The sequence below is a fragment of the Mesoplodon bidens genome (genome assembly GCF_964165515.1).
Source record: "Mesoplodon bidens genome assembly, chromosome: 7".
In the NCBI taxonomy this organism is placed as follows: domain Eukaryota; kingdom Metazoa; phylum Chordata; class Mammalia; order Artiodactyla; family Ziphiidae; genus Mesoplodon; species Mesoplodon bidens.
Genome location: NC_138164.1, coordinates 105,976,045 through 106,097,940, shown reverse-complemented (window position 1 = coordinate 106,097,940; position 121,896 = coordinate 105,976,045). Strand labels below are relative to the sequence as shown.

At 51.6% G+C, this 121,896-nt stretch overlaps 7 protein-coding genes and 1 long non-coding RNA gene across 9 annotated transcripts in view; 3 read left to right on the top strand and 5 right to left on the bottom strand.

The window, feature by feature from the left end:
• Window positions 1-418: 418 nt before the first annotated feature.
• Window positions 419-11,075, top strand: PRPF19 (pre-mRNA processing factor 19). The gene is made up of 16 exons (XM_081238972.1): window positions 419-652; window positions 2,330-2,479; window positions 2,665-2,741; window positions 3,484-3,625; window positions 3,709-3,782; window positions 3,902-3,964; window positions 4,849-4,890; window positions 5,017-5,091; window positions 5,463-5,538; window positions 5,633-5,742; window positions 7,227-7,382; window positions 7,620-7,689; window positions 7,920-8,005; window positions 8,308-8,478; window positions 8,628-8,733; window positions 10,645-11,075. The coding sequence occupies exons 1-16, from the start codon at window positions 634-636 to the stop codon at window positions 10,740-10,742; spliced, it is 1,515 nt and encodes a 504-aa protein (XP_081095098.1). The 5' UTR covers window positions 419-633; the 3' UTR covers window positions 10,743-11,075.
• Window positions 11,076-11,293: 218 nt separating this feature from the next.
• Window positions 11,294-31,188, bottom strand: ZP1 (zona pellucida glycoprotein 1; the record flags this gene model as incomplete). The annotated part of the gene is given in 23 exon segments (XM_081240734.1): window positions 11,294-11,332; window positions 17,564-17,657; window positions 18,521-18,551; window positions 18,554-18,584; window positions 18,588-18,658; window positions 18,922-18,993; window positions 18,996-19,040; window positions 19,132-19,173; window positions 21,167-21,230; window positions 21,233-21,252; window positions 21,255-21,280; window positions 21,340-21,516; window positions 21,607-21,675; window positions 21,677-21,745; window positions 22,349-22,401; window positions 23,379-23,492; window positions 23,565-23,752; window positions 24,244-24,297; window positions 24,300-24,385; window positions 24,696-24,785; window positions 24,787-24,836; window positions 25,044-25,133; window positions 31,120-31,188. Coding segments are annotated over 23 exon segments (1,644 nt in total).
• A 5,017-nt stretch (window positions 31,189-36,205) lies between these two features.
• On the top strand, window positions 36,206-40,431 carry PTGDR2 (prostaglandin D2 receptor 2). 2 transcript variants are annotated; one of them, XM_081238794.1, is made up of 2 exons: window positions 36,206-36,455; window positions 39,140-40,431. In XM_081238794.1, exon 2 carries the CDS (start codon window positions 39,148-39,150, stop codon window positions 40,363-40,365), a length of 1,218 nt encoding a protein of 405 aa, XP_081094920.1. In that variant the 5' UTR covers window positions 36,206-36,455; window positions 39,140-39,147; the 3' UTR covers window positions 40,366-40,431. The 2 variants fall into 2 exon arrangements, with proteins under 2 accessions (XP_081094920.1, XP_081094921.1); XM_081238795.1 differs by lacking the exon at window positions 36,206-36,455 and adding an exon at window positions 38,488-38,572.
• A 1,354-nt stretch (window positions 40,432-41,785) lies between these two features.
• On the bottom strand, window positions 41,786-49,913 carry CCDC86 (coiled-coil domain containing 86). Its single transcript, XM_081238796.1, has 4 exons — window positions 49,055-49,913; window positions 44,722-44,851; window positions 42,891-42,965; window positions 41,786-42,702 (listed from the first exon to the last, which is right to left on the bottom strand). Exons 1-4 carry the CDS (start codon window positions 49,807-49,809, stop codon window positions 42,583-42,585), a joined length of 1,080 nt encoding a protein of 359 aa, XP_081094922.1. The 5' UTR covers window positions 49,810-49,913; the 3' UTR covers window positions 41,786-42,582.
• Window positions 49,914-49,948: 35 nt separating this feature from the next.
• LOC308619717 lies at window positions 49,949-51,884 on the top strand. Its single transcript, XR_014016222.1, has 3 exons — window positions 49,949-50,122; window positions 50,238-50,356; window positions 51,253-51,884. It is a non-coding gene; the product is annotated as an uncharacterized lncRNA (long non-coding RNA).
• A 12,924-nt stretch (window positions 51,885-64,808) lies between these two features.
• MS4A10 (membrane spanning 4-domains A10) lies at window positions 64,809-73,839 on the bottom strand (the record flags this gene model as incomplete). Its single annotated transcript, XM_081240733.1, has 8 exons — window positions 73,690-73,839; window positions 73,148-73,267; window positions 71,945-72,001; window positions 70,352-70,480; window positions 69,076-69,186; window positions 66,744-66,862; window positions 66,379-66,680; window positions 64,809-64,981 (listed from the first exon to the last, which is right to left on the bottom strand). The coding sequence occupies exons 1-8, from the start codon at window positions 73,741-73,743 to the stop codon at window positions 64,809-64,811; spliced, it is 1,065 nt and encodes a 354-aa protein (XP_081096859.1). The 5' UTR covers window positions 73,744-73,839.
• Window positions 73,840-82,163: 8,324 nt separating this feature from the next.
• On the bottom strand, window positions 82,164-92,379 carry MS4A15 (membrane spanning 4-domains A15; the record flags this gene model as incomplete). The annotated part of the gene is made up of 6 exons (XM_081239609.1): window positions 82,164-83,399; window positions 84,327-84,440; window positions 84,818-84,910; window positions 86,917-86,973; window positions 89,132-89,254; window positions 92,155-92,379. 6 exons carry the CDS (start codon window positions 92,377-92,379, stop codon window positions 83,283-83,285), a joined length of 729 nt encoding a protein of 242 aa, XP_081095735.1. The 3' UTR covers window positions 82,164-83,282.
• Window positions 92,380-114,386: 22,007 nt separating this feature from the next.
• The window catches only part of LOC308620843 (membrane-spanning 4-domains subfamily A member 12-like), a gene marked incomplete at both ends in the record, with an annotated part of 17,920 nt that continues 10,410 nt past the window's right edge, over window positions 114,387-121,896 (bottom strand). The window contains 5 exon segments of the mRNA XM_081240732.1: window positions 114,387-114,565; window positions 116,690-116,924; window positions 119,324-119,386; window positions 119,390-119,455; window positions 121,690-121,803. Coding sequence (XP_081096858.1) covers window positions 114,387-114,565; window positions 116,690-116,924; window positions 119,324-119,386; window positions 119,390-119,455; window positions 121,690-121,803 — 657 coding nt within the window.

The window sequence follows — 121,896 nt, the reverse complement described above, 5'->3', positions numbered from 1 at the left end:
CCGTGAGCCATGGCCGCTGAGCCTGCGCGTCCGGAGCCTGTGCTCTGCAACGGGAGAGGCCACAACAGTGAGAGGCCCGCATACCGCAAAAAAAAAGCAAAAGCGTATTCCGAGAAACACTTGCCCGAGAATCACGTGGGTCACGCACTGACAACGCAGACTCTCTAAAGTAGACCCCAGGAAAAGAAATTCTCGCATACACTAAAGTTTGCAAGACTACGGTCGCATGCTCCCCGCCAGCTCCAGTCTCAAAAGGGTGTAGCTGAATTGATTGGCTTTTAAAAGTCCCACTGCATCATGGGAAATGTAGTTTCGGATCTCCTTTCCTAGTCCCTGGGGGGTGCTTTACGGAACAAGCCGAGAGGGCCCGGAAATAGCCGAGTCGTTCCTGGCGCGCCCTTTCCTGCCCGATTGCATTCTGGGAAAGGGCAGTTTCCGTTAAGTGCCAGAGGCTGAGGCGCGCGACCGGTCGCGGTCCCACGTGAAGCCCTTCGTGAGCGTTGCTCGGCGGGGCTGCTCCCCGCTCTTAGCGGAGCGTCCCGGAAGCAGCGGGGAACCGGAAGTGGCCCGCGGAGGCTCGGAAGCTGATCCCGGAGCCCGGTGTGAGGAGCCTTGGAACGCAGCGACGGCGCCATGTCCCTGATCTGCTCTAGTGAGTATCGGCTGCTGTCGATTGCGGGTCGCAGGAGGCCGGAGAGCCGAGCGGGAGGATATACGGGCCGCTGCCACGCCGGGGTTGAGGCTGAGGTGAAAACGGGGCTCCCGGGAGGCAGGGCGGCGGCCTGTCAGCCCGGGGGTCCTCCTCCTTAAGCGTGGGGTGCATTTGCGCTGAGCTTCACAGTTTACATAACGCCTCAAGCGTATTGTCGCAGGCAGCACTGAGGCCACCCACCTCGTTTGCGCAGTGGAACTGAGGCCTGGATAGAGGGAAACAGGTGCAGGGGGAAACAGGGAAACCCTAGGGCTTGTGCAGGATCCGCCTCCGCTGGCGCAGGGATGCGGGCCTCAGTTTCCCCATCTGCAAAATGAAGGCCTTGGCACTGGATGTCGTCTGAGGCGCCTCGCTTGGGTAGGCAGAACTTCTGCAATTTGCAGAAGTCGCACAGTAGGTTAGAGGCAGTGACAGGGCTGGAAGCCAGGTCTCTGGCTCCCAGCCTGACTCCGTAGGACTAATGAAAACAGCGCACATTTATAAAGCCTCTGTTGGTTTACAGCGCGCTTACAAGACTGTGATCTCGTTATATCCTCATAAGAATTCTCCAAAGCAGATATAAACATCCGGTTTTACAGATAAGGATGTAAGGCTCAATCAAGAAGAATGTGGCTTTTGTAAAACAGTACAGCTAGTAAGCGGCAGAGCTGCATGTTGGAGCCAGGTTCTCTGACCCTGAATCCATGCTCTTTTCAAATGCCTTGTCCTGTCTTTCCTTTAGGTGTTTTATTGAGGCGTGCAGATGTTTTGCATTCTCATTGTTCATCCGGGTATTAGTTTCTCATCTTTTTCTCTCTTGGCTTCCTAACTCTCAAGCCCTTTACTCTTCTCAGAACCTCTCCATAAATCCAATACAAAGGGAAGAAGGAGCGAAAGGAAATGTGACTAGAAAAAGGAACCTTACACCTTAAAGAAATGACGGTGTGCAAAGTATTTTCACATTCATTGTTTGAATCTTGAGAAAGATCCCTTCTGTTTTTCCCAGCTCCATCCTTCCTCTCATTTGCTTATGGGTTAGATGTTTACTGAGTGCCCGCTGGGCATCTGCATTGTTCTGGAAGGCAGAGACCAGCTATAATCCCTATCCTCAAGGGGTGTAAATGATACCTCTGTTGGGGGTTGTTGTGAGGATGAGTTAGTCAGTGGAGAATGTTTATAGTCGCCCTTGGCACCTAATAAACACCATGTAAATGCTTTTTGTTATCATAGCACTTGGCACATCGCTTTGTAATTTCTTTGTTTGAGAATCCATCTGGGCTCTAGCTTGAGATTTGAATGGCTTCGTGTTTGTCTCCCGGTCCTGCGGTATAATGGGTGCCTAAGCATCTTTGTTCAAAAATGAGATGGGCGGGGATTATTGACTGCTCTCTAGGTGCCTGGCATTTAGTAGTCCTGTAGTAATTATTTATTGACTATCTGCCTGTCACGAGACTGATGGAGAAGCTAGTTAGGTGGCTGGAAAATGTTCTGGGTACAGTCTGAAACTGGCTTGGTGTCACGTCTTGATTCCTGTTAGCTGAGTGTAGGGACGCGTGGTCTTGTGGAGGCCAGCAGTAGGTGAAGCATCCCTGTGGCCCTCTCACCGCCCCAAGCTCACTGCCTGCCTTTTCTCTGCAGTCTCCAATGAAGTGCCAGAGCACCCGTGTGTGTCCCCTGTCTCTAATCATGTCTACGAGCGGCGGCTCATTGAGAAGTATATTGCAGAGAATGGCACAGATCCCATCAACAACCAGCCTCTGTCCGAGGAACAGCTCATCGATATCAAAGGTGCCTGCTGGCTGCCTCAGTCCAGGGCCGTCCTAGCCCAGAGCCTGGGAGGGTGGAAGGGGGTGCCTGCGCACTCAGGGAGGGAAGATAGTGGTCTGTTAGTGCAGGCTGAAGGGGAAAGAGTTGGGGAGGGATAAAGCGCCCTGGGTTATGGGTTTTCACACCCACTTTCCCTCTCTTGGCAGTTGCTCACCCAATCCGACCCAAGCCTCCCTCAGCCACCAGCATCCCAGCCATTCTGAAAGCCTTGCAGGACGAATGGGTAAGTCCCTGGAAGAGAACTGGTATCTTACCCACTTGAAAAGAAGGGATCACTGGACTAGGACGTGGGGGTGGGAGGGATGGAGCATTACTTTCTCTCTTGAGGAGAGGGTGAGAGCAGAAGAGGAGCCTGCTTCTTGACCTCACACGGATCTGGGCTCCACACATTGTTCCACTGCCTGCTTGCCATGTCCCTGGGCAAGTTGCTCGTATCCAAGTCCTGATTTTCCTGACCATATGACATGGATTAGTGCCTGTCTCTCAGGGTTTTGGGAGAATTAGAATAAGATTAGAGTATAAACTTCATGATGTCAGGGGCTTATTTTACTCATCAATAGAGCCCCAGCACTGAGAGCAGTGCCAGGTACATAGTAGGTGCTCTAAAATGTGAATGAACAACTACATCTTGAGGATTGTCTGGCGTAGTGCCTGACACAATGAGGGCAGTCAATAAATAGCAGCTGTAGCATTTTTATTCCCTTTTGACAAGGTGATGGCATGACATCTGAGATGTGACGGTAAATTAGAGAAGATGGGGATGGGAAAGAGTTGGCTCCCACTCCTGTCTGTGTGCCCAGGGTTTGGCGTGCATAGGAGCTCGGGGGCATCTCCCAAAGCGTTTAGGGTCACTCACATCTTGCTTGGGTCACCAGTACTGGTCTAGTCTTCGTATCAAGGGCTGACTTCTGCTGGGTGCTCCCCGCATCTCCCCGCCCCCTCACAGTGGCATCTCCCTCTCCCAGGACGCAGTCATGCTCCACAGCTTCACCCTGCGCCAGCAGCTGCAGACCACCCGCCAAGAGCTGTCCCACGCTCTGTACCAGCACGATGCCGCCTGCCGTGTCATCGCCCGTCTCACCAAGGAAGTCACTGCTGCCCGAGAAGGTAGAGCCTCTCGCCTGCCATGCCCCACTCTGGGCTGGGCCTGTTTTACAATAGCCCGTTTCTGACATTGTCTTCTCTCCCAGCTCTGGCTACTCTGAAACCGCAGGCTGGTCTCATCGTGCCCCAGGCTGTGCCGAGCTCCCAGCCGAGCGTTGTGGTGAGTGTCCCCCCAGCCCCGCCAGCAGCGCGCATGTGCGCGGTGGCTCACACAGCCCTCCTCTGCAAGGGTGTCTGGCATTTCTGTGCTCCTCTCACCTTCACCTTTCTGCTCTTCAGGGTGCAGGCGAGCCGATGGATTTGGGTGAGCTGGTGGGAATGACCCCCGAGATTATTCAGAAGGTATGTCGTGCTCTCACTTGGGGGGAAGGCTGATGGGTCCTCCCTTTTCACTATCTGCCTGGAGTCCAATATGAATAAAAATCCCATCCATTTGGAGATGAAGTGGAGTGGTACAGAGCACAGACTCCGACTAGGCTGCCTGGCTTTGTGTTTTGATGTCACCAGTTATAAGCTTTATGACCTTGGGCTGACTTAACCAGTCCTGTGTCTAATTTGCCTTCCAAAGTGAGGATAATGGTACCTGCTTTATAGACTTGTGGGAATCTTAAAGATCTTGATTACTGTTAAGTACCGTTGGTTGCTCTTATTAGGGTTCTTTGCAGATACTAAAACACTTTGTTACATGTTTTCATTTTCTTTTGAGGGAGACAGGACAGGAGTGACCACTTTCATTTCACAAATGAAGAATCTGTAAAGAATGTGAGGTTCAGAGTCAAAGGCACAGCTCACAAGAGGCGGAGCTGGCCCCTGAGTCCAAGTCCAGTGCTCTGTTAAACTCAGGGGGTCCTCCTTAGTACAAGTTGATGGTGTGTGTCTTTTCCAAGCCGTTCAGGTTGTCAGCATGCATCTCAGCTCTCATCTTAGTGGCGCAGGCGTGGTCTGGGAACCGTGCCATTTATTGCCTCTGTGGCCTTGGGCAAGTGACTTCACTTCTCTGAGGCTCAATTTCCTACTCTGTGAAATAGGGTCATCAACACCCACTTCATAAGGTTGGAATGAAAGTAAAAAGAGATAATGCACAGAAGCCTTTAGCACACAGCTTGGCAGATGATGAGTTCTTGGTGACGCTTGTGAAAGTGTAGATGTGACCAGCATTCACCGTGTTGTTTTCCTGGCAAAATAATTTGTCTCCCGTTGAGCCTATTCCCCTCTCTCTTCCCCAGCTTCAAGACAAGGCCACTGTGCTAACCACAGAGCGGAAGAAGGTGAGTCCTCCCAGGGTCAGGGGCGGGAGCTGGCCTGGAGGATGTGCTGGCCCCTTAGGAGGAGGGGGGATGGCTGAGTCCTGCACTCACTGCCACTTTTCTTGGGGGGCTTTTTCTTTCTCTCAGAGAGGGAAGACTGTGCCTGAGGAGCTGGTGAAGCCGGAAGAGCTCAGCAAATACCGGCAGGTGGCATCCCACGTGGTGAGTGGCGGAGTCCTGCAGACTTGGAGACAGGGCCCTCCCAGGCTGTTTCTGGGGTGGGGCAGGTTAGCATGGACTGTCGCCAAGGCCTCTGGCCCTGCTCCGTTTCTAGTCTTGGCCGCTGAGTTGTCCGGCTTCTCTTCCTGCCCAGCTCTGGCTTTCCCAATAGCCAGTGAGGGACTTACTGCATCCAGGCAGTGCATCCAGTCCAAGTGCAGTGGATGAGGAACAGAAGTCACTTGTGTGCCCCGGGGCCGGGGCCGGGGCCGGGGCCGGGGCCGGGGCCGGGGCCGGGGCTGGGGCCGCTGGGTGGCTTTGTGGCCGGCCTTGGTTCGGCCGTGACTGGGTTCCACGTGGCTCTCTCTGCACAGGGCTTGCACAGTGCTAGCATTCCCGGGATCCTTGCCCTGGACCTCTGCCCCTCTGACACCAACAAGATCCTCACTGGTGAGAGCGGGCCTGGGGGACAAAAGTACCTTCTTCAGCAGAGGGACTTGGCTGGGCCTGACGCATTTTTGGATCTCATTTTGGTCCTCTTCAGGTGGGGCAGATAAAAATGTCGTCGTCTTTGACAAGAGTTCTGAGCAAATCCTGGCCACTCTCAAAGGCCATACCAAGAAAGTCACCAGCGTGGTCTTTCACCCTTCCCAGGTAAGGGCTCTCCTAGCACCCTTAGCCCTCATTCCTGAGCCCTGTTTCAGTGGTTTAGGGTCCCAGGACCAGACCCCCACCCCGTTGCCTCCTTGGTGAAGTGACACGGGCCTGAGAAAGAGTGCCAACTCTCTAGCTCTGGCAGTTAGGGGCCGGGTTTGGGGTCACGGGGTCGCCCTCTCCTCTGTGTCAGAGCTCCTAAAGCGTGGCCTTCAAACCGGGGGAGAAAGGAATTGTGTAGTTTGAAAAGCGTGTTCATTGAAATGTTTTATGTTAGGAAAAGGGGAAGAACCCTACAGCGTTTATGATACAAACTGTAGTAAACAAAGCTCAACAGAATCTTGCCTCATGTATCTGAGGAGGACAGATGGGTCTGTATTCCTACGGTCCTCCAGGCTGAGGGTGAAAACTTGACGTTAGCCGCTGCAAGGGGTGTGGGTTAAAACAGATGGAGAGCCGCTGGTTTAGAGGGGAAGCAGGTCGTTTGACCAGATTAATGACATTATGGGATTTGCGTTTTTACATCTAGGACAGTTTGGGACTGTAGGAGAAGTGGCTGGATCAGCTTTTCCCAGAGTCTTTTCTCTGTACCTTTAAGGAAATGAGAAATAGAAAAATAACATGGTGAATTTTTCATTAAACTAGATATATTCAAATTGAAGCACTATTTTCCTGCTTACTGCGTGTTAATATATTATTTCTCTTATGCAAATGCATTGATGGAAGATGGTAGTTGGTTTTACCTTATAGTTTTTAACGTCCTAACTAACCAAAATAATTGGTTGGTGACACCACATAAGTTTTTCTGAGAATTAACTTGCCCCCGAAATCCTTAAGTGTGGGATGCACTGGAACATGCCCTTGCAGCCCCTTCCGGGCCTGGTACTGTTCAGACCTATGCCACCCCAGACAGTAGCCATTAGCTACATGTGACTATTTAAGTAAACTGAAATTTAAAATTCAGTTTCTCTGGCTTCCCTGGTGGCGCAGTTGTTGAGAGTCCGCCTGCTGTTGCAGGGGACACGGGTTCGTTCCCCGGTCTGGGAAGATCCCACATGCCGTGAAGCGGCTGGGCCCGTGAGCCATGGCCGCTGAGCCTGTGCTCTGCAATGGGAGAGGTCACAACAGTGAGAGGCCCGCATACCAAAAAGAAATAATAATAATAAAATAAAATAAAATAAAATTCAGTTTCTCAATTGCACTGGCCACATTTCTCTCTGGTCCTGGAAAAGGGTTGTGGGAAATTTCCCTCTGGTGCAGTTATCCTTTTTACCACTAGATGGCAGGGCCTCCTGCCGTTGGCCAAAGGCTGTTTAATTTCCCATTCTAATAGCATTTACCCTGGGGCCCTCTTAGGCATCGTTGTGCAGATGGGTGGTTCCAGGCAGGGCAGGGCTGTGGCTGTCCCCAGCCCTCTTTTGTAAGATGGTTGTGGTCCATCTCTTCTCTGTCTCTGATCATCTGTCTCCTTGCGTTCCTTTTAGGAGCTGGTGTTTTCCGCCTCCCCAGATGCCACTATCAGGATTTGGTCTGTTCCGAACGCCTCTTGTGTACAGGTTGTTCGGGCCCATGAGAGTGCTGTGACAGGCCTCAGCCTCCACGCCACTGGTGACTATCTCCTGAGCTCCTCTGATGACCAGGTGTGGTCCCAGCCAGGGCCCCAAAGAGGCTCCTGGTCCCCACACTCCTATATCCTGGGAGGAGGGAACATCTTACCAACCTCAGCTGGTTCCCCAGAACCCCAAGGAGAATGTTCCCTCTACCAAGAGGGGCTGGCCTTGCCAGGGTCTGCCGGACTAGAGTCTCTGCCTTCCTGAGGGGCCACCAGGACCTAGGGACCCACTGTCTTACTGGCTCCATTGTCTCTGTGTTTTCAGTACTGGGCCTTCTCTGACATCCAGACAGGACGTGTACTCACCAAGGTGACCGATGAAACCTCTGGCTGCTGTAAGTTGCCTCAGAAGCGCTGGGCTCTTCATTTGCTACGTTTTGTGTATTTTAATGTTTTATTTAGTCATTTGCTCATTTGTTCTAAAAACACACTTAACCACCAGTACCTGCTGAGTGCCAGGCGTGGTGCCAGCCCGGTGAGCAGTGGGAAGAGTGAGAAGCCTGCCTTGGCTGCACTTAGTCTCCCCTGCTGGGCTCTGACGCACGGCCGTCTCCCCTCTCCGCAGCCCTCACCTGTGCGCAGTTCCACCCTGATGGACTCATTTTCGGGACAGGAACCATGGACTCTCAGATCAAGATCTGGGACTTGAAGGTAGGACATGGTGACCTCCATCTGCGGCCCAGGGCTGGAGCTCTTGCAACTGTGCAGTGTGATGAAGTGCTTATGGCACCTGGCCCCAGGGGTGTCCCAAGAGTGGACAGTGGCTGTGTATGTGTGTGTGACACAGTAGGTGTGGTCTGGGGGCCCCCAGGCTGGGCATCCACCCCTGCTATTCCTGCTGGTTGTCCTCCCTGAAGGATGGAAGAGGACATCTCAGAAGTAGGACTTTGATGAGCTCCATTTTCTCCCCCTGACCAGTGGGTGACATTTTACTCCCTGTCCCCCAACTGTAGGAGCGCACCAATGTGGCCAACTTCCCTGGCCACTCGGGCCCCATCACCAGCATCGCCTTCTCTGAGAACGGCTACTACCTGGCTACGGCGGCTGATGACTCCTCTGTCAAGCTCTGGGATCTGCGCAAACTTAAGAACTTTAAGACGTTGCAGCTGGATAACAACTTTGAGGTGTGCCCCCTCCCTCCCCCCAGCTCTCTTGGTCGCCTCTCCTCCTCATTTGTCGGTTATTCACTGAATTACTCTAAACTGCCTCTGTTTATCCCCGATTGCTCATAGTTTCTGCTCCCCTCATGTGACCTCTCTCCTGATTCTGGCAGGTAAAGTCACTGATCTTTGACCAGAGTGGTACTTACCTGGCCCTTGGGGGCACGGATGTCCAGATCTACATCTGCAAACAGTGGACGGAGATTCTTCACTTTACAGGTAGAGGCTGGCCCTGGGATCCTGAGGTCTCTGCGTGCCCTGGCCCAGAGGAAAGTGGGAAAATCTCACTGTGTTAGGAATTTGTAGGGCTAGGCTTGCACTTGCCAGGGCCGCTTTTAATCACTGTCTGAGGCAGTATAGTTTAACGGCTAAGACAGTGAACTCCAAGGGTCAGACTGCTTGGCTTCAAATGCTGGCTCTACCAGTTGAATTGGTGTGACGTCGGGCAAGTTACTTAATCTCTCTGGAGAGTGATAATAGTACAGTTGATCCTTCACAGATTCAGCCAACTGTGGGTCGAAAATAGAGCAAAACTCGAATTGGCCACACACTGGCAACTGTTAGCATAGCATTTACCTTATATTTACAACTATTTATATAGAATTTATGTTCTGTTAGGAATTATAAATTATTTAGGGATGATTTAAAGTATATAGGAGAATGTGTGTAGGTTATATGCAAATACTACACCATTTTATATAAAGGGCTTGAGCGTCCGTGGATTTTGGTGTCTGCAGGAGTTCCTGGAACCAGCACCCCTCAGATACCAAGGGAGGACTATACATACCCAGTGGGGTGGTTGTGAGGTTTAGCTGAGTTTATTTTATATATACATGCATGTATTTAGATGAGTTTATATAAATATATAAACATATAAAATACAAATGTACATAATGTGTAAATGTATAAATACAAGATAGCAATACACATAAATACATGTGTTTAGAACAGTGTCTGGCACATAGGAAGGATTTGCTACTATCATTCAATATTGTGTCTTAGTTCATGGTGGGATTAGAGCAATAAATAAGGCAGACCCAGTGTTTGCACTAATGGAACTTCTGGTCAGGTTGGGAAGGCAGATGTAGAGTGACTTCACCAGTAATTACTTAAGTGTGGTGATAAGTACTAGAGAAGACAAGCATGAAATGCTGAGACAGTGGATAACAGGGTTGGCAACCTCATAGTCCTGTGGCCTCGGGTCTGTGACTTGCCCTTTTGGAGCTTTAAATGGGCGTTTTGACACTGCAGATTGTGCCAGCTGGTGCTGTGGAAGTGCCTGCATGGTGACAAGGTGCCTCTTGCACCCTCGGGAGCTGAATGAACGGCAGCTGCTGTTGTCTTTGTTGATGAAGTTCTTGTCCTCGTTAGCAGGTTGTGGGCAGGGCACAAGCACCTTCTCCCACCCCAGATTCTACTCGGTGTGTGTGTCCCAGAGGTGGCCAAGCCTGACTGTGTGGCCCACGAGTTTTAACCTTCACTGGGCCCTGGTGCTTTGATTTGGAGCAGAGTTAGGTGGAGTGGAGGGCTGGAAGCACAGGGTGCTTTGTAGTGGGGAGCTGGTGGGCCGGCTGTGATCCTAGGAATTGGCACTGATGCCCTTGAGCTGCCCAAGCCCGGCGAGGAGGGTTGCCCAGCCTCTTCTGCCCCTGTCCCAGCCCTGCCTTGTGCCAGGGGCCCAAGTCTCCTGGAGTTAACCCCATGAGCTAGAACCAGCTGATAGACTATTCCAGTTACACACGGGGAGTCAGAACTAAATACATACCAACCAGCCTAGCTCCCAGTCAGTTCTCGGACTTGAACCGAGCCGAGCAGAGCCGAATTGTAGCTGCTCCGAAAGCTTAGGTGGGGGAGACGGGCGTTCCACTCAGCCCAGCCACAAAAACCTGAGTGCCTGCCGTGGGCCAGCACCGAGTGAGGCCCTGGAGCTCAGTGCTGTGCGGGTCAGACTAGAACCCTGGCCTCGGGGGTTGACAGGCCACGGGGAGGTCCATACGGGCAGAGGCCCGCAGGATGAGGAACACTTGACGGGGGAGGACTGGATGGGTTGGGAGCGAATCATCAGGGGTCAGTGCTGAGACCCCGAGGAAGAACAGCCCCCTCACCATTGTCTCTTGTCTCTCCCCACAGAGCATAGCGGCCTGACCACGGGGGTGGCCTTTGGGCACCACGCCAAGTTCATTGCTTCAACAGGCATGGACAGGAGCCTCAAGTTCTACAGCCTGTAGGCCCCGGCCCTCCTGGCAGGAGCTGGGCCTCATCTCAGTAGTGGGGTAGCGTTAGGGGTGGGGGGGGCAGGGGAAAAGAGACTACTGGGGGGTGGGGGGTGTATGGGGCGGGACATTCGCATCATTTCCCTCTGGTCCGGGTGGCGGGCTGAGAGCCGCGGTGGCATGGACCACCCTCATCCGTGCAGCCTCCGGGCCCGCTGGGAGCAGCCGTGGGGCAGAGTCGGGGAGAGGCTGAGCCAAGGGGCCTGTGAAGGGGCTGGGCCAAGGGCTCAGGCAGGTTTTTGTAAGCAGCGATCTAGTTTTCATTAAAAAAAGAAAACACCAAACACAGCCACCTTCCTCTGTGTGTCTGTAGCAGGGAAAGTCAGGGGCGGGGGCACCAAGTAGGACTCTGACCACCAGGGTGCCCATCGTTCCTTTTTTTTTTTTTTTTTTTTTTTCCCGAAGGCACAACAGAAATAAAAAAGAAAACAAAAAGAAACCTACAAGCCACTTGCCGGAATGACTCTTCCAGTCCCTGCAGGCCTTGACTGTGTGTTCATAGGGCCTCATGTCACTTGCCTCGTGGGGTTGGCTCCCACGCGAGCCTGGAAGGGAGGGGGAAGGGCTGAGGGGCTGCCGGCACGTCAGGAGGGATTCCTCAGTCCTTCAGTCCGAGGTGACGGAACATCTGTCCCAGACTAGCTTGAATCAGAAGGGTTTCTGTAACTCTGCTGTTGGAAGATTTGAAATAGAACGGGTCCCAGGAGAGACAGCCAGCAAACCGTCTATAAGCAAAAGATCAGCGAATGCCCTATTTAATTAGGGAAATAAGGGTGGTCAGTGTGGCTGCTTTGGGTGGTCAGGAACGGCCTCTTGCAGATGACACTTAAGTTGAAGCCTGATTGATGGGAGCTAAAGGGGAAGTGGAGTGTTGCAGACTGAGGGAAGGTTCTAAGGCTGGAATGGTCAAGGTGCGTGGAGCAGGGGAAGGAGGCCAGTGTGGCCGGAGTGTGGCGCCACTGGATGTGGCCCCGGGAGATCATCAGTACCCTTGAGAAGAGCGGTCCCAGTAGAGCGTTGGGGCGAGAGAAGTGAGAAAGTGGGAGGCAGTGATTGTAGGTAAGGAATCGTGCCAGGGAGGGGAGCTAAGAAGTGGGGTGTCCCCTTGGGGTGCCGGTGGGGTCAAAGCATAGCAGTCCATGTTGACACAGCAGAGCCCTCCACGTGTGCTTTGCTGGGTCCGTGCTGTGTGGCCACGTCGGTTCGGGCGTGCTGTGTCTTCTAGGAGGGTCAGAATGCCTCTTCCTAGTAAAACCCTTGAAACTCCTGCGGCAAAGAAGCCATTCAACTTTTTGACCCAGTTTCCTCATAAATACTTGACAAGGAGAGCCTCTGTGTATGTGTGTGTAACCCTTGGTGTCCATGGAACTCGCCTTTTGAAAAACATCCCAGAGTTTTAGCTGTTTTTAAACTGTGCAGTGAGCGTCTTCAAGCATGCAGCCTTTTGCTAGCTTAGGTTAGTTCTTACAGGTAACTTTCCAAGAGTGGAGTGGTAAGGCAGCGTTTGGAAGACTTAGAAGTTTTCCCACATTTGCCAACCAAAGTAGTACCAATTTGAAGGTGTGGCTCAGTGTGTGATGGTATTAATTTTACGTATCCTCAGCCAATTTGGGGTATTTGAAAAGAGTATGGGTCTTAAGAAAAGACCCATCATGTAGTTCTGCAGCAGGACCAAAAGGGAGAAGAGAAACTGTCGAGTGAAAGATGGACCTGTGGAGCTGTCCGCTGTTGTTTGCAGGTGGTGGGGCAGCAGCATTCAAGGTGGGGGTGGCTGAGGACCCTGGGGGTGTCCTGGGGCCAGCACAGCACCAAACCATCTAATGGTTTCTGGCTAGATACTAATATGCATACTTAAGGTTCGCCTTCGTTTCCAGGAAAACTGGAAACTGCGGGACATAAGGACAGAGGTTCTTGGGGGACCTGTGGGTTGGAAAGGGCACCGTGGTCTCCCTCAGATTGTGGGAAGCGTGTGTTGTATCCATGCAAATGTGCACTGGGGGCGGGGCTTAGAGTATATCTCAGAGGGACTGTAGTTCCGCCCCCAGCCCCAGTCGGTTCCAGACCGCTGCCCTAGAAGGACTGGTATGTGGATCGCAAGGCTCTGAAGTGCTTTCCTTTCTCCTGCCCTCTTTCCACTCTCAGGGGCAGCAGGGCTGTGTGCCAGACACTATACATTTTCTCATTTTATGAAACAACCTTGCCTTTAGCTGTCCAGCAACTGGGCAGCTTCCTGCACCCCCATGGGGCTTCATGTCCCTTTGCAGTCCAGGGTGGAAGATAGGCTCTGGGGCTCTGGGACTCTGGGGACAGACTCTGGGTTTTGAGTCCCAGCTCTGGCACTTAGTAGTGAGGGGCCTCGGTCAGGTTACTTCACTCCTCTCTGCTCAGTGCCTTCGTCTGGAAGATGGGGACAGTGTACTAATTAGGGATGTTGTAAGGCTTAAGCAAGGTAGTGTGTGAGCAGTGCTTAGGACAGCGGTGGACGTGATGAATGCCGTCCACCTTTTAACTGCTGCTGCTGCTACTACTTCTGCTACACTGTCTGCTCTCCCCAGGGTCCCTGCCCTGCCAGGCGAGTGCCCTCAGCCCGGGTTCGTGCCTCTGGCATAGTTCTAACCACGTTACCTTGGAGGTGTTTATGCATTTGTCTCTCATAACTAGGCTTTAATCTCCCGAGGGCAGGACCATGTACTCATTGCTGGTATTCAATTCACTGCTGCTGAGGGGCAGACAGATTCAAACCTGGGGCTCAGACCGAAGCCCAGGCTCTGTCTCTCTGCAGAAACAAAAGGCGGGGGCGGGGAGGGGTGGGGGGGGGAATGGATGACAAACTTCCTTTTGATTTGTGGCAATTTTAAAATGCATATATATTTTGGATAGTAATCCCTTATTGTGTTGCAACTATCTTCCCAGTTGGAGCCTTGTCTTTTCACTCTTTTTCATGGTGTCTTGTGATTTGGGGTTTGTGAAATGCTCATTTTATCTGTGACTTTGAGAATTCTTTGAGACTTTGGCTGAAATCATGGTTTTTTTTTTTTCAGTCAAGGTTTGCATTTGCTTCTGCTTGAGCCCAGACTACTTTAATTCTCACCCTGGGATCACTTTAAATTAAATTCAGCCCTTGAGGTTTTCTCCAAACTGAACTTTCAAGAGTCCTCACCCCTGCCGTAGACTAAGAATCTGGACCAGAAAAAAGGGAATTGTACTCTTAATTCTCAGGGGAGATTTCTTTTTTTCATCCATCCATCCATCCAGCACCATAGTCAAGATAGGCAAGATCCCTTGCTGCCCGCTTCCATGCAGTGGTTTGTTTCTCCTTCACTCTGGCCTGAAGATGAAGCCCCCTGAGTCCCAGCTTGGATAGAGGCCTGCACTAGGCTCCCCAACTCTGGCAGCCTCTGGGCTGATCTGCAGTTCCCTGTGCTCATCAAAGCAGAATGTCAAGACCTCCAGGCTTCTGCAGAAATCCCAGAATAGAAGCTGGGCTCACTTCCCAGAGTTTTTGTTTTTACTTTATTTTTGGCCTTTGTGCATGCCTTTTTTTTTTTTTTTTTTTTTTTTCTAATATTAGCTCAGCAATGATTTAAACATGTTTTTAAAAACACACACACAAATAATCTGGGATTTTAGTTGTTTGCTTCTGAAAGTTGACCTGGGTATCTGGTCTTCCCACTGCTGGAACAGAGTGGTACTTTTTTTTTTTTAATTTATTTTATTTATATTTATTTTTGGCTGCGTTGGGTCTTCGTTGCTGCACACAGGCTTTCTCTAGTTGCAGCGAGCGGGGGCTACTCTTCGTTGTGATGTGCAGGCTTCTCATTGTGGTGGCCTCTCTTGTAGATCACGGGCTCTAAGCGCACGGGCTTCAGTAGTTGTGGCGCGTGGGCTCAACAGTTGTGGCTCACGGGCTCTAGAGCACAGGCTCTGTAGTTGTGACGCACGGGCTTAGTTGCTCCGCGGCATGTGGGATCTTCCCGGACCAGGGCTCGAACCCGGGTCCCCTGCACTGGCAGGCGGATTGTTAACCACTGAGCCACGAGGGAAGCCCCAGAGTGGCACTTTTATGTAAAACACCCTTACAGAAACGTCTGGGCATGGAGTCACACTTCATAGAGTTGAATTTTGCTTAACTTGAAGAAACAGGCTGTGAAGTATTCTCCTTTTTATTTAAGGCAAAGCACCATGATCTCAGTGTAAAGATGAGGGAGCCAGGGGTAGATGGAGAGGGAGGGGATCCCCCTTGGGTATCACCTAGCTGCAGTCACGGCCCCTGGCCCTCTCCCCAAAAGGCAGGAAGAGAGAAAACCTGACAGGCACCGAGCAGCTCTGCTTCCTGCCACAGGTCAGCAAAAGTGGTTTATTGGGGCTTCCCTGGTGGCGCAGTGGATGAGAGTCCGCCTGCCGATGCAGGGGACACGGGTTCGTACCCCAGTCCGGGAAGATCCCACATGCCGTGGAGCGGCTGGGCCCGTGAGCCATGGCCGCTGAGCCTGCGCGTCCGGAGCCTGTGCTCCGCAATGGGAGAGGCCACAACAGTGAGAGGCCCACGTACCGCAAAAAAAAAAAAAAAAAGTGGTTTGTTAATCATCCCCATCAAGTCTGACTCAACTGTTTCTCAAGGCTCAGGTGCCTTCTTATACCAGGAGATGGTTTCAGGTGAGGGAAGAAGTTAAATTGGGCAAACTTGGACTGGATTTTGATATCAGGAAAGTCAAAACTTAGATTGCTTCCCTCCAGGGAAAGCACAGGGAACTTAGCACTGCAAGGACCTTCATTGTTCACATACTTTGTACATTTGTTTCTGTAAACAGGACCCTTTGACATGGAAGTGTTGACAGAAATCTATGTACAATGGAAATAGCGTTTGCCGAAGTTACCTATCAAAATCATGAACCTGTATACACGCAACAGCAGTAGAAAAACACCTGCAGTGTCATAAGAGTATTACAAAAGTTAATGGATACTTTTATGAGCATATAAGGTATGGAAGGTCTTTGCTACATTTAAAGATAAAAATAGGATGGAAAAAAAATTCATCATTACATAATCCTTTCAAACAGCAAGATGGAAGGACCCCATGAAGAAAAACCAATGGGAAAATCAGTGGGAAACTTGAAAGATGAAGATATCCACCCCTTGACTTGTGAAAGCTCTTTACAGACAAGGAAACAAACTCAGGAGAATAGATAAGAAACACGAAGAGGCGATTTATAAGATATAAGCAGCTATAAAGATGCTTGGTGTCTAATCAAAGAGGTCCATGTTAAATCAGAAATGCTGTTTACCTAATGATGCTCAGATAGGCAAAGCTGTAGAACGCTACTGATCTGTGGGGGAAAGAGTGTGGGGAACAGGAACCCATACGTTCCCAGAGCCCTACAGTCAAGAGGGGCGTAGCTTTCAACCCAGCAGTTCTAAGAGTTTCTTCTGAGAAAATGGTATACGAATAATTACACGCTTGCATAATTGTATTCGAAGATCAGGAAGTTCCCTGGTGGTCTAGTGGTTAGGATTCGCTGCTTTCACTGCCATGGCCCAGGTTCAATGCCTGGTCAGGGAACTAAGATCCTGCAAACTATGTGGCCTGGTCAAAATTTTTTTAAAAATCGTTTTTAATAAAAAAAAATTTGTTTTTAAAAAAGGAGATCAAATATACAGTTCAACCATGAAACGAAGGAGAATGCAGCTGTTAAAAGTAATAGGTAATGACCCAAGATGTCTACCTTTGCATGAAAAAAAAAGTTAAAGAGAAAAGTTGGTTATGTAACGTGATTCCAGTTGGCATCTATAGACTCATGCTTGGTTTAAACACAGCATCGATGCCATTCCCAGAACCACCCTTCCATGCTGTTTAAACGCTCACAATGAGCTTGTGCAATGAAGGCAACGGTAAGAAGAGCTGGCCCTGGATGGAACTGAATCCCCGACCCCTCAGAGCCTGTCAGCCTGGCTCCTCCAAATAACATCCAAGCTGAGAATCCTCACTTATTTCACACTAACCCTGAAAAGTATATCCCATAGGCCCTGCACAAGCCAGGAGGTTGGAAAGAACAAGTCATCCCGAGTCACAGATGGGGAAACAGTCCCAGCTAAGGGGAGTTCCTTAACTAACTTCCATAGCAAGTGTCTGGATCTTCCTGCCTAAGTGCTCTATTCTGCTAGAAAAGCCTATGGCAGCTGCTTCCCCTAACCCCTCCTCCTCTTGAGCTATAAGCTTGTCCTCATATGGGGAAGAAAAAAAAATTTAGGTAAGCATTAGTTTTGGGGCAGGAGGAGGAGAAATTCTCGTAGTTAATAGTACTCAGTAAATGTTGGCTGTTCTATACTATTCTAAGGATTCTTATCTATTAATTCATTTTATCTGACACCCCTATGGGGATAGGTATTATTCCCATTTTACAGATGAGGACACCGAGGCCCAGAAGAGTTCAAGAACTCAATATCACACAGCTAGTAAGAGGCAGAGCCAGGGTTATAACTCAAACAGCCTGGCTTGTATTCAACCAGTATCCTGAAAACAGAAAGGATGGAGCTGGCCAGGGCTGGAGAGTGCCTGCATGGTGTCAAGGCCACGGGCCTGACTCAAGCACTGTGGTTCCCTTTATGCCACCTCTCTAACTCACGCCCTACCAAAGGCCAGAGAGGTGTCTGAAACCAAGTTTGACTTCCGCACCAGATTCTCCAGCGGCCAGAGGCTGAACCCAACCCACTCCACCTAGGTTGGGTTACCTTTCCTACCCTAGAAGCTCTACATGGCAGCAAAGACCTTTCCAGACCGACAAGTCAGAGGTGAAGGCCCATGTCATACTCGAGCAGACGGTCAGCAGCACAGGCCAGCACTGGTACTGACTTGTCTGGCAGCCGTGCCCACTGTGGCATCAGGCAGCATCAGGGCCAACAGACTGCCATTCAGCCTGTGCCAACCATCCCTGTGTGGACCAGTCCCAGGGGCCAAGGGAGTGGGAAGGGGGGCTGGTGAGGGGAGGAGTAGCCAGCATCCTCTATGGGAGGCTGGGAGGCTCAGAGGGGGTCTGGGAGGAGCTTGTTCAAGTCAAGTTTAGTTTGTTTGGCCCCGGGAGCTCTGGATTCCCTCATCCATGATGGCAACCAGGTGGCATGCTTCAAGGATGCCCAGTCAGAACTCATGTGTCTGTGAGAAGGTGACAAGCCTTCACAGGCCATTAGCCCTGCCAGGTTCCTGATTCCCAGCTATTGCTGTTCTTTTTTTTTTTTTTTTTTTTTTTTTTTTTTTGGCAGTACGCGGGCCTCTCACTGTTGTGGCCTCTCCCGCTGCAGAGCACAGGCTCCAGACGCGCAGGCTCAGCGGCCATGGCTCACGGGCCCAGCCACTCCGTGGCATGTGGAATCTTCCCGGACCGGGGCACGAACCCGTGTCCCCTGCATCTGCGGGCGGACTCTCAACCACTGCACCACCAGGGAAGCCCTACTGCTGTTCTTTGACTCTGCCATGAGCTGACCTCTCCCTACCTTCTCTTGTCCTGCTTTCTCTGCCTAGAATGCTGCCTTTCCTTGCAGAGAGGCAAAGTCTCCTAAATTCAGTCCTGGGAGGCACTGGACTCTACCCAATAATAGAGGCTGCAATTCTGGAAGGACAGAGCTGACTCTGAAGAGCAAGTGTCTAAGATGAGAATGATTCTGTCTAGTCACCACAAGTAGCTTTTCCACACCTGCTTTCACTAGGCTTGAAACAAGGGTCTATTCAGCCTGTTCACCTTCTGTTGCCTTCCAGGAGCTTCTGGGCTTGGCCTGGCTCAGGTCCACAAAGACGCCAACCCCTCAGACCAGGGCAACAGCCAACAGCAAAAGAATTACCCAGAGGAGAGGCCTTGGGTTGCAGCTCATGGTGGAGCCTGCCAGACAAAAAGGATCTGAAGGATGGCAGGGCTGGGCAAGGGCCCCTCCAACTCTCTCCCCAAACCCCAGCCCTTGGTAATCACACTGGGCAGAGCTGAAGCTGCCCTTTTGCAGATGAGGTGGACCATGGCTAGCTTAGCTTAGTTCCCCAATGAATTCAGTTACACCATCTCCTGCCCTCACTATAGCCAGAGCTTCCCCATTTTGTCAGCACACCCTGGAGGGCTAAGGCCTGAGGGGCCTGCCCACAGCCTCATACCTGCAGGCCCCAGCGTAGACTCCCACCTGTAGGAATCCTCAAAGCCCAGTGGCCCGGGAGAGCTCGCCATGCTCTGGGCCTGGCAATGTCATTGTGGTGACCTGAGGCGCACTGCCGTCCTGCTCCTCACGTGGCTCAGAAGCCAGGAACAGGCCTGCAGACATGAAAGAACAAAGAACCCCCATATTTTGTCCTCCACCCTGGACTCACCTGCAGCCCCAGAGCTACATGTAGTCGAGTAAGTCTTCAGGCCTGAGGGGCAGCAGGCAGAGGTGCCGGAGAGGAAGTAAACCTGGTGGGATGAGAATAAGGTCAAGGCACGGGGCTGGCTTGGAGCCGTGGGCGAGAAGCACTGAGGCAGGGACACGGGGTGTGGAACCCAGCCCAGGTCCACACTGCTGCCGGCCAGGCAGGAGGGAAGAGATCTGGGCATGCCGACCAGCCCCAGTCCCACGAGGTACAGAGCCATAGGTGCTGCTTCCCAATTTGGAATCTGTGCCTCCCTCGTTCTGGATGGCTCACATCTGCAGTAGCGGACCCTGCGGGAGGGAACCGCTGTGCCGCGTAGAGCCCTGGCCCCGGCCTTCAGAGTCCCCCGGGGAGGGCCGACTTGCTCCCTTTGCCACCGACAAATGGGGAGAGGGGATTCCGAGGACGTGGTGTTAACTGGGCAGCAGGAGAGCAGATGTCTAGTGCCCTCTCTTCCTGGCCCTCAATGACCAGTGACTGGGGGCAGGGTTGGGGGGGCGGTTACCATGGCTTCCAGAAACACAAAGCCACGGGCAGCTCCCAAAAGGTGTAGAAGCAGGGACTTCCTTGGTGGTCCAGTGGGTAAGACTCCACGCTCCCAATGCAGGGGGGCTGGGTTTGATCCCTGGTCGGGGAACTAGATCCTGCATGCATGCTGCAGTGAAGATCCTGCATGCCGGAACTAAGACCTGGCGCAGCCAAAATAAATAAATAAATAAATTAAAAAAAAAAAAAAAAGGAGTAGAAGCAGGAGGAACTGACCTGAACCGGCACCCAGCAGTGTAACCAACAGGTACCCCTTCGTCCACCAGGCGAGGGTCTCTTGGCTCAGGAAGAGGCACGCAGCTGAGCTGGTTATTCAGCTACCCTCCCAGGTGCTAACCAGTGACATCTGTCTACGTCTGATGGAGTGTCATGCATCTATTTAAAATATATAGAGGGCTTCCCTGGTGGCGCAGTGGTTGAGAATCTGCCTGCCAATGCAGGGGATTGAGCCCTGGTCTGGGAGGATCCCACATGCCGCAGAGCAGCTAGGCCCGTGAGCCACAACTACTGAGCCTGCGCGTCTGGAGCCTGTGCTACGCAACAAGAGAAGCCGTGATAGTGAGAGGCCTACGCACCATGATGAAGAGTGGCCCCCGCTTGCCACAACTAGAGAAAGCCCTCGCACAGAAACGAAGACCCAACACAGCCAAAAAAAAAGACTGGGAAATATTTTTTAAAAAAATAGATCTGTTTTTATTAAGGTGAAAGATTTATATTGTTCAGTAGATGGCCTATGGTGCCATTTATAGATTATGTAGAAAAACCTAAATATACACTAAATGTATCCATATTTACCTTCTGCAGAAGTTGAGTTATAAAAATTCAAAGCAGAGGGACTTCCCTGGTAGTGCAGTGGTTAAGAATCCGCCTGCCAGGGCAGGGGACATGGGTTGGAGCCCTGGTCCGGGAAGATCCCACATGCCGCAGAGCAACTAAGCCCGTGCGCCACAACTACTGAGCCTGCGCTCTAGAGCCCGCGAGCCACAACTGCTGAGCCTGCATGCCACAACTACTGAAGTCATGTGCCTAGAGCCTGAGCTCCGCAACAAGAGAAGCCACCCAATGAGAAGCCCACAAGCAGAAATGAAGAGCCAACACGTCCAAAAATAAACTACTTAATTAAAATAAAATTCAAAGCAGAATTATGCTGAACACATCATTTCTAGAGTCAGAAGTGAGGCCACTCTGGAACACCATGCCCGGCTCAGGTTAGGGTTGATTGCCTTCACGATCTGGCATTTTCCTTCCTCCTTCTGGAGTGGTTTGCAGGTCGGGGCTCACTGCCCTCCACAGCACTCAGGAAGACCAAGTCCCGTCTGGGGACCTTTGTCCGCATTAGCTTGCAGGTGGCTGGAGGGATTCAGTGACCAGCTCATCCCCGCTTAGCAGATGGGGAGCAGGCAGGAGGAACACGTGCTTCTGAGTGGTCCCCCGCGGGCCCTCTAGGAGCCAGTGTCCAGGAGGGTGAAGGTGGCCACGGTGAAGCACTGATAGTGAGAGTGGAAGGGCAGAGCTACCCTTCCAAGGCCATCATTCAGGTCCTGAGCTGTCACCGAAAGGACACCTGGGGAGGAGAGAAGTCAAGGAGGGGGAGGGGAGGGGCAGCTCCAGCACCACCGCCACTCACCTGACTGGATGGGCCACTGAGGATACTGGAAGGGGTGGGCACTGGGAGCGGCCCAGTGCTGGTGCAGCACCAGGACCAGAATGGGGTCTGTCCTCTGCAGGAGCCAGACCTCCATGGGGTCAGACTCTTGAAGCAGCCCCACAATAGGGTGGTCCCCCTCCCTGTGGTAGGAGCTGAAAGCCTTGTCTGCAGGGAGAGGGGCTCATGAACTTCAGTTGGTTGTATGTCTGGGAAGTGGGGGTGGGTAGAGAAAGCACAGGGACCCGTACCCTTTTCCCTTGTCGATCTGCAGCTGGAGCCGCAGGGGGCTGAACTGGGTCACAGTGGCTGGATGGGGGAGGAAAGAGGGACGCCTGGAGGGGCAGGAAGTCACTGGCATTGAAGACACAGTGGATGTGAAGCCTGAAGTCCCAGTTGGAGAGAATGGAGGAGAGAAGACACAGAATCAGCGCATCCAGATTACTGTACTATGTGGATGCGACATACGAGACTTGGTCCAGCGGGGCGGATGGATGCCACCTGCAATCACCTGGGTGATGTGCATCGTTGCCCCATCCTCTGCCCACCGCATCTTGTCTTCTCGGGACAGTTCGAGCCTGCTGTGCCAGGCCATCTTCTAGATGGAGGGAATGGAGCCCCCATGGGGCCGACAGATGCCCACCCTGTTCTGAAAGCTCTGTCATCTCACAGACCCGGGTTTGAATCTTATCAGCATTTACTGGCCGTTTAACCTAAGCCTCAGTTTCTCCATTTGTACAATGGCGCTGACCCCCTCTCTCCAGAGGCTGTGCTTAAGGATCAAGCGAGGTCACGAGATAGCCCGCCGGGGTCATCATTGTCCTTGCAGTTGTGGCTGGTCTGCCACTGGGTCCCGTGTGCCTGGCTGGCCTGCGTGGCACTGCACACACCCGGTGGGGGGAGGAGCATGCCGGCACCCGGAGATGTCCTGCAAGAAGAGCTGACCCACCCTACCCCAGCTCCGGAGCGCTCGACCTTCACTCCTACTTGTGGCAGAGCCCTGGGTTCGGGCCTGGGCCGGTGCCCTTGGGGAGGACGTCCTACCCATGGAGACCAGGCCCTGGCACAAAGGAGGTGTCAGTACACACCAGTGATTCCACCCCGACCGGAAGGCCTTTCCTCTGCGGGGCCCTCCAACTCTGTCCTGATGGCCCACAGCTGTTTCCCCTTACGCTTCCCTTCCGTGATGAATTCTGGCTAGCTCCCGTAGCTTTTAAATCCTGATGTCCAAAGCATGATAGATTTCTCCCCCGGTCCCCCTGGGAATACATAGCATTTTGAAGGAAAATACATTTGAACCCTGACGCCAGCAGCCTGCCCCAGCCCTCATGGCAAGAGGGTGGGAAAAAAAGACATCTGGAAACCCACTCAGTGCTAAGCACTGAATTCCTACACCCCGTGGTTACCATATTAGTTCAGGCTGAGGTTGGTGCCTGGCCCCTGGGGTTCAGAGACAGGTGTGACAAGCTCAGATGTCCTCAGGGGTTACCCCCTGGCACCCTGGGTTTCTGGCTCGTTTTGCCACCTGAGTCAGCAGGTGCCAGTGGCCCCTTTCAGTGAGGGGTTCTCCCTCAGCTCCTCCCCCACCCCACCCCGTACCCTCAGAGCTTCAGCCCCAGCTCTCTTCTGCCTCATCTGCGGCTTTGCAACCTCTGAGATCAGGAGGTGGCAACGGCCAGGCACAGCCTTGGCTTCTTCCTGGGGCCTGGAAGGGGACTTTTCAGCTTCCTGATGCTTCGTTTCTCAGCTTAGTTCCTGGAGGGATAAAGGTGAGGGCTCTCGAGGACTCCAGCCCTCTCAGGCCCTGCTGTGGCTTCTGCCTGCCAGGCGTGGGCAGGCCCCGTCTAATGCTCACATTAGCTCTGGTTGAGGGGCCTTGCCCCGGCCTGGGGGGCGGGTGGTGCTGGGAAGAGGTAAGTAGCTCATCCGAGTTCACACAGTGGGTGATAGCAGAGCTTGGACATGAACCCAGATGGCTCCAAAGCCTGTGCTAAGCTCACCTGTGCTCCCTTCACACCCAAGCCTGCGGCCCAGCCTGTTTGAGGAAGGTGCCGTCCCACATGATGGAACCCTGTGGCCCCATCCAGATGCCGATGTTGGACACCAGCTGGTTCTGCTGGATGCTGTCCACCTGTAGGAAGAGACAACTGGGGGAGGCCCTCCCAGGGGGTGGTCATGGGCACCAGAGTGGCGCCCACTCTACCTGGACTGTGGTGTCACAGCAGGTGAGAGGGCTAGCCGTGGAGACCACGGAGGACCCCGCCTCCTGGTTGGGGAGCAGCTGGGGGGCGGTGCAGACCAGGTGGACATTGATCAGTGTCCTGCACACCAAGGCTGTTTCTTGGGACACCACCAGGACGAAGTGACTGTTTCTGAAGCACTGGACAGTCGCTGGGATGAAGGCAGATCAAAGAGGAGGGTCAGGGCCTTGGAGTTCAGGGTCCATCATAGACACGGTGCGGGGAGGGCCTGGGCGACCGTCAGCATTTGAGGGCTGGCCTCGGAGGGGAGACCTGGCTTCTCTCACTGCCCTTTCTTGCAGTGGTAACTCCAGCAAAGCCTTCACAGACCAGACTTTCTCACGCAGGCAACAGACAGGTGAACTACACTCTAAAAGTAGGGTCACCATTTAATATCATCCACGCTGGAATGTTCTAGATCTACGGGTAGGGGTACATGTAAAGATAGATTAACTGTTCTCAGGCTGGGGCAGGTGGTCACCACATCTAAAGATCTCTTCTGCGGTCCATTCTGGGGGCCAGGCTCTCCTGGGAACGGGGCGGGGAGCAGTTTCATCACTGGTGGGTGAGGTGGGGGAGGAAGCCCTCCTATTCCTTCAGCATTCAGGGGACCAGGGCCTTGCTTGGTTTGGAAAGTGGCACCTGTGTTGCCATAGTAACAGGGACCCTCTCTGGTGTTGTCATGACAGCAGCCAGCTGACGGGCTTCCTTTGAACTTCTCACTCTGCGGGGGATGTGCCTGGAGGTCACCTGGCACTGTTCCTGAGTCAGAGGGTACCTAGGGCTGGGGACAAGAGTGGTGAGGACATGAGAAGGAGCCACGGGGGCTGCAGACCTCCAGGGAAATGGAGGGCAGTGGCCTCATAGAGCCCAGAAAAGGGCTGTCAGGCCACCCGATCCTCAGGAAGGCTCCCTACAGAGTGCGCGCATGGAGGACTCCTCCGTACCTCCGTAAGCTGGCTTGTCAGCGGCTCCCCACCGTGTTCCAAGGTGCCCCGCTGGGGTCGAGCTAGGGTGGGGTGGGTGGGTCGAGGGACAGTGAGGCAGGGGTTAAATGGGCTGAGCTGTCCTCTGGCGTAGGGCGGAGGGGATGCAGATGAGGGGCAGGAAGTGAGAATGTGGTGGGTGGTGCCAGGTGGGAGTCTGGAGTCCAGGTGTGATCAGGTTTGGGACAGATCAGAGTGACCACTGGGCAGCACAGCTTCCGCAAACACCCTCAGGTGGGAGCGCCCATCCTACAGGAGAGAGGGCGACAGGGCAGCAGCATCCAGGCAGAGGAGGGATCGGTGCCCAGGACTTAGTCTTCCTCACCCACCAGCCCACTGAGTGGTCTTGGGTTCCGATGTGTCCCTGGTCCCTGAGGAGCCTCTCTAGCCTCACACTGTGTTAGGGCAAGCTGCTTCCCAGCCGTGGGGTCTCCCCCAGAGCAGTGAGATCCCTACCTTCTCCAGCACGTGGCAGTCTTTGTAATTGGCAGAAAAGACCGCGGGCCCCTGGGGCTCGGCGGTCACCCGTGATAGCGGGTGGAGCAGCTGTTCACCCCAGACGGGTTCCCAAATTCATCTGGAATGGGGGGAGGGGAGACAGGGATGGAGGGAAGGAGTCACGGATGCTGAAGGGTGAAGCCAGAGGCCGTTGGACTCTGCTGAGAAGGCTCCCCACTCAGGAGGAGAAGTACCTCCTAGAGGTCTCCTGGGGGATTAAGGCCATTAATACCACCTTGGCTGTTACCATAACAAACAACGGGAGCAGACAATTAAATAACGTGGCCTCCTGGCTGGGGTCCTAAAACAGAAAAAGACCTTAGATAAAAGCTAAGGAGAGAAAAAAAAAAAAAAAAGCTAAGGAGATGGACTTTAGTTCTAACAATGTGTCAACATTGGTTCATTAATTGTAATAAGTGTCCCATCCGAATGTGAGATGTTAATTACAGGGGGAGCTGTGCGGGGTATATGGGAACTCTCTGTACTATCTTCTCAGGTTTTCTGTAAATCTGGGACAGTTCTAAGAAATAAAGTCTATTAACAACAACAAGCCTGGTTCACAGACAGGGGCGCTGCCCACGTGCCCGGCAGGGTCCCAAGGCCTTGCTTGTATTAGCTCATTAGTGGTCGTCCTCCGAGGGAGGGGCTGTCCCCGTCCTCATCTCCTGGAAGCCTTAGCTCAGGGTCCGGACGAGTCCAGCTCAGCGAGTGTTAGTCCCCACAGGTCATTATAATTCATAGCAGCGGGGAGAGCATGTGGCTTGGCCGTTAGAGTCTGGTTCCAGTCCAGCCCCCTGGTCACTTTCTGGCTGTGACCTGGGACACATCATTTTTCTGAGCTTTGGTTTCCCGCTTGTGGATTGGGGTTGATATTGCTGACCTCGCAGGATGACGGGAGACTGAAAGAGACCAATACCGGGGGTGATAAGTCATTTGTGATAATGACTGAACACTTGGTAGTGATCAACTTTTACTGTGGTTAGCGCCGAGGTGGGGGAAGCTCCGTGGGTTAAGGGGCCTGGGAGCAGGGCAGGTAGAGCCTGCGACCCCAGAGGCAGGGCAGTCTCTGGGGGGGACGGCTGCCTGAGCAGAAGCAGAGGCGCCAGTAGACACAGGGGGCGCCGTGGGGGGGGTATTGTGCCGAAGCGGAGGGAATTTGGGGGGAGAGGGCAGGGGATAGAGAGGGGGGGAAACATTGGACTTAAGCGGGGCTGGGAAGGGGAGGAGATGTGGCTGGAGCGGGGCAGGGGCTGGTGAGGTGAACTTCTTCCTGCGGGACGATGGGAGGTTTTCAACTGTTTATTTTGAAATACTTCCGGACTTACTGAAAAGACGTTCCGTATATCCTTCACCCAGATTCCTCAAAAGTTAACTCTTAACTTCGTTTTACATTGGTTTCAGCGCTCACCTTCTCTCTGATTGTATGTACACGCACACACGTGTGTGCACGCACATACACACACATGCAATTTCTTCCATATAGCGTGAGAGACCTGGTTGCAGGCGTGAGTGACTCTGAACAGTGCTGTGTGCATTTCTTAAAAAACAAGCAACCACAGTCAAAAGATCAAAATCAGGAAATCGACATTGGTATGACACAACAGTCTAATCTATGAACCTTATTCAATTCGCCTATTGTCCTCATGCTTTTACAGCAAAGGAGAAAGTTTTTTTCCCAGACCAGGTCCAGTCCAAGGTCAGGGTCATGTTCCTTGGGCCTCCTCCAATCTGGGACAATCCCTCTGTCTGTGTCTTTCATAGCGTGAATATTTTTGAGGAGTACAGGCCAGTTATTTTGCAGCATGGCCCTCATTTGGGTTTGTCTCGTGTTTCCCCCTGCTTAGACGCAGTTTATGCATTTTGGGTGGTGTATGGGTTGCTAGGGCCACCATAACAAAACACCATAGACTTGGTGGCTGAAACAATAGAAACGTATTTTCTCACAGTTCTGGAAGCTGGAAGTCCAAGATCACGGTATCAGGAAGTCTGGCTTCTTCTGAGGCTTCTCCCCTTGACTTGCAGGTGACTGCCTTCTTGCTAAGCCCACACACGTGCACATACACCCCTGGTGTCTCTTTATGGGTCCAAAATTCTTCTCCTTCTAAGGACACCAGTCTGACTGGATTAGGACCCACCCTAATAGCCCCATTTTAACTTTGTCACTTCTTAAAGACCCCATCTCCAAATACAGTCACATTCTGAGGTACTGGGGATTAGGGCTTCAATATATGAATGGAGGCACAGTTCAACCCATAACAGGCAGCAACACCCCAGAGGTGATATTGTGTCCTCCTAATTGCATTCAAACCGGAGGCTCATCGTACTGGCTTGTCCTATTACTGCTGATAGATCTTTGATCACTGGGTGAGATGGGGTTGGCCAGGTTTCTCCACTCTACAGCTACTGTGTTTCTCTTTGTAAATAGAAAGTATATTATGGGGAGATATTTTGAGACTACTTAATTATCCCGCCTCTCAGCAAACATTCACCCACTGGTGTGTTGGCTTTCCAATGCATCATTCTTTCTGTCAATACATTGCTTTGCTTTCTATTGTAACAGAGAGCTTTCCCTGATGGGGGGTTTTAGGTGCCAGGGAGAGCACCGGACAGAGGAGTTGAGAGACCTGGAGTCTATCCTGCATTCACCTCTCAGGAGCCAAGGGACCTTCCCCATCTGTAAAATAGGCATGGAATTAGATAATACTCAGAGAGGTGTTTTCCAACGGATCACGGACCTTACTCATGAGGAAGGCATCTCTCCCAAGTCCCTGGAAAGGCAGAGAAAGAGCAGGGGAGCTTCCTCATGGCCAAGGGCAGAAAGATGCCTTTGAGAAAAGTGGTGCTGAGCTGTCCTGGAGAGAGAGAGCCCTGAGCCCTCGGTCATGACTCTACATTCTTGCAAAGACTCATGGGCACCAGAGCTCATCTGCCTGATGCTGGGTGGCCTCAGCCTGCAGTGGCTTGAAGCAGGGTTTCAGTTCCCAGCCAGGGATTGAAGTCAGGTCACGGCAGTGAGAGCACTGAATCCTAGTCACTAGACCACAAGGGACAAGTGGCCAGTTACAAAGCCCTGGCCCATCAGCTGTGTAGAGACGAATTTCCATACAGAGATGGAAAGTAGTGAAACAAGTAAAGTGTTTATTAGGAGGAAAAGGGTTACGTGTGGATAGACACACGGGCGGGCTGAGAGAGAGAGAGAGAGTCATGCCCTTGTGATAGTTTGAATCACTTATATGGAGCATTCCTTCCCAGTTTCCTTTGGCCAATCATCTCGCTTTGCCTGGTTCTGAGGCCGTATTTGGTTTATCTCAGAGTCCTCTCATGTGTGCACACACATCTCTTAGCCAAGATGGATTCTAGCGAAGAAGGCTATGGGTAGGTTGACATCACTTACTATGAGATGATACCCCCTCCCTTTTGACCTCTGAGGAACCTTTCTGCACATGTATAGTTGGGAAGGACTCCTTGCCTTCAAGAATGAGGAATATTTGGTCTTTTATCTCTTTTCTGGGCATGGCTCAGCTCTTCTTTTGCTCCTCATCTTGGAGTATCTGTCCGCAGACGACAGACTCCGGCTGCTCAGCCTGGGGCCCATTTATCTCCTGCCTCAAGCCTTAAGCTCCAATTCTCACCCACAAGAGACCTTGGAAAAGTCATCTACTGGCTTGGTGACTCCATTTCCTCATCTGTATAATGGGGTTACTATTATACAGATGAGGTTACTATTCTAACTTGTAGGGTTGCTCTGAGGATTAAATAAATAACCCATGTAAAGCACTGAGAACAATCTGCATGTGGTAATCATTTGAACGTGATAGTGATGAAAACCACCATTATTTTTTATGGTTGAGGAGAGAGGGTCAGAGCAGGGTGACTTGACTCGGAAACTTGGCTTCCCTCTTGGCCTTTTTCTAAACCTCAGTTTGTTAATCTCTTTCTCACCTTTTTAAACTTAGTCCTTTTTATTTTTGAAAATTGGACTTGAGCTTCTGAATCTGTAAAGTGGGATTAAAAATAAGGTCAAGGGACTGCCCTTGTGGCACAGTGGTTAAGACTCCACGCTCCCAATGCAGGGGGCCCAGGTTTGTTCCCTGGTCAGGGAAATAGATCCCACATGCATGCTGCAACTAAGAGTTTACAAGCCACAACTAAGGAGCCCGCCTGCTGCAACTAAGACCTAGTGCAACGAAATAAATATTAAAAAAAAAATAGGGTCAAAGTCACTGAGGTGGGGCTTCCCTGGTGGTGCAGTGGTTGAGAGTCCGCCTGCCGATACAGGGGACATGGGTTCGTGCCCCGGCCCGGGAAGATCCCACATGCCACGGAGCGGCTGGGCCCATGAGCCATGGCCGCTGAACCTGCGTGTTCGGAGCCTGTGCTCCGCAACAGGAGAGGCCACAGCAGTGAGAGGCCCACATACCGCAAAAAAAAAAAAAAAAAAAAAAAAAACAAAGTCACTGAGGTGCTGAGAATTCCGTGTCAGCTCTCCACCCCATCTGTTTTTTGTTTTTTGTTTCTTTTATTTTTGGTTGCACCACAAGGCAGTGGAAATTCCTTGACCAGGGATCACGGATCAAACCCGTGCCCCCTGCAGTGGAAGTACGGAGTCTTAACCACTGGACCACCAGGGAAGTCCTCACCCCATCTGTTCTGCTAATAAAAGCCAGGGATGGAGGGAGGGTGCCAGTGGAGGAAGGGGCCTTTCTAGGCTGGAAAGACAAGGCTGACGGGGACTGGGATACTGTGATTTATGATAAGAAATATATATTTGGTCTTTGTCCCCATCCTGGCAGAGCTCCTAAACCCCCTTGGAATTTCCTGGGAGGAGAGCAAAACAAAGGTGTCTTTTGTTATGTTGTTGAGGTTCCTTTAGGAAGGTACCTAGGGATGGGAGCTTGCTGCCAAGGGAACCAACCACATGATTAGAGGATTAGAACACATCCCCCCTTCCCCACCTCTTGGGAGGGGCTGGAGATTGAGGTCAGTCACCAACAGCCAGTGATTCAATCAATCATGTCTATGTAGCGAAGCCGCCATAAAACCCTCAAAGGACGGGGTTCAGAGCTTCCACATTGGTGAACATGTGGAGATATGGGGAGAGCAGCACCCAGAGAGCACAGAGGCTCTGCGCCCCTCCCATACACCTTACCCTGTGCACCTCTTCCATTCAGCTGTTCCTGAAAAACGTTTCTCTGAGATCTGTGAGCTGTTCTAACAAATTCATCAAACCCAAGGAGGGGGTCGTTGGAACCTCAGATTGATAGCCAGTTCAGATCAGAAGAGGTGACACCTGGACTTGTGATTGGTGTCTGAGTAGGGGGAGGGGACAGTCTTATAGGACTGAGTCCTTAACCTGTGGGATCTGATGTTATGTCTCCATGGAGATAGTGTCAGGATTGAATTGTAGGCCACCCAGCTGGTGTCATGGGGAAAAAACCCCCACACAAAATCATAGGGACCAAAGCATGTATGGGAACCGGCAGGAAGTAGGTCACCTCACCCTAGGGGCTTGCAGACAGACCCAAGGGAAGCCCTAGCCATGGTCCCTGTGTCATAGGGAAGAACAAATCTGACTCCATATTGGATCTGTTTCTTTTACTTTAACCTTTATATTCTATTGCTTTTGCTACAAGTTAATCACTAAAGGGATTTTGCCTATAAGCTTAAATTATACCTAATGGCCCATCTCTGGGAACCCTGCCACCCAGGTAATGAGTGTTAAGCTAAAATCCCTTTGTTTAGCTCACAGGAAACATCCTGACCAAGCCTACCTGTGAATGGCTGTAGGAAAGAAGAAATTAACACATCCCCTCTGGAGTCTGGCTGGAACCAGGAAGTGTTTGATTTTACCCGCCGCCCCCCACCCCCCAACCTTTTAGTATAAAAGAAGCCTGAGTTCTAACTCAGGCAAGATGATCCTTTGGGACACAAGTCCACCCTCTTCTTGGTGTCCTGGCTTTCTGAATAAAGTCGCTAGGCCTTGCCCCAACAGTTGGTCTCTCAGTTTACTGTCCTGTCCTGTGGCGAACAGTACGAACTTGGACTCGGTAACAGCTGTGGATCCTGTCGGCTGCAGAGATGCTTCCCGAAGCTTGTGGAGCATGTTTAGCAGCAGAAAGTCAGCCCTACTTATCCCGCAGAGCTGATGACAATGAACCTCAGAGAGTCCAGTCATCTGGGAAGCGCTGGGTTCTGGTGCTGGAGCACCTTCTTCTTCCTTTTTTTTTTTTTTCCTGGTTTATTTATTTTTTACTTATTTATTTATTTGTTTAGGCTGCACCACGTGGCATGCGGGATCTTAGTTCCCTGACCAGGTATCAAACCCATGCCCCCTGCAGTGGAAGCATGGAGTCCTAACCACTGGACTGCCAGGGAAGTCCCTGGAGCACCTGCTTCTGAGTTCCAGCTCTTCTGCCCACTGGCTGTGTGGCCTTGGCTGGGCCACTCAACCTCTCTGTTTTCTTCTCTGGGAGTGAGCAGGATAACAGTCCCTACCTCAGGCTCACAGGGTGCTTTTGTGAGAATCAAACTAGCTTAATACACATGAAGGGCTTAGCCTGGTGCCTGGCACATAGGAAGCACCTGGTAAATGTAGCTGTTACTATTTGAAATAGGTGGAGTAGCGGCCCCTCAAAACATATGGACACATCCTAACCCCCAGAAACTGTGAATGTAAAGCTTGTTTGGAAAAAGGGGCTTTGCAGATGTAATTGAGTTAAGGACCTCAAAATGAGATCATCCTGGATTATCTGGGTGCAGCATATATATATAATGCCTATAAAAAATATATATGTCTAGACTTTTTGGTGAGGATTAACTGGCATACATGTGGGTCTGAGAAAAGTTATTAGTTAATAATAACAGAAAGGTACAAGTCCCCAGGGTTGTACCCACCACAGGCGAAAACAGAGTCTGGGAGAATTGCACCAGGCCATGAGTACCAGTGGATCCAGATTGGTCGCCGTGAGGAACTGGGGGTCCTTTTCGGGCCTGATCTCCAATACTAGAGATTCATTCTGTGCAGCAAACCTTCACTGAGAGCCCTCCCACACGTCAGGCCTTCTGCTTGGCTTTGGTGATGAGGAGATAAAATAGGAGCTGTCTCTGTCCTCTAGTTGCTCGTGATGAGGGCGGGGTAGCAGTTGTGTGAAAGTTACCCTGGAGGGCAGAGGTGCAGGATATGAGGTGAGGCAGGGATGTGGGAGGTAGGGTCTGAAAGGCTCAGCAAAGTCTTCGCAGAGGAGGTAACCTCTGATCAGCGTATTGAAGGATGAATAGGAGTTCACAGAGAGGCCAAGGGAGGAAATGGTTTTCTAGAGCAGGGAGCCCACAGCACAAGGGGACAGAGACAGTCTGGTATGAACAGGGTGTGGGGATGCAGGGATAAGTGCTGACGGATGATAGGATGTGATTAGGGAAAAGCAGAGATGAAGGTGGAGGCACAGGCCGGGCCAGATCACTGAGGGGCTTGTTGGCCACGTGAGGAGCTAAGCCTCCACCTGTGGGTGCCGGTGGCGTTCGGGTGCTCCACCCGGGCCTCCCACAAGGTGTCATGTGGGGTCCTGCCCCTCTGCTGTGTGGGGCCCACTCCAGGACCTCCCAAGCATGGGAGGCTGGAGGGTTCCAGGGCATGCCTCACCTGCTTCCTGCTGTGCATCTCACATCTCACTTCCTGTTTTATTGACTCTTTAAAGAGGCCAGAAAACCTGCTTCCTAAGGCAGGGCCGGAGGGAGAAAGCCCTTCTGGGCTTGGCCCCATGGCTGAGGGGTAGCTGGCCCATTCTCTTGACTGTTCTTTAAACACACTTGATGCCACGATCATTCTCTTGGGAGCCCAGAGACACTGATGATCACAGAAAGGGGTCTTGCTGTAGAGAATGCACTTGAGGACACGGGGAGGGGGAAGGGTAAGCTGGGACGAAGTGAGAGAGTGGCATGGACTTATATACACTAACAAATGTAAAATAGAAAGCTAGTGGGAAGCAGCTGCATAGCACCGGGAGATCAGCTTGGTGCTTTGTGACCAGCTAGAGGGATGGGATAGGGAGGGTGGGAGGGAGACGCAAGAGGGAGGAGATATGGGGACATATCTATATGTATAGCTGATTCACTTTGTTATAAAGCAGAAACTAACACACCATTGTAAAGCAATCCTACTCCAATAAAGATGTTAAAAAAAAAAAAAAAAAAAGAAAGGGGTCTTGCAAGATGAGTGGGGGAGGGAAAGAGGCATTCCAGGCAGCAGCAGCAGCGAATGCAAAGGCATGGAGGTGAGCAGAGGGGAAGGGGACAGGGACTGGTGGGCTGTGTGCTGGATCCTGAGAGGACTTGAAGGCTGCTTTGAGAGCCTGGACAGTTCCCACAGGCAGCAGAACCCCCGGAGAGCTCTGTGAGGCTCTGGTTCGTCTACTCCAGGGCAGTACGTGTGGTTGATGGGGAGACAGACCTGACTTTGGCTCTTTCAGGCTCTGACATCAAGTTGCAAGCCATGGAGAAGGCTGTGCTTCAGGGACTATGACCTGTGCTCTGGGGGTGGCTGCATCTTTCTCCAGGTCCTGGGGGGTCACTGGACAGCCCGCCCTCCCCGCCTCCCAGTGCCACCAGGACCCAGCTGCCGCTCCCTGCTCCGAGTGCACCAGACACAAGGAACCCGAGTTCTCCATCCCAGCCAAACCAGCAGCATCAGCATGCTCTAGGGAACTTGCTAGGAATGCAGATGCCCAGGCTGCACCCCCAAACCCGCTGGATCGCACGCACTAGGGGTGGGGGACCCAGCAGTCTGGACGTCACAAGCCCTCCAGTAGGTTCTGAGGCACATTCAAAGTGGGACTGGCTGGTCTATTTGCCAAGGCCCTGATCACGTCACTCTCCTCCGGACTCTGAGCGCCACACGGGCCCATCTGGCAGCCTGGGTGTCCTCCTGCCTACAGCACCGGCCCGACACTGCGAAGGGCTCCGCAGGGTTCTCTGATGGCATCTTCTCCCGGAGGCGCCTGTCCTCTGCTTTCAGCCAGGGAGCCCCGGCTCAGAGTCCCCACGGCTCACAAGACTTTTTCTCTCAAGTGTCTGGTGCGGAAGCCCAGTGCTCGAGAGGCCTGACATCCAGGGAAGAGGCACCTCCTCCCCGTGCCCGCCCCTCCCCCAACTCCAACTCCTTCCCGCCCAGGCCACCTCCATGGGGAGCCTGAGGGACTTGTGTGGGAGGCAGGTTTACACCGTGGGAGTGCAGCCAAGGGCCCTACAGGAACAAACATCCCTGCCTCCTCATCTGGAGTACTTTCTGCGTTTGTTTTAGTAACTTTTCATAAAGTGTCCTCGGGGATGGTTGGGAGACAGTCACCACAGTGATTACAGGATTGGAAGCGAGGGCTGGGGGAAGGGGGCAGAGGCGTGAGCGTTTCAGGTGAGCAGGGCCGCCATCAGGGCTTGTACAGAGTGTTCACCGCTCAAGGGTACCTGCTGGAGGGGCTGAGGGAGGGCTGAGAGCCAGGAGGAGGGCTGGGCCCCACCCCAAGCCTGATGCCCTAGAGCTAAGGTACGTTATAGGAGGAAAGGAGGGATTCTTTTTTTTTTTTTTTCTGGCCGCACCACGTGGCATGAGGGATCTTTGTTCCCGGACCAGGGATCAAACCCATGCCCCCCGCATTGGGAACATGGAGTCTTAACCACTGGACTGCCAGGGAATTCCCAAGCGGGGATTCTTTCTAGGCCCAAAGAGCAGTCTGTGCACCACTTTGGGGCAGGGACAGTGCAGAAGGAGCACCTTTAAAAAATTCCTATTTTATTGCTGTGAAGTTACTTGCCCAAGGTCACCTGCCACACTCCGCTGCCTGCACGGCCTTAGAGGATGTCTATGGCTCAGCAGGTTGGGTGTGGAGGGGGGTGGATGGGGATGAAGGTACTTTCCCCCGAGTGGAATGGAAACACCCACCTAGGGAGGGCTGTAGGCACTTGTCTTTAGAAGAGGGAGACCCTCTGTCCCTAAGAGGAAAGGGGACATTACCCTAGTGCTACTGATTTGTTTAAACAAGGCTCTTACTGATCCTCCGTCTTGGATGACAGTGAGCAATAGTTTCCCCATCACATTCTTCACTCAGGATTGCAGTCTGTCAGCAAATTTATCCAGTGCCAGGCCCTGTATTAAGTCTGTACCAAAATGGAAGAGTTTTGTAGAGTCAATCCTATGGGGGTCCCCTGTCCCTGATTTGGGGGTACTGAGTTCTTAACATGTTTTGAGTATTTCCTGGTTGCTGGGATGCTAAGGTTGGAGGAAAGGTCCTGGGAAGCTTGGTCAGCGAACAAGAGTGAAGACTTAGGGAACAGGTCAGTGTAGATGTATACAGTTCAATCATCACATCCATGGGCTCTGAGCCCAGCCCATTTTATTATTATTATTATTATTATTATTATTATTATTATTATTATTGGCTGCACCACATGGCTTGTGGGATTTTTAGTTCTCTGACCAGGGATCAAACCTGGGCCCTTGGCAGTGAGATCGTAGAGTTCTAACCACTGGACCGCCAGGGAATTCCCAGCCCATTTAAAATAAAAGCTGTATTGCCTTTGCCCTGCAGCCTATACCCATTTTTCCCCAGGAGGGAAGAAACCTGATTTTTATGAGCACCTACCGTCTGCTGGGTGCTTTGTGAATGAGGACATCTCACTCAGCCTGGGAGGTGACACTGTCGCTCTGGTCACAGATCGCCAAGTGGGAGCCGGCAAGGGGAAGTGGCTTACCTCCCAGCTGGGCCTGCGGGCAGCATGGACAGCCAGGCCTGTGTTCTTACCATGGCCCCGCCCTACCTTCCTGGCCATAGAGACCCTGGGGCCCCTCACAGACGGGCACCCCCATGCTGCCCGGGCACATGGGAGGAGCCGCACCGGTTTCTTTCCTGAGGGTGATGGGGTCAGGGGAAGGCAGTCCAGGACAGTGGACAGACGGACAGGACGCCCTCCTCCTCACTTCTCCTACACACCTGTCGCTCTCAAAAGCACCCCCCATGCACACTCGGGCTCACACTTTCTGGCTTACACCTATGTTCCCATGTGCACTTGTACTTGACCTCGGGCTTTTGCAAAATCTCCTCTGTAAAGGGAGATAGGATGAGCTGGGCTGCCGGCAGTTACGTCCAGTCCCCATCAATGGAGATGGATGTTACTTGAACACCAGTGTGACAACTCACTCTCTAGCTGTCCCCGCCTCCCCCCACCCCACCCCTAAATACACACACACACACCCTGGGGCTGACATCTATTTCCTCCCTCAGCCTCCCTCCCCTGCCTCTGCCTGCCCGCTGCCTCGTGTCTAGCTGCCTCCAGAAGCCGCCTGCCTCTGCGGCTGGAATCCTCTGCTCTCTCTGTGCCCAGGTAAGGAGACGGTGGCCCTGGGGCTGGGCAGCCTCAGTGCCCTCTCTGGACCCGGGAGAGAAGGCACAGTTTTATCAGGGGAGGGGGCTGTTACCAGCTAGGATGGCAGAGGGTTGAGTTTACCAAAGACTGGAGGGGACTTGTCGCTCCGAGGAGGAAAGGACTACATTTTCCCAGGGAATAACCAGATGCCAGGCACAGTGGTCAACCATTAAGGCTTCTCTTTCCAGACTCAGGAGCGATCTGGGGGGAGGGTTACACGAGCAGTCTTAAGGTAACTGACCCAAGTGCACCCAGCCAGGAAGCCGTGGAGCTGGGATTCAAAGCCAGGTCTCTGACACCAAAAGCTGGTGTTCTCTGCCCCCAGCCCTCTGTCAAAACAGAACCTTCACTGATGGGCTCCCTGAGAACCCTGGGAGGCTGGGGGCCAGACTCTGTCAGCCAGGAAGCCCATACTGGGTGCTTTGTGAATGAGGACACCTCACTCAGCCTGGCAGGTGACACTGTCGCTCTGGTCACAGACGGCCAAGTGGGGGCTGGCAAGGGGAAGTGGCTTACCTCCCAGCTGGGTATGCAGGCAGCATACTCGGTCCCCAGGGCACAGCAGGATGTGCTGTCTGAGCATCCCCATGGGACTTCAATGGGGCTAAAGGGAATGTTTCAGCACAGAGAGGGGAATGGCTCTTGTGTGTTTGCTGGGAGTGGAGTTCTCTCCCTTCCACTGCAGCTGAGGGACGCTGGGCCAGTTGCTGTGCTTCTCTGAACCTTTGTTTCCTCTTCTAAAAAATGCGGTCTCACAGGGTCATTGTGAAATGTAATCGCTCTGCAGACTCTAGAGCTTGGGAAATGGGAGCATTTTCAGCACAGGGACAACAGCTCCCCTCCCCCAACCTGCGTGTCCCCAGCTCCCAGCGGCTCACCTGCCAAGGAAATTCTAGTTTGATATCCGGCACCCTCACCCTACGAAGGACCGTGGTCCCTGGAGAAGGGTGTGGATTTTCTCATCCTGGCCAACAGTGCCTCCCGTGGAAAGATGAATACTGAAGAACACCTCCTCCCCACCCCACCCCCACTTTCCTTCTCTTCTTTCTCCGTCATCTTGTGCTTAGAGCAGAGGTAAAGCACAGAGAACAGGCTGATTGCTAAACTGTCGTTCCTCCACATGCCTGGGTTGTTCCAGAAGCTTTGGGTAAGTGATTTAAACACTTGAGTTTCAGTTTCCTCATCTGCAAAACGGGATGGAGAGAAGTATCAGCACTTTTCTTCTAGAGCTGTGAGCAAGACAGTACCTATGTAAAGGATCTACCACAGTCCCTGGCATGTCACGGGGGGCCCAGGACAATCTGAGTTCCCAACCCGTGCTATCTGTTGGTCTCCACCTCCTGCATGCAGCCTTCCACCCTGACCTCCTCTGCCTTCACTGATCTCCACTGGCTCCACATCAGATGGTCTCAGGTTCTTTTTTAAAAAAAAAATAAATTTATTTATTTATTTTGGGCCGCGTTGGGTCTTCGTTGTTGCGCGCGGGCTTTCTCTAGTTGCGGCAAGCGGGGGCTACTCATCGTTGTGGTGCACAGACTTCACATTGCGGTGGCTTCTCTTGTTGCGGAGCACAGGCTCCAGAGCGCAGGCTCAGTAGCTGTGGCGCACGGGTTTAGTTGCTCTGCGGTGTGTGGGATCTTCCCAGACCAGGGCTCAAACCCGTGTCCCCTGCATTGGCAGGCAGAATTCTTAACCACTGTGCCACCAGGCAAGTTCTGGCCTCAGGTTCTTGATAAGGCTGTGGGTCTGCACATCTGGCCAGGGGCTGGCTTCTCCAGTGCTTAGCTGAGTAGTCACTCAATAAACAGCTGTTGAATGAGTATGAACAGGGCTGGGTTTCCTGGGGCTGGCTGAGCTCCTGTGGCTGCCCCTGAACAGGGGAGAGGTCTTCTGGCCCTACTGGGCCTCCGGAGCCCAAATCTGGTAGTTCCTTCTGCACAGCTCTCTCCCTGCTCTTATCTTACTTCCTCTTAAACTACCAAAGGAGGGGCTGGCTCCACTGTTTGCAGTCAACACACCCAACCAGCCACCACTCTGGGAGCAAAGGGCCACAGGACGATCTGCAGAGAGGCAAGGTCCGGGGGTGCTGTGGGTGGGTGCATGGGTGGGTCATCCCTTAAATGCACGGACTCCGCCTTCCATTCCCATCCTCCAGCCCAGCTGAACCCTTCAGGGGGGCCTCGCTCACACCCCAGTGCTCTGGGGATTGGGAAAAGGAGCCCTTCGTGGCCTGACCTTGGTTCCTATTTCTCCAAGTGATCTTAGGCCATCTGCTTAATGATAATCACAATGCCATTGATGCAGTGCTTACTGCATGCGTACTCTTGCTTGAAATGCTTATATATATGATTAACTCATTTAATTCAACCACCAACAACCCTATGACCTAGATCCTGTTATGACTGCCATCCGTGTTACGGAGGAGCAAACAGGCTCGGAAAGGTTAAGTGTGTTGCCCAAGGTTGCACAGTGAGCAGGTGGTGGGGCTGGGATGTCATCCCCCAACCTTACTGCCCTTGCTCAACTTCATTGATCCCCAGGGGCCTCACCTATAACTGTCACGGGTCAGAGTCCCATCTCCTGGCCAGGGTCGCCCGTTGCCTGGCACTGCCCACCACAGTGCCTCTTCCTCTCCGCCGCAGAGCCCGCGATGTCGGCCAACGTCACGATGAAACCCCTGTGTCCCCTCCTGGAGCAGATGAGCCGCCTCCAAAGCCACAGCAACTCCAGCATCCGCTACATTGACCACGCGTCTGTGCTGCTGCATGGGTTGGCCTCGCTGCTGGGCCTGGTGGAGAACGGACTCATCCTCTTCGTGGTGGGCTGCTGCATGCGCCAGACCGTGGTCACCACCTGGGTGCTGCACCTGGCACTGTCTGACCTGCTGGCCACTGCCTCCCTGCCTTTCTTCACCTACTTCCTGGCCGTGGGCCACTCCTGGGAGCTGGGCACCACCTTCTGCAAGCTGCACTCCTCCATCTTCTTCCTCAACATGTTCGCCAGCGGCTTCCTGCTCAGCGCCATCAGTCTGGACCGCTGCGTGCAGGTGCTGCGGCCCGTGTGGGCGCAGAACCACCGCACGGTGGCCGTGGCCCACAGGGTATGCCTGGCGCTCTGGGCCCTGGCCGTGCTCAACACCGTGCCCTACTTCATCTTCCGGGACACCATCCCGCGGGTGGACGGGCGTATCATGTGCTACTACAACGTGCTGCTCCTGAACCCCGGGCCCGACCGCGATGCCACGTGCAACTCGCGCCAGATGGGCCTGGCCGTCAGCAAGTTCCTGCTGGCCTTTGCGGTGCCGCTGGCCATCATCGCCGCGAGCCACGTGGCCGTGAGCGTGCATGTGCGCCACCGCGGCCGCCGGCGGCCCGGCCGCTTCGTGCGCCTGGTGGCGGCAGTGGTGGCGGCCTTCGCGCTCTGCTGGGGGCCCTACCACGTGTTCAGCGTGCTGGAGGCGCGCGCGCACGCGGACCCGGCGCTGCGGCCGCTCGTGTGGCGCGGGCTGCCGTTCGTCAGCAGCCTGGCCTTCATCAACAGCGTGGTCAACCCGCTGCTCTACGTGTTCACCTGCCCCGACGTGCTGCGCAAGCTGAGGCGCTCGCTGCGGAGCGTGCTGGAGAGCGTGCTGGTGGACGACAGCGAGCTGGGAGGCGGGGGCAGCAGCCGCCGCCGCCGCCGCGCCTCCTCCACCAACACCTCTGCCTCCTCCTTCTCGCTGGGCGGCCGCCGCCTGTCCCCGCTCGGGCCTGCAGGCCTGCTCGGCTGGCTGCGGGGTGGCCGCGCGGCGCCTCCGCAGAGGGACCGGGCCCGATCCGAGGACGAGCGGGGCCCCCTGAACCGGGCGCTGCGCACCACCTCGGCGTAGGAGCCACGGGCCGGGGGTCGCCAGGCTCGGACCATTCTCCCCCAGCCCCCGGGAGGCAAGGGCAGGGAGCGACCGCGCGCAGCAGCTTCCCCAGGGCCCGGACGTTTAGTCGGAGGCTAAGGAATCTGCACATTAAAGCGCCCCACGTGACTCAGTGTATCCTTTTCAGAAACGAAGTGAGCTAAAGCCGTGCTTCTCAAACTTTCTTATGCGGGAGTCACCCAGGGATCCTGTCGGCTTGAACGGGCCGCCGGGCGGGTATGCTGACAATCTGCATTTCTAACAAGCTCCCAGGAGGCGATGGGACCACGCTCGGAGTAATGTGAGGTTAAAACCCTAAGACATCTCAAACTAGGGTAGTGGATGCCCCAAGGTACACAGGACGCGTCTCCATGGAGCTGTTTTTAGCAGATGTTGGGTGGGGTGGATTTTTACATTAAACCAGTGATGTAGTTTTGGAGTAGAAAGCGAGAGAGGAAAAGTTTGGGAAGCACTGTTCCAGTCTAACCTTCTCGCTTTGGTCCTTTAGTTGCGCTTTACTGAACTACACGCTTTATCCCACAATCTCCAGGGGCAGGTTCTATTAGCCCCACTTTTTACCATGTGCAAATTGAGGTGCAGGGAGGTTAGGTAACCTGCCCAAGGTGCAGGGACTGCATACCAACCATGAGGCATTACCTGTTCAATTACTATTTAGTACGTGAAAGGGCACCCCCCACATACCCAAGGTCCTTCAGATAGCAGCTGCATGGGAGCCCCCATCTCTACCTGTCCGACCCAGCATTGCCCGAAGTGGAAAAATCAAGGGGTGCTATGGTCAAAAGTTGGGGAAACCTGGGCTAATCAAAGTGCCATGGACATCCTTACTGAAGGTCTTTAGTGTTTGGATGAGCCCTGCAACCTCCGTGACCACAGCCGGTGATACTTCCTAGCTCATCTGACACATGTGCCAGCTTACAGTTCCCTGGGACGCCCTCTGAGCAATGCTGGTAACCCTTAGATCTGTGCAGCACCCACCTCCCTCCCGACTGCACGGGGCTGCAGCTCTGACCCCCAATTTGTAGGTGTGAGGGGTAACTTACCATAGCATCTCCACTCTACCATGTCTGTTTAGCTCAGCAGCCCAGGGCCTGGTGCAGAGTTGGTGCGGTACACGTTTGGTGGATGGAACGTCAGTGGAAGAGCCAGGGGAGAAACTCTCCTGGGATCTTGGTCCAGTGTTCCCTGTGCCACCACCCGCAGCTGGGCTCCCAGCGTTCATTTTCAGTGCCAGGCAGGGCCCGGCCCACAGCAAGCGCTTGGCAAACGGAGCAGTCGACAGACAGCTGGCTGAACGGACATCCCATCTCGACCTCACCCATGCTCCCTCCTACCTGCTCCCCTGCTTCACCGAGCACTTGGCGCCAACTGACACACAGTACATTTTACTTGTTTATTATGTTTTCTCCATCAGAATGAAACATCCTTGAGGGCAGGGACTTTTGTCTGTATTCCCTGGTACCTAGAACTGTGCCTGTACACAGCAGGCATTCAATAAATATTTCTGCTGTAGACTGGATGGCATGAGTTAATCAGATCTCTGGGGCTTCTGCAGAGTCTGGTACAGGAAAGGGGGAGCTAGAGAGACCCTGCCCCCTGCAACCTCCCCATTTTAACCTTAAGTGTTGAAAAGTGGGGCAGAGCTGGATTCAGTCTGCTGGGTGACAGGGTCAGTGGGATGCAGAGCGAGCCAAAGCAGCCTTTGGAGGAGGGGTGTGTGTGTGGGGGGAGGTGGATTCCTGACTTGCGGCCTCCTGGCCTGGGTTAGACCCAGGACTCAGACAGAACACACATATTTTGGGGAGTCACCCGCCAGTCACCAGCTCACTGAGGAACCAGAAATTACTCTTCGTGGTTTGAAGGCACTCGGAGAGGAGGGGGGAAGGGAGAGGGGGGAGGGGATGGGGGGAAGGAGAGGGGGGACGGGAGAAGGGAGGAGCGAGCTGACCCTCCTCCCTCCTCCAGTCTCTGCCAGGTCCCAGGCTACCTCTGGGTCTCTGTGCCACAAAGACCTGCCTGTGAGTCCTTTTGAAGGCTCAGAGCCCCGTCTTGGGTGGAGCCACTGTTTTGGAGCCATGGAGTTGGAGTGCTGGGTCAGCAGAGGCGTGTGGCCAGTGGTCCGAGGGCTGCCATGTGTGACACGGTGCTTGGCCACAGAAGGCCTTGGCCATCCTGAGCTCAGATCTTGGCTGCTGGCCGCTGTGGCGGCTGCTTCTGCAGCTGGGCCAGCGTGTCGCGCTTCTCAATGGAGCGCAGCTGCTGCTTCTTCGCCCGCTTGAGCTTGGTGGGGTTTCGGATCTGGGGGGGGTTGAAGGGAGGGCATTAGCATGGCTGGGGTCTCCGCCCTGCTCCCCAGGGAAAGGGAGGCCACCACGGGGGCCTGGGACTGCGGCATGAGCGGGGGCCGTGAAGCAGGGGTGCTGGGGTGTCTGGAACACGACATTCAGCCTGGCCGTGTCCCGTCCCGCAAGCAGGGCAACGCTCACCACTTGGACAATCTCTGCCTTCCGCTCGTTCTCCAGGCGGCGTTTCAGGTTCTCGGCGCGGCGCTGCTTCTTCTCCTGGACACACAGGGGAAGGCGATTGGGTCTGGGAGCCGAGGCGGCCCTGGTCTCCCAGGCAGTGAGAGCTGACAGAATTCCCAGGGAGGAGGGCAAAAGGCCCACTTATCCCGGCTCTGGGTTGTTCCTGGTGCTGGGGGGTGGAGAGGCAGCAAGGAACCATCCCTGTGCCCCTGGAACCAGCACCCAGAGGCCCACTCTGGTGGGAAGTTCCTGACCTCACCTGAGAAGGGGGGCGCCTGATCAGGCGGCTGAGGACACTGGGGTTGGAGGGGGCGGGGTGGGGTAAGACACAGGTGGCACCCCACTTGGAAACTCAGGCCCATGCAGACAGTGGCTCCTCTTACCACACCCCTCATCAACTGCCCGGGGAGAAGGGGTGGCTGGCCCTTGCCCTCATTCCCGTCCTCTGAGTGCCCCCTCTCCCCCTGAAGCCCACAAGCCCCTAGAATGCAAGGGCTGGCCTCCTGAGGTTCACCCTGGCGCAGGGCTGGGAAGGGAGGAGGCTGCAGAGAAGAGGCTCCGGAGCCATCTGGTCCGGTTTGAACCCTGACTCTGCTACTTCCTGAATGTGTGACCTTGGCCAAGTGATTTAAGCTCTGTGTCTCAGCCTCCCATCTTTAAAGTGAAGATGATTACATAAGATTGTTTTCAGGACTACGTGAATGAACACACATACAGGGCTTGGAATAGTACTGGCCCACTGGGAACACTTAGAAGATCAATGTAGACGGAGTCTTCCTTGGGAACGGCTAGGCTGACTGCTGTCCCTGGTGGGACAGGGCAGGGACGGTGGCCCCAAGGCTGTGCATGGTCAGGGGCCTCCCCCGGCTTTGGCAACACAGGGTAGAAGGGGTGGCTTGGGCCCGCGGGGAGAAAGGAGAAGTGACACTTGAGCTCCCTGAGGCGCAGGGGAAGGTCTGGACTGGGGGCTGGGCGGGGCACCTCTAAGGGGACGGTGACAAGAAGGTTCTCTCTTGCCCAAGAGGGAGCCAGGGCCACATAGGAAGCTAGATAAGGCCTCAGCACGAGGTGGCGGCCACACAGTCTGCAGGGCCTCGGCCATAGGCTGAGCTGGGGCAACTCAAAGCAGGGGACACATGACCAAGTGGCTGACCCACCCCCTCCCCTCATGGCCAGGCAGGGGCTGCAGGCTGGGGGCGCGGCGTTTGACTCCTCCGGTGGCCCGGGGACCACGAGGCGAGTGACGTCCCACTAAGAAGCCCGCTCCTGGCGGATCTACACCACCACCTCCCTGTCTGCCTGCTGGGGCTTCCTGGAGGTTAGAGAGGTTGGGCGTGAACCTCTAACAGGGCACCTGTGGCCCTGGGATGAGCGTGAGGGAGAGCTGGAGGAACGCGCAGGCCGCCCACTTCGCTGATGTGTAGCAGCTGTGTCTTGGGGAATGCCAGCAACACCCGGATGAGGCCTCCAATGTGTATGCCTTTCCCACCCTTCCCCAGGGCCCCCAGGCTGGAGAACGGCTTTTTTCTTAAAATTTTCTTTTTTTGCGGTACGCGGGTCTCTCACTGTTGTGGCCTCTCCCGTTGCAGAGCACAGGCTCCGGACGCACCACGGCTCACGGGCCCAGCCGCTCCGTGGCATGTGGGATCTTCCCGGACCAGGGCACGAACCCGTGTCCCCTGCGTCGGCAGGCGGACTCTCAACCACTGAAGCCTGGAGAACGGCTCTTGCCCAAGCCCCTCCCACCCCTGCCTGGCCGGCCCCTCCCACCCCTACCTGGCCGCCCCCTCACCTGCCGGCGCCGCTCCTTCTCCTCCTGCAGGTGCCGGGCAAAGTCCTTGGCCTGCTTTCTCTCCTGCCGGTCCTTCATCTTCTGCTGCCAGGATGTGCGCAGGGGCTTGTCCTGAACCATCTGGGAGAACCTACATGGTGCAGACTGGGTGCTCTTGGAGTCCGCGGGATGCCCCGGTGCCCTCCCTTTGGGCCTTCTTCCCTACCTGCCTGCTTGCCCGGCAGTCGACCCTCCGGGTCTGTAGAAACTTGGAGCAGGAAAGGGCCCTGATCACGCCCACTGCCATTTCTTAAGCCCTGGTTATGTGCCTGAGGTGGGAACTCCCATTCCCTCCAGTATAGAGGAGCAAACAAAGACTCAGAGAGGTTAAGTAATTGCCCAAGGTCACCTTGCTCCTGAGCAGCAGTCTGTGACCAGAGTCCGGGCCGCATGGCCTCCACCACCAAGCTCCGCTGCTCCGGCCGAGCGCAGAGGGCTGGGTGTGGACGCCTCTGCAGAGGGGGCTCACTCCCTACTGGGGCGCAAATGGTCACGGTCCCCTGCAGTGCTTCAGAACCTCTGTCCCAGCAGGGGAAATGTGAAAATGGAGTGGGTGCTAGGGAACATCAGGGAAGTCTTGATTTTCTAAAGAGTGATAGTGACACGGTCACAGAAGCGAGATCACCTCTGTAAGAACCCACACTGCCAGGATCTAGGGGTGGGATGATAAATCTAGGATGTGCTGTAAAACATTCCGGCAAGATGGAAAAACGTCAAGGAGCAAGAGGACACTAGACCAGGAAAAGGCTGAGGGCTGCTGAGACTGGTGACGAGGGCTTGGGGGTTCATGCAGCCGTGCCGCCCCTTTTCCGTAAGCTTTCTCCCTGAACGATTTGAAGCCTGTTCGGGTGTCCCACGGGCCTTCTTTCCCCCTCAGCAGTTCCTCTCGTAGTGGCCTTTCCACCTCCCTCAATAATTTCTTGACTTTCAAAAGAGCTCCTGTTTACCCACGTCCACTCTACCATGCCCCATGCGGTCACAGCAGTGGGCTGCAGTGGGCACCGGGCAGAGCCCACTCCCGCCCCTGGGAAAGGTCAATACGGCTCTTCTGGTTCATCCTTCCCCTTTCTTGCTCCACAGGAGTCTGCACATACAGCCTGGACCCTGACCCCAGGCCTGTCCGTCCTGTCTGGTTCTGCCTACCCACCCCCTCCCCAGTTCTGCCTGCCTGCCCCCAGCACACACCCCACTGCTTCTTGTCCCCCTCCCCTTACGTGGAGACAAGAACCGTTCCCATCACAAAGGGTGGTGGGCGGATTCATGGCTCCCCGCCACAGGAGAAGCGTTGAGCACAGTGCTCTGCATATAGTAGGTGCTCAGTGAATCCACCCTTCAGAGAACGGACACGGTGCACCCGGGGAGGACTGGGCAGAAGGTGGCATTAGGCCTGGGCACAGGGGGTGGGGCGGGGTGGGTGAGTGGGCGTGTGCTTCCCAGCCTCGGCTCCCTCCCCCCGCATCCCCCCTTTGCTGGGACACCTCGTGCAGCAGGTGCTGCCCCTGCCTTCTCGGGGCTCACTCACCAACTGCTGAAGCTGCTTTCTCAAAGGTCCCAAACATCCATTCAACGGCCCCTCTGGCCCTTATCCACAGGCCTGGCGCCGCTTCTGAAGGTGCTTTAATTCTACTGCAGCAGCTTCCTTACTGGTCTCCCTGGTCTCCCCTCTGCCCTCCTAAAGGTCTGTTCTTCACAGGCCAGACGGGTCCTTGCAGAGGTCAGATCGCGTCACTCTTTTGCTCAACACCTCCCATGGCTCTCACGCTCACTCAGGTCCCTGCAAGGGCCCACGTGGGCCCACGTGACCTGGCCCTGTGACCACTCTGATCTCACTCACCTCCTACCGCTCCCCTTGCGCCCAGTGACGAGGCCTCTGGACTGTTTCTCAAACACAAGAGCACACGCCTGCCTCTGGACTTTCTGTTCCCCTTGCCTGGATACTCTTTCCCAGTATGTTCACTCAGGCCTCTGCTCACATCCCTGTGGCAGTGAAGCCATCTCTAATCACTGTGACAACGCCCTGCACCTCTTGCTTTGTTATTTTCCTATATTGCCCTAATTACTGATATATGTATACATTACGTGGTGGTTACCCATTTCTCACAACTAGAATGTTTTGTTTATAGCCACGTTTACCCCCAGATCCTAGCTCAATGAAATATAAACTGGTTGAATGAATGAACTACCTTCTGTTCTCATTCATCTACTTGTTTGACTCAGTGCCTATCATGTGCTGGGCTCTGGGGAGAATCTAGCCATTGTAGGTAAATCCTCACTCTCCTGGAGCCTCTGGTCTAGAGGGGAAGCTGGCAGCCGACAAGAATCACACAAGTAAACAAGCATTTGTGCAAATGGGGGTGTTACAAAAGATATAAGGTACAATGACAGCATATAGCTTGAGGACTTAACCCCGGTTGGGTTGGACAAAGAGGGCTTTTCCCAGCGGGCGATGTTTAAGTGGAGCCCTGGAAGATGAGCAAGGAATGGCCAGGGGAGGAGCCTTTCAACAGAAGGAACAGCATGTGCAAAGGCCCTGAGCTGGGAGGGAGCATCATCTACAAGGGGCACACAGAGGGGAGGTCAGTGTGGGAGACTCTTAGTGATGGCAGAGATGGCAGAGGAGAGGAAGAAGTCTGGAGCGCAGCTCCAGGCAAACAACAGGAAGCTGGGAAGCATTTCAGCTTGGGCAGGAAGCTGGGACAAAACACCCTTTCCCTTGCTTCTTGGTATCCTCTGCTGACCCTCTCTTCTCCTGGCCTGTGTGTCGGAGCAGCCTCCTCATGCTCAGTGAGCTCCTCTCCCCGCCGTCCACCTCCCGAGTACCAGGACTCCAGGCTCCCACACTCAACTTGCTCACCATCCTCTTCCCACCGGAACCAACCTCTTCATCTGGTCCCACATGGCCATCAGTGGCCCCACCATTCTCTGGGACTTGCTGGGACCGAGGTGGAGGGGCAGCGCCACCACCCACTTCTCCAAGTCCAACAGTCGCTCCATCTTCAAGGTCTCTGATTGGTGACTTGTAGGAAATCACTCCCTAAGTTTCAGTTTCTTCTCTGTTTAAGCGGGGAGGGGCTTGGGGGAGGGGAATAATGCCCACCGCCTTGGGGTTTAGGGGTTCAGCAAAATGACATCTGCAAAAGGCCTAGCACAAAGCTTGATGCACAGTCATCCCTTAGTAAATGTCCGCTTCTTCCGTAAAATCACTGCCTTCCCCCATGGGCCCTCACAGCCACGAATTCCTGTCTGCCCAGTGGTTCCCAGTAGCTAAAACATGAACTGGACCCCACCTCTCCTTCCTGGCAGCCTAAACATTTCCTTCTTCAGTTGCGCCTCTTTGTCCCTTCACTCAACAAACATTTAATTGAGCACTTACTGCCCGCGGCACAGAAAGACAAGACCTCACGCCTACCCTTTAGAAGGGATAGTTAGGGAGTTTGGGATGGACATGTACACACTGCTATATTTAAAACAGATAACCAACAAGGACCTACTGTAAAGCACAGGGAACTCTGCTCAATAGTATGTAACAACCTAAATGGGAAAAGAATTTGAAAAAGAATAGATACATGTATATGCATAACTGAATCACTCTGCACCTGAAACTAACACAACCTTGTTAATCAACCATGCTCCAATATAAAATAAAAGTTTAAAAAAAAAAAAGAAGGTTGCAACTCAATGCAAGGCGGTTCTACAGAGCACGGGTAAAGGGCTTTCACGCAGACTCTGGAATCAGATCTGTGTTCAGGTCCTGCCTCTACCACACATTTAGCCTCCCTGAGCCTCAGTGTCCTCACATGTAAAATGAGGATAATCCTAATGCCTGCTGCTTCATAGAGCTGATGAGCTGATTAATTGCCAAGAAGCATACTGCTCCCTGTCTGAAAGGCCCTTCCCCTGGCCAATCCGTACCAGAGTGCTTAGCAGCGTCCTATATACTCAGCGCTTGGTAGTGCCTTTTATCAAAAAGGCAAATAGATACAGATAATGTAACAGATAATGGTGGATGAAGACCTCACTGCTGGTTTACTTGCTTCTGCCCCCTTACTAGAGAGGTCAGAGACAAGGATAAATGCGTGTTGAACGAACACAGATGAGGTGCTATCCAGGGGTCCTTTAAGGGCACCCCTCCCTGAGATCCCAGTGCATTTCACCACATTCTGGTTATAATTACCTCTTTGTGTGACTCCCCCAGTGATGTGAGATCTCTCCAACCTACGGGCTATCTCCTGGCTGCACCCAGGCTCCAGCACCACACAGAACCCCACCCCTGCCCAGCTGTCCCCCACTTCACCTCTTCTTTGAGCGGTCCTTCCACACCCGTCCAGACTTGGGCTTCCCCTTCGGGATTTTAGGAACCTCCTCCTTCTTCGGTTTCTTGGACGCTGGGGCCTGGGCTGAAGAACCTTCTCGCTTCTTTGGCCCGAGGCCGTCTCTCTCCGGCTGCCCGGCCGGCGGTGGCTTGCTCGGCTCATGCTGATCCCGTGGGGAGCCGGGCGACTGGGGTGTCAGCTCCTGCAGTGGCTCAGAGGGCTCGGGACCCGGCGCTTGCTGACCGGGGTAAGGCTCTAGTGACCCTGGGCTCGGCTGCAACTGATGTCGGGGGGACCCCGGGGTCGGCTCCTCCTTACTCTTGGGCAACTCCGAATCCGCTTCTCGGTCCTGGGAAAACTTTGGTGACTTCCCACTTGGCTTTGGCTGAAGTCGGGAGGATTCAGGACTCGATTCCGGCTGTCTTTGGGGCGACTCCAGGCCTGGGTCTCGCTGACGCTGGGGCGACCCTGGGCCCGGCTCTGGCTGCTTTCGGGGGGACCCCAAGCCTGCCCCCTCCCGTAGACTGGGTGATCCCGGGCTTGTCTCCGGCTGGTGTCTGGGAGACTCCAGGCCAGGTGGCCGCACACTCCGAGGAGACCCGGGCTCCCTCCTTTCTTCTGGGCTCGACTCGAACTCCACAAGGGCCCGTCTCGCCCGCAGAACTGAGGTGGGGTTCTCGGGGGATTCAGGCTTTAGTCCTTCCAGCCGCCGGCTGCGCCTCAGCGGCGTATCCATGGCCCGGGCAGAGTTTCTAAACGCGAGCTCACGTGCAGTCTCTCGGACTACCGGCGCCGTCCTATGACGTTATAACCCCGCTACGTCTGCGCCGGGCAGGAGGGGCTGTTGCCTCGGAGGCCATGTTGGTGATGGGCGAAGAGGCGCGGGGAGAAGTCCGGGGAGAGCGGGCGTTGGGTTTACTAGGCGCATGCGCAAAGCGCTTTGGCTCATTTACCTGTAATTGAAGAATGAGTCCCAGCTTGAGATCCGTATTCACCTTGCCTGCGAGCCCAGTCTCCCGGGGGGAAAGAGAGTGTGCAGGCGGAAAAAGGTAGAAGGGGGTCCCGTTTTCGGGAGAGAAGAGGATTGGAAAAAGATCCAGGGAGCCTGTAGGCAAGGCTGGATGGAAACTTTGCTGCTAACTCACTTCTCTACTGCTAACTCAGCTTCAGCGCTGAGCACAGCCCCACCTGCTGAGCCACTGCCGACAGGACACAGGAGCAGGAGTGAGAGTATCAGCGTATCAGATGGGCCCCAGGGTGTCTTGACTGCTGATCAAGAGGAGGTGAGGAGGAGGAAAACCCAGGCAAGTTTCCTGGAGGATTCCTTAACACCTCTCACCCCTTGGCTGGTGCCACACGGCATCCGAAATGCACCCCGATTAATTTAGCCTGTTGAAATCACCTCCCCAAGGGTAAGGCGATGGCACAGCTTCTTCACTATCCTTAGAGGTTGTCAGAATTAGTTGCACCCTTGTGCTGTAATCCTGTGTCAGTCCCTGCCTTTCTGGCCGCTCTCAGAGACTCCATCTGCAGGCTCAGCGGCCTTGGGCCCCTTGCTCCTGGACCAAGGAAATCCTTGCAGTGAGGCTTTGTCTCAGTGCCCCAGCCCAGCAGTGCAGCTCCCCGCTGCAGAAGCAGCTCAGACCCCTCCTTAGCCAGCTCTTCCAACCCCCCAGTTCTCAGTTCCTTAAATCCCCTGCCCCAGCCTGGATGCCTAAATGGCCTGCCACTCACATCCACACCTGGCATGCATTACCAGGGCTGTGGAGACGACACACCACCTCACTGCCCTGCCCTACCCTGGGTCCCCTCAGCTCTCCTGGCTTCCTGAGCACCTGTCCTCAGCTGGAGGGATCATTCTCGAATGCCAGTTGGATCGTATCCTGGTTCCGCTTAAAATACTTCAGAGATCTCAGGTCCCTGCCAGGTGATGTAAGAGCAGGGGATGCTTTACAGACATCCTTCAGATCTGGTGAGGAGACCCCTAGTCAGTGGAGGCATCAAGCGATCTCTGGCCCAGAACCATCCCTTCCACCCAGGCTCAGTTTGTCATTGTCATTATAAATGGTGTGCAGGGGCCCAGGGGACACTCCTGAATTTTTCAGAAAAGTGTGTGACACTTGTGTGACAGTTGCTGTTGGAATTCTGTTCTCATATGCTCTTTGTCTTTCTACTGCAGGCATCCCAGCCTCCTGCCCACGGGGGAAAGGATGCTGAAGGGCGTGGGTCTTCTACAGTCTCCCAGAGGCCCCAGCAGGATTGAGCCCCAGTTTCTACGAAGGCAACCTGGTCATTCATGCACCTTCTTTTGGCTTCTCCCCTGTTCCTGTCTCAGCTTCCCACTCCCTTATAGGTGCTTGCTGGGGTCATTTTCTTTCTTTCTTTTTCGGCAGCGCCATGTGGCATGTGGGATCTTAGTTCCCCGACCAGGCAATGGAACCCATGCCCCCTGCATTGGGAGTGAAGAGTCTTAACCACTGGATCGCCAGGGAAGTCCCCTTGCTGGTGTCATTTTCTGAATAGACTATTTGCATTTAAATCCTTGTCTCAGAGTCAGCTGTGGAGGAGCCCAGCCAAAAACACTGGGACAAGTAATTATTGGACCAGGCATTCTTTCACGTGCTCTATATGTACAAACTCACTTAATCCTCACAACCACCCTGTGAGGCAGGTGCTGTTGTTATTACTCCCATTTCACAGATAAAGAAAACTGAGGCACAGAGAGGCTGGGACACTTGTAAAGGTCACACAGCAGAGAAATGGTGGAGGTGGGATCCACATGTGGGCTTCTGACTGCAGAGCCACAACACTTAAGAGTAAATCTCTCTGTTATCCGTGTAAGAAAACCAAGGCACAGAAAAGCTAAGCTGTTTGCCTAAAGTCACACAGCTCTACATCGACGAGCAAGGACTACATTTCCAGTGCTGACAAGCTTAGTTGCCTTGCAACTGTCATTCCCGTGGGCCTCCCTCACCCGTTCCTCACACTGATCTTGGTCTGCGTACTGGGAGATGCTCGGTGCCAGGTCGCCTTAGGGGCCTGCCGAGGCTCTGTGTGCACACGCGTGGAGCGGAATGTGCGGAATCAGCAATACCGGGCTTGTTTATGTAACCTGAGATCTGCTGACTGAAGGAAACTGTGTGCCCACAGATGATGGAAGATACAGATCAGGTGTTCTTCTCAGAGCCACTGAGCCTCCATCCAGCCATAGGTGCTGTGGTTGAGAGGGTTTGACATATCAGGGACCTGTATCCCTGTATCCTCCGCTCAGCACCAAGATCAGAGATGGCTAGGGAATGGGTCCTGGCAGTCACCAGACGCACTCCTTGAGCACTTGCTCAGTGCCGGGCCTCCCCTGCGGGCTCATTAATCCCCTGGGACGTCGGTGCAGGAGGGTGATTGCAGCACGTGCTGGATGAGTGTTTGCTGTATAAGTGAACGGGCAGGGAGGAACATCCGCGGTTTACCAACAAGGAAATCCAAGGCTGGGACAGGCTGTGATCTGGCACAGGGTGACCCAAGGAGAGGGTGCAAGGTGCAAGGTCAGGGCTGGAATTCGGGGCTTCCTGACTCTAAACCCAAGCGCTCACTTGCACGTGCATTGTACTCAGGACTAGGAGACGGGCTGAGGGTGTGTAAGGACTTCCTCGGTCTGGGAGGGTGGATCTGGCGACTGGGACATCGCTGAGTGTGGCTGGAGTGAGAGCAGGGCCCCGATGAGGCGGAGGCATCCCTGCACTTGAGCTGCCCCTGCCTGCCTGTCACTGGGTCACATGGGTCCAGGCTGCTCTCTGTTCCACTCAGGGTTCTCAAGTATTCGAAGACAGTTTTCCTGTAGCTTCCCCGGAATTGTCTTTTATCCTGGCTGAACATCTGCTCCTCCAGCTTTCTCTCCCACAGCGGTCAGTCTCTGGGGAAGACACTGGTTCTCTACAGCCTTCAGACTGTGGTGTCCAGAGCTCCTGCAGGCACCCAGGATTGATTGTCCCACAGAGAGCTGAGTGGATTTGTCACCTCCCTGTTCCATGGTCCCTCTCAGTATGGCCAGGCACCCACCCTCTCTTCTCAACAGTGAGCTGCCAATTGAAACACTGTCTGGTTCCAGCTGCGGATCCCGGGATCCTGGACGTGAGCTGTTGGCTTTTCTAGACAAGTGCGGGATGTGTCATTTGGCCGTGCTACATTTTGCTTTGACCTCTCTGGAGACCCAGTGCTCCTCCTTCAATCTTTGCTGCCCCCTCCTCCTGTGGGCGTGTGAACAGCTGCTCTGGACACCGTGAATCAGGCTTTCCTGAGAACCTGCAACAAGAGCGAGGTTATCATGTCTGTTCTTATCAGGGGTTCTTATCTTGGAGGTTCATCTTTTCTGCGCATTCCCAGCAGCTCGCAAGGAGTTTCAGATCCTCAAGAGGAGGAGGCAGAGACCTCAGCAGAGGGGCCAGGGGGAAGGGCGGGCAGGAGTGGCCCCTGGGACCCCTGGGCGTTGCCAGCGTGCAGAGGAGCTGACTTGACTGGGAAGGGACCCCTTTGCAAAGCTCTCGTGAACCCGCAACTCTTATCTCCTGATCCCCTTACAGCATCTGCAGGTTTTGCTGAAACAGGAAGGGGTGGATGTGCTACTGCCGGTGCGACAAGACCTCCCTCTGCCTTCCCACAACCCCGGGCCCTCGCCAGCTTCCACAGTCTGGTCCCCTGCCCTGGGCAGGCCAAGGAAGGGAGCGCAGGGGTGGGCTGGGGAATAAACACCTGTGCCAGGTGGGAGGAAGATACCCCAAGAAGGGGGGCATGGCAACTCATGCCGCATCTCACCCTCACCCCAATGTGTCCAATAGCAATGCTTCTCAAACTTGGGTGGGCAGTGCTTTGTGACCGCCTGGAGGGGTGGGATAGGGAGGGTGGGAGGGAGGGAGACGCAAAAGGGAAGAGAGATGGGAACATATGTCTATGTATAACTGATTCACTTTGTTATAAAGCAGAAAGTAACACACCATTGTAAAGCAATTATACTCCAAAAAACTTGGGTTGGCATCAGAATCACATAGAAAACATGTTAAAAGCCAGACTTCTGGACCCAAACTCCAGACATGATGATTTAGTAGGTCTGGGGTGGGCCTGGGATTCTGCATTTCTACAAGCTCCCGGGTGATGCTGCTGTTGGTACGTGGACCACGCTTACGGGAGCTGGAGGGAGGGAGAGATTTCCTGTTTCACCTTCGTGGACGGGGCTGGGGCTGAGCTCCCCATCATCCTACCATTTGCTCATTCACCAAATTTTTTTTTTTTTTTTCGCGGTACGCGGGCCTCTCACTGTTGTGGCCTCTCCTGTCGCGGAGCACAGGCTCCCGACACGCAGGCTCAGTGGCCATGGCTCACGGGCCTAGCCGCTCTGCGGCATGTGGGATCTTCCCGGACCGGGGCACGAACCCGTGTCCCCTGCATCGGCAGGCGGACTCCCAACCCCTGTGCCACCAGGGAAGCCCTCATTCACCAACTATTGATTGACTATTTACTCTGAGAGGCACTAGGAGTGGAGAGCAGGGAGAAGAGCAGTTGAGGTCCCCGCCTCGATGGCACTAATGTTGTCTTGGGGCACTTGTGTTAAACACTGGAATCTCAGAACTACCCTTTGAAGAAAGCTGAGCAAGAATCATCATCCCTATTTCACAGGTCAGGAACTAGCATCACAGAGAGGTGATGTGTCTTGCTGAAAGTCACATTAATGTTAAGTGGCAGGGCCTGAACTCAGGACTTCCCAGCTCAAAATCTGGCCACCATGCCCTGGCTGTGAAACATCTCAGTTTCATGGGGCTGGATTTCGATGGCAGAGATACAGACCCTGGACACGTGTCCCTGGGTGGCAGCTGGGGGCTTCATTCTTATGGATGGAAGGTGAGCTTGACAGACAGACAGACACACCTCCCCACACGCCCCCACACACAGGACTCAGTTCCTGAGACCAGGATAACTGCAGAGTTTCACGGTGACTCACTTCCCCTCCCTTCCTCACTGTTCACTTACCCCTCTCCTCTCACTTCCTCTAACATCTGGTTCCTCTGCAGCTCTGGCCCCTCCTCGGTGCCATATCTGCTCCAACGAGGGTGGTCTCCTCCATCCAATATGGCAGCCTCGTCGCCATGGCAACCCCTGGAGACCTTGCCTTGGTGACCAAGGCGCAAATTATGAGGCCCCTTTTCTGAAGCACAGACCAACTAGGCCCCTGATTTGAGGATGGGAATCTGCTGGCCCTTTGGCAAAGGAATCTCTGCTCTCTCTCCCTCCTCTGTACACTCTACCAGTGAACAAAAACCAGCCCTGAGCTGGTAAGTTGAGGTTTCCCTTTTGTCAATAGTCTTGCTTCTCCATTCCTCTCACACTGCGTCCAAAGCCTCAGGCTCCGGGCTTCCCTGGTGGCGCAGTGGTTGGGAGTCCGCCTGCCGATGCAGGGGACACGGGTTCGTGCCGCGGGGCGGCTGGGCCCGTGAGCCATGGCCGCTGAGCCCGCGCGTCCGGAGCCTGTGCTCCGCGGCGGGAGAGGCCACAACAGTGAGAGGCCCGCGTACCGCAAAAAAAAGAAAAAAAAAGAAAACACCTCATGCTCCTGGAGCCCAGTGGATCAGCCAGGCTCATCCTTCTGGTCTTCACACCCTAAGGCTTGCTCTACCGAAGGATCGTTATAGAAATGAACAGATCATTTCCCCCTAAAGACCCCTTCATATGCTTACAGATTTAAAAGCATACTGTTTATGGTAAATTTTAAGGACATAAAAATTATAGCAAATTTGATGAGAAGACATTTTATTGCTGTGGATTAGAAAAACACAAAAATATACCAATTCCACTGGCAGTTTAAATGATAGAGATTCTGTCCACAGTGGCTACCAAGCATGGAGGGCGTTTGCAGGTATTATCTCATTTAATCTCAGGCAACCTTATGAGGAAATTAATCCTACTGCCCTGGTTTTTAGAGGTGAAGGAAAGTGTTCAGGGACGGGCAGTTGGAGACAGGCAGAGAGAGAATTCAAATCCACGATTCTGCCTCCAAAGCAGGTATACCTTTCACCTATACCACTCGGCCTCTGTGTTTTAGGCACTTGACCTAAATAAAAAAGAAATCCTTTCTTTAGCCTAGGCCTAATTTTCGATTCTTTAAAAGTAAGTCCCGAGGCAGAAATTTCATGTTGTTAAGAAATTGTATGCCTTCCACACAGAGCAGGGCTTATCAATCAAAGTTATTGATTATAACTTTGCTTCTTTGGTTATTCTGCTGCCCTTTTATTTTCTCTTCAAAATAACATATTACACAACACTCAGATATTATCACTCTCTGCTTGAGTTGTTTTAGTTCTCTGCCTGTGAGATAACTGTGGGTAGATCTAGATATCCCACATTTTTGTTCTTTGAAATCAGACACAGAAGGTGTGGGAGATTACCTTTTTAAAAGCTGGCTGTGGGACTTACCTGGTAGTCCAGCAGTTAAGACTCCACGCTCCCAACGCAGGCGGCCCGGGTTTGATCCCTTGTCAGGGAACTAGATCCCACATGCCGCAACTAAAAGATTCTGCACGTGGCAACAAAGATCCCTCGAGCCACAACTAAGACCCGGTGCAGCCAAATAAATAAATAAATATTTTTTTAAAAAGTTGGCTGCAATGGTATCTCCCATCCATGTGTTCTTCTTCCAGTGTGACCTTGACACCGTTTCCCTTGAGTAGTAGGACCTTTATGATTGCCTTGGCCAAAAGAGTATGGGAGAACTGTTGCTCTGTGACTTCTGAGCCTAGATCATAAGAATGCCATGTGGTTCTGCCTGGCTATTATGGAGTACTCACTCTTGGAGCTTAATTGCCATGCAGTGAGGAAGCCCAAATCATCCCACATGGAGAGACCACACAGAGAGTCCAGTAAAGGTGTTCCAGCTGACAGCCCAACTGGTGACCCAGCTGACAACCCCCATCGTCTGACAGGCATCAGCAAAGATACTTCCAGATGATTCTAGCTTCCACCTGTCAGGTCACTGCCAATTTTGAGTCTTCTTAGGAGAGGTCCCAGAAATCATGGAGCAGAGACAACCTCTCTCCACTATGCCATGTCCAAGTTCTGTGCCACAGAATCTGTGAACATAATGAAATGGTGGTTTTACACCACTAAGTTTTGGGGTGTTTCTTACACAGCAATAGTAACTGGAACCAGGAGATATTTTCTCATAATCAGGAGTCTATCTCAAGGGAGAAAATCTTGTGGCCTCTTTTTTTTTTTTTTTTACATCTTTATTGGAGTATAACTGCTTAACAATGGTGTGTCAGTTTCTGCTCCACAACAAAATGAATCAGTTATACATATACATATGCCCCCATATCCCCTCCCTCTTGCGTCTCCCTCCCATCCTCCCTATCCCACCCCTCCAGGCGGTCAAAAAGCACAGAGCTGATCTCCCTGTGCTATGGGGCTGCTTCCCACTATCTATCTACCTTACGTTTGGTAGTGTATATATGTCCATGCCGCTCTTTCGCTTTGTCACAGCTTACCCTGCCCCCTCCCCATATCCTCAAGTCCATTCTCTAGTAGGTCTGTGTCTTTACTCCTGTCTTACCCCTATGTTCTTCAGGACATTTTTTTTTCTTAAATTCCATATATATCTGTCAGCATACAGTATTTGTCTTTCTCTTTCTGACTTACTTCACTCTGTATGACAGACTCTAGGTCCATCCACCTCATTACAAATAGCTCAATTTCGTTTCTTTTTATGGCTGAGTAATATTCCATTGTATATATGTGCCACATCTTTTTTATCCATTCATCTGATGATGGACACTTAGGTTGTTTCCATCTCCGGGCTATTGTAAATAGGGCTGCTATGAACATTTTGGTGCATGACTCTTTTTGAATTATGGTTTTCTCAGGGTATGTGTTGTGGCCTCTTTTGCACCTTCTCCTGGGGCAGGTGTGATTGGCAAGGACGACACCCAGTTGTAGCCCCATGACTTTATTAGAGGCAGATTGATGGCAGAAGCAGATTCCTTGTTCTTTAGTCTCAATATATTAACACATTTTACTTGTTTACTTGTCTATTGTTTATTTCCCACTGACTAGAATGTCAGTTCCCCATGGACAGGATTTTTTTTTTCTGTTTTGTATGTTACTACTTTCTTTCTTTCTTTCTTTCTTTCTTTATTTTTGGCTGCATTGGGTCTTCATTGCTGTGTGCGGGCTTTCCATAGTTGTGGTGAGCGGGGGCTATTCTTTGTTGCAGTGCGCGGGTGTTGCATTGCGGTGGCTTCTCTTGTTGTGGAGCACGGGCTCTAGGTGTGCGAGCTTCAGTAGTTGTGGCTCATGGACTTACTTGCTCCATGGCATGTGGGATCTTCCTGGACCAGGGCTCGAACCCATGTCCCCTGCACTGGCAGTCGGATTCTTAACCACTGCGCCACCAGGGAAGCCCTGTATGTTACTACATTCTTAGAGCCCAGACTAGTACTTGGTACTTAGCAGTTGCTCCATAAGTAATTTTTGAATGAATGAGTGAATGCAGATGAAACATCAGGTGAGCACACTTTTTGGTAATGATTTCTCAAGAGAATTTAGTTAACATTACCAGGTTCTAGTTATTATCATAATAGAAGATTATTTTTTGGATAATGGCAAGCTCACATTGTAGTGAGAATTTCTTGTGAATCATAGTAGAGAATAGAGAAGAGGCGAGAATAATATGGAATAGTCAAAAGAGTTAGGAATTAATAATTCATAGTTAAGAGTCCCAACCTCTTCTTGAAATAAAGGAAAAAAATAATCATTAAATGTGTGATGAGCAGTTGGATTTCAGGTCTGCACTAAGCAGTTTGTTCAAGGAATTTGTTCCTGGACACTCTCTAAAGTGGTTTAGGATCAATCATCCAACAAGAATCGATTCAGATGATCTTTGTTGCCTGGTGTGTGCTGAGTGTCAGGGGAACCACACATAAGTGTGAGGTGGGGATGCTGTCCTCAAGTTATGTTGAGTCCAGCTGGAGAGGTAAGACTGAAGTCTGTGAGACCGCCAGCCCAGCAAGGCAAGCTAGGCCCAGTGGTAAACCTGTAGGGTTTTACCTGCTGAGGCTTCTGAGGGTGAGGGAATGCCTAGGAGGACTTCCTGGAGGAGGCAGGTCCAGGGGGGATTGAGAGACTGGCCAGGTGGGCAACTTCCCCAGCTGACTCAGAGGAACACTGAAGCTTCAAAGGGGGTCATCAGAGATCAGCCTCCCGGTTAACTTGGGTTTCTATCTGTAAATCCTCACACAGCTGGTGGAAAGGAAATTAGTGTTCCTTTTACCCTAATACCTTTATGTAGATAATTAAGTAAGTACTTAAGTAGATAATACCCTTAAGTAGGAAGAAAAACTTCTCCTCCCTAGCACCAGCCCACCTCCATAGGGTCTTTTTTTGTGATGGGCCAAACCCATCAGATTTTAGACTCCCCAGGCGTCCACACCACACGAACGAATTCCTTAAAATAAACTCATTCTCTCTACACACACACACACACACACACACACACACACACACACACACACCACATTCTGTTGGACCTGTTTCTCTGAAGAACCCTAATACAGTTGGGGACAAGGAATAGACACAGACAGCCCCAGTGGGGTGAGAGCTGAGTGGATGAGTAAGGATTTTGGTGGCTGCAGCGAGTGTGAAAAACTGGGGAGAGGGGAAAATGTCCCCAGAAAAACTCTGGGATGCTTTCTGTATGGCAGGCTGGGTGGAATCCTGGGTCATATCCTTAAGAAAACCTGCATTAAAGGCCTTCCCTATTCCTCCGTGCTCCTTGAGCCAGACTTTTGGGGTCCTGGCACTCACTTGGGTTATGTTTGTTGAGTGAATAAATGAATGAATGAATGCACCGCCAGCGTTGGAAGGACCGTTTGAGGCCACCTAGCTCAGCTCCCTCACATTTCAGAGGAGACTCAGGCATGTCAGCCAAGAGGGAAATGTTCTTCCAAGAAAATTCTGAAGTTTCCTTACCTGTGGGCACATGTATGGCTTCATGTGTTTCCAACAGCTTGACTGTTTAGCCTTTTTTTGCTTTAAAGTCTTCTCTCTGTGCTATAACCTTTAGGGTAGCTTGAAGTCTCTTCCCGAGCCCCCCAAATTTGGAAAATCAGTAAAGATGATGGAGATGAATCTCCTGAGGGAGGACTTCCTGCCACCCCTCCTCTACCCACCATCCGTTTACAACTCTTGCCTTCCTTAGGGGGGAAGATGAAACAGTTTTATAAGTGTATTTACCTTCAGATTGCTTATGACCTACACACTTGTCTTCACTGGACGTTTTTTTGAGAGTTGCCTGGGTTCCTTGGGTGGGGATGGAATGGATCATAATTATCCCACTTGTGTTCATGAAAATATTTTTTTTTATAGTTGCCTGTTTCCTTTTTTTTTTTTTTTAAAGATGTCGATGGTAGGAGTTTATTAATTTATTTATTTACTTTTGCTGTGTTGGGTCTTCGTTTCTGTGCGAGGGCTTTCTCTAGTTGTGGCAAGCGGGGGCCACTCTTCATCGCGGTGTGCGGGCCTCTCACTATCGCGGCCTCTCTTGTTGCGGAGCACAGGCTCCAGACGCGCAGGCTCAGTAGTTGTGGCTCACGGGCCTAGTTGCTCCGTGGCATGTGGGATCCTCCCAGACCAGGGCTCGAACCCGTGTCCCCTGCATTAGCAGGCAGATTCTCAACCACTGTGCCACCAGGGAAGCCCCATGAAAATATTTTTATTTCATGTTTTTTTGCTTAGTAGCAGGGTCTTCAGGAACAAATTTGAGTCGTTAATTGAGGAATAAGTGGATACTCCTGCCCGCTTTTCTATCTACACATGTGGATGTGATATGCTCAGGGTCCCCAGACACGTACACACAGAAAAGATAATCACCTTTAGTCACTACATCCAGACAGATGTGACCCAAGCCAAACGTCAGTCTTTTATTGATAACAAAGCAGCAGTGTTGGGGCATGTTTTCAAGACACCAAGTGCAGACCCCTCTCCCCATGCTGTTATGTGTGTGTATCAGGGGGCGGGGTAGTGATCTGTGGAAGTGGATGTGACAAAGGCAGGGCTGATCCGAGAAGAACCGCAGACCTGCTCTGGGGGACTAGGAACCAATGACTGGAGGTGAGAAAGACACCTCTGCTCCGACTGCTGCATCCCATGGGGCCATGGACTCCAAGAGCTGCTGCCGCCAATGGAAGCCAAGTCAGCCTGAGCAGCCAGACGACAGCTCTATGGCTGGGGGCACAGGTAGGACGCCTATGGCCTCTTCTTCCTTCTGTGCCCGTGAAGACAGCACTAATCAATCCTCACAACCCACCAGAGTTGGCATCAATATAAAAGCTCTTTGCTATCTGTTGAGGGTTGAATTGTGTTTCCCCAAAAGATATGTTGAAGTCCTACCCCCGGTACCTGTGAATAGGACCCATTTGGAAGAAAGGTCTTTGCAGATGTAATCAGGTGTGAGGTCACAGCGGATTAGGGTGGGTCCTTAATCCAATAGGACTAGTGTCCTCATCAGAAAGGAAGAGACACGGGAGGAACGCCATGTGGCCAGAGACAAAGGTGGAAGTGATGTGGCTACAAGCCAGGGAATGCTGAGGATTGCTAGCGAGCCCCTGGAGTACAGGAGAGGCAAGGAAGGATTCGCCCACAGAGCCTTCAGAGAGAGCGCGATCCTGCCAACACCTTGATTTGGGGTTTCTGGCCTCCAGAATTGCGAGACTATGAAGTTCTGTTGTTTTAAGCCCCCCAGTTTGTGCTAATGTGTTCCAGCAGCCCTTGGAAATGAATACACCATCTCAGGTCCCTACATCCAAAATCATGACTCTGGCTTGTGTTGCTCAGGGAACAGGATTGATCTCCTCTGAAGCTCCTTCTGATCCAGGATGCCCCCAGCAAGGTTAACCTTGTATGTGTCTGCATTTACCCTATCCCACTGGGGCAACTTGGTGGCCGTGGTGAGGTCTGGGCTGGACTGAAGGTGCGGAGGACTAGGATGTTTCTCAACCCCCATGGGAGCAGGAGGCTCCCACAGGGGGCAGGGGGGAGGGTAGTGAGGAGTTCAGGCCCAGGTAGGCAGGTTTGAGGGCAAAGGCCCTCCACTCACTCTTTCCACCATCCTGCACAAAGGCTCCCGCAAGGATCCACTGTCCTCTGAGGTTTTCCAGGAGGCAGAGGCCATGGGTGAGAAACTCACCCCAGAAATCATGCAGTTTGCTGTGGTCATCAGGGCAGCTTCTCCTGCAATGAAGAACTACAGAGAGAGGCAGGATTTACGGTCTGAGAGCCCAGGGGTGGCTCTGCCTCCCTTGTGCTGTAAAGTTTACCATCGGGAAGGACTGACCCTGAGGGTGGGCCTCTATGGCTCATCACGACGTGGCCACGTAGCAGGGAGGAAAGGGGCTTACGGCAACAGAGAAGGGCATGAGGCCTCCCACTGGGCTCTGCAGAGCTTGGTGGGCCAGAATTCTAGAAGGTGGCCACTAAAGACTCCTAGGTACCTGGTCCTTCTCAAACTTTATGAGCATACAAGGAGCCTGGGGTGCTTGTTAAATGCTGATGGATGAGTCTGTCTGGGGTGGGGCTGAGATTCTGCATTTCTAACAAGCTCCCAGGTGATGCCCATGCTGTGGGTGCCTGACCATGCTTTGAGGAGTGAGGGACCAGTCTCTTAGTTTGAAGATGGAGAAACAAGGGAAACAACCTGCCCAAATCATGGGGCTGGTAGGTGATAGATTTGGGTTTAGAAATCAATTTTTTTTTTTTTTTTTTAGAAATCAATTTTTGGACTCTAAGTCTTGGTGGGGTTTGTTCCACTGCAGGGGGTATATTTCTTTTTTTTTTTTTTTTTTTGCTGTACGCGGGCCTCTCACTGTTGTGGCCTCTCCCATTGCGGAGCACAGGCTCTGGACGCATAGGCTCAGCAGCCGTGGCTCACGGGCCTAGCCGCTCCACGGCATGTGGGATCTTCCCGGACCGGGGCACGAACCTGTGTCCCCTGCATCGGCAGGCGGACTCTCAACCACTGCGCCACCAGGGAAGCCCAGGGGGTATATTTCTTAACTTGCATCTCTCCTTGCTACCACATCCTGACCTTTCTTCTTCCTTGGGCTAACCCTATCGGGGCAGGGGCCCTTTTTCACCACCCTCTGCTCCCACCCCATGTGCAATGAGGCAGCTGCAGCCCCCAGCTGACCACCCAACAGCCCAGCTCCATCCCTTGGGTGAGCAAGGTGGAGAGAACCGAGCTCTTCCCCTGGAGCTCAGAATAGCTTCACCCCCACTGCACAGACATTTCAAACTCTCCCCCGAGGACCCAGGAAGGGAGCAGGGTCCCCAGGTCCCTGTACGCCTCCTCGGCTCCACGGAAAGCCTTCACTTGGCATGGTCCTCAGGGTACTCACAAGCACGCCGCCAGCCAGAGGGTACCAGTAAGTGGTGGGAAATTCCACAAAGTTCGGGACAGCAGCCAGGAGAGCTCCACAGCTGACATGCAGCAAGCCAACAATCACCTACAGGGCCTGTGGGGTGGGGATGGGGTGAGTTAAAACCCCAGTGGCCCCGGGAGGGGCTCTGTCTCCCAAGGATTTAAATGGCTGAGCAGACCTTTGTCCAGACATCCCTGCCAAAAGGGATATTAGACAAACTCCCCATCCACCTCCTCACTTGGCAGCGAAGGAAACAGAGGCCTGGGGAGAATGAATGCCTGGCCAAGCTCACCCAGCCAACGAGGGGTAGACCCAGGCCACTGCATCCCCAGTGGGGCACCATGGGTTTGCAGAACCCCAGAAACCTCGGCTTAGGACCATCTTGGGCATCTGGTCTAGTCCTCCTTCATGAGATATTATTCATTAGTAATGCTGGTTGCCCCCAAGATGCCAGGCTCCAAGGGTGCCAAGCACTCCCTGAGCATCGAATTATTTAGCTCAAAATACCAGGAGGGGGCTTCCCTGGTGGCGCAGTGGTTGAGAGTCCACCTGCCGATGCAGGGGACACGGGTTCGTGCCCCGGTCCGGGAGGATCCCACATGTCGCGGAGCGGCTGGGCCCGTGAGCCATGGCCGCTGAGCTTGCGCGTCCGGAGCCTGTGCTCCGCAACGGGAGAGGCCACAACAGTGAGAGGCCCGCGTACCGCAAAAAAAAAAAAAAAAAAAAAAAAAAAAAAAATGGGGGTGAACTATCCATCCCAGGGGATCTTGTGGGAATAAATGGGCTGCTACATGCAGAGGGCCTGGCATAGTTCCTAGCATGGGGAGGGGGCTGCATACAGGTTAGCATTTCCTTTCCTGCCAGATGCAAACCAGCAGCAGGAATCAGGGCCCTCCTGAGGCTTGAAACTGTACTCACCTCTTGGGTTCCTGTAGACCTGTCTCAAATGGCCTCTCTTCCCAGACACCCACCTGCCCTCTGCAGCAGTGGCTGCGTCCCCTATAAAAGCCTGTGTTTCCTTTTATAAATGGGTGTCTGCCAGTCGTTTGCCAGCCTCATGTCTGTCCAGGGCCGTGCCTGGCCCTTGACAGGTGATGGTCAGGCCGGCATCTCAACTCCTCTGCCAGCTGAAGGCATCAAGGGCCCCAGGTTCACTGTCTCCCCAAGCCCATTGCCAACACCACTCGAAGGTCATGTGTGCTTCACCTTAACTCCATGACAATGGACACAGTAACCATCAGGAAGAGTTGGCAGGTGGTGCTTTTGTGGTGATAGAGGTCAAGGGTTAGAGCTGGCTGACAAGACCGGAACATCTCCCAAGTTCCATAGGAGTTGGCCCGAGGCAGTAGAAGGAGCACTGTTTGGAGAGGGAGGAGACCTGGCTTCTTCTACTAAAGGTAGTGATTTGCTGTGTGACTCTGGCAAGACCCTTCCCCGCTTGGGCCTCAATTTCCTCATCTGTAATATGGAGACGTTGGACCAGATCATGAGCCCCAAGGCTGCTTCCAATTCTAACATTTTTAATCTCCTGGTTGGGATCAAGTATACATTTCTACTATAATAGTTATTGACACTGAATAAAAAGTACCCATTGTCCAAGTATATGTAACTTCCATGTCTAATATTTCTGAGGTCCTGCCTGGACTCTGCCGATATTTCCATGGAATCCAAGTGCCATAAACTGAATTTTTCCCCCCAAATTCATATGTTGAATCCTAATCCCCAGTTTGATGGTATCAGGAGGTAGGACCTGTGGGAGTGCTTAGATCGTGAAGGCTGAGCCCTCACGAATGGGATAGTGTCCTTATGAAAGAGACCCCAGAGAGCTTCCTTGCTCCTTCTGCTATATGAGGACACAGAGAGCAGACAGTCATAGACCAGGAGGAGGGCTCTTATTAGACACTGGATTTGCCGGTGCCTTGATCTTGAACTTCCCAGCCTCCAGAACTCTGAGAAATAAATGTTTGCAGTTTAAGCCACTCAGTCTATGATATTTTTGTTATAGCAGCTTGATTTGACTGAGACACAAGTGTTCAGCAGAACTCAAGGTCTCACTCGAGTTAACCAGTGATTGTTCTGTGTAAGAGCTACACTGGGATTCCACTAGATATTGGAGATGTTTATGACCAGCAATTTCACCTTTCTGCTGCTCAGCTTTCTTATCTGTATAAAGGGAGTGACATCTTCATGCCTGGCCCACTGTGGGTGCTGAGTCAATTCCTGCTGTCTACCCTCTGCCCATCCCAGTTAGGGAGAGGGGTCCAAGCCAAACCCCAGCCATATGGCCGTTCCTTCCTTCAGGGTCCTCCTCAGTCACACACCAAGAGGAAGACAAAGTAAGCAAACGTCATTTTAATTCCAATAGATTTATCAAGTGCCAGGGATAAAAGCTGGGAAAACCCCCAATAGTCTTCCAGTCTAGCAGAAGACTGTTCTCGGATGACTGTAATTCAGGAAATGAGGAAGGTGGGTCTCTCTCCCATATTCATTCAGCCCAAGTAGGTGTGGAATTCTGAGGCTGAAGCTTCACTGGCAACCTCGGATGTCACAGCTGGGATCCTGAACTTGACTCTGATGTCAGAACTTTTCACCTGGATCACTTAATCCACTCGCCCCCTCGTTGTACAGATGGAGACACTGAGGTCTGCCGGGGCTGGGGGGTAGGCAGGGAGACACATGGATGGTTTGGAGGGAAGAGCTGGTCAGAGTTTCTGCCTGACTCAACACCCCTGCTGCCCTCACCCCAAATCCAGGGATTCAGATACACAAGTTCTCCCAGAGACCTCTGGGTGGGTTGGGTCAAGGGAAGATGGTGCCTTCCTGGGCTCTGAGGGAACTTCTCTGGCTCCACTCACAGCTCCACATGGACAGGCCCCCTGTGTGCCCTACTGACTGGGGGAAGTGGACAGGGAGGGTGGAAGGGGTGCAGGAGGCTTCCGGCCCAGGGGTCTGCTCCCAGGGCTGGCTGGGTGGGAAGGCAGGATCCAGCTGTGCTCGGTCCAGCTGAGGTGTTATGGGGCTTGTGGGCCTGGAGATCCCTCCTGGGCCTGAGGGGCTGGGCTGGCCCCATACCTTGGCCACCAGCATGGGGCAGACATTTCTAGCAATGGCACCATTTGGCCCTTTTTGGTAACCATCCCTCGGAATCAGTCCATATCTGCCAGGGAGATAGGCGCAGGGGGTGAATTCTGATGGTGCGGGGAGCCCAGGGCCTCTTTACCTCTGCTCTTGTTCGCCCTGCACGTTGCCTCGAGTCACATCCTCATAGGATGGTGGAGGCGTCATCGGCGGCCCCCTGAACTCCAGTGGTGTGTCAGGAATAAGGGACAGGTCATCCTTCTGCAAAAGAGAAGCCACCATCCCCACTGCTCATATATGTGGAGCGAGTGGCCACCGACAAAGCCCTTCCCTCTGGCTGACTTGTTGGAGTCTCAATTCCCCATAAAGGTGGAGAAACTGAGGCTTGAGAGATGGAGGGACTTCCAGGAAGCTAGGGTATGACTCTCTCCCCATCCGTGATCCTGAGAAGGGAAAGACCAGGTTGGAGGCAGTGGACCTGGCCCTTGTTCCTGGCCTGCTACCTGTGTGCTGGTGACCCGGCACATCACTCACGCTGTTGGCTTCCCCGGTGGGGCTGGGCCAGCTGATACACTAAGGTCCCTCCAGGCTAGAATTCATTCTGGGGACAGGTCTAATGCTGCCTTTTCCTCGTCCCTGATCGGTGACAGGGAGCGGCAGAGCCTGTCTCTGGCACTGGCTCCCAGATGCAGGAGGGTGCGGAGGCCTTGGGGACTTGGCCACTTACTGGTCGTGTGGTTGTAGGGGGTCACTTAACCCTTCTGAGCCTCATGCTTCCTCTTAGAAACGGGAAAGCAGAACCTGCCTCTGAGGGTGGCTGTGAGGTTCAAGGAGGTGTGGCCCCCAAAGACATCTGTGTCTTTCCCCCGAACCTGTGACCATGTTAGGTTACATGGCAAAGGGGAATGCATGTTGCTCATCAGATTAAGGGTGAGATGGGGAGATCGTCTTGGATTCCCTGGGTGGGAACAATGGAACCCCAAGAGTCCTTAACAGAGTAGAATGGAGACAGAAGGGAGATATCAGAGGATGCTGGGCTGCTGGTTTTGACAATGGAGGAAGGGCCACAGGCCAGGGAATGTCTGCGCCCTCTAGAAGCTGGAAAAGGTGAGGAGACAGACTCTACCAGAGCTTCCAGAAACGAAGGCAGCCCGGCCCACACAGCTTGATTTTAGCCCAGGGAGACCCACTGCAAACTGCTAACCTCAGAACTGTAAGATAATACAGCTGTGTCATTTTCCCCTGCCAAATTTGTGTTAATTTGTTACAGCAGTGATAGGAGACTGATATAGCCGCCTGCAGCATTGAGCACGATGCTCTGCACACGGCACATGCCAGGAAGTGGGAACAGTTACTGTTAATTCCTGCCACTAGGTGGCGGGGCCTCAGTCTCCCTGACCTTAAAAATGGGGTTGACCTCAGTGACTCAAAGCCCCTTCCAGCTCTCTGCCATCTTAACAAGAAGACTTCCTGCCAGACAGCCAGGCAGGGACTAGGACAACTTATTTGTTTGGTGTTAAGTAAAACTCAACTGCAAAGTCATATCTATGGACGTTATGTGAAAACTCAATACATCAAGGATGCTAACATGAAAACAATTGAAGTGTTAAAGTTGCAGAATTATGGGGACTTTAGAACATTTTTCTTTTTTACAGTGTTTGAAAGTTAAGATTATAGTATGAACTTTTTTCCTTTAAAGAAATGAGCCTAGGAAAGAACTTCTGGGGTGGGGCAAGTGATCCTGAGGGCATCTATTCTTTTATTTCTAAATCTATCTGGCCTCAGCCTGCCATTCTGCCATCCTCATGAGCACACGAGGGCTTGGCTATGGGTGGGACGTGCCTTGGTCTGAGTCCTCATTTTTCTCATGGCTGTTTGACCTTGGGAAGTGATGTGACCACTCTAAGCCTCAGTTTACTTATCTGTAGAATGGGGTGGGGTCAGTACCTACCACAAAGGGTGGTTGAGAAGCTTCAGTTAAATAAGTCATGTTTCTCTAATGTGCTTAACAGAGAGGATACTTGGTACCCCCAAAGTGTTCAGTCCCTGTGATCCCCCCTGCTGATTCCCACCACAGCCACAGTCCACAGCATGCTGCAGCTCCTCCAGCCTTCCCTGGCCCGTCTCTGAGCCATTGCACCTGCTGTTCCTTCTGCTGTGGGTCCCTTCTCTCATCCTACCTGTGGGTCCGGATCCCGCCCCTCTCCACGGATCTCCCCCGTAAGATTTCCATGGGCTTGAGAGCTGGGAGCACAGTGGCCTGTTGTTCTGAGCGCCCATGGTCTTTTCTCCTTGGTGGCCTCACATCTTTCATGTCGAATGGCATCCTCCCTGCTACCATGCATTGTCTCCCCTCCTGGACTGTGGGTTGCCTCTGTATGTGGTCCCAATTAGTCAGGGCTTGGCAACATCCCCTTTGCCTGCACCCTCTGTGGCTACACCCTCTGTGTTTCCCATCTTCTGAAGACCCTCACCTCTGCAGACAGGTGGGTATCCCTATAGGCCATGATGGCCATGAGCCCCGGCAGGAAGAACTCCAGGCAGGTGAGACAGAGCAGGGCCAACTCCAGCCTCTGGATGTGGACCTGGGAGGGAGACAGGGGAGGGAGAGGCAGGTGAGGCCTCACTGGGTATCTGCACCCATCACATGGGCACGGGCAGGGGTGAGACCTGCCAGCAAGGACAGTGGGGCTTCAACTCCCAGGTGGGCCCCGGAGGCAGGGCGAGGTTCTGTGGGGCTGGGATGGGGTCTGTCTCAGTCATTGCTCTCTGCCCAGCGCCTGGCACCCACAGGTCCTCGGTGAGTAGTGTTTGAGGACTGGAGAATCTCGTAGGTCCCTGGTAGAACGGCAGGTGGTCTTAAGCATCATCTCATCCAACCCCACTTAGATGGGGATACCTATGTTCAGGGAGGGGGAACATCTCTTACAGCGGGGGAGGGGAAGTGCTAGGCTGAGGACCACCATGCAGCTGGGGTGTCTCACAGGGCCATGAGCACTTGGTGGGGAAGTGTGTGCATGTGTGTGTCTGTGCACACGTGTCCGTGTGTGTGTGCCCACACCTGCATGTGCATGGTGGAGGGCAGCTATAAGGAACCGTGAACCGCCATGGTCAGAACGCTTGGAACCTGACCCTGAGGCCCGCAGACATCCACATGGAATGGCTGGTCCACCAGCTTCAGGGGTGGCAGTTGCAAAAAGAGCACTGGGCTTGGAGTCTAGACCCAGCTGAGTCCTCACTGCAGCCCTGCCGTGCTGTGTGGCCTTGGTCCACTAGTTAAGCTTCTCTGGACCTCAGTGTTCACTCCCATAAAATGGGGGTAACAAAGTGAACTCGGCCAGCTCTGCAAGTCTGCTGTGAGGCTCACAGAGAATGGGGTCACTGGGGCTACAATATTTAAAGAGCCTTGAACAGGGAATCAGCCGTCCTGGACTGTGGTCCTGAATTTGCTGCCAACTTGCTACTTGACCTCCGACAGGCCCCTCCCCTTCTTTGGGCTCAGTTTCCCCATCTATTAAAGTTGGACTCAGTGACTTGAGGTCCTGTCTGGCTTCCTGATGCTGAAGGCTATCATCCCCTCGGCACCACGCCTCAGGGTGGGGGGATGGGCTGGGAACAGATCCACCAAGGGCCCCGCCGCCTGTGCCGGGCTCCAGAAGAGGTTTTCTGAGAGCTGGAATCTTCCTCTGGGTCAAGCCCAAGGCAGTGCCTTCCTGGGAGTCAGAGGACCCCTGGGGCCCAGGCACTCACAGTGTCACTGGGGTACGGTTTCCAGATGGGGAAGTCAAATGGACTCTCCAGAAAGAGATCCTTGGCAATGACAAAGAGGCCAGCCAGCACACAGAAGAAGCTGACGGTGTTTGCTATCAGGCACACCTTCTATGAGCAAAAAAAAGAAAAGTAACAATCACTGTCCAAAGGTTATAGACGGGATCTAGGTCCTCCACCCAGGCCAACCAGTAGCTCACTCTTTGACCTCAGAAAAATGCCGCCTGTCCCTGGGCCTGAGGCTCCTCGTACAAACATGGCTTTCTGAGCTAGCTGACCACTGAGGAGGCCGGTGGTCCGGACTGGACCTCACCTTCTATGGGATGGGATCAGGAGAACCCAAGGGCCGCCTCTGGATCTATAAACTTTGTAACAAAGAAGGATGCTCCCACTGCCGTCTCCCTCTCAAAGCTGCCCCCAATCTTCCTGGCATCAGATATGCCAACTGATGAGGCACCCAAATGGCCCCACACCCAGCTCCTTCCCCACCCACAGGAAAGGGTGGTTGCAGCCCTGAGTGAAGACTCACTCACGTCTGCCTCCTTCCCCACCACCCATGACCCCTGAAATGCCTCTATTCCTCATCCTCTTGGGTTATTTATGCATTATTCCAGGAGTTCTTGCCAAGTGCAAACCCCTGTAACAGGGAAAGAGCATAGACATAAGGCACCTCCAACCCCTTACGCTAGAATGGATTTCTCTGCAATAAGAGGCTCCCTACGCTCAGGGGTAGGAAGTAGGGAGGCTTATGGTTTTGAAAGGGGCCCAGTCCAGGAAGAAGAGGCAGGTTTTTGTCAAGCATCTCCTGCCTCTGCTCTGGGTAAATGGCACAATACCCTTCTGATCTCTACACCCCCTGAGAGAGCAAGGGGCAGCCACAGCCCAGCCCAAGACGAGGGGCATGAATGTGGACCTGGGCTTGGGGGATGGAGGTGGGCTGAGGCCATGACACAGGACTGGTGGAACAGTCCTTCCATCCCCCATCCACCTCCATCCACCCGGGCTTGTGTGGGTGCCGACTCTGTGCCTCCCTGGGCCACCCTGGGATAGAGAGATGCTCAGACATCTGCTGCCCAAGCTTAGTGCATGGGAGAGAGAGTCAGGAGCTGTGTGGACACAGAAGTCAGCCAAGGCAGTCAGGGAAGACTGCCTGGAGGAGGAGGCGTGTAAGCCAAGCCTTGAAGAATGATCAGGAGGAAGTCAAAGCCAGGAGAGAATGCACAGCGGGGAAAGGGCAAGGTGCTCGGGCAGGAGCCAGCACAGTGCAAGCAAGGAAGAGTTGTGTCTGGCTGGCGCTTAGAGATGAGAAGTTGATGGACACCCAGCTGCGGCCGGCTTGCGGGCCTCATAGACTTGCTGACATGGGAGGCAAGCCCAGGGCACAGGGGAGCCGAGGGAGGTGGGGCTGCTGTGTGAACAGGCTGGATGACGCCTCCAGGCCGGACAGGACAGTGGCCAGAGCTGTCAGGTGGGGGAAGGGCGGCAGGTGGGGAGGAAGGTGGGGAGTAGGGGTGAGAGGGCAGACCCCCAGGACGGGGACTTTTCTGCTTGAACACCCTCTGCTCTCCGACTTACCAGATAATTTTTCTGAAACGTCTCCATTGTTATCGCCAAGATCCCTGAAATGAAGAACTGTGGGCCAGATTTGAAACAGTCGTGAGAGAGGCTGGGGTGCCTTGAAACCCACAAATTCCCTTCCCGCTATTCTCTAAAAAAACCAGCCTCTGGGGGCTGGTGGGGTAGAGAGCATCATTCCTCTGACAAAGGGGGCTCACGGCCCATCACAGGCCCCTCTCCAGTCAGGCTGGTCTTCCCTGTGCGCACAGGCCAATCCTGGGCGCACAGGCCACTCCTGGGCTTCAGCTGTGTCCTGCACTCAGAATGCCCTCCCGGCCCCCTCCCGCTTCCCCCGTTTACCAGCCCAAACCATCCCTCTGGTGTCAGCTGCACTATGCTCTCCACCCTGACCCTGGCTCCTTTCCTGGATCCTGCAGTTTGGAGGATATTCGCCCTTGGCTGTTAGCACCTGGAGGGGCTCTGGAGTTTTTCTGCAATTATTCTTTCACATGTGTGCTGAGCACCTACTATGTGCCGGTCACTGGGAGCACGGGGATGGGTAGGCACCCACGCGGAGACGGTGGGTCCCTACCGTGCACTGAAAGCTTGGGGTGGGGGCCATGGGGACAGAGGACTGAAGTGGCAGCAGAGGGTCAGGGTGCCTGCCTGAGAGGGCGCCGAGGAGCTGGGAGATGGTGTGTAAGCGGGACTCCGCCGAGACTCGGGGTGGAGGAGGATGCCCTGGGGAGCCTCCAGGAGAGATGCGGCCACTGGTCTCGCTTTCATCTCCCACCCTGGCCAATGGCCTTGGGGGGACGGGAGTTGTGTCTTACACCCTTGTGCCCTGCAGACCAACCCCGACAGAGACTTCAGGCACCAGGGATGTGTGGCTGGATCCAAAGGCACCTGAGGAAGCCTGAGAAAGGTGTGGCTGCTCCAGCTCACGCTCACTCTGTGCTGGGTGCACTGGTCAGTTAGGGGAGGGTGCTGAGAGCCCGGGGCTGCAGGCCTTCTGGTCTGCAGGCCTGCAGGGGCCCCTGGGAAGGAGCTGCTTCGCGTGTGACTGAGAGAGCGGAGGCAGAGCTAGGAGGCTGGAGAAGGGGGCTGAGGCTGCTCCCCTCCTATTCGCTCACTCCGCCCCACGCTGCATCCAGGGCCGAATGCCAGGTCCCCCGGGGTCTGCCTGCTCCCCAGCTGGCCCACGTTTTGGCATCTACTCACAGAGGCAGCTCCCCAGAATGGATACCAAGACTTCAGCACCACCAGGTGAAGGCTCTGGACGGCAGCAACCAGGTAACCCCCAAGGGACAAGTACAGCAGAGCGATGACAACATGGCAGGCCTGGGCAGGGGGCAGAGAGCTGTCGTCAGGGGACGTGGCCCTAAAGGAGGTCGTTGGGGTCTTGGACTGGCTGGCTGAACAGAGACCACTCTCCACCTTCTAAGGGATCCTGGTGGGTCTGCAAGGAAGCACCACGTCTCGGAAGGCAGGTGGGAATCACGCTCTTGATCTACCACCTGTGGCCATGGCAGTGCCTCTGGGGGCTGGGGGATGGGGAACAGAAGCCAAGGAGAGGAAATTTCTTCTGCTGAGGACTTCTTATGGGCCCCAACTGAGCTAGTGTCGGTGTAGGTATAGACAGCCTCTCCCATCCCTCAGGGGCTTTTTAAATCTTAGGGTGAGTGTTAAGCAGGGAAGCTGGAGTCTGTCTCATCCCCCTCCGCCCCCCCGCTCCCCCAGCGCCCTAGGAAATGGACACACACCCCCAGCTCCTTGAGAACGCGGCTCCTCTTCCTGGGCTTCTCTTCTGGTGCCATTCTAGAGGCAGGAGGTCAAGCCGGGTCACCTTCTGGGGTAGATTTGGCAGGCTAGGCTGGGTTGGGCTGGAGGCCTGCTTTGGCGTGGATCCTCCAGCTCCAGACCTGGGAGTAACTGTGGCTGCTCTATCGGCTTCTGCTGCCGTGACTCCAGCCGAGGACCTTGGCTGGGGGCCAAAGAAAAAGGCTGGGACAGGACGGTCTCATTTCTCTGGCTTGTGCCTGGGCGAGACTCAGTGACTATCCTCGGGGCCAGGACCTTCCAGAACAGCGGCTGCCCTGTGCAGCAGCCCCTGACTTGATTTGACCTGGAATGAGCTGAGTCTGGGGATGGCAAGAAACTGACTCACAGCCTCTGTCAGGGGCTTCAGGGATACAGCTCCTTCCGGGGCAGAAAAACGAGGACCAGACAAACTTTCCAACCATTGCAAGACAGACTGCACCCAGACTGGCCGCCTGCAGTGTGGCGAGAGCCTAGGGCTGCAGGAAGCCGGGAAGGTGGTGGGAGCTTTGTAACCAGTCCCCATCCACTGGCCCAGGATGATCCGAAAGAAGGCAGGTGGGAATCCAATAACTGTCCTACCACCTAGGGCGATGGTGGTGGCTCTTGGGTTTAGGGCATTAGGGAAGAGAAGGGAAGGAAACTTCTGCTGAGAACTTACAAGGAGCCAGCACTGAACCAGGAAGCCAATATTTAACAATGACAACAAGTCAACATTTACAAGTGCTTTCTCTGTTCCAGGCACAAGGATGAGCATTTTACATGCATTATCTGATTGTATCCTCATCCCAGCCCTATGGGATGTCCTTGCTCCCATTTTGCAGATGGGGCTCAGATAGGTTAAGCCACTTGCCCAAGGTCACACAGCCAGTAAATGACTGGGCTGGGACTCAAAGTCCGGCAGACTGGCTCCAGAGCTTGTGGGCTTCATTCTTTTATGCCCTGTTGCCTTAATGAATGAAAATGAATGTTCTGGATGTTTTAACAGGCATGAGAAATGGGCTGGGGGAAAAGGCTGCAGGAGGCTGAAAGCTCCACTTGCTGAGGGGCTGGGTGACTATGTTGTATGTTGATGTCAGGGCACTTCAGGGCCTGGGAGCTGCCTGGTGATTTGGTGAGAAAAGCTGAAGTTTTTCTCAGGAGAATGGAGTTGGGGGGTGTCTGGGAGGGGATTGGGGGTGCTGGCTGTGGGGATCATGGTAGGTGATGGTTCTCCATGGGGACAGGGCTAATGAGCAAATCCTTTAAAGGAATTGGGCTGTTTTTACTCTTTCTAATAAAAAGAAAGGCGGTGGGGGAACACGTTCTCCTTGATTTTCATTCCAGCTGTGAATTCAGGAGGTCCTTTGTGAATATCCACATTTTGCAGTTTTTCTGCCACGGAGGTAGTGGTGGGGGGAGAGGAAAAGAGCCTAGGGAGGCTGGGGGGGACAAGTAGCCCGGGTGACTAAATCCCGGACAGCAAGTCCCTTCAGAGCCAAAGGGCCGGACGGGGCCCCAGGGTTGGTGAGCACTGGCTCTGTGTAGGCACTGTGTGGGGAGGTATTCTTGTACACTGACCTCCCTCAATCCCCAGGAAGTTGGCTCTATTCTATAGAAGAGGAAACAGAGGCTCAGAGAGGTCAAGTGCTTTGGCCGAAATCACACAGCAGAGAAGTCCCTGGGATTGGGACCGTGTGTGGTCTGACAACAGTGCCCTGTGCCCAGGCTGCTGGGACGTGTGATCAGTATCTCCACTGGCCTGTAGTGACAACCCCTGATTTAGTGGGGATGGTTGAGGAGGCTGGGCCTCTCTCCTTCCTGGGCTCCAGAAGCAGAGCTCAGAGACGCATGGCTGCATGGCTCCCTTTTCTGGGACCTGGCCCAGATCTGTGTGGGAATCCACCCCTGTCTCAATTCCCAGCTCTTCAGAGCCGCTCTGACACAGCGAGCTGGACTGAGGGATGCGGTTGGTGGCAAAGGCCAGTATCAATCAGCCACTGGCTGTAACCAGACTTCTCCCCTGCACCTGCACCTCAGTTCCACTGGGAAGCACAGAAGAATGAAGACCTCTTGGCAGAGCTGTCTTGGATGGAACAGGTGGCCCAGGGAGATAGTGAGCGTCCAGTCACTGGAAGCGTGCCTCTATTTGGCATTCGCTTTCCAGAGTTGTGGTGCTGCGAGTGGGTCAAATAGTCAGTCAGGAGTTGGATTCAGGAAGCTGGAGTAATCTTTCTCAAAGTATGTTCCATGGAACACTGGTCCGGATAGATCAGTAGCAAAAGGGCTGCATGATCAAATAAGTTTGAGAAACCCTGGATATCTATTCTTTCCCCTCTTTAGCATATTAAAGGGTCTGATAATTCCTGCAGTGGAACACTTTAGTATAATATTAAGGGCATTTCCCAAACTTAATTGGCCATGATAAATTAACCATTTTTTCTCATAGTCCAGTGATTCTACACACGTGGTACTCTGTGGGGAATATTTTTGGGCAAAGTGGACTTAAACTTATAAACTGTAAATTCTGTTCTTTTCCTGGCCTTCTTTGCCCTCCTTTTGGTTTTCTCGGATGCATATCACGGCGGGGATTGGACTGTGGTCTCTAAGGTCACTTCCAATTCTCAATAATCCTCTCACGGGACAGGAGGAACTTTATACAGCAGGAGGAGGGGAAGGAAGTGCACAGGGCAGACCGAGATAAGCAGAGGGAAAAGTCTCTTGTCTGTAAAGGTGACATCCTGCTCTCCGAGAAGGGCGTGGACCCTGGGTCCTCAGGAAGCTATGCCCCGTTGTCCTGCCTGCTGCACCTCCAGAACCTGGCACAGGGCTGGTTGGGGCAGGAGATGGCTGTGGGCCGTGGGAGGAACATTTTTAGGCTTGACCCCTCCCCAGTCCCCTCAGGCAGCCTGGCCCCCCAGGGAACCAGCCAGGGACGAGCCTTTGTTCGTTTGGGCTCCTGGAGGGTGGGGCAGGCAGGGACAGAGGGGGCAGGACCCTCCAGCTCCCCTGCAGAGTGGACAAGACCCTGAGCACTGGACGTGAACAAGCCCGGGCCAGATCCTGGCTCTGCTTCCCCAAGCTTTGACCTTGGGCAGGTTGATTCCATCTCAACACCTCAGCCTCCTCACCTGTCACATAAGGAGTGCTGGTGCCAATCCTGGGGGTGCGGGTGGGCCGGGGTCGTGAGGATTAAGCAGGATAACACCTGTAACATGCAGGGCCTGGCACCTAGCAAACGTTCACTAAATGCTGGCCAGCATCACCTCCAGCCTGCTGCGTGCCTAGAATCCTGCCACCTGGCTCCACTTTGTCGGGTAAGACCCGATACATCCTGGTCTCATCATCGGGAGAGGTGATCCCGGGGTGGGGAGAGGGCATAAGAGCTCTGGGCTCTGGAAGAAGGTGGGGAGGGGTGTGGGAAGGGAAGGACAGGACCATGGATATTGAACTAGTGGTCGGAGATTTATCTACGGAGTCCTGAGCTCAACACCACAGGGACCCAGGCAGCAGTGAGTAAGATCTGTCCATGGGAGTTTGTGGTCAAGCAGGCAAAGAAAACCTGTGACCCGAATGGGACTGTACTGTGGAGGCCTAGAGGACAGGGCGAGCTTCTGTGGATGTGTGGATGTGTGTGTGTGTATGTGTCTGCGTGTGTGTGTCTGCGTGTCAAGCAGAGAAAGGCAGGGTTGAGAGGTATCGAGTCACACCATGTGACGGGGGGATGGGGGGGCCAGGGGCCACCCGTAGAGGATCGGGGTTCAGTGGATGCCAGTTAGAAATCGGCCGCAAATGTGCCAAAGCCAGCCTTCCCCCAAGGCATCAGAACAGGGTGCTGGTGCAGAGAGGTTCACCTGCCAGGGGCCCTGCAGGAAATGAAGGCCTCTACCCTGGGATGGAGTCAGGAGGCACGGATTCTAGCCCTGGCCTTGAGTGGTCCTGGGCAAGTCCCTTCCCCTCTCTGGGGCTCTGTGTCCTCAACACTGTCTCTGTATGTGAGTTTCTGGGATTGAAATGGAAATGCCGAGGCCTCTCCCAGTATCAATAGTCAGTGACTGGCAGCAGGATGGGGGTTTGGGTAGCAAATGCCTCCCTGGGATAGATGCTGCTGGTTCCCCCCAATTCCCAGATATTCTTTGCTGGGAGCAGGGGCACCCATTTTCAGCTGCCATAATTGTTGGCTGCTAGGGGCTCACAGCTGCTCCCTTTAAATTTAAAGTTTAAATGACACTTCCTCCCCCAACCCTGCAGCCAATGACTGGCTGGCATGGGGTAGTAAAGGCTGACCCCCTTGCCACACTGTGGGACCCAATCTGTGCTTCTGAATCACCCGCCAGTGGGATCTGGCTGAAGCCAGCAGTCAGCTGAAACCACAGCTGTCCTTGGCTTGCTTCCTTTGCCCCTGTCCTGCTTCCCCTGCTCTTCTCCTGAGAGGGCTCCCTCATAAGTCAATTGTCCAAAATCCTTGTCTCAGGCTCTGCTTCTAGATAACCTGATGGAAGACACTCCTTCCTTGTTTCTGCCGTGGGGTCCACTCACCTGGCCTGGGACCTCCACTCTGAGAGTCCAGCTGCCCTGTATCCTCTGGATCCGCTTCACCCCACAGAGGCAGCACCAGAAGATCAGAACATCTTTACAACATTAGACTTTGGATATTTTCCTTCCTGGCCACACCTCCTGCTTCATGGCCCAGCTGCATGGAGTGAAGATGATTGTGATCTTCATAGAGTCAGAGGTTGAGCCTTTTTTTTTTTTTTTTTTAATGGTATGCGGACCTGTCACTGTTGTGGCTTCTCCCGTTGCGGAGCACAGGCTCCGGACGCGCAGGCTCAGCGGCCATGGCTCACGGACCCAGCCGCTCCGCGGCATGGGGGATCTTCCCGGACCGGGGCACGAACCCGTGTCCCCTGCATCGGCAGGCGGACTCTCAACCACTGCGCCACCAGGGAAGCCTGAGTTTGAGCCTTTTAAAAGACTTTTTAATTCTGGAAAATTTCAACAATTCACAAACGTAGAGAGAATGGCCCTGTCAACTCCCGCATACTATTCCCCAGGGACAATTGTCAGCCCTCTGTCCATCTTGTTTATCTCTTGCCACTCTTTCTCCTCATCAGTAAGCAAAGCTTGGACTTCCAACCGTTTTATTTGTAAACATTTTAGTATTTATCTCTAAAAGATAAGGACCCTTTAAAAACAAGGTGACCACATGTCACAACTGAAAATTTAAAACAGTGAAGACCTGCTGCTCCATGGGGCCTATTTCTGGGCGATGCAATAGCCCTGCAGCCACACCGAGCTCTGTGCTGGGGTTAGATGGCTCCCTTGTTGAGGAAAATTCAACACTGGGAGTCAGGAAAACCTCTTCTTCTTCCAGTTTTTGCTACTTACTAGATATCAAATATCTACTCAGTGTTCACATTTCTCTAATTGTCTCATCAGCGTCGTGTGACCTTTGATTTGCTTGAATCAGGATCCAGGCACGGCCTGCAAGTTGCATCCGGCTGGGGGCAGGGACACGTCTCACTTTGCCTGGCGACCTGTCCCTGGGCTGCTCCCAGCGTGGTGCCCGCGTTCTGGGAAGTGAGCAGACCCTCAACCAGGCGGTTCTGGTGAAGGAGGTGTGAGCGGGCTTGGACCACCCTCAGCTCTCACCCTGGCCTCTTCCTTTTCACCTCTGGCTTCTCTCTCCACGCTGCTATGCCGCTGGGGGCAGGAAAGTGATGCAGAGCCCCGCGGCCACCCTGGATAGTCACCCATGCCCGCACTTGCCGACTTCAGAGCTGACTCTGGGCCTGGGCTGCCTGAGTAGAAACCTCAGTTCTACTCCTTCGTAGCTGGGAGACCTAAAGTGACTTATTTGACCTCTCTGGGCCTCAGTTTTCCCCTCTGCAAGATGGGGGTAGTACTCCCTCTGCAGTCGCTAGAGGGTTAAGTGAGTGAGAACGTATGGGATGCTTAAAGCGGTGCCTGGCACGTATCAGGAGCCGTGGACAAGTACTAAAGTCACCACTGACTCTCAGGGGTCACGCAGGCTCCGTGTCACACACACAACCAGGCGGCAAGCGACCTTCCACATTCACTTACCTGCCACTCACCTTCCCTCGGGCCTTCCATGTGGGGTGAGGCCAGGTAGTCATAGCTCTGGAAAAGGTCCACTTCCCCTGATGGCACCCTGCCCCGCCCCCCCCCCCCCCCCGCGACGCAGTGTCCAGACACTCGCCCTGGGACCTCCTGCAGTGCAGGCCCCACCTGCCATTAGCTGCTTTGCACTCATTCATCATCTGCAACCTTACTTCTGAAGTTTTTCCAGAACCTGTGGTTTTTCTCTGGGTTAGAGGCTTCTTCTTCACCACTTTTAGTGACGTACGACATACAACACACACACACACACACCTGCACACACATGCAGACCACCCCACGCCCTTGTTCATTAACTGACCCACTCATTCATAAAACCCTCAATGAGCACTTACTACCAGCAAGGCACTGTGCCATGCGCTGGGGGGCCAGGACTGAAGGAAACACTGCCGTGTCTTTGAGGAACTGGGAGACTCTGGTGGCAGAACAACAGCCCCCGGAGATGTCCATGTCCCAATCCCTGGAACCCATGACCATGTCATCTGACACAGTAGAAGGACTTTGCAGTTGTGATTAAGTTAAGGGACTTGAGATGGAGAGATTATCCTGGCTTATCTGGCAGGTCCCACATAATCACGAGGGTCCTTATAAGAGGGAGGCAGGAGGACCAGAGTCAGCGAGAGAGATTGGCAGGGGCTACGCTGCTAGCTTTGAAGATGGAGGAGGGGCTAGAAGCCGAGGAATGCGGCAGTCTCTAGAAGCTAGAGAAGGTGAGGAAATGGATTCTTCCCCAGAGCTTCCCCCCAAAACTCAGAACTGTCAACACTTTCATTTTCGACTTCTGACCTCCAGAGCTGTAAGATAATAAACGTATTTCTTTTTTTTTTTTTTTTGGCCACACCACGTGGCTTGTGGGATCCTCGTTCCCTGACCAGGGATTGAACCGGGGCCCTCAGCAGTAAAAGTGTGGACCCCTAACCACTGGATCACCAGGGAATTCCCTGAATGTATTGTTTTGAGCCACTAAGTTTGTAGTCATTGGTTACTGCAGCGATAGGAAACTGGCAGAACGCAATAGCGAAGACGATCAGGGAGACAGGCGATAGTTTGGAGGGAGGGGGTGGGACCCCAGATATGCATGTGTGCTGAGAGCCCAGCAGAGGACACCTCACCTGGAAGGGCCAGAGAAAGATGAGCCAGTAAGGCTTCCTGGAGGAAGTGGTGTCTACACCGAGGTCTGAAGGAGGGTTGGAAGCTAAGTCAGACAAATAAGAGTGGGGGGCAGGCAGGGAATAGCATTCCAGGCAGAGGGGGTCTCACAGAGGTCCAGTATGGCAGCCAGGTCGAGTGTAGGAGGAGCGGGGCCGAGCAGAGGCTGGAGAGGGGAGTGGGCTACATCTCCAGGGCTCTGTCAACTCTGCCAGAGCATCTGGACTTTAGCCTGAGGGCGGGGAGAGCTCCAAGTAACTTTAGGCAGAGCGATGACACTGTTGCTTTTGTACTTTAGAAAAATCTCTGTGGCTGTTATCTAGCCCAGACATGGGTTGGGCCAGCGTGGAGCTGGGGACAGAAGTTAGGGGGTCAGGAGTCTGATGCCATGATGCAGGTGAAAGATGACAGTGGTTCACAAGTGCTGGGAAGGAGGGTGGGGAGAGTGGACTGAGTCGAGAAAGCTAGAGCAAAGAGAGTCAGTGGGGGACGACTATACCTGGGGCTGAGGCAGAGGGAAAACCAAGAATGATGCTCAGATTCTGGCTTGGGCACCAGCCAAGTCTGTAGTGACATTGATTGACAAGTGGTATGTGTTTCATGTCAGTAGAACGTGAAAGTAGATGCTGAAGCTGGCTCAGAGAAGAGACCTGGGTGGAAGACAGGGGTTTGGGGATTGTCAGGATGGGGACAGACAGCTAACCTGAGCTCCACGAGAGCGGAGAGATTTGGTTGACATCTGGCATCCTCAGAGCCTGGACACACAGTCAATAAACACCTGCTGAATAAACCATGAGATGAGACCAGAGCAGCAGATGAGATCACCCAGAGGAGAGTCCAGGGTAGGCAACACTTAAGAGATGGATGGAGTTATTATTATTAAAATAAGGATATTAAAAAGCCCATTGATGCTGGTGACAATGAGATCATGACAACAGCAATTTCAGTGGTGTGAGTGGGAGGTGAGGAAGTAAGACTATAAAGGAGAGGAGAAAAGTAAACCCACGACCGAAGGGGTTTAGGGCATCAAGATAGGGCATTTTAAACTGGGAGAGAATGAAACACATTGTATTTTCACATTCACAAAATTTTAATGGGCAAAATGTAACTGTGGTGGACAGATTCTAATAAGCCCAAGAACTCTCCCCCCCGCCCCCCAGTGTGGGTGAGACCTGTGATGTGCTTCTAACCTATAGAAGCAAAGGTGATGAGATGTCACTTCTCATCAAAGGTGATGAGATGTCACTTCTGTAACCACAGTGTCACATGAGACTGCCTCTTGCTAGCAGGCTTGCTCTGCAAACTCTCTCCCTGGCTGGCTATAAAGACCATGGGCTGGGAGCTGAGGGAAGCCTCTGGGGGCTTAGGGAAGCTGACCACCAACAGCCAGAAAGAAGCTGGGGCCCTCAGTCCCATGGCTGCAAGGAAATGAGTTCTGCCATCAACCCCCTGGGCCCAGAGACCCAGCCCCACTCATGGTACCTTCAGAGGCAGCCTTCTCCTCAGGCTAGGGGGTGAGGGTGGGAGCACTGAAAGCCCCATGGAGGTCCTGAGCCCCCCAGGGGTAGGGGCCACCACCGCTGTGCACCTGTAGATGCTGCCCAGGATGCCGTGGGCTGGACTCAGCCCTCCCCTGCAACCTCCGCAGTCCTGGGGGGTGGGCAGGGTTGAGTCAATAGGGACTCCAAACGTTCCCCGGAGGCACGGGAGCTGGAAGGGTCTTAAATGTCATCTGGTTCAACCTTTAGTTTCTAGGCAGGAAAACTGAGGCCCAAAGACGGAGCAGCAGATTACAAAGGACAGAGCCGGTCCTAGGGCTTGGAGACCCGAAGCCAAGCCACTGCCAGCTGTGTGACCTCTGCAGCTGGACTCAGTACTCCTTACTGGAGGATTCTGGGGTCTCTGAGCTTAATGACCGTCCCAAGGCCTGAGGGCCAGGGCGACCCTTGAACCCGTCTCCCTGTGAGGCCAGGGAAATTCAGAGCAGCACGTGGGGGTGTTTCCTGATAGTGACGGCGCCCAGCAAGGCAGAAGGACACGTACCCTTGACATCAGCTAGCTTTTTAAGGAAATAAACCACTGCGGGAAATGTGTGGGACAGACATCCCCAGGGTCTCCACTCGGTGCCACACCATGTGAGGCCTGGGGCCGAGGGCCGCCGCAAGATTAACGAGGTGGGGGTGGGGAGAGGCTGGGCTCGGGATGGCTCGGGATGGCGCGGGTGGCGGCTGGAGGGTAGGGGAGGCGGGACTCCAACCCCCAGAGTGATCATCTACTCGGACGACTCCCTGGGCACATATGCCACGTTATCATAGGCGGGGGGCGGAGAGGCTGCGGGGCTGGGGATGTTGAAGTCTGTGCTGAAGGCATTTGGCAGGAAAATCACAGGCTGCAAAGAAGAAAACAAACCCAGGCAATCCTAGAGGCTCGGGCGCCTTCTTGGAGCTGTTGCAATAGTGTCCTCTTGTGGGCATTCTGAGAACACACCCTAGTAGTGAAAGCCGCCAAGTCTGAATTGACCCCACTCGTAAGTTCACCTAATATTCCAAAAAATATTTACTGGGGCCAAGTATGACCCGGGCGTTGGGGATAAAGCAGTGAACAAAACAGACATAAGTCTCATTTCTCTACGAACTACGGTTCTGGTGTTGTCTCTGGCCAGCCCTGCACTGGTTCAAGGCCTGGATACCATAGCACCCGCCTTCTAGCGGCTTCCCTGCCTCCAGCCCCGCCTCTCCGCCCCGCCACCCGCTGCGCTGGACAAACCCTCTGGATTGATTTCCTTGAGCCCCGCTCTATTCCCCCTCCCCTCTGAGCTTATACTCCTCTGCTCAGACTTTCAACAGCCTCACGTCCCATTTTGCACAAATCCACCTCCTAAGCGGCATCCCCACGCTGTGGCCCGCACTGTCCCGCGGAGGAGGACTTTACTCCAACTGGTTCCCTTGCCACGAAGGCCCTCCTCCATCGCCTCTCTGTCTGCACTGTCCTCCAGTTTGGGGGAAACTAAGGTCAATTCCCACCCGAGTCATACTGCCCTTTCTGATGCCCACGTCTCCCTCATGGCCCGTGAACTTCTGGAGGGTCCCACTCATCCTTGGACAAGGCTCCCCCTCGTCCCCTGCACCTGCCTTCCAAGGCTCTGCGTCCAGGCGCACAGGGCGACGGGTCCCTTGGTGCTGGCGCCTCCCTGTGGCCACGAGGAAAACAGTCCCACTTTCCCGCTGAAACTCCTTTGGGTCCCCGGATGTAGGAATGGCGAGCTCATTGCAGAGCAGTGGCCCCGGGTGGGGGTAGGCAGGGGTGAGGCACTCACCGCGTGGGCTTGGGCGCGGGTGGCTTGGCACCCGAAGTGGGTGGCAATGACCGCGATGAAAAACTCCAGGATGGTGAAGATGGTAAGCACGGCTAGGTAGCCCCTGCCCACGTCCTGGGGACCAAAAGCCACCGTCAAGGCAAGCCGAGAATTCTAGAATAGAGGAGGAAAGGGGGCCCAGAGCGAGCTAGAATAAGGTGCCCAAGGTCCCACAGCCAGCCGATGGCAGAGCTGGAGCCGTATCCAGTTGCCCTGCAGCCCGTCCCGTGCCCTCCCCTGCACTCTGGGCTGCCTCTCCGTTGCCCCCACGCCCATCCCTGGGGTAGGGTCTTGGGGTCCATATACTCATGGGATCTCGGGATTGGCAGGCCCTGGCGAGGCCCAGGGCCCCAAGCCTCCCGGGGCTACAGCCTCTCCCCCTGCCCCCTCCTGGATGTGGCTGTATCCTTCTCCAAGTTCTCCCACTCCTTGGGGAGCGTCAGACAACACACCCAGTTAGTGACACCAAAATCCATGAGCAGAATGGCCGTCCCGGCAAAGGCCGCCATGGCGCTGAGAATGTTGGTCCCCAGGCTGCTCGTCACCTGCAGAGGAAAGGAGCAGAGGGGAGAGGCGGGAGCAGAAGATGGGACGGGAGGCGACAGCTCTCCTCCGCCTTCCCCAGCCTCCCGTACCAGGCCTCCCGCCGCCAGGGGGCACTGTCCTCACGCTCATGCCCACGCCTGCGCTCTTGTTGCCCTTGTTTCCTCCTATCCTTCCCCGGGACTTCGGGAGCAAAGGCCCTGCTGCCCCCTTGCCCCACCCCCACCCCCGCCCCTTACCTTCCATCGTCTTCTTGGAAGCTGCTGGCAAAGGGGCACGGCACGACCACCTCCCTGGGTGGGGTTTGCAGAAGCTCCTTACCCACCCAATACTGTGCCCCTCCACCCCAGGCCGAGCACCCTGCAGGCACAGGGCCGGGGGGGGGGAGACCCTCTGCTGTGGACGCTGAGGTTGGGAGAGGTGTTCGGGTCAGTTCCACGTGGTCCCAGGCAGGGGCCGGCAGCGCAAGGCACTGCAGACCCTGGCGGGGCACCAGGCAGGGGAGAGGCAGGTGCTGTGAGCCTGAGTTCGGTGGGCCAAGCCCTCACCTGGAGGCCTAGGGCTTCGGGGCAAGTGGATACCTGGGTGGCGACCACTCGGGTCACCCTCCCTATGTTGCCAGAACCCGATGCTCTTTTGACCCAGTAGCTGAAGACTTCTGGTTAAACAGCCCTGGCCTTAAAGCGGGGACCACTCATGGGTGGGCCGGGGACTGCAGGACCTGCTCAGGCTCAAAGACTCTGACTCCTTTTTGCGAGGAGGTCATTGAGACCAGAGCAGCCTCACAGGAAGTCAATTAATTGATTAATTAATCCAGCAAACTTCTATTGAGCATCTGCTGCCTGCGAGGCACTGTCCAAGGTGCTGTGAGCACAGAGCAGAGTAAGTCAGCTCTCCCCCTGCCAGACTTTACAGCCTAGGGGGACATGGGTTTGATACTGAGGGTCCCCTGTGTCCACTCCTGTCCTGCTATAATCCATTCTCCACCCAGCACCCAGCAGCTCTCAGGAATGCACATAGGGCAACGATTCGTCTGCTTCAACCCTCAGTGGCCTCCCACTGCCCTTAAACTCCAGGCTCCGCACCCATCCCTGAGTCACTCCCTGCCCCTCCCTCTGAGCTCAGCCTCTCCTACTCTGCCCCTTGTTTGCTGTAATCCGGTGTCCTGGCCCCTTCTCCGTCCTCTGATGCCCAGGCTCTTCCCCTCTCATCTCCCAGCCTGGGATACTGTTCCCCAGGCTCTTCCATGGCTGCTGCCCTCTGAGCAATGAGCTCAGCGACACCTGCTCAGGGACTGCAGACCGTCCTAGCTGAGAAGAACCACTCACATTATCCGGGTGCTTTGTTCAGCACTTTTCACTCTCTGTAATGACCTTATTTGTTAGTCTGGTTTTTGGGTGTCTTACCGGACACCAGAATGTAAGCTCCATGAGGGCAGGGACTTGACTCTGGTGCGATGCTCGACACCCTCACGTCCAAAGCCTCCATTGCTCCCCACCCCCTCACCGGTGCCCACAGAAGGCATGGAGCCGTCGGCGATGTGGACCCAGCACATCTCTCCATCTAATTTCTTTCCACTTTTCTTCCCAGACCTTTGCCCTGATCAAATAGAACCACACATGGTTTCCATGGCAACCCTGCCCATGACCTCTCCTTGCATCCTCATGCTTTTCCTTCAGTATTTCTCAGTCCTACCTGCCCACCAAGGCCCAGCTTCAGGAGGGCTTTTTGCCTCTTCCCTTTCTCTGGATGACCATGAACACTTCGTCTGTGGACGCTCACTTTCTGCCCCGTAGTGTGTTTTGAAAGTGCATCTCGGTTCCTCCTCTCCCGTAGGTAGAGCAGGGTCTGTGTGTGGCTGGCTGGGTGTTGTCCCGCGCCTGGCCCCCAGCAGGCCCCCAGGAAATGCTCGCTGAAGGAGCCAGATGAGTGAGCGTCTTTGGAAGCAGAGCAGAGTGGAGCCTGGCAGTGGCCCCACCCTTGCCCCGGGTCCCCTGTTCAGACTTACCAGGCAGCTGGTGTGGTTCTTCTCAGATGCCACTGAGAGGGATCCCGAGATGATGAACTGTGTGGGGAAGCGGGGACCCCGGTGAGGCTTTGGCTGGGACACTGGGCAGGGCACACCATGCCTGGTGCTGTCGAGACCGTGGGTATCAGGGAGAAGCCAGCAGCCTCCTGGCTTCCACCTTCTCTGCCTCCTGGCCAGGCACTTGGAATCTCTCTGTGAGGGTGTCCCCTGGTTGCTAGGGGCCCCTGTCCAGGGAACTAGGGCCATGGCTTGCAAGGTGAATGTTTTCATTGACATCGTATCATCAGAGCCTTGTAAGGAAGGCATTGTTCCTTTAAACATTCACTCATCAAACATTTCCTGAGCAGCAGGGATGTGCCAAGATGGTAGCAGAGTTGAGTAAGACAGACAAGATCCCTGCCCTCACGGGGCTTCTATTCTAACTGGGGGAGACAAACACTTAGCAAATAAATGATCAAGAAGTATGGTGGTAGTGACAGGCATTGTAAGGAATCATAGCAAATACACGATCAAGAAGTGTGGTGGTAGTGACAGGAGTTGTAAGGAATCACTGGGGGCTACTTGAGGTGGGGTGGTCAGGGAAGGCCTCTCTGAGCAGAGATGCAAATGACAGGATACAGGGCTTGTGATGATTTGGGGTGGGTGGGGAGTGGGCGGGGCCGGCTTGGAGGCTGCCCTCCAAAGATGGCTCTCAGCGAACCCTGTGTCACGGTGCCCATGCCCTCGGCACTTGCCTCCAACAATGACCCTGGGCGGGTCCTGTGACTGGCTTAGCTGAGAGATGCAGCGGAGTGTTGCCAGGCCAGTTGTGGGCCTAAGGCTTAGAAGGCCCAGCAGCTTCCATGTGTGCGCTCAGCTGCAGGCTGGGGAGACCACGGGGACAGATCACTCGGAGAGGCCGGCAGGAGGCTGGAGAAGGGTAGGGGAGGCCCTGGGATTACACGGAGACAGAGAGGACCGGGAAGGAGCCACCACAGCTGTCCAGGTGAAGGGGGGAGACGTGGACAGTTTTAAGCTCTGCTTGGGAGGGCGAGCTGACAGGACCTGCTGGTGGAGTGGATGTGGAATGGGAAAAGAGAAGGGTCTAGGGTGACTTGGGATGTTTTAGCTCTGGCAACTGGATGGATGCTGCTGAATTAAGGCTTGGTAATTGGCTCCCACATGTGTTAGTGCTTGATTCCCTCAAACTATGGGGTAGGTGGGGCCAGAACTATGGACCCGATTTTTAGATGAGGAAGCTGAGGCTGAGATGGACTGACTTGCCTAGGGGACTCCTGATAACACACGGTGGAGCTGGGATTCAGACCACTTGGCCTGGCCCCCAAATCTGTTCTCCCCCAGGGGCGCTGGGAGGCTCAGGTGCAGACAGGGACCTTGTAATTGCTGAAGTGCTCTCTTCGTCTTGGGGGTTATAACTGTGCCCTCCCCTGATTCTCCAGCAGGGGTGGGTGGCCAGGCTATTTGTCAGAGAGTTGGTCGGACTCCCAGGGAACAGAGCTCATGGTGGGCTGGGGCCCAGGAGAGGAGCTGATGGGTTTCTGCAGCCCAGGGTTTGCATTCGGGTTGAGGCTTGTAACCACGGTAACAAGGTGGTTATTGTCCTTAGCCCCTGCCCTCATCCCCTTCAACCTTCATCACTTTTTTTGTTGTTGTTCCTTGTCTTACCCCCCGCCCCCAGTAGTTCCTTTAATTAGTGCTTATACCAGTTTGAGGACTGCCTGTGATGATGCTTAAAGCCAACATAGCCCAGAGTGGAACCTTCCTGAACTCAGGTTATTACATTGACCTTCCAGAGCTCAAAGAATTCCACCTTACATTTAGTTTGAGAGGCAACAGCTGGAATGAGCTTTCCACTATTTAGGAACCCTGAAATTGTGCAATTCAGACAGTGAATTAATACTACTCTCTTTTGATCTGAAGGATGACAAATGTTTTGAAAAACTGGAATGGGGTGGGGTGGGGGGCTCCCATGCTTTCTGCGAACCTGCTCTGTGCTAGGCTCTTTGCTGGGAACTTTTCATACACAACAGGAGTGGGGTCTGGGTCAGGGTATGATTAGGGTTTGCAGTTCGGAGTTAGAGTTAAGCTCAGGCCCCCACCTAGGGGTGGCTGTGTCTAGAAGGATGTGGTGGAGGGGTGGGGCGGGGGGAGAAATGAGCCTGGGAACAGTTCCCTGGATGGCCCCGGCACTCACGCAGGCTCCTCCCCAGAAGGGGACGCCGCCTTCGATGAAGAGCATCCCCACGTGGCCGCGGCGGACCATGAGCAGCACGCTGCCGAAGCCCAGGTGGATGAGGCCGATGAGGATCTGGACCGTCTGCGGGGAGCGGGCGGTGGCTCAGCCAGGCGGGCGGGGCGGGCTCCACACCGCCCCCTGCCGGCCGCGGAGGAGAGCGTGGCAGGGCCCTGCGCTCTGGCAGCGAACCATCGGTGACTGGGAAATAAACTCAAGATTCCGTTCTTTTAAGGAGACGTCATTATAACAACCGTAAAAGACAGTTTTAAGGAAACCAGTAGCCCAGAGCCTTCGGGACCCACCCTTCTGTTACCATGTCTCCACAGGTTTGCTTTTTGCTCTGACCCATGGATCTCAAGCATCCTCTGTGTTGCTACCTGGTTTTCCTAACCCTGGTTTACTGAGCAGCAGGTACAGCATTCCCTGTACTGAATGCCTCACCTTTTCCTTCCTCACCCCCATGCAGCCTGCACAAATATCTCCTTGGGCAACTTTCTCATCTGAGTGTCTGTTATTGATTCATCCCAGCCATGTGCTGGAGCTGTCTCCTACCAGCTGGAATCTGGACTTGGGTTTTACATTAATTAATTAATTAAAAGGGGGTGGTTTACCACTGCCCCACTGATCCATTCTCAGAAGTGGGATGGTTTTCCCATGGCTGGGAACCTGTGGGCTTCTGGTACTTGCTGCCACATTTCTTTCCAAATGTTTTTGGTTAACAACTGAATTCTAGAACTGAGTGGAAAGGGACACTGGAGGCCCCTGATTTCAACCTCTTCCTAATCCAGGAGCCCTTTCCAGCTCCTGACTTCTAAACAGATGCCCTCAGTGACGAGGTGTTCACTACCTCTCAAACCACTGTGGTCCATTTATGGGCAGTTCAGACTGTGGAGTGGTATTCTTGGGGTCACGTGGAATAGTCTCCCTAACATGAATGCCAAGAATTTGTATATTTAAAGGCAGACCCCTTGAATCTTCTCTTTCTCTCCTCAGTTGCATGTCCTGCATCTTTGCAGCTTCCTTATGGGACATTATGTTCCGGCTGCCAGTGCTGCTCTCCTTCTCAGTGGGTCCTTCCCCTGCCCCTGGACCACCACTGCTACTCCAGTTACTCCTAAGACACCTGCTGCCACTTAGCAAATGCCTGTCTACACTAAGCAATGTGCTGGGTGTTTTACAGACATTATCTCATTTAAACCTAATATGATGAGGTAGATATCCTAAAATTATTATCCTAATTTTGGAGATGAGGAAACTGAGGTTCAGAGATATTCAGTAACTTCTCTGAGGTCTCCCAGCTATAAAGTGGAAGGCCAGCTAACTCTAAAGCCAGTGTTCTCCCTGGGTGACACTCCCTAAAACCTATCTATAGTTTCTACTTTTTATGTTTTTCAGCAGTTTACATTTGTCTCACCAAAGTCCTTTGGAGGTAACTGTTTCCCAGAGTCTGCTCTGAGGTTTCAGGCCTCCAGCAACGGATACTCCATCTCTGTCCACTGCCTCTAGTCCCTTCCTGCACCAGTGGGCTTGCTGCAGCCTTAACTGTAGAATCCTAAATTCCAGCATGTTCAAGCCCGAGTTCCTAGTGCTCAGAGCAGTGGGGTTGCAAGTAGAACTTTACAGTCAGGCCATCCTAGGGTACAGGATGCCACTTACCAGCTGTGTGGCCTTGGGCCAGTGACTTAGTGTTGACCAGCCTCAGCTCCCTAATCTGTCCAATGGGAACTATGATCCCTGTGTCACAAGCGGTGATGAGATTCTAAGGAGACAATGCATGCAAATTCCTTGGTCAGTGCATGCACGCACCTCTCGTGGGCACTCGGTAAATGAGAGCTGTTGTCATTGTCCTCATTATCACCACCACCATCATCATCACCACCACAAGCATCATCACCACCACCATCATCATCACCACCATCATCACCATTACCACCATCACCATCATCACCACCATCATCACCACCACCACCACCATCACCATCACCACCATCACCATCATCACCACCACCATCACCAACACCATCATCACCACAACCATCACCACCATCATCACCATCACCATCACCACAACCATCATCACCACCACCATCACCATCATCACCACCATCATCACCACCACCATCACCATCATCACCACCATCATCACCACCACCATCATCACCACCACCATCACCATCACCACCATCATCACCACCATCACCACCATCATCACCACCACCATCACCATCACCACCATCATCACCACCACCATCGTCATTACCATCATCATGATCACCACCATCATCACCACTTAAGCCATGTTTTCATCTTCCATTGGACAAACTGAGGCCAAAGGACAAACTGAAGACACCCTATATGTATATATCGATGAATATGTTTGCCTATCTATCTATCTATCTACTGTGTAATATTTGTTTCCCTCCGAGAGATCAATATCTCAAGCCCATCTGAGATTGGAAAAGACCTTAGAGGCATCTTGGACTGTCAGCCCTGCAGGAGCAATGAGCTGGCCCTGGTTACCACTTCAGCTTCATCTCGTCTCCCTTCTTCCTCTGCTCATTACATTCCAGCCATGTCCACTTTCTCTTTCGTCCTTGAACAAGCCACCTCAGGGCATTTGCACTTGCTGTTTCCTCTACCTGATGAGCCCATGTCCCCAGATCTCACTTGGCTGGCTTCAGCCCAACATCTAGATTCTTAGCTTCAATGTCATCTCCCCAGAGAGACCTCTCTGTCCACCTTTGCTAGTGTTGCCTCTCCTCCATGGTCATTTTCGACTCCACTGTCCTATTTGGAGTGATCTCAGTTATTTGTTCATTGGTTTACTCTCTGATGAGAAGGGTCCTTGTCTGCCTGGTGCATGACTGCATCCTCAAGTCCTCACTAGGTATCTTTTGACTACCTGCCCCCTCTCCAGGGTGCATGAGTACTCCCTCCCTGCCCAGCATCTATGCCTTGGGTGGTCAGAGAGCTGTTCTTACCCCTAAAGCCTTGGGCATTCCTGTCAGGAATGTCCCCACGGGCCGCAGGTCAGGCGGCTGGGTGGCCCGTGGAGTCTGCGCCCCCAGCGGTGGCTCCTCGAACTGCATGATCCCGGGAGGCTGGCACAGGGAGGTGGGCAGAATGGCTGGGGGCGGGCGGAGGCCGCTGGCGTTGCTGGGTGGGATGACGACAAACACCCCATTGCTGGCGGGAGCTGCGGACATCGTGCTCAGAGAGCCTGGGAGCCAAAGGCTCTGGAGATAATAATGATAACAATATTGGTTACACATCTGCATAAGAGATTTTCAGTTTATGAACAACCTGCCTACCTACCCCTGCTCACTGCAGCCCCCTGAGGATGGCACCAAAATCTCTGCCTAATGAGGAAGGGAAGCTTCACTCAGAGAAGTGAAGGGATGTCAGAGGTCAAGGTGAGGCAAGGCCAAGACTTGAGTCCAGTCTTTCTGATCCTAGAAAACACATTCTTTTTTTTTTTGCGGTACGCAGGCCTCTCACTGTCGTGGCCTCTCCCGTTGCGGAGCGCAGGCTCTGGACGCGCAGGCTCAGCGGCCATGGCTCACGGGCCCAGCCGCTCCGCGGCATGTGGGATCTTCCGGGACCGGGGCACGAACCCGTGTCCCGGGCATCAGCAGGCGAACTCGCAACCACTGCGCCACCAGGGAAGCCCAGAAGCCACATTCTTCATCTCTGCTATTATTACACGGAAAGGACATTTAGCATGCATTTAAACTGCCTCCTTTCCCCAGAGAGGGCAAGTGACTTGCTCAGGAACACACAGCTAATGTGAGAGCTGAGTGCCTCCTTACCCAGGACTAGAGCTCACCCACCATTTCCTGTCCCTCAGCCCAGAACTAATGAGCTTGTGTAAATAATCCCCCTGGAAGATTTCCTGCTGTGGGAGCCTTTCTCTCTGGCCACCCAAGCAATCACGATTAATGTAGCCAAGCCACGCATGGATTATGGAAACTTTATTTGTGGCTGGCCTGAGCAAACACTTTGGGGAAAACCACCCAACTGTCAGGAGATGAACTTACTAGGAGACAGCAGAGGGATGAGTCTGCCCGATTATACCACGAGATGAAAAACAGGCATCCTTCTCATGGGCATTAATTGGTTCAGCACATGGCTCTGCAGATAGAAGCTGGGATTTGAATCCTGGCCCCTCTGCTTACCATGACACGTGGGGCAAGGTGGCCACCTACCCCATCCTCAGTTTCCTTACCTGTAAAGTGGGGATATTATACCGGGGGATAATCTCATACGGTTTGGTATGAATTGAAATAACACACACAACCCTGAGAAAAGCCATCCTTTAGAGTGTGACCGTGACTAGAGGTCAGGCACAGATTCCATGCCCTCAAGGAGCCTTGCACCTGGTGAGAGGAGCAAGAGAAGTTTGTAATTCAGTCCAACAGACGATGACTGAGCATTTACCGAGTACCAAGTTCATGCCGGGAGCAGGAAGATGGATTAACACGGGATGTCCTGCCCTCAGACTCTCGCAACATAGAGCAGGGCTGCTGCTAGGACAGAGGGGCGGGTGGAGGCGGGAACTGATTCCACCTGATTGCGAGCTCAGCCGAGTCTTCAGGGAGGGCGTGGACCTGAAACAGGGGTCCTCCGTTCTCACCTCCCCACCCCACGTTCCTTCCCTTCTCTCTTTCTCTTGTCTTCCATCTGTTTTCCTTCCCCACCCATTGGCCATTTCCCCCTTCCCCAGACGTATCCGGGAAGAGTAGACGGTTGCTGAGGATACTGTGAAAGATTCCCTGGTCTGACAGTCCAAGCACATTGGATGAGAGTGACATGCTGGGTGACGGAGGGTCCGGGGGACCCCTCCCCCGCCCCACGGGTCCTCCTTCTTGAGGTGTGAATAACGAACGTTTAAGTCCTCATCTCACTCTAAGGGAGGGAAGGCGTGGATTATAGTTGTGCTTAGAGATGAGGAAATGGAGGCTCAGGGAGGGGGAGGGTGTCTCCCATGGTCACACAGCACCTCAGTATTGAAGAATTGGGATAGGTCCGGACTCCCGCCTCCCGGTAGAAGGAGTCCTGACTTGATGGGAGGCATCCACTCCTGGGTTCGAATCCTGCCCTTGTCAGAGTGAGGGGGCCAGCCCTTGTACTCCATTCTTTGGAGTAATGGTTCTAAAATGCTCGGAGTCCACAGATCAGTGAATTACCAACAAACGGGGCCTGAAAGAGTCTGCTAACTCTCCACTTCCTCACGTAAGTTCATTTAAAGAAATCACCCACGTTCTCACCATCATCTGGAAAGGACATTTAGCACCAGAGAGGGAGGAAGGCCATAATTTTAGAATAAAAGGACAAAACCTTTAAGTGGGACAAATTTAACTTGGTGCTGCTTTGTCTGTTGAGTTGTCATTTCACCAGGGACAAGTGAAAACTGTGCCCGGACCCATGGCGATTTGGGACGTGTCTGTGAACACTCTCTGGGGTCCTGAGAACCAGCGCCACGACTGGTCGCCTGAGCCCTCCCTGGGCTCTCCGAGGGGGCTGGATCGGCCTCAGCAGTGAGCACAAGTGTAATTAATGACATCTCTCCCAGGTGGGCGGTGAGAAACTCGCTAAAGCTGAGACCTCACCCACCTTTCTTAGAAGAAGAGAAAACACTTACAGAAATAGGCTCTCAGCTGATGTTGCGGGTTAAGTGGCAATGAAAGTGTCACGTAACTCCTGAGACTTGAAATCTTCTCTCTCTTCTCAGCCCCTGAAGCTGCCACCAGCACCTCTGCACCCTCAGGCCAGGGACCACCCTTCTGTCGCGTTCCAGAGGCCACCTGGCCATGCCCCCAGCTATGTGCCACCTAGAAGGAGACTCTTTTTTCCTTGCTAATGAATCCGCCAGCTCACCCTAAACCCTGATGCATGTATGCCAGGGACAGGCAGGTGGAATAGAGGGTAAGTCATGGTCCAGGACTCCAGGAGCTTACCAGGTACCCACCAGGGGAATGGCTGCCTGGGACGGAGACCCAAGAAACAACTAGACATCAGCAAGGCATGATGTCAACGGCTTCACGAGCTGCGGTAGTGCTGACCCCTCATCTGCACAGCCTTCTGCAGTTTGCAGAGTCCTCATCCATATGGGAACCATGGATCTTTACCACAGTCCCATGAGGTCAGTGTTATTCAGCTCATTTTGCAGACCACTAAACTGAGGATCAGAAATTACAGTGTGGTTGAGTGGCCCAGGCCATGGGCTTTGAAACTGGACATAATTGTCAGAGATGTTAAAATAAAAGCTTCAGCCGAGTCCAGATACTGGAGTGAGCTGTGCCACAAACGAACCAGTAGGACTTGCCAAAAGCAGGTGGCTGTGAACTTATTAGGTGACTTTGACACCTTCCCCCACACAGCTGAGAGTGCAGACTAATCGGATTCTGGCAAAGAATATTTAAAGTGACCTGAGTCTAAAGTCAGGGGAGGGGGATGCCTCCCTGTTCACCTTGAGACAAGAGGGAGGGGCTGGCTTTAAGGAGACTTGGAGAGATTAGTACGTATGCCTGCATTTTGGACCTCCTGCCAGGTTCTGAGTTGAGAGAGGAGTTGTTGTGGGGAGGCACACAGACCCCATCAAACACCTCTGCAGAGAAATCGGCTCAAACACTGCCAGTCCCAGGGAGGCAGCTTGCAAGAGTAGCAGGCTGGTTTTCCTGTCCCCTTCATCTCCTCCTTCCCTTCATCCGGCCCTGGAGAACCTGCAGTTAACCAGCGTGGGAGGAGGATGGAAAGCTTGTGGGAAGGCGAGGGGAGGCCCCCGTGCCACCACCCCCATCCCCCCCAAGTCCTCCTCTGTTTTTTTTTTTTTTTTTGGCCACGCAGGCATGCGGGATCTTAGTTCCCTGACCAGGGACTGAACCCGTGGCCCCTGCAGTGGAAGCGCGGAGTTTTAACCACTGCACCGCCAGGGAAGTCCAAGTCCTCTTCTTACCTGCCGTTTGCTGGGCTGAGGACGCAGGTGCCCTAAATCACCTTGTGACCTAACAGGAGATTGGACCATCCAGTGACCAAATTTGCCTCACCTGAGAGCAGCCAGAGACGTGCGGGGCTGGCCCCAATTTCACCCTCACATAGTCACTGTGAGTTTCAAAAGAAATAGTGCCCGTCTCATGTCCAGCACAGTGCCTGGCATGTGGGGGCGTTCAATGCTTTTAGCTTCTCTTGCTGGTAACATCCTTATGAAGTAGGTACCATTACTATTTTGCTGACAAAGAAACCGTGCTCAGAGACATTAGTGAAGTATATAGTCTCAGGCCACTGACTTATCCTTCGTGAGCCTTAGCTTCCTCATCTGTAAAATGGGTCCCTAAAATCCCTTCCAGCGCTTGAGCCCGGCTCCTATAGAACTTGGGGTGAGGCGAACTGTGGTCTCTCTGGGAGCTTCTCTCCAGGACCCTCCTGGGCAGGCAGAGACACGGTGGCTCAGCACACTCTATCCAGGAGAGAGGGTTCATTACCTATGGTTTTGAGGATGAGCAAGTTGACCTGCCCAGGGTCACACGATCAGGGTAAGGGATGGAATTGGGATGCAAACCTAGGTCCTCTCACTCCACCCCCTGCTCTTTCCAAACTCCCCGTGGCCCTTCTGATCTGGAGGCCACACTGTCAGGACACAGAGGCTGCACCAGGTGGCCTTAGCGAGCCCTGGGATGCTGACTCCACTGGCCTCCCTTCCCTGAGCTGAGGTCTCTTGATCCTGAACTGACTCATGGACCCACTGCCTTTGGCTGGGCCCATTCCTGCCACAGGCCGCCCCTCAGCTGCCTGGACCTGTGAGCATCTCTGGACATCAGCTTTATTCACGAGGTGCTGGATGCAGCTTTGTTCATTCACAGTTGGAGCAGCCAGGGGAGGTGTTACCAGCTGGAGGAGAAAGGCTCTCGGATAAAAGGCAAAGAGCACACCTGGGAGGGGGCAGCTTTGCTGAGTGGTTGAGATCTTAGGCCCCAGGGTTAGCCTGGGAAGAGCCCACCCTACTCTTCTGCCTGCTCAATCAGCTGCAGGACCCCGGGCAAGTTGCTTAAGCCCCCTGGGTCTCAGTTTCCCCATCTGTCAAGTGGGTGGCTGTGATGTGAGGTGCTCTAGGCTTCCAAGGATGCCCCATCTACTTCCCCCCATGCCTCTTGGCTCCACCGCTTTGTCAATGGGCAGGAATTTGCCCCTTCTATCTAAGTCTGACCCTGTGGCATTGGGCTGGCAGGAGGCTGTCCGGGCTCCTCCAATCCCAGCCCGTTCAGGACGGGTCAGACCTGCCCCAATGTCCTGGAAATGATGCCATAAGATGAACACACATGTTGGAGGAGCACAGCCCTCCCCTGTGCCCACACCCACTGCCTGGCCCCTCTGCAGGATTCCACTCTCTCTACTGCCCACCCCCTACTGAGGCCCTCAGCGGGGGACAGCCCCTTCCCCTCACTGGGCCTCTGTTTCCTCATCCATAAAAGAGGGGTGAGAATGTTTGCCCCAAAACCCCTTTCCCAGCTCAGAATCCCCGCCAAGTCCTTCTCTTTCCCTTGGAGAAGGGAAATGGCAGGGCACCTGTATCTGGGTTGGAATCACCTTTCTTCTACACCTGGGTGAGGGTGGGGGAGGGAAGAGGAGGGGGGAAGGTGACAGGAAGATTCCATTTCCCTGGGAGGATGGTTAGGGTCCCAGGGTCTCTGGGGGATACCTGAGTCTTCTCAGTGACTGGCTTTGAGGAGGGAAGACAGATACCCCTCGTTTACCCCCATCACCTGGCCATGGGGTCTGTGGGGACTGAGCTGGGGGTCCCCGTCGGAGGGAGGCCAGGAATTCAGAGGCCTGGGAGCCGTCCTGCCCCCTTAGTGCCAGGTGGGGTAAGCCCCCCGGGGTCCCCACCTTCTCTGCCCAGTGGTCTCTTCCTCTCTCCTTGCCTGGCGGCCGACATGCCCCTGCCCTGTGTCCCCGTCACACCCAGGGACTGGGTGGCCTGGGTGCCGCTCCTGGAAGGGCAGGGGGTACTCACCGGGCTGCCACTGCCGCTGCGCCCGCCGCCGCTCGTTCCCTGCCGCCTCTGCTCTCCCACTGCCCCTCCTGAGTTCACACGTATTCCTGTGAAAGCCTTGCTATTCGTGCGGGGCTTGGAGATCCTCTGCATGTGAGCTGCCGCCTCTGGGAAGTTCTCAAGTCCCTCCCGGCTCTGAGGCCTCACCCATCCGGCCCGACCCACCAAGGGGGCCCAGGAAGCTGCTGCTGGGAGCACTGGGCTCCCGGGACCAGGGCCCATGAGAGCATCAGCTCCTTCCCTCAGTGTACAGAATGGGAAACCGAGGCCCAGAGAAGCGAGTGGCCTACTGGGGCCCCACTGTGTCAGAGCTGGGAACAGAGTCCCCCCTGGGGTCCCCATCGGCCTCCACCCTCCTGCTGCTGAAGACGGGAAGCCCTGAGAGTCGCCTGGAGGCTGCCTGACTTTCTTCCACCTGTACTTGTCCAACATCGGATTAGAGGGGCCGGGGAGTCCGTCCCCCACTTTCCAGTGGCAGAGGGCAGAGTGCGTGATTTTAGGAGAGAGTGTGCGCAGGTGTGAGTGTGAGAGTGTGTGTGTGAGGGTGTGGACATGGGTGTGAAGGTGTGTCAGTGAGGGAACGTGTGTGTGAGTGTAGGTGAGCATGTGAAAGCATGTGTATGTGTGTGTATGTGAACGTGTGGGCATGCATGAGTGCAGGTGTGTGAGCGTGTGTGAGCACGTATGCATATGTGTGTGTGTGTGACTGTGGTGTGTGTATGTGGGGGGGGTAAATGTGTGTGAGGGTATCTGAGTGTGGCAGCGTGCGAGTGTGTGTATGCCCACAGAGTGGTATTCAAGTGGGTGGGCACAGAGAATTTGTGCATCAGTTTCTGCATTCCAGTTCTCATCAAAACAGCCCCTGTGGCCTCTGGGCACAGTCAGGAGGATGGCGTGGAAAGGGTCCAGAAAGGCATGGTTCAGGCCAGCTCTCAGCTCAACCAGGGATAGGACAGTCTGGCAGCGGATTGCAAAAATGGCCCTAGTTCTCTATCCCTCCTTGTATCCACCCCTCTTGCAGCTACAACAGGAGTCTAGTTTCCCAGATCTTTGAATCTGGCTGTTCGGGGCTTTCCTTTGCCAGCAGTGTGCAGCAGAAGTGTCGGTGCCAGTTCTGACCTGAGGCTTCAGGAGGCCTCAGGAGGCCTCACCTGCTTCTGTTCTCTCTTGGAAACCGGCACCTGCCATGCAGCATGTCCGGGCCAGCCTGCTGGAGGATGAGACACACGGAGCGGAGCCAAGCCAGCCCAGCTGTGCCCGCTGAGGCCCCAGAGGTGTGAGAGAGCATGGCCAAGGTCAGCAGGGCCACCTGGCTGACACTGAGCTGAACACAAACACGTGGGTGAGCCCAGATCAGATCAGGAGACCAGCCCAGACAACCCATGGACTTGTGAGCAAAAGTAGATGCTTCTGGAGGAGTGCCACTGAGGGTCCATGGTCGGTAGTCACGTGGTCCTCCTGTGGTGATAGCTGAATGAAGCAATCCATTCCCCTATGGTGGCCTTTTCCTCTCTCACACCAGCAACCCCATAGGCCAGGGACCAAACAAGCTGTGCTGACCTTTTAAGAACCAGGAGCAGCAGGAAAAATGGAAAAATGGAACCATCCAGAATCTAAGGCCATCACTAAGCCTCACCCACTCCTTTCCCACAGCTGACGACCTATCTCTCTTCATGATTTGGCTGCTGTGGGCAGCCACCCTCTGTAGTTGAGCGATTCCTTGTTTTTCCTTTTGGGAATGCTTGTTTGTTTCCTGTCATTTACCATTTTCAGAATAATGGGAGTGCCGTAACAGCCTCCACAGTTAATCAAAGATATTTTTTTAGTATCCCTGTGAGGGCTCATGCTTCAACCTGCCACAGGCATTATTATTGTTATTTTTATGGCTATCATTCTTCTTCTTCTTTTTTTTTTTTTCTGTACGCAGGCCTCTCACTGTTGTGGCCTCTCCCGTTGCGGAGCACAGGCTCCGGACGCGCAGGCTCAGCGGCCATGGCTCACAGGCCCAGCCGCTCCGCGGCCATATGGGATCTTCCCGGACCAGGGCACGAACCCGTGTCCCCTGCATCAGCAGGCGGACCCTCAACCACTGTGCCACCAGGGAAGCCCTATTGTTATTATTCTTGATGTTCAAATTGTTCCTTTTTAAGCCAGTGGGAGCCCTTTCAAACTGGCTCCTGTGTCCTTCTGATATGACCCCTGTGGTCACTGACAGTTTCTTTGCTCTGGCACAGGTTCCCAGACTTAGTCTGTTCTCCAAGGAACTTGGTTCTTTTAGTAGGAAATGATATTTAGAGACTATAATCTGGACATCAGAGGTGCTCGTGGAACTGAGTTGTTATTGCTTCCTGTGGGTTTTTCAGTAGATAAAGAAAACTCTAACTCTAGAGTACTAGAAAAAACACATGGAAGAGAAAAATAAAACATGCTTTCATATTTCTAATTCAAAATGTGTATAATATGAGAAGACAGTTTCCTTTTTAATATTTAAGTTTCCCCAGTTTTCAACCCCATTTTTTGGGCGTACGGCTCTATGCAATTTTATCCTATGTAGATTCTTGTCACCACCAGCACAATCAGGGTACAGAAGTGTCCCATCACCACAGAGAAACTCCCTCATATTTCCCCTTAATAGTCAGCATCCTCCCAACTCTAACCCCTGACGACCACTGATCTGTTCTCCATCTCTGTAATTTTGTCACTTCAAGAATGTCATGTAAATGGACTCATACAGTATGTAGCCCTTTGGGACCAGCTTTTTCACTCATAATAATGCCCTTGGGATCCAAGTTGTTGTGTGTATCGGTAGCTTGTTCCTTTTTACTGCTGAGAAGTATTCCATTATATGGACGTAGCACAGTTTGTTTCCCCAGTATTCATCCAGTGAGGGACATCTGCCTCATTTCTAGTTTTTGGTTATTACAAATAAAGCTGCTATGAACATCTGTGTATAGGTTTTTGTGGGAAAATAAGTTTTACTTTCTCCAGGACAAATACCCAGGAGTGAGACTGCCGAGTCATATGGTGAGTATATACTTAACTTTATAATGCTCTACCAAACTGTTTTTTAGACTGGCCGTGCCATTCCCACCAGCAATGCATGAGACTTCCAGTTGCTCTGCCATCTCGTCAGCACTTGGTATTATCAGTATTTTTTATTTTGGCCATTCTAATAGGTGTGCAGTGGTGTTTCATCACAGCTTAATGACTAATGATGTTGAACAACTTTTCACGTGTTTATTTGCAATCCTATCTCCTCTTTGTTAAAGTGTCTGTTCGAGTCTTTTGTCCATTTTGTAATTGGATGGTCTGTTTTCTTACTGTTGCGTTTAGGGAGTTCTTTATATTTTCTGGAAACAAGTCCTATGTCAGACATATGATTTGCCATTGCACAGCATCAGGGGCTCTGGCTCTGGAGCCCAAGGCTTGCTTTGTACTTGGTTTCAATGATGTTGTCATGGTGGGACTCTGAGTAAGATATTCTCTGTGCCTCAGTTTCCTCATTTGTACGTTATGCTTTGGGGATTCAACAAGAAGACAGCTATAAAGCGTTGCTGTACTGTAAGGTTCCTGGCTCGATGGTGAACTCCAAGAGGGCAGGGGCTGTGTTGGTTCTGTTCCATTTTGTCCCCTGGGCTGAAGCTGTGCTAGGCAACAGTGTCACCATACAATAGTGTCACTATTGTAATGTTGAAATGTTTTCATTCTGATTGTCCTGAGCCCAGTGAGACCCCAGACGTATCTGTCCTGCGCTTACATCTGTCACCTGGGCCCCCTCACCTCCTCATTATCCAACAACTAAAGCCTGAGAACCTTGTGCCTCCAGAACCCTGCTCCAGCACTGGGGCCTTTGTCCATCTGGACTGCTTGGTGCTGTTGATGTATTGGTTGTTAAATACTTAGATTTTCATCCCTGGGCACACCCTGAGCATCTGGTACAGCACCTGGCACATAGCAGGTATTCGATGTGTATTTGTTACCTACATGAACGGATGTCAGCATCTACACACTGCCCAGCACATGGACGTGTGTCCCTCCCCTCCTTCACTGTCCTGGCCATGTTCTGAATCAGGGTGGCAGACTAGGGACTGCTTGGGGTGCAGGTCTTGAGTAAAGATGACAAAGAAGGTAGGCAGCCTTGAGGCCAGCTCTTTGGATCCCAGCCTCCAGGTTTTCCTCCTGATGGACTGAGAATAGACTTCCCTCCATGGATTTCTCTCCTATACCCTCCCTGGCCCCAAGCATGGGCACTGCTCCCAGGCCAGCAGTGCCTTGTATTTCCCTGCCTATGGGGTAGACATGGGAACTGGAGCTTTTAGAGAGAAAAGGAAGCACGATGATCCAGTGTGGTGGACGGAGTGCTGGGCTGCAGGTCAGAGGCTGGGAACCCTGTTTTGTGTCCGCTGCTCTGTAACTGTGGCTCAGAGAAAAGCTTCTCTCTCTGAGTCTCAGTTTCCTGCTCTGCAAAATGAGGATCATAGAACTTTGTAGATCTGTGGGGACTGAATGAAGCAAGGTACAAAAGACCACTGAACCCCGGGCCATGGCCAGGCCACTCGGCTATAGGGGAGGCCTCTTTCCCATAGAGAGTCACACTGTAATGTTCAGGGATGATCAAAGATGGAATTGTAACTCACCATACAGGGGCTGGGGTCCTTGTCAGCCCACACTGAGAGGGATCCAGATACAATAAACTACAAAGACAAAAAGGAAAAAGCAATCGTGCAGTGTGTTGAAAAAGACCACTGTCCATTCAGAGGCGTAGCTCTCAGTCAGGCTTTAAGCTCTACATACCTTGTTTCCCAAGATGTGCAAATCTGTTTACCTCCTCTCAACAACATTTTCACTATCCCAATGGTTAGATGTCAAATATAGTAAATACCACAATACTCAAACGTTTCTTGTGAATAGGTTAAAACCTTCTTTTTCTCTAAAAGCCTGAATTTTGTGCCAGGACGCTACAAGTCTCATTTTTGTGTCTGGTACCTGTTGGGTCCATTGGCATCGCCCAAACTCATTGATGGTTCATCTGGCCTCATGCTTCCTTATTCGCGACTGTGATCTTGGAAAAGCAGGGGCAGGGTCGCAGGGTGAGCAGAGCCCTGGGGCTGGGAGACAGGAGACCTAAGCTTCTGCTCCATTCTTGCTCCTAACTCACCTTGCTGTGACCCTAGACAAGTTGCTGCTCCAGCCTAGGGGTCCTAACTAGCCCTTGATGCTGTGAGGCAGGTGACGGATGCGTGAACCCAGAGGCAGTAAGAACTTGGTCCAGTTATGAGAGCCCTGAACTGAGGGGGCCTGGGCTCCGTCAAGACTTTCTTCCAACACTTCTTGGCTGTGGGGCTGTAATCACCTCTCCTAACCTCTCTGAGACCCAGTCTTCTCCTCTGGCAAATGGATATAAACTAACGATCCCTGCCCTCTCTACCTACCAGGGGGGTCATGCAGTTCTCATGGGAGAATAGGGTGGGGTTATAAATGGGGAGGATGGGCCCTTGCTAGCCCTCTTGAAGCTACTCCCCAAAGGAACTTACTTCCTCTGCCATTGGGGAAGCTAGAAGGCAGTAAGGTTAGGAGTAAAAAGGGCAGATTTGGGGCTTGCTAGGAAGCCAGCATGGGACTTTAAGGGAGGACTGGGGGCATGACAGGCGCCTGCCCTCCCTAAAGACTTCCACAGTTACAATACCACCAGCTGAAAGCAACCCTCAGCCTTCCGGCTGTAACCACATTCTTCACAGATGGGACTTGGTTTATGTTCAAGGTGTTGTCCCCAAGGGGCAGATGTCCTTGTTGCCTTGTGCAGGGAAAACAAACCTGGAACCAGGTCATCAGGGTGGTAAACTAGTCTAAGATCTGGCCAACCCAAGGCTGTGTTTTTTTTGTTTGTTTTTGTTTTTTGCGGTACGCGGGCCTCTCACTGTTGTGGCCTCTCCCGTTGCGGAGCACAGGCTCCGGACGCGCAGGCTCAGCGGCCATGGCTCACGGGCCCAGCCGCTCTGTGGCATGTGGCATCTTCCCGGACTGGGGCACGAACCCGTGTCCCCTGCATCGGCAGGCGGACTCTCAACCACTGCTCCACCAGGGAAGCCCTGTACTGCTTTTTTATTGTTTTGCCATCAGGATGACGGGAAGTGTTTTTGCCTCTTCTATTTTCAGGAAGAGATTATGTAGAATTGGCATTAATTTTTCTTAAAATATTCCATAGAAACCACATAGGCTTGGAACATTTTTTGAAGGCAGTTTTAAATTATAAATTAGATTTGAAAAATAGCTATAGAAATATTCAAATGATCTATTTCATTTTAGTGAGTTGTGGTAGCTTGCACTTTTCAAGGAATTGGTCCATTTCAAGTAAGTTGTCAAATTTATGCATATAGAGTTGTTTGTAGTGTTCCCTTACCATCCTTTTGATGTCTGCAACCTCTATAGTGATATCTCGTTTCATACCTTATGTTAGTAATGTGTTTCTTCTCTTTGTGAGTCTTCCTAAAGTTTTGTCAATTTCATCAATCTTTTCAAGAATCAGGTTTTTTTTGGGGGGGTGGGTTTTTTTTCATTTTTCTGAATTCCTTTTATTTTTTTGCTTCCTTCTGCTTGCTTTGGGTTCATTTTACTTTTTTTGTTTGTTTGTTTCTTGAGCTCAGAGGTTAGATTGATTTAAGATGTTTCCTATTTTATAATGTAAACATTAAATGCTATAAATTTCACTGTTCTAGCTGTATTACAATAAATTTGATAGGTTGCATTTGCATTATCAAGTAGTTCCAAATATTTTTAAAAATTCCCCTTGAGCGTCCTCTTTAACCTAGGGATTATTTAGAATTATGTTGTTTAATTTCCATCCTTTCTTCTGAAAAGTCACCACAATCTTGACTTCCAATAGATATTCTGTTGGTTTTGATCTTTAAACAAATTGAATCCTTAAGTATTTAATATTTTGTGCTTGATATTTTTGCTCAACATTAAATTTATTTAATGAAATTATTCTACCCATTATTTTTTATTTTTTAATTTTATTTCATTTTTTAAGTTTTTGGCCTCCCCCATGCCACGTGGGATCTTAGTTCCCAGAACAGGGATCGAAACCACGCCTCCTGCATTGGAAGGCAGAGTCTTAACCACTGGACTGCTGGGTCTCTCTCATTATTTTTTAAACCAATTCCAATCAGGCTTTTGCCCCACCTTCCGATGAAACTATTTGTCATGCTTACTACTGGCCTCCATATTGCTAAATCCAATGGTCGATTCTCAGCCCTTGTCTTATTTGACAACATAACACAATTTAATATAGTTGATCTTTCCCTATTTCTTTGTTCACTTGGCTTTCAGGATGTCAGATTCTGCAGACTTTCCTACTACCTTATGGCTGTAAGAAACCACAGAAGAGTGCAGGTGATGACAAATTTAGAAAATTTGTGAGTATAGATTCATTGTGTGAGGAACCTAAGGTAAAGACCCTAAATACGAAAATTAAGCATGCTAGTGGAGATTATGTTTAAGGTTCTGTCTTTCACATATCTAAGGACAATCCAACCTATGGTTGTCATTGTGTATTCACTCCTATATCTACATCTCTTGTAACAGTACTGGTAAATTAATGGTGCTTAAAAAATACTTGTTGAAAAAAGAAATCTGATTTTGAATAAATTACCAACATGGGATTTAGTTACTTAACTCTCCTGAAAATTTTGTTTAGAAACTGTTCCCTATGTTTCACTCGTGGCATGAATATTATTTACTGAATGATTAAATAATATAAATATATTCTACTTACAATAATTCCCCATAAAGAACATCCTGTTTTGTAAGTTATAGGTTCATATGTCCCAAAGGCTCCTTTAATTTGTCCTATATACAAAATCAATAGGAGATACCACATGAAAACGCTAAAGATGCCAATCATAATCTGGATAGCCTATGAGAAGAGAATGCTATTAGTATCGAAACCATGTAATTTATAACATAATTCCAAAAAGTGCTGACTATGAGAAACATTCAACATTTTTACAAAAGATGGAAGTAAAATAGAAATGCACTTAACTATGAAATTTCTGGATCGGTTAGTCCAAAAAGAGGGCCCTTACTAGGAAGTACTGAGGTTTACCAAATAGGAATCAGTCATACTTGGAACATCAGACTGTTCAATAGTAATTCTGGTGAATTCTCGCATAGAAAAGTTGACAATCTGACTCTACTACTGGCTATCCTCCCTACCTAACAAGTAATGACGTGACAGGAGAATACTGAGGTTACTTCTTTTCCTTCAGGACGCATTTGGTATGGATCCTTTTTCACAAGCATGCTGAGGTGAGGGAGAGTCAACACAGAGATACAAAGAATACCCAAAGTAGACTTACTTGCACAAGGTCTTCCTATTGGTAGGGGAGAATTATTACTCAACTTTATTTGTAAAAAGACAATTATAATCTCAGTAAATATGTACCAGTAAATTTCTGAATTTATATGTAAACTGATATTTCAACTATGAATCACATTTTTAATTACTCTTTAAAATTTTCAGAGGATACATTATCTTCACTTTCATAAACTTTAATAGGAAGCTATTTAATGTTTTAACTTTAATGGTTCCAGTTCTTTGTAAAGCAAGTAATCTATGAAACACATAAATGCAATTGGTTCATATTAAAGATATGTTTTAGAGAAATTTTTTTTCATAGAAAACCCACTTTTTTGGGGTAACAAACATATGCATTTAGATTCAGATTTTAAGGTTTCCTCTGAATCAAATTTGGAAGAATGAAATTATTTTCAAAGGTTCTTTGGATCTGACTGGGAGAAAATCCTTTACTAGATCTCAAAATCCTTAAGAGCCCGGACTTTAGTTGTCCCACTGTTGTTACCAGCCTCTAACATGGTGCCCAGCATAGAGCAGATACCCAGTAAATACCTCTTCAACAAGCACATCAGTACCAAGAACATTAATTCCACATGACTTTCTGTTAACTATAAAAGGAGTGAGTGGGCTTGAGAAATAGTGTCTACTTTTATATGGACTGCAGCTTTTCTATATAAAACTATGAAATACCTAAGTAGCCCAATCTTGTAAAGGGCTCTTACAAGAAAGCAAGGCTGCTAGTATCTGGAGAAGGACAAAATGACTTTTCTCATTTAAAAAGTATTCTAAACCTAGAGCCAATGAATGGGTTCTAGGAGGTCATAGGCTTCCCTTTCCACACACATAAATGATTATGATATGTATGAGTCTGGGGAAAAGATTCAGAGCTTTCTTCCTATGCCCAAAGAAGTCTGTGACTTGAAAGAGGTTCAGAATCTCTGCTGAACAAGTCAGGTAGGAGACTTAGACAACTGGTCTAGACAGTAGCCACATTCAAAGGAGAAGTTCACATCCAGTGGGAAAAATTTTTTTCTCCCTCAGAAGTGATCTTTGAAATTCCTTGGTGTTTATTAAGAGAGCTAGATAAACTCTGTCTATACTTTAATAGAAAAGACAAATTAATAATAATAGTTCTACTGCATAGACATCAATATAGTAATTAAAAAGATCAGCAATACATCTCTCACAGTTAAAAAAATCTTTTTTCTTTTATTACTTTTTTGATTTAGCCATTACTCTGTGTATATTGATTTAGTCAGTACACATATCTAAGCGCATATTTGTTTATAAAGGGCAATGAGATCAAATTTGTAGAAGGCTATCAATATTTTTTTAAAAACCCAAAAACTTTTTCCCTTTTGACTTAACCAAATCTGCCGCTCTCCAGATTCAAGGATATTCCTTATTAAATAGAAATAGTGCATGATCCTGAATTTAGTTAAAGTGAAGTCTTACTTACCCCTAAAACAAGAGAATCTGCTGTAGAGACTTTTGAACAATACGCACATAGAGCCATACTACCAGCATTGCCTCTAGATGATTATGTCTCTAATCTTTGGCGATATTTTTATTAGCAAACGTCTACAAAACAGTACAAAACACATATACACGCTTTGCTCAAAAGAAAGTACTTAAGTTCATTTCTTTTCTTACGGTTTTGCAACCACCTCCCCAAACTCTGAAGCAATTGCTTTTCCACGGCTTAATTGTTAGAGGCAATTTGTATCCACCTGTTCTGAATAACAGTCTCCATAACTGAAAAGCCTCCCTCTAAGACTAAAAAATATTGGTATATTACAGATATTTTCTCTGAGTAGTGAACAGTGTCTCTGGATGATAAAGTATAAAGAACATCTAAGGAATAGTGTACAGGATTTTCAGTAAAGCTGTTCACAGTTCATTTGCAGTTCATAATCAATTCAGTGTAACTCATAATGCTATGTTTGCATTTTTAAAACCAAATTCTTGCACTTAAGTTCATCATGGGCTTGTGATTTTTTTCTGACACATACTTGCTACCTAGTTCTTCTTTCTATAAGATGAACTTTTTCCTCCATGAGACAACAAAGTTGCTTCCACAATCCTAAAGGTTCTTCCTGGTTTGTTTTTTTTTTCCCTGCTATTCCTGCATTTTTCCCTGATGTTTAAATCACCTTCTTACTTACGTGAACATTAAAAACTTGGCTCATAATTGTATCCCCTTCTGGGATTTTATCCACTTTTGGATCTGAAATTACACTGTTTAACATCTTCTAACATGGCATACTTAGGTCAATACCATGAGTTATACCATTTAGCCATCCAGGTGATCATCTAACGGATGATCTCAAAACTTGAGCCTTGGACCTTCCAGAAACGAAAGAGGAGTTTGATTAAATGATCTGTCATTCGCTACACCCTTAAAATCTCATGATTTGATTATTTTAATGAGTCTTTGGTTTCTAAAATTGATTTCCTGAATGTTTCTTAATTCTATAAAGTATAGAAACAGAAAAAGCTAGGTAAGAATACAAGAGCTGGTGAAAGCAAATAGAGAACACAATATGTTAATAACTGAATTATAACTAGTAATCTTTATATATTCAAACATCACCTTTGAGAAATACCAAAGAAAGGCAACCAGGGTTAATAGGCAACCAAGATTAACCACTCTGTTAGGTTTAAAAGACACAGAATTACAGAATTCATATATAGAGTAATGAAGAAAATTCATATCTAGATTGCTATTATTTGTCACTTTTCAGATAAGAGGAAAATAATAAAAATAGTAAGCCCTTTTGTGTATATAGAAAAAGTCTTTTCACATTCACAGTTTATGGTGGAAGCACCATGAGTGCTTGGGAAGTAGAACATTTGGCATCACTATATTCTCCATCAGGCTCCCACCAAAACTACCTCAAATGAAGTATTCATTAAAATACTAAGAAAAAAAGTGTGTGTGTGTTTAAAATCGTCAATTTAATTGACAGTAGGAAGAAACCAATAAATGCTACAATATATTCCTACAATAAACGATGGTTCGAAGTTAAAAAAAAATTCTGCATTGGGTTACTCTACAACCCAGTTAAAAACCAAAAGTAGAGTATAAAAATAAAATTAGGGCTTCCCTGGTGGCTCAGTGGTTGAGAGTCTGCCTGCCGATGCAGTGGACATGGGTTCGTGCCCCGGTCCGGGAGGATCCCACGTGCCGCGGAGCGGCTGGGCCTGTGAGCCATGGCTGCTGAGCCTGCGCGTCTGGAGCCTGTGCTCCCTAGCGGGAGAGGCCGCAACAGTGAGAGGCCCGCGTACCACACACACACACAAAAAGTTAATCATTCATTTGTTTTTATTTTCTGGTGATCCCATCACTTAACCAAAAAGCAGCTGCAGGAAAGCCTCTAGCCCTTATTCTCAAGCCTATCCTCACTCCCCTAAACTTGCGTTACATAGAAATTCTGGAACAATCACAGAGAGCTCATGTCTAGAAACCACTTCTCCATCTTTAGCATCTTCAGCAGGGGTGCAACTCATTGTCTTCAGAATAAAGTGCAAATTCTTCAGCAGGGCCCATAAAGCCCTTCATGAACTGCTCCCTGCCCACCTCATCAGCCTCATCCTGGCCACTCCCTCAGTTTCAGCCCTAACAGGGGCCACAGCAACCTTCTTTGGGAAGCCTCCTCTGCCTCGTAAGTCTGTTAGATACTCCTCTCGTTGACCCCCTAACATTCTGTGCATACTTCCTATCAGGGTGTAGTCTTAACTTTTGATTTTCAGGACTGGCTTCCAAGTCAGTGTGAGTTCCCAGAAGTCTAGGAATTCATTTCTGTGTGTCCAGGGCCAGTCCTGCACTGCAACCAAGAGACTCAGATTTTATGAAATAAGCTACAATGAGATATTACCTCATACCAGTCAGAATGGCCATCATCAAAAAATCTACAAATAATAAATACTGGAGAGGGTGTGGAGAAAAGGGAACCCTGTTCCCTGTTGGTGGGAATGTAAATTGGTGCAGCCACTATGGAGAACAGTCTGGAGGTTCCTTCAAAAACTAAAAATAGAATTACCATATGATCCAGCAATCCCATTCCTGTGCATATATCTGGAGAAAACTCTAATTCGTAAAGATGCATGCACCCCAATGTTCATAGCAGCACTATTCACAATAGCCAAGACATGGAAACAACCTAAGTGTACATCAACAGAGGAATGGATAAAGAAGATGTGGTGTGTACACACACACACACACACACACACATGCACTATGGAATATTACTCAGCCATAAAAAAGAATGAAATAATGCATTTGCAGCAACATGGATGGACCTAGAGATTATCACACTAAATGAAGTAAGTCAAAGACAAATATTATATGATATCACTTCTAAGGGGAATCTAAAAAATAATACAAATCAACTTATTTACAAAACAGAAACAGAGTCACAGACATAGGAAACGAACTCTTGGTTACCAAAGGGGAAAGGAGAGGGGGAGGGATAAATTAAGAGTATGGGATTAACAGATACACACCACTAGACATAAAATAGATAAACAACAAGGATTTACTTTATAGCACATGGAACTAAATTCAATATCTTATAATAACCTATAATGGAAAACAATAAGACTGTACACCTGAAACTCAACACAATATTGTAAATCAACTATAGTAAAATTAAAACAAACAAAACAAAAAGACTGGTCGGGCAGGTGGGTGGGTGAGTCCAGCCCCTGCAAAGGGAGGGAAGGAAGAGACAAGAAAAGGCGGGTGAGGGTGGGGAGGCATTGAATTTGGTCTCCATGCCTCGCTGGGGCTTTTAACACTTAACAAACCCCCGAAAGCAAAGCGACATCATTACCCCTCATTTCATTTGTTCAAGGTCCTTTCGCCCTCCGAGGTCCAGGTCCTGGCTAAGGGGGGGTCCTTGCGGCGACCGAAAGCGATAGCGCTGCCCCTGACCGTTCGTCCAGACTGGGTCCTCGTACCAGTTCCCAGGCCCGGCTGAGGACGCGGATCTCTGCTGGCAGCGCCCTCAGGCCCAGGTCCTGAGACCCTGCCCAGCCGTCATCAGGGAGAGCGCAAGGCACCCAGGACCCAGCCGGCCCTGAAGCTCCCCGGGAGGCGTAGGCCTACAACGGGAACAGCTGCCTTGCGATCCTTGCGCGCCTAGGAGGGAGCGGGGTGTTGGGGGAGGGGCAGTGCGCGTGCGCAGACTCACTAGAGTCTGGCGGGCCATGTTCGCAGAGTCGAGCAGACAAGCGGTGGGTGTCCCCAGGAATGGCTGCTCCAAACCACCGTTTCTCGTATTTGCCTTTCTGGCGCGTTTCTTATATATATATCCGCTGCAGAGCGACCAGGATCTCTGATGAAAAGTCAGTCCTTCACCGTTCTCAAGAAAAAATTTGGCCACAAATGCACTTTAGAAGGTTTACATATTGAAAAAGGCAAGCAGCTGAGTCATTGACTTTTTTTTTTGCGGTACGTGGGCCTCTCACTGTTGTGGCCTCTCCCGTTGCGGAGCACAGGCTCGGACGCGCAGGCTCAGCGGCCATGGCTTACGGGCCCAGCTGCTCCGCAGCATGTGGGATCTTCCCGGCCATGGCTCACGGGCCCAGCCGCTCCGCAGCATGTGGTATCTTCCCGGCCATGGCTCACGGGTCTAGCCGCTTTGCGGCATTTGGGATCTTCCCGGACCGCGGCACGAACCCGTGTCCCCTGCATCGGCAGGCAGACTCTGAACCACTGTGCCAGCAGGGAAGCCCCTATTGACTCTTTTTAAACGTTAAGTAGTCAAAGAAGGAAATTAATGAAGAGACTATTTAGCAAGACACCGGAATGACCTTTTGATCTACCTGCTGAGGTGAGTTTAGCTTTCAGGTTATCCCTGGCATCAGCTTTCTATTGGATATGGACAGTAGTTAAAACAGTGTTTATGAAGAGATGTGTAAAGCAGTAGGGGTAGCAGCAGCTAGAAGATAGAAAAGAGGCAGATCTGGGAAGGTGGGAAAACAGCGAACTCAAGCCAACGATGTAATCTTGAATTAGCTGAAAGTAGAGATTACCCTGTTATGCAACCATTATGACTTCGGCATTAAAGTACCTGGAGAGCACATGTTCCTGCAGCTCCTGCACGTTGCGAACTGTAACTTATTCCAGGAAAATTTATCTTGGCATTTTGGAAGTTAAAAGTCAGGTTTGGGATGTAAATATTTAGTGAAAGATAGCCAGTGATCAAAACATTCAGAAAGAGAAACTGACTTTTCTTTTATAAAGAAATTGCCTAAGTGCCGCTAATACCCTTTGCCAAAGCACAATTACAGGTATGTCTTAAAGCTGCAAAGATCTTTTATGATTATTTTATAGCCTGAAAATCAGTTATAAACTCAATAACTTTATCTTTAGCCCCATGGCTAGCTTCCTTACCTTGTGACTCTAAAGCCTCCTCAATTTCAAGAAAAAAATGTGCCAGGGTCTCCTAAAACCTTTACGTTTTGTATTGGTCGGTATATCACTGAGGGTTATCTGTCTATGAGCAGAGAGGGTTCTCACAATATTAAGCATTCTGTGTGCTAAAGAAAGAAGAACTCCCTTGAATGTGTCTTCAACCTCAGGACTATGGATTTAGTAGAAATGAGAGTCAGTTCTGATGAGATGGTGCCCTATTGTAACTTGCTGCCATGATTGATTGATTGATTGTGAGACAAGTGAAGTATCTTTTCCTTTTATTTAAGGTTTAGCCAACAGTCTCTGGAAATTATCTTGGATTTGATGAGTTTCTTGGATGGGGGTTCAAATATATATTGATATTTATTCAGTGACTATGAATACATATTCATTCACATGTATTCAGTATGAACGTAGGTGAAAAGAGACGAGCGAGTCAAACTGCGAGACAGTCCACGTTCCTTGGTACTTCTTTTTTTTTTTTTTCTTGCGGTACGCGGGCCTCTCACTGTTGTGGCCTCTCCCGTTGTGGAGCACACGCTCCGGACGCGCAGGCTCAGCGGCCATGGCTCACGGGCCCAGCCGCTCCGCGGCACTTGGTATCTTCCCGGACTGGGGCACGAACCTGTGTCCCCTGCATCGGCAGGCGGACTGTCAACCACTGCGCCACCAGGGAAGCCCTGGTCAGGTGCTTTTAGTCCTTCCTTTTGTTAATGTGATGTATCACGTTGGTTGATTTGCGAATATCGATCCATCATCCTTGCGTCCCTGGAATACATCCCACTTGAACATGGTGTATGATCCTTTTTAATGTATTGTTGGCGTCAGTTTGCTAATATTTTGTTGAGCATTTTCGAATCTATATTCATCAAAGATATTGACCTGTAATTTTTTTTTATAGTGTCTTTGTTTTTGGTATCAGGGTAATGGTGGCCTTGAAAATGAATTTGGGAGTGTTGTATCCTCTTCAGTTTTTTGGAACAGTTCAAGACTGATAGTTATTATCACGTTTTTATATGTTTGGTAGAATTCTCCTTTGAAGCCACCTGGCTCTAGACTTTTGTTTGCTGGGAGTTTTTAAAATACAGAAACACTTTCATTCATAGTGATTGGTCTCTTCAAATTGTCTGTTTCTTCCTGATTTAGCCTTGGCATGCTGGAGATGGAGGGGCTAGAGCCATTGACGTGTGTGAGGTGGGGTTCCCTTCTACTCAGTGGCTGACAATGTCCTGTGAGGGGGTCAGATCCCTAGTTGCTGGGGCAGAAGCTCTGAGCCCAGGGTCGGCTCTGTTCTCTTTAGGTGTGTGCTTTCTCTCTCCCAGCACTGGGACCCTTGCCCCATAGTGGAGCAGTGCTGAAGCAAGAGGGGGACATGCAGGCTCTCTGCTCATGACAGGGTATGGGCTGTGTAGGGTCGGCCACAGACAGAGGTCTCAGCTGCCTCCGATGTGCCACCTCTGCAGGTGCCAGCAGTTGTTGCCCTCGCCCTGCTCAGGTGCAGCCCCGGGTCCGAGTCCCTGACCAAGCTCTCTCCTTGGTTGTGGCAGCCGTAGGTCCAGTGCAGAGCTGTGATGTGGAGTAAGAGTGGCTGGAGAGTTCACTCGGCTCATGCTGGGTGCTTGGGGGTGGGCAGTTGCGGGACACTGGACATGCACTAGAGCAGTCCTCGGGGGCAAGCCAGTGCTCTGGGGCTCCTCACAAGCAGAGTCCAGGCTTCCCACAGCCTTCCTGTTAGTCCCAGAAGCTCTCCAACCAGCCAAGGGGGCTCATCTTCCCCATGTCAGACCTCTGGGTTGTGGTGCCCAGTAAATGGCTCACACCCTCGCTCCCCAGGGTGGGTGTCCACCCATGTAATCTCCCTTTTCCTCTGAGTTGCCTCCTGGGGTCACAGATCCTGACCTGATCACTTCTCTTCCTTTACCTGATTACGTATGTATCTGTCTTACAGGCTTGGTTATACAGGGGTCTTTCTGCCAGTTTCCAGTTACTTTTCAGTGAGGATTGTTCCATATGTAGATTTTCAAAAAAAATTAAAAAAAATTTTATACAATTTTTAAAGGTTACTTTCCATTTGCAGTTATTACAAAGTATTGGCTGTATTCCCTGTGTTGTACAGTACATCCTGGAGCCTGTCTTACACCCAGTAGTTTGTACCTCCCATTCCTCTACCTCTATATAACCCCTCCTCCCAACCCTACTGGTAACCACTAGCTTGTTCTCTGTATCTGAGAGTCTGCTTCTTTTTTGTTATATTCACTAGTTTGTTGTATTCTTTAGATTCTACATATAAGTGATATCATACAGTATTTATCTTTGTCTGACATTTCACGTAACATAATGCCCTCCAAGTCTATCCATGTTGCTGCAAATTGCAAAATTTCAGTCTTTTTTATGGCTGAGCAGTATTCCATTGTATGCATATATACAACATCTTCTTTATCCATCCATTTGTTGATGGACACTTCGGTTGTTTCCATATCTTGGCAATAGTAAATAATGTTGCTGTGAACATTGGGGTGCATATATCTTTTCAAATTAGTGTTTTTGTTTTTTTCTAGATATATACCCAGGAGTGGAATTGCTGGCTCATATGGTAGTTCTATTTTTAGTTTTTTGAGAAACCTCCATACTGTTTTCCACAGTGTCTGCACCAATTTACATTCCCATCAACAGTGCACAAGGGTTCCCTTTTCTTCACATCCTCAGCCACATTTGTTATTTGTAGACTTTTTGATCGTAGCCATTCTGACAGATCAAAAAGATCTCGGGGTTTTGATTTGTATATCCCTGATGCTTAGTGATGTTGAGCATCTTTTCACGTGTATATGTATTTTTTAAAAATAAGTTTATTTATTTATTTATTTTTGGCTGTGTTGGGTCTTCGTTGCTGTGCGAGGGCTTTCTTTAGTTGCAGTGAGCGGGGGCTACTCTTCGTTGTGTTGCGCGGGCTTCTCATTGTCGTGGCTTCTCTTGTTGCGGAGCACGGGCTCTAGGCGCATGGGCTTCAGTAGTTGTGGCATGTGGGCTCAGTAGTTGTGGCTTGCAGGCTCTAGAGCTCAGGCTCAGTAGTCGTGGTGCACGGGCTTAGTTGCTCTGCAGCTTGTGGGATCTTCCGAGGCCAGGGCTCGAACCCGTGTCCCCTGCATTGGCAGGCAGTTTCTTAACCACTGCGCCACCAGGGAAGCCCGTGTAGATGTATTTTTGATGCGTTTATAGTGGGAGGCGACCTCCATGTCCTCTTACTCCACCATCTTGAGCAATCCCCGTACCATATTTTAAAGTGTTGCTAAATATTTGGGGGAGTGAGAGGAGTTGTGAAAAATAAAATAAAATTGTGAGTGAGGCTTAAACTGGGTGAAGATCACATGTGAAGAGAGAGATTGAGTGAAGCTGGCTTGAGTACTGCTGAGTTGGTAGAACTGAGTAAACAGCTACCCATTTTTAAAGTGAAGTCAGGGTACTGAGGCATGGAGAAGAGGTGGGCTTGAGGAGAGGAACAACATTTCTACGAGATAAATTGTAGAGAATAGTTTGGAGAGAGAAAGGCTTTGTTTGTTTTCATTACAAAATGAAGGGAGAAAGGCAGAAACAGCCAGTTTTAGGGAAATGCTGCTGTCTGAGACCTCTTCAGCCTGTGGGAATGAAGAATCACTGGCGATATGGCCACACTTGCCTGGCTTGCACCCCTACCTGCCCAGGCACACCTCAGCTCTCTGCCCATCTCCACTTCCAAAGTATTTCTGGGAGTCCTCAGAATTTTCACATTGTTCTCTAGCACAGCAGGCCTCTGCTGAGCCTCTGCCACGTGTGTGGGGCACCCAGTTTCCTTCTGCATCTTAGCCTTCTCGGGCTTTGCAGCTGCTTCTCTGGGAGAAGGCCGCTTGACCCCAGCTCCTATCTCCCAGCTCCCCTCAAGCTCCGAGCCCTGGGGGTGTTCAGACAGCCTTGCATTTTCTTCGGTCCTCCTTACAGAGCAGGAACCTGGTCATAGTCCGTGCACAGATGGGGAGAATACGCCTTTCTCCAGGGGGATCAAACCCATCACAGAGGCCAGGCTGGGAACTGGACCTCACTTCCTGGTCTTTCAGCTCAAGCTTCACATACCTGAACTCACAGCTTCCTCCAGATCTTTCCCCTGATTCAAATCACTACTGCACACAGATGCCTAGGGACTCCCTGCACGCCCCCTCCCAATCACCCAAATTCAGGATAGGTTTGGCCAGCTCCATGGGAGAAGGGGACAATTGTGACTGATTGAGCTTTAGTGGGATGTGACAAATGCAAAACATGCTCTGGGAAAAAGAGCTTCCTGAAATGTTGTGTAGGCCTGGCGTGAATCAATGATATGTGTGTATCTAAGATACATTTATGGATTTTGGAAAGGTAATTCTTTTCTTTTTTCTTTTCTGTTTTTTTTTTTTTGGTTCCTGGCTTAAGTATTATTTTTTTAAAGTTTTAATTTTTATACAATTTTTAAAGGTCATTTTCCATTTACAGTTATTACAAAATTGTTGGCTATATTCTTCATGTTGCACAATACATCCTTGGTCCTATCTTACACCCAATAGTTTATACCTCTCACTCCCTCACCCCTATATTGCACACTCCCCTCCCCTCACTGGTAGCCACTAGTTTGTTCTCTATATCTGTGTGTGCTTTTTTTTTGTTATATTTACTAGTTTTGTTATATTTTTTAGATTCCACATATAAGTGATATCATACAGTATTTATCTTTCACTGACTTATTTCACTTAGCATAATACCCTCCAAGTCCAACCATGTTGCTGCAAATGGCAAAATATTGTTCTTTTTTATGGATGAATAGTATTCCACTGTATATATGTACCACATCTTCTTTATCCATTCATCTGTTGATGGACACTTAGGTTGTTTCCATGTCTTGGCAATTGCAAATAATGCTGCTGTGAACATTGGGGTGCATGTATCTTTTCGATGTAGTGTTTTGGGTTTCTTTTTTGGATATATACCCAGGAGTGGAATTTCTGGGTCATATGATAGTTCTATTTTTAGTTTTTTGAGAAACCTCTATACTGTTTTCCACAGTGGCTGCACCAATTTATATTCCTACCAACAGTGTACAAGGGTGGAAAGATAATTCTTGAACCCATGTATTTCATGATGAATTATTAACCTTAGAGTTTAGACTTGGAAGACACCCTAGAGGTCTAATAATAACCTGTATTCTTCTGAGGAATGAAGAGACTAAATATAGGATGCACTTTGGTTTTTCTCATACAGTTTAAGTTATATTTTTGGGATGAAGTCTTTGTACTTAAACCCAGCATTTGTTACTTGTACCTGAAAAAAAAAAAACATGTGTACACTGGCACTTCAATAAAGCCCACTTTATCTCATTTTATATTACCCCAAATAAAAACTATGTAAAATCTTAATTTTATGTAATTGAATAGCACAGTGTTTGGTCACAAAGTAGTAGTGTAATACCTTTTTTGAGCAAATGAATGAATTAATGATACGTTTTTAGATACTCCAGAATGAAACTACCGTAAGGGCTTTAAATAGCATCATATTAATAATAGGCATATACCTTCTGTGGTAGGATATAACATTTCTACTTGGACACCCTGAAATCATCATCAAAGAAATTTTATCAGTCTGCTTTGCAGGATTTTGTCAGCTCTCCTACTTAACAACCAATAACAAACCAAATGAATAAAAAAAATACCCCAAAAGGCTTATGTTCCTAGTAACATTTTATTGAGGAAAGGGTCACATTAACAGGAAATTTTCTAACTTTAAGAGAGTTGCAGTCATTTCCGGTCCTCTGACCCTTCCCCTTTGCCAATGAGTGGTAGCGGCATGTGGGAAGAAACAGTGGCAGGGAGATCCACGCAGTTATCATTGGTGATAAACTAAGAACAAATCTGAAACACAGTCTTTAAAGATCAGCGATCATCGTGGAGAGTAGAGGCCAGCTTCTTAGGAAGTTTCTGCAGGTAGTTTTACCCCATGAGATTGCATGATCCTCCTTTTTCTTTTAATACCTAGTAGTATTAGGTGGTATGAGCTTGGTGGCCATCATTTCTGGGAGGAACTGAGGACCACCCTGTTGTCAAGGGACTATTTGCATACACAGTTGGAATAGCCAGGACAGACTGGAAAGAATGGATAAAGCAAACAATATTGTTACTATAATCCTGTTCAGTACCCCCGACCCCAGTCCCATCAGAGAAGAGGACAAAGAGCACTGTGGAAAGCCCACAGTGGGACTTAGCTGACACTGAAGTCTGTATTTCTTCAGCACACACTCAGATTATTTTCCAGAGCAGAGGCCCAACTCACCCCATTGGTGTTGGTGATTGCTTGGCTGGCAAAATGGGCTGTGACACAAGTTATGCAAAACTCCTAAAGAGAGAAGATGATCAGCATGGCTGAAATTCCTTTCCCAGCAAGCGGAAAGCAGGAATAAACACACTGAAATGTTGACTAAATCAGGAGGGCTTCACCCAGGCTTCAAAAAGTTCTGATTCATCAAATGCACTATTGCTTGTACTCACCTAGCTCTGGGATCATTTCTCTGTCATCACATGCTTATTTCAGGGCAATGTAAATTAACTTTGGAATTTCTTTAAAATGCCAGAAGACTTCCCTTTTTGCCAGTAGACTGTTTTATTTACAAACATTAGAAAGGAAATAGAGTTTTTCTCTTTGCAGTGGCTTTTTTTTCTAATAAAAATTTAGTTGCTCATTAAAATAAAAAAGTAAATCAAGTAACATAGAACACAACCAATCATTCCAAATGCCACTGCCCAGAAATGAGCTAAATTAACATCTGAGACCTGTTATTCTAGAACTCTATGTACGGGCAAAAGGCAAATAGAAAAGTGGATGCAAGGACTTCCCTGGCGGTCCAGTGGTTGGGACTCTGTGCTTCCACTGCAGGGGGCGCAGGTTCGATTCCTGGCCGGGGAACTAAGATCTGGCATGCCGCATAGGGCAGACAAAAAAATAGAAAAAAAGAAAAGAAAAAGAAAAAAGGAGAACAAGCAAGGGAGGGAATGAGAGAGCAATAGAGGGAAACACCATTTTTTAATAATGGAATCATTTTTACTTCCTATTTTGAAATAAAAGTATTACCTGATTTTAAAAGAACAAAAAGAAGTCAAGTTTATGAAATCCATGAAGAAGTTGACATCATTTTAAACCTACAAGTTTCAGTTTGAGGCAGTATTAGATGATTGTTTATTATGAAAAATGAGAGATTAGCATGCTTGTTTTACCTCTCATCTTCGCTCTTCACCTTCCAGTTTTTGTGCTTTTCACGAATCTCCTTACACAGCTTCTCCTTGCATTTCTATATCCTTGATTTAATCTACCTCGTGTATGGTTGAATATTACTATTCTTTTTTTTTTTTTTAGGAGCAGTGCCCATGTGTGTTATTGTTGTTTCACTGAGAGTATCTTTTTGTTGCTTTTATACTTTCACAAGGATTTTATTGGACTTGTTATTCTTTTTTTATTTTTAAAATTTAAAAAATATATTTATTTATTTTTGGCTGCATTGGGTCTTTATTGCTGCGTGCGGTCTTTCTCTAGCTGTGGCAAGTAGGGGGCTACTCTTTGTTACAGTGCATGGGCTTCTCATTGCGGTGGCTTCTCTTGCTGTGGAGCACAGGCTCTAGGTGTGCGGGCTTCAGTAGTTGTGGCTCGCGGGCTCAGTAGTTGTGGCTAGCAGGCTCCAGAGCGCAGGCTCAGTAGTTGTGGCACACGGGGCTTAGTTGCTCCATGGCATGTGGGGTCTTCCCGGACTAGGGCTTGAACCCGTATCCCCTGCATTGGCAGGTGGATTCTTAACCGCTACACCAGGGAAGTCCCTGGACTTGTTACTCTTTTTTTTTTTTTTTTTTGCAGTACACGGGCCTCTCACTGCTGTGGCCTCTCCCGTTGCAGAGCACAGGCTCCGGACGCGCAGGCTCAGGCTCAGCGGCCATGGCTCACGGGCCCAGCCGCTCCGTGGCATGTGGGATCCTCCCGGACCGGGGCACAAACCCCTGTCCCCTGCAGCGGCAGGGGGACACTCAACCACTGCGCCACCAGGGAAGCCCTGGACTTGTTACTCTTGAGTCACATTTTCTTTTCATCAAAACTTTATAGATATTGCTCCATGATTTTCCCTCACTGAATGTTGTTGTAGTAGAGACTGAGTCAAGCTGATTTTTTTCCTGCTTGTAAGTAATTTGATTTTTCTGCCTAAAACCTCAAAGAATCCTTTTCTATACCTTATGCCTTAACAAGGATACATATATTTCAATATGTATCAATATCAATATTGATATCTATATCTCACTTATTTTGCATCTCTTTCTCCTAGTATAGGTTATTCTCATTCAGTGTGCAAGTTCAGTTACTCTTTTATTTCCAGGAGCTTTTTTTCCCAGTATTTCTGTATACCCTTTAGGAGTCTTCCCTATGTGACTACCCATGATATGGACCACTAAGGGGTGCCCTTTCTGCCGTAGTCCATCTACAGAGGTGACTCTCCCACTTTATTCTCTAGTCCTAGAGATCACATGACCAGGAGTAGGACTGGAATAGAAAAAGAGATTTACTACTAGAGCTGCTGTACAGTAATAAGAAATAAAATATAGATCCACTCTAAGTGAGTGGAAAGAGAGGAGGCACATGGTAGGTGATGGGATACTTAACACTGCCCAGTAGTCTTGATTAGGCAGCCCATTAATGCTCACATCCACCAGCAACAGAATCACCCCAATGAAGGCAAAGACAAAATTAACGGTGTTCATTCCTAGGCTGCCTTTTATCTGATGGAGATGGCAGGAAAAATAAATCATATGTAAGATGAGTGAAATTAAATGAAATAAGAAGCCTAATTTAAATCTAATGGTTCTTAATCT

Bases quoted from the DNA above. Each gene is read 5' to 3' on its own strand.
- PRPF19 (XM_081238972.1), top strand. The intron at 5,539-5,632 runs GTGAGAGCGGGC...GGTCCTCTTCAG, and splicing joins CACCAACAAGATCCTCACTG to GTGGGGCAGATAAAAATGTC. The intron at 7,383-7,619 runs GTGTGGTCCCAG...CTGTGTTTTCAG, and splicing joins TGAGCTCCTCTGATGACCAG to TACTGGGCCTTCTCTGACAT.
- PTGDR2 (XM_081238794.1), top strand. From the start codon at position 39,148: ATGTCGGCCAACGTCACGATGAAACCCCTGTGTCCCCTCCTGGAGCAG.
- CCDC86 (XM_081238796.1), bottom strand. From the start codon at position 49,809: ATGGATACGCCGCTGAGGCGCAGCCGGCGGCTGGAAGGACTAAAGCCT. The intron at 44,852-49,054 runs GTGAAGTGGGGG...TGCACCATGTAG, and splicing joins AAGGACCGCTCAAAGAAGAG to GTTCTCCCAGATGGTTCAGG. The intron at 42,703-42,890 runs GTGAGCGTTGCC...AACCCCCCCCAG, and splicing joins AGGCAGAGATTGTCCAAGTG to ATCCGAAACCCCACCAAGCT.